Genomic DNA, 121,896 nt, shown 5'->3' with positions numbered 1-121,896 from the left:
TTGTTTGTATGTCTGTCTGTCTGTCTGTCTGTCTCTCCTTCATACGGCAGCTCTCAAGAACTGAGAACATCCAATCGTCTTCACACTTGTTGGGTGTAGGCCTATTGCTGAGGAAGCAAGGAAGTTCAGTGCTGAGTGTGAAGTTGATTAGATGTGCTGTTCTTGACAGTGCTGCAAGCAGCACTTCAGAAGGCCAAGAAATCTCCCCGCTCCAAACAGGCACACATTCTGAACGGCTACACGTTCGAAACAAGCATGTCCCTTGATAAGGCTGAAAGCAGCAATATCGGGATCCAAGCTCTCGCCATTTCCGAACGGGCACGCGTTCTGAATGAGCACACGTTCTGAATGGGCACCCCATTATAATATAAGATAAAGTTCAGCCTCATGAAACATTGAAACAGAAACAGGAAATCCAACCAAGATACACTAGAAAAGAAACCAACAACAATGTGCATATAATTTAATAGAATTACTGTACATTCCTTCATTTGGAAGACTTGTTTTTAATTCTCAAGAAGGTACAGTATGTAACGTCTTCTCAAAACCCTTCCCCCTGGCCCTAGCATTTCTTACAGGCCTCTTAAAAAGAAGCTCAGAGCATAGATAATGCTAATCAAACAAAGAGCACTGGAGGAGAGATTAGAGCTTGAATCAAAGATGCTGTTGTCATCTGTAGTGGACTCTGTGGTCCAGGAGCTGGTAGTGGGGCCCATGGTGGTCGTTGTCTGAGTGGAGTTGTTGTCGATGGTGTTGTTGGGAGTGGTGGTAGGAGCCAGAGTGGTCGGGAGAGCTTTGACGCTGAAGGCTCGTGACTGAGCACCCCACTCTTTCAGAGTAAAAGCCATGGTCAGATTCTCACCTACAGGGAAGGGAAACAGTTATCTTAGGAAAGAAGTGCTATCCTAGGAATAACACTATGGTATATAGTGTAGCTACGTAAGACTCTGGAATTTTCACTTGTCTTGTGGGAAACTAACAAACTCTATCATATTAACCACTTGAACCCCAGCGTCCATATTCTTGGGGGAACATTGGCCAAAAATAGCTCACAATGCGTCCTAAAGCGGCACATTGTGAGCTCGTAGATCAGCAATTTCTGGCAAAAGACATTATATGGAAGTAGTACAGTTGTAACTCAAGTCCAGTTCTCTAAGACTACAGGGATTTAAGTGGTTAATCTGATAAGTGATAATAATGTAAAGCACTGAATATGTTTCTAAGACAGGACTGTGGTTTAGGTGCCAATACACTAAGATTACTGCCTGGTGCCAAATAAGAGGTTTTGCGTCTGCAAAGATTGTTTTAATGCCTTTTTATTGATCAGATATTTCTAGACCTCAACACTGAGCATTTGCGTTAATCAACCAGGTGGAACAGGTGGAACACCTACCACTGTTGAGGATGGCCAGATCGGTGAAGTTAGCCCAGCAGTCACTGAAGAGGATGGTGGTGTTTCCAGTTAGTCCGTCGACAGGGTTTCCACTGGAGTCTTTCAGGGATGCTGTGGCCATGAGGGAGGTGACTCCCACAGAAACACATTTACCCTGCAGACAGAGACCATAGCCATATATTTTATATTTGTTTATATCTTGCAGAGGCTTTCATTCAGATTGCCTTGCAGTGAGAATTAAACCACTATTCATGTAGTGAATATAGACCTAATCTTTAAGATACAATATGTACCCTAACCCATGTACAGTAAATGTACAGTATAAGTATCACACTAAACCGTAACTGTCAGTGAAGTCAGTCATCTACTAGTAATATACTAATATTTATTAGAAGCAACTTACAATGGCTTCATTACAGAAGTTTAGCCTATTAACCTGCCTTGACAACAAAACAGATTTAAAGCCAAAACTTATATTTATTATATCTTACCACTTCATCCACAGCCATGAGGCTGGGCTGCTGGTACAGAGGACCAACGTATTGCCCTGCAATGGGTGCCACTATCAGCAGTAGGTCAGACACACTGGACACAAAGCTCACTGTAGGCTCTTCCCTTGTCACCTCTTCAGTGGCCACCTAAGCAGAGTAGAAGCAAGAAAATAAATGTCATGAGAAAGCTGAGCATTTGTCATTGAACAAGCAACAGTACTCCTTCAAAGGTGATGTACAGTAGGGTAGGACAGACTAGCTAGTAATAGCCTACAGTTGCTGTAGGCCAATGCCCAAAATGTCCTTTAAATTGGTAATGGAATGAAACTTGAACGTTGAATAAGCTGCTCGGTTAATTAACTACTTAAACTCTTATATACTTTACTGACCGGGGTCCCCCAAAGGTCTATACTCTTGGTCCCTTACCCTTTTCCCCTACACCTAATATCACCGAAAATTGCTGATCTAGTAGAACTGTTTTATTTTTTGCTGAATGTTCACCCATTACAACATGTTCAGAATAGGGACACAAGGGTCCATGTGGTTAATTCATAATATTTTCATTGAAACGGTTCAAAAATAGCAGCTTGAAAAGCTCATAGTGTGTCAAAAGTTGTCCATGGCACAAAATATTTTCAGATGGGGGTCTGTGGTCAAATCCATACCAAACAGTGAAGGGGTTTACCCTACAACTGAGTCTTGAGATAGAGCTCACCTCATTCCAGGTAGGGTCAGATGCCGGGGGAGGAGGTGCAACGACTCCCATGGAGGACACGTTCAAGCCGGTGGCCATACTCAGGTTGCCAGAAACTGCTGCCTGTCCAAGGTCATTGGCAATGTTCTTCAAAAGAGCAAAGTCCTCTTCATCTGGAAATAAAATAGAATCAGTGATACTGTAGTAGTAGATGGAGCTACTGTAGCAGGTCCATATTTCCTGTATGGCCAAACACATTAGTTGAGGCAGACCGACATATCGGTTTGGTTGATGTATAATCATGTGTCATTATGGTACGACATCGGTATCAGCAGCAATTAAACAGCCTATGGGTCTCGATTTTAACCACTTTCAATCTAGCATCTATTTTGAAAAGTGTCAAAAGAAATTTCAGAAATTATCAAGTTAAAAAATAACATCTACACAGTATAAGCTTACCAATCAGTAACACAATATATATTTTTAATAGGGCTTACCAGTATATAGTTAAATAAAAACAAGTCCAGTTTATGCATGAGTGATACGCGGAAGCGGGGATTGAACCCAGGACTCCCACTCACCAGTCCAATGCACAACCAGTCGAGCTAATAGGGTTGAGCCCGATTAGCAGGGCTGTTGTCGCTGGTTCATCGCTGGTACTAACTGTGGGGTCTACAATCACCCCCCTGATCTTTGGAGCGCGCCCTCGCGCTTCACACTTCACGCCGCGGACCGCCGCACACGACGTGGACCTGTCCCTCACACAAGGATACCACGCTCCTCATCCTGCCGACAACGCCAGATTGTAGTGATACGCGGAAGTGGGGACTGAACCCAGGACTCCCACTCGCCAGTCCAACGCACAACCAGTCGTGCTAATAGGGCTGAGCCCGATTAGCAGGGCTGTTGTCGGCTGTCGCTGGTTCATGGCTGGTACTAACTGTGGGGTCTACACATGCAACTATAGGGGCTGGCTACTCATGCATTTTATATTGACTTGTTTTTGTTTTAATTAAATATCAGTCAAAACATTGGTAATCCGTGTCTAGGCCTCTACAAATTTGCGATCGACATCGGACCCAGAAATCTGGCATCGGTCGGACTCTACACATTAGCAGTGTCCCTACTACTAACCATTAGTGGTGTTGGTGGTCTGCTGTACAGGGGGCTTCTTAATCTCAATCTCCACTGTCATTCCACTGGCCCTCTTCCTGCGGCGCTTTGCGCTGTCCTCGCGGACAATGTTGGTGATGCGGATCATGTTGGCCGGGACCTTGAGGAACAATGCCAGGTTCTGGACCAGGTTGTCCCCGAAGAACTCCTCCTCTGTCATGGCCGGCAGCTGGAAGGAGATGAAGAGAACCGGGGAGAGTCTGATCTCCACGGGTGTGGAGCCTCTCAACAGGACCTTCATCATCTTGTTGACCGGGTCGAAGAAATTTGTCCCCACAGTGGCGTTAAGGCGGGGGACGTATTGTCCTGGGGGGGTGCCAAGACAGATGGGTGTTAAGTATTTGTATCAGTATGATACAGTAGTTTAGCAACGTACAGTGCTGTATATCAGCAAAGCTGGGATTAGGTTGTATATGTACCAAAGATAATGTACAGCAGTTCTACTACAAATTAAGTAATGGGATACAACAGTTAATAATTTGTTGATTATTTATTTCATTTGGCTCTGTATAGAGCCTTCAGGACTGAAACAAAATGTGGGGCTAATGAAAGGCTAATGTTACAGTAGCAGAGTGGCAAAATGCCTGTGCTGTTATACCGTATAATCAGAACACTTGTTCAATCAAATTACTCAACCAGAAGAACTAACCATGAACCAATATATCTATAAGTTTAGAATGCATTCTACCTGGAGACGTTGGCTCTTTCAGTGTATAGTCAGTGTTGTCAGAGTTCCATTCAGCATTAGTTGGAGCGACCAAAGAGTTGTCAACGTACACATCCAGCCGCTGGGGCTTGGAGTAGAAAACCGAAACCAAGATACTCTGTATGAATGAAAGCCAAAGTTTAAGTTAGATCTATAGTAGGTAGGTGAACAGGGAAAATGCTTAAAACACAGAAAAATACAAAGTAAAAGATGTGAACTACATTTTGCTTCTCTACTATAAAGAGCTCAAAAGACGAATTTAGGAGAGTTTCATTATATTTGGCCTTTAAAGACAAAATGTGTCAATTTCATTATGATCTGACCACATTCAATATATGAAAAGAAGATTCCCATTGAAGGTCCAGGCTTTTCCTTTGACTCTGGTACTCATTCAGGGCAGAGCAGTGCTATGCACACATAGTACTGTACCTCAGAAGGTTTGGCATTGATCATCATCAGGCGTAGTTTCTGAGGTGTGACACTGCTGAAGTAGACATCGTAGGAGTGTCCGGTAGCCACAATGCTGTGGAACAGAGACAGCCTCTTCTGACAGGTATAGCCTGAACACCAGCCATGGTCCTGAGGGCCTGTGAAGCAACAGTGATGAGTTTTATTACTTTCTTTGGAGGTTTGTCAGGAACACTGTCTATAAACAGCATTAGCCTTGCATAGCCAGACGAATATGCCATTGTAAAGAAACATTGTATGTGTGTGTGTGCGTGCATACGTGTGATTAATTGAATACTTTATTGACATCTTTAAAAGTACACAGTGCAACAATTAAATACACCAAACTGCATCCATCCAATGTGATGCAAAAGTGATTATGTGCATGTGTGCATATGATTGTGTGTGGAAGCAACTATTCTCACCATTAATCAGATCCACATAGCCATCTCCCAGTACAGCCACAGGAGACAGGCGTCTGGTCTCTGTGTCTGCGTCCAGACTCTCAATCGACAGCATCCTGTAGTTCAGTCCAAAGCACTTGTAGCTCTGCCAGGTGTGCATATATGTGCAATCCTTCCTGATCACACCTGAAAATGAAGATTAAAAACATGCCACAATATTATTAATTATAATAATGATAATAATAATACGGTACATCAGACATATATGGAAAATTGTATATATACTATATACTATACTTTAGACACACAGAAAATTTCAAATAGGGGTTACTGTACATGCATCTATTGATGCCTATGCCCTTGTACATTTTCAGTACAACTCCACATAAATAAAAAAGACTCTTATCAGCAACCCTGGAGTGCTACTATGAGTGAGATACTAGGAGTGAGTTGCACTGGACTTTTTGTACATGAGACTTTTTGAAAGACAGAATAAGGGAAAGATCACACGTCAGACGCATCAATGTCCCATGTTGAGGGTAGTGGGCAGCGCAGGTTTTCTGGTGTGTGTACGGAAGCTGACTCTTCTTATCTAATGCATACTGTATGTGAGACCATGCCCTAACATTACCGTAACAATTCAGTGTCTGTCCTTTATTTATAATATAATTAATATATATAATACATTTAACCAATGTACTTCATTCACTTGATCCAAGTACTGATACACATCCAGAGGAACTAAAAAGTACAGCCATGGATGGTTATGTTCCAATTCCTTAAATGACTTCCTCTCATCAAAATCACATGCGAGGAAGTCTTTACTCTCTTTACAGACAGCCGTAAAGAGAGTAAAGAGAGTGGAAAATCCTGAGCGTTTAATTCAGACATGTAAGGTTGGCTACCTTTGTTTGGAGCGATCTGATCCACAGGGATGCGGCTGCCATTGGGGAAGGTGAGCATGACTTTAGGGATGCGGTAGTCACCCAACCCTCTCCTGGCATCCCCATCCCACTCATACTCTGACTGGGGAATCACAGAACCCACTGCACCCAGGAAGGACCCGTCCAAATCCTTCAGCATCGTCTTCTTCTTAGCATCACAGTCCATGTCCACACAGTCAGCGGGGTTGGCTTTCCTGATGGAAATAAAGCAAATATTTATTTCTATTCTATTGTGTAAGTACAGAAGAAAAAAAGGTCTAGTCTAGTATAGGCATATATTAGCCAAGTATAGTATGTATAGGCAGTTATTAGCCAATTTTAAGTCTCACTTAACTTTATCAACTGCAAAGTAAAAAAGTAAAAGTAGAACACTAATCTAACGCCTGGGTGTTCTGTAGCTCAGTGGAGGTTCTTCATGTGTCCAAGATTATGGGATCAAATCCTAAGAGGAAGTCTAATTCTGAGAGCCAAGTAAAACATGGTAAAGTACCGGTAAATGTATCTGAAGCACTTAATACAATGTGCATTACATTGAAAACCTTCCTAACAGTGATGTTGAACCCAAAACCTTGTGCTAAACAATAATACAATAAATTAAGCATTACAATCTTCTCCATCCATGCCTCTGCATTTAGATACATATTTAATACGTCTTAGTTACAGTATATATAATTTGCAGACACCAGACCACAGACATACCTGACGTCAGGCCTGTGGATGAAGACCTTGGCTCCCTCTGTGCTGTCAACCATCTTTATTCCCTGGACGTACACTGGGTGCTGCAGATCTTCATTGCCAGGGTTGGTCATGAACATGAAGCTGGTTTCGCTTGAGCAGATGTTCCGGAAACCAACAAACGTGGTGTCTGGACAGGGACAACAAGGAAACTGGGGTTATTTATTCAAGTTTGTCTCACAGCAGGCAGCAACGGAAATGTAATAGTTTTGATGTTTTTTTTGGATCCCACTGGTTCAACGTAAACTGATCTAATCAAAAACAGGCAGCACTCACCGATGACTCTCATCAGCCCTTTGATGGTATTGTACGAGGTGATTCCGACAAGGCTCATTTCGGGACCGGCGTTATGTCCAGATTCAAATGTAGGCCAACAGATCCCAGACGTGCCACCTTGTACAAAGACGAGAGTTGAAGTTGTTTGGTGCAACTTTGAAAATTTATGTTTTCAGGCATAATAGGCATAATATAGTGTGCGCGCACGCACGCACGCACACTGTATATACACACACACACATGCGCACGCACGCACACACGCACACACACACACACACACACACACACACACACACACACACACACACACACACACACACACACAGGGTGTGTGTAATGTATGTGTAAGTATGCATACATACATACATACAGAATGTATAGATAATTTACACACATACATAAAGGTTTCCATAATTATGTGTCAATGTGTGTACCTTTGGGAGGCCTAGGACCACGGTGTCCTCCACTGTCTTGCATATTCCAATCGGACATCGGCATACCGGCTGAACAGTTGAAGTTGGGGCTGCTGCCTACTATCAGTGCATTCTGGGGAAAGAGGGGTTACCATTACAGTTACATGAAACTGTTTTTTATTTTATTTTATTTTATCATACGTATATTAAAAGCACTATATTAAAACAGCATGTTATTTAGACAGTGACATGTTCATTTGTTGACCTGGCATCCTATAGTTTGTATAGTTTTAATGTCCTTGTGTTTACCTGTAAATCGCTCTGGATTAAGAGTGTCTGCTAAATGCCTACATTTTAAATTGTAAGATTAATGTAGGGCTCACACTACAGGATAATCGGGGTGATCTAGGGTTCGGCAATGCCCCTCTCGATTATCGGCAGGTTTAACAGGCTCATTTTTTACATCTGCTTCTGCTTGTAATCACAGCACGTTTTTTTTCTGGCAAACCCAATAATTGTAATAAATAATTCTAGTCTGTGATGCCCCATGATTTTTTTAATCTTGTAGTTAGTCTTGCATGTTTAAGATAATCTACGTAATAAGAGAATCCTATAGGATTTGGTGATTTCCAAATCATTTCAGATTTTAAAATGCCTGTAGTCTTAGCCCAGATTAAGGTTTAAATAAATGAATTCGCTGTCTCACCTGGACTTCAATGGTCTTCTCGGAGTATAAATGGGCAAGTGAAGGAGGGCTATAGACGTATGACATGATGCCCATGCCGTTGTCCACCAGGGTAACATCGGCAACAATTATTTCCATACTTGTCTGAAATCAAAGTATAATGGAATAAGAATACAAGTAAGACTAGCACAATGATCCTTTCTATTGTCTTCCATATAATCTACAGTATCTAACCACTGTAGCCGCCTCAACACCACGGATGACAATGTTTCATCCGTAGACACCCAAACTCACTATAAGACATCATTTCTGTCTACTTGTTCTGTGTGGGCTGTGGATAGCTTGAAAATATACCTGCCAATTACGTCAGTGGCAGAGATTTCAGGCTAATGGAAAATTACATTCTTTCTCTCAGGAATGTTGTATGCTTAAAATAGTAAACACAGTTGTTCCATCAATTTAAAAAAAGAATCTGTCTCCCCACAGATGATATCTATCAGAACGTTTTAGCTCTCAACAGCCCTTTTCTGAGACATAGAGCGAATAGACAATGGTCCAATAGGGGGCGTTAGCAAGGATCTATTCTACATGTATGGAGATGAAGATAAACAGGTGAACCTTTCCTTTAATGTAATTCCTTGACTCCACTTCTTGGAAGCCTAATAATCCCTGTCATTTCAGTATGCCCCATGGGTGTCTTAGAGCTTAGGGTGGGAAACAGGCCTCTTGACAACTTTATTTATGTCCAAAATGTATGCTTTTAGCCGAACAGTCTGACCACAAAGCACTTTGGAGAGCAAAAAAAGGACATTAACAGTAACACAGAGAGGGACACAAGAGTGTTACAGTTAAGAAGAAACTTGACCGTTTTCATACTTGGAAGTAGATGCCAAAGTCAAAGCTCCTCCAGATATTGAAGCCTTGGATCAGACTGCATCCAGGGAGACCATCCTTGTTCATGAACACGCCGTACAGACCGCCATGGGCTTCGTTCTGACGCCACTTCTCAGTGACACTCTGAACACCTGGCAAAGTAAATATCACGCACATGTAAGAGCTCCTTCCTCCAAGACCTCAGTGTTCCTCGTTACTGCTTGAATAGGTACAATGCACTATGAAACTGTTTACGCGATCAGTCTTAGGTGCCCTCCACACTAGGATCGGTTGCCGTTGGGGCTCCCGCTAGGATCAGCGGTGGCCGCACTGTGGTGAGACACACACTCGCTGAGTGAGTAAACGCCGCGCGGTATTTCACAAAGATGAACACAATCCGTCTCTCACCGCCCGCGTACGCATGCACAAACGAGTACGCTCGCGGTGGATTTCACGGGACCGTGCCGCCCCAAAACTTTGCTGCGCGGCCGAAAAAGCCGCCCGCCTCTCATTGAAAATGAATTGCTAGGAGGCGGTGACCGCGCCTAGTGTGGAGGGCACCTTAATGTTTGCAAGGGAATTCAAGAAAAAAACAATGTCATACACAACACAGCAGACAACTATACTCAGCATATTGATTTGACACATTATTTATAGGCTGGATTTGAACAAATTACCTGGGCATGGTTCACCATCAATACGATATCCAACTCTCTCATAACCTGCCACAATGTTCCCCTGCAACACCACGTTTGTCCCCTCATTGACCTGAAAATAAAGTGTTTGATGGATGTTTTGATATAAATCATCTTACAGTAATTCAGTGTTTACATTTCCAGAAGGGAATCGTAGGCCTGTCCCTGTATTAGAATTAAACAGGGACAAGAATTACAAGCAGGCAAAATAACAATGAATTAGGATCTACTGGCAGTGTACACATTTACTACTTTTTCATATTGCAATGTGCTCTTTATCCATCATGCTGTTACTGTGAGTTAGACATTGCTCAGAGTGGGTGTTTAACGTCATCAATGTACAAAATGTATGCTGATGATGTGGGGGAAATAAGACATACAGTAAGGTATTTACTATTTTTGCATCAGAAAAATTGGATTTAGGTTAAAAAATTGCAACGTTTTCCTTCAATATAACGTGCCTCGTTAAATAAAGTTAAACAGAACAAAAAAGTAGACAGACCTCAATGGCAGCATTCCATTCAAAATTGAATTTCTCTTCTCTGTCCTGATAGGATCCTGTCCATAAACTTAGGGTCACCAGGTTCCTCCGCACTCTTATGTTGTTGCCCCACACTCTGATACCTGTAATTGGTGACACAATGTGACACGTTTCTTGTAGAGTGCTACTTATGCAACATTATTACAGCACAACCTGATCCCACCTCAAAGTATGACATGATATAACATGATTTAATATAATAATAGCATACAACATTTATCAGAACAATGCTTTAAGTAGCACAAATGCATATACCGGTATATTTTGCATGATCCCGTTTAGGCAATCAAAAGTGCTGCTGTGTGGTGCCATGTTCTACCCATTGAACTGTATACAAATACCTTTATGATTTGCTTTACAGGACAATACAGAAAGGAAAAAGTACATTACACAAATAAGCACTACCGTATCTTACCTTCTCCGACGACGTGGAAGATGACATTGTCATCAACATCCATTCTGCTTGTCCCAAAGACTCCAATTGCAGGAGAGAAGCCATTGTGGAAAGCACAGCCCTGAACGTAGGAGTCATTCTGTGTAACCTTTCAAAGAGAGAAAAGTGAATTAGTATTCTCTTGCTGAAAATCGAACTGGTGACAATTTAAATCGATTTAATAAAAAATATATTTCCATGGTTTTCCTTGGCTTTAGAATTGGTATATTAATGTGAATGTGTTGTCCTACAGTACCTCTTCCAAGTTGATGAAGGCCACAGAGTAGCGAGGGTCATAGTAGTCATTCCATCCCAGCTGACCAGTGTGGTAGAACTCCACGTTCCTTATCTGGGCTTTGCCTTCATGGACAACAAAGGTGGAACAATACATAAAACATCATATCATATCATATCATATCATATCATATCATATCATATCATATCATATCATATCATATCAATATCTTTTCAAGTCATGTCATGTCATGTCATGTCATGTCATGTCATGTCATGTCATGTCATGTCATGTCATGTCATCATATTAATGTCATATTACATTACGTCATACCATATTGTTGTCATGTCATAAAATGCTGCATTTAAAAATGGTGTACCTTTGTAGTCTATTCCACCCCATGAGTAGGTACCAACCACCACCCTGGCGCCGAATGATTCCTCAAACATGGCTGGGTAGTCTTGACCAATGATCTTGATGTTCCTGGTCAGGAGACCAACATCAGCTGCGATGGTGTAGCTCAATGGAGTACCTGAGACACTGTGGGTCTCTCCTGCAGAGAGAAAATAGAGAGCAAGAGAGAGATAAAGTCAATAACATGCATTAATCCAGGAAAGTGTGTGTGTGTGTGTGTGTGTGTGTGTGTGTGTGTGTGTGTGCGTGCGTGCGTGCGTGCGTGCGTGCGTGCGTGCGTGCGTGCGTGCGTGTTACGTCATATAGTAGATACCATCATGAGCTACATAAGCTACATGTGTTGTGAGCTTGTAGATCGGCTATTTTCGACAAAGAGCTTTGGTGTAGAGCGATAAAAGGAGAGACAGAGTATAGACCTCTGGAGGACAACACAGTATAATAGGTTCCAGGTGAAGTGGTTGAACTGACCAATGTGGGTGTGAGACAGAGACTGGTTGAGGGTGAGGGTGCGGGCGTCTGATGACACAGCAGCGATCTGACGTGTCTCCGTCTCCATGGGATTATAACCAGTGGTGGAAATGACAATGTCACTTCCAACCTGCATGCAAAAACAAAGGAATTAATGGATAAAAATGTAGTGTAGTACAATTATTATTGTATGTCTATGATCTGTCTTCTATGGTCCCTTTGCACTGAATGTGAGATCTTGTCCCTATGACATCACATGCATCACAAGAAATCAGAGTACAATGAACCTAGATGTTGTAAAAAATAAATACATGTAAGCATCTACAATATGCTGAGATAAGTGTATGAAACCAGGCAGACCTGCCAGTCCACAGGCTGAGCCAGGGTGAGTGTGTTGGTGCCGGCAGAGGCAGTGCTGGCCAGCTTGGTGTGGTACACGTTATGAGGGATTCCATACAGCTCCAGTGTGCCAAACACACCTGTGGTAGAACAGATATTGGTCAGTTATACAAGTGAGCCAGCATGAATGGAAGACTTTTACTTGAAAAGGTTCAAACCCATGATGATGTTGTGCTTGTGTTGCATGCATTAGCTGATTGATCAACCAGCGTCCAGCATCACATGATGTTCTTCTTACCCAGAACCTTGGATCCCTGGTTGGGGCCGTTGGGCAGAGGCCAGTCAGGGGTGTGGTGGTTCCCTCTGAGCTTGATATGAAGCTGTCCTCTGAATGGCTCGTCGTCCCACCCTGCGATCATCCTGCCTCCCTGAAGCAACAGGAGACGGACAGATTTCAGTGTGACATTACGTAATGTCAAAGGAAACATGACCATCATCAGAGAAAATAAATGCCCAAAGCAGTTTTATTGTAGTCGTATTATTTTGTAAAGTATTACATGTATATGCAGTATTATATGCATTTATTTCATTTCATCTTGTGATGTACTGTACATCATTACATAATATCATAAAATGGTGAATTCCGCAATTAATTTATCACCTTTCTCCAAAGCATTTTACAAAGTGCATTACATTCAGAGACACATCTGATCAGAAGCAGAAGAGTTACGGTAAGTGCTCAATGACACATCAACACGCAGACAAGAGGAGCCAGGGATCGAACCGGGAACATTCCTTTTCTTTTTTTATAAAAGATTTGTTTTTGGGCTTTTATGCCTTTATTGGACAGGACAGTATACTGACAGGGAATGGGGGAAAGATAGGGAGTGACATGCAGCAAAGGTCGTCCGGATCAGGAATCGAACCGGCGACGCCACCAGGCATCCATGCCCATGCGGCAATGCCTAAGTGGTATGCACCTGGACCAGTAGGCCAGCGGGCACCCTGAACATCCCTTTTCTAAGACAGCCGCTCTACCTCCTGAACCACTATTATCATATCATATAATATAATATATGTTTAATATAATACATGTCAGGGTTGTTCTTGAAAACTGACCTGGATAGAGATGTAAGTAGCATCCAGGACCACTGTCCGGTACTGGGAGGTGGAGCGTCTCCTCCTGCTGGAGCTGGAGGTGTCATTCATAGTGTCCGGAATCTCCAGAACGCCAATGACCGTCAGCTTGTTGAGGGGAGGAGTGTTGCTGTCCAGGACAACCCACTTCCCTGTGGTTGGAAAAGTGTTGAATTATCACAGGATTAAACCCCAGGAGCAAATGACGGCGTAATTTAAAATCATTATGCTTATTGTATTATCAAGCAACTGGCTAATATGAACCATACAAAGCCTGCGAGGTCGTTATGAGTTAAATAAAAAACAAACTCTGCAAATGAATTAACAGTGAGCTCTCATTTTGAGTCCAACCCAGGTACAGTATAACTTGTTTGCACTGTTGAGATCTTTACCTGGTGGAATGACCACATCAGCTCCCTCTGCTGGTGCAGTGAAGTTATTCTCAGCAGAGGCTTTCCAGAAAGAAGCATTGGACCAACGACTGGAAACACAAGGGAATCACATATTAAGACTTACAATAAATCTAACTAATGTCATACAACGCGGTGGTCATTTAACAACGTATAAATGAGCCTTAACCCATTAAGACCTGGAACCACTTTAACCATTATTTTATGCTTTATCTGTTAATATACAAGCTCACAGAGCTTGTAGATCTGTTATTTTTTAAATATCTAGTTTGTCTTTTGCAAATCTTTGAATACATCTTTTTAAAAGCGAACATTTGTAACTCAAATATTTGCTTCTGGGGGGTCCCTGGAACAAAATGAGATGAGGGTCTGTGGCCAAATCCATGTAATTTTGGGGGTCCTTGACATGAACAAGTTTGAGAACCACTGATTTAGAAGAAGGATTTAGAAGACATTTATAAAATCGTGTCAAAAATATTCAAAAACAAAACAAATTTTCACAATAAAAAGAAAAAAGAAAAAGCAAATCTACAAGCTTGCAGCGCGGCACCCAGTACCTTTTAATAGTTAAAGCATGAAATAATGGTTAAAGTAATTATGCGTAATAGGACATAGCAGTCATGTCCAGATCAGTGAGTGAGAAGGCGTGCAGAACAGACATACATGAAGTCGTCTGGTCGTCGGGTGGGAACTGGGGGCAGGGTAGCCGGAGGAGGAGGAGGAGGTCTGATACAGTTGGGGAAGAAACAGCGGTAAACCTGGAAGTTCACCGCCACGTCCCTCATGGAGCGGTCCACGCTGTTACGGCGTCTGCGCGCCGACCTCTTAGCAGACACTAAAAGAAGGAGGACAGGGCGAGGTCAGTGAAGGTTCAGGTTCAGGTTCAGGTTTATTAGTCACATGCATATCCATACAGGTACAGACATACAATGAAATGCTTGTGCCAGGAGCACTCTCAGCCTTATTACACACAAAAACATCAACCCACAACAAGACAACAACAAGTCACCCAAGACAACCCAAAAACAACAAAAACCATACAGTGTAACAGTGTACAGTTTAAAAACTGCGTACAGTGCACATGACTACCTACGTCTCGCATTCATCTCTTCGTTAAGCAACCTGATTGCTTGAGCATAAAAACTATTACTGAGACGGGTGGTGTGCGATGAGATGCTCTGGTAACGTTTTTTGAGATAGAACAGGGAATGGGCGGGATGACTGCTGTCCTTTAAGATGTTCTCTGTCTTTTTCTTACAGCGTGTGTTATAGATTGTGTGTAGCTGTGGTAATTCTGTGCCAATGATTTTGGCAGCTCTCTTCACAATTCTCTGTAACTGTTTACTGTCTTGAACAGTCACGTTACCAAACCACACTGTGATGCATCCTGTCAAAATACTTTCTATGGTACAGCGATAGAAATTTACAAGAGCCTTGGTGCTCAGGCCAAATCTCCTGAGGCGCCTCAGAAAGTACAGTCGCTGCTGCGCTTTCTTAAGGATACCTTTGCTGTTTAGAGACCATGTGAGTGAGTTTGTTATGTGAACACCCAGGAATTTGAAACTGTCCACTATGTCTACAGGTGAACCATTTATGGTTAAGGGACTGTGATTGACTTTAGACTTCCTAAAGTCAACGATGATCTCTTTTGTTTTACTAACATTTAGAGAGAGATTGTTATTCTGGCACCATAGGGTTAGCTCTTCAATTTCCCTCCTATAGGCCCTCTCATCATCGTTGGATATTAGTCCTATAACCGTGGTGTCATCTGCAAACTTGAGAATAGAATTATTGCCACACCTGGCAACACAATCATAGGTGAACAGACTATACAACAAGGGACTGAGGCAGCAGCCCTGGGGCGCTCCAGTCCTGGTCAATATCTTAGATGAATGCTTGTTCCCTATTCGTACAGATTGTGGCCTGCCTGTCAAAAAGTCAAACAGCCAGTTGCAGATACTACTGCCAAGACCAAGACCCCTGAGTTTCAACACAAGCTTAGATGGTACAATCGTGTTAAAGGCAGAGCTATAATCTATGAAGAGTAGTCTGACATAAGAGTTCTTTTTCTCCAGATGTTTCAAGGCAATGTGTAGTGCGAGAGAAATAGCATCATCGACTGATCTATTAGCACAGTATGCAAACTGTAGTGGATCAGTATTGGCAGGGATAATGTGCGAAGATTCTGATATACCGGTAGAACATGGATACTTTAGCCTGATTTGTGCTTGATTGCGGGCCTGTGTTGCCTGCTGAAAATGGCACATTTTACAAGCTCACAACTCTTTTACCATTTTCGAGTTGCAGCCACCTGTAAGTGATTTTTCAGAGCGGTTTTAAAGGGGAGTAGGTAATTATACTCCTTAAATACTCCTCTTCATACAACAGAGCGTAGGTTACCTTTGGGGGATGTGATGTGCAGTTTGTGCACTATAATATTGAATGCTACCTGTTACCTGCTACCTATGTTATCTTTGCATAACAGTACAGTAAGTTGATTAAAGAGTTTATTTATTTGCCAAAAGTGACTAACCGAGGTAGAAGAGGTCATTCGTGTCGTCATTGAAGTACCAGTCTCCGTTGATGTTTTTGCTGTATGTTAGTGGCTCTGTGGAGCCGTTCCTCACGTCCACTATACGGAACTTGTCTGGACTCTGAGTGAAGTTGTGGTTTATGATCACATACTGGTCTTGCTGTAAGGGACAAGGAATATGCAGTAATAAATTAAACCTTTTGTTTGTAAATATACAGTAGTTTATTATACGGATAATATACTGTAGGCCTGTGACGAATGTCAAGGAGATCATAGCCTTATTTAGTCACAATAATAAACAAATAGTATTTACACAACTGGTAGCCATGTTTGAAATGCAGAGTTATTGGTGCCAGTTTAGTGCAGTGGCACATTGGCGTGCCTTGATTGATCAGCTACAGACCTTGTTCCTGATAGTTAGGATGGGTAAATGAGAAGGACAAATCTATTGTACTCTGACAAAAGAAATATGCCAAAGGATTGGGGAACATATTATTAATTATTATTATTTACTGACAGTCTGTCACATAGCAATTATCAGCCCCATCAGTTACCAACCTCTTTTATCACTCCCCTCAGCCCGGGGAAAATTTACATTATTTGTCCCACAGATTTCTAGATAGGAACACGAGACAAATACATGTATGGAAAGAATCGTACCTTAAAGCCATAGAACTTTGCTTTGTATGTGATGTTTGTCACTTGGTCCACCTCATCAAAGTACCAGTTATATGTCTGGCGAGAGGGTAGCATCATCATCCACCCTTTTGGGTGAGTCATCTTTTTCTTCGTATATGGAACCACACTGGTGCCTGCAATAGATAGATTTACATTCAAACAAGGCTTTAAACATGTCTGCCTGGATGCATTTTTGATATATAATGTATGGACATTGTACCATGGGAGTTTGTCATAATGATCTCCTTGGCATCCAGTGAGGACGGTGATGGTTTGTTGAGTGATACGCGGTGGAAGTCAACTGTCTCATCACACACAACGCCAGGGAAACCCAAAGTCCACTCAGCACTCTCAGTACAGTGAGCTGGGTCTAGTAGCGGGCTCTTTGGCACCACCTTGTGGTTGATGTTTCCTATTGGAGAGGGGAGGGAGATGATGTGACATAAGAAAGAGTATAACAGTAAGCTACATTGTGTGATACACAGGCCCCTACAAAAAAAACTGCAGCTGTCATCATCAGTTAAATGCATCTCGCAATCTAATTTGTTATTACTTTTTTACATGAGTACAGATGTTGTGATGGACTTTCAGCCAAAGTTCCATCATGACATCATTATAAAGATACAAATACTAAACTAACACATTTTGAGATGTGTTGGTTTTAATAATACAAATACAAATGCATGCTTTATCTAATTTGTAATGACCGACAATTAAACTAATACATATCATATGACTAATAAATACAACTGACTTGAGCAGTTTTAAAGGAGGTAGGAATTTACACTCCTTTAATACTCCTCCTCACACAACACAGTGTAGTTTGGAGACTAAGTTGATTAAGAGTGTTCTTAAAATGACGCCTGAAAGCATGATGATCACCTGTGAGAGTGCCGTCAGTGTCAATCAGCTGCACCTCATGTTCCCATCTGAAGCCAGCCTTGTTAGGAGCGTTGAAGTACTGCACACCGCTGAATCGCACCGCCCAGCCGCCGCAGTCATGCTTGCAGGTCCCATCGATCGTAGTCACTCCGATAGCGGCGCAGGAGGAGCGGTCGAAGTTGATGAACTTGGTGTTGTGGACATTCATGCCGTCGTCGAAAGGGGTGATGATGCCCCGAGCTGTGCAGTATCCGCTTCCCAAGCCCAGCTCGTCCACGTGTCCCACCATGGTGCTGTTATACACGCCGGCCCCTCCTTCCTGCCCAAACCCGCTCACGTACCTCTGTATGATGCGCTTCCCCTCGATGCCGGCCTTCTCGTTGTTGGCCGCCACGAAGCCGCTGAACTGCACGGCACCCACGTTCACCCACTCGGCGCCCTTCTCGCAGTTCCACACGGTGAGCGTCCGGAAGACGGCCGGCTCGGGCGTGCTAGAGCGGCAGCCTCCGTCCTTCAGCGGGAAGAAGTCCTGGAAGATCCAGATGCCGAACCAGCCCTGGGAGTGGACAGTGTTGTTGGTGAACTCCCCCAGGGGGACCTTCTTCTGGCAGATGTTGGGGTCATAGGAGGGGCCGTCGGGGTGTTCGTGCATGCGGTACCAGAACCCAAAGTGGGTCCCGCCTACGGCGACGTTGTGGCGGAGGGTGTTGTTGGCGTTGGTGACCCAGTAGGCGGCCGGGGTGACGTCGTCATTCAGCAGGCTGGTGCTCTGCTTGACAAATACGGCCAGGTTGTACTGCAGAACGTTGCCCGTTTCGATGCCGTCTTCGATAAAGAAAGCACCGCCCATGATGTTATAGATGACGTTGTGCTCCACCAGCAGCCGGTGGGTGTTGTGGATGGTCACGGCCCTGTTGAAGGTCTGGTGGATGGCACAGCCCCGGACGTAGGACTTGAAGTTAATGTCGCCCATCAGATGCCAGTGGATGGGGTAGCGACCCAGCTTAAAGGCTTGCCCTGCGTGGAATAGCTGTAGGGTAAAAACAACCGTAAGAGTTCAAAATGTATCAATGGAACAGGGGGGAGTTCACCTTCAACCACTGCAGATGTAGTCATTATATTACATTAACATACTGTAATGCATACAGCTTGGTTATACTATATAAATAAGTTACTGTAATTTCTTAAATTCTAGCTTTAATAACATTTTGCTCTACACCTTCTTGCATTATTATGACAAGTGTAAAACCATTGTTTTACCTCAACATATTCCAGTCTTCCGATTGCCAGGTTCTCGTTGGGCCTGGGTGCATGGAACATGATGCAGCCTCCGAACTGGTCACTGCCCGTCTCCTCACCAAACCTTCCCTGGAAACAGGTCTGGGTGGCAAACTCACCTACAACACACAGGAAACAGAGATGTAAATGTGACACACCACAAGAACGAAGGAACAAAACTAAGCAATGATGATAATGATGACGATGATGATGATGATGATGATGAGAGACAATAGCCTACAACACTGGTTCTCAAAGGGGACCCCAGGGCTCCTTGAGTGGGTTCCAAGGCTTCCCCAGCTACTGTAGATAGTTAGGAACCAAATGGATCCTCCAGTTGGTTCCTTACTATTAATCATTGAGCTGGAGACCGGCTTAGGGTGACCATATTTTCAGCCGCTCAAACGCCAACCACTGTTGCCTAAAACCAGGACCCTCAAAGCAATGCGTACGTTACCGCGCACGTACATGCCCCTTCTCTAACGTTCGTGCATGCGCATACAGGCAGTGAGTGTCTGACAAACAGTCTCAGCGTTGAATTCAGACACGCAATGAATTTGTTCATGTTTTCTGATTGTTTAGGTGAGCATGTTTACATGAAAAGAACATGTTAAATATCTATGCAAACATTGAAAACAGCTACTATTATTTTAATTCTGGCGAAAACCGGGGCAATTAGTGAATGTTGAAAACCGGGACATATTAGTGTTTTAGAGATATTTGTTGGGACACCTGGAGTCCGGGACACGCAGCTTGAAAACGGCCAAACCGGGACGTCTGGTCACCCTAGACCGTCTGCAACTCAGAGAGTTTACAAATGGAACCAAATGGACCCTTACGAGTTTATAACTCTGAGACTGGTTCCATTTGCACACTCTCATAGTTAAAGTAACATTGTGGATTTTGCTGCGAACTGTCACTTAACTTTCCCCAAAACATGCTTAGATGCTGGTTGTTGTACCATACCTGTGTTGAACCCCTCAGGACAGGCCTCAATCTTGTCCTGCCATTCTTCATGCTGAGACCCTCGTACCACAATGTTCCTGGTGAGAAGTCCCACCTCTGCTCGAGCCTCAAACACCGTACCATCAGCCAGCGTGACAGACACACCCAGGTGAGTGTACTCCAGCGCTTCAGTGAGGGTGAGTGTCTTTCCATCAGACGACACAGAGGCAATCCTTCTCACTTCGCTCTCTCTCTGACTGTGCCTGGAAAATGTGCATTCAAGAATTAATAGGATACATTTTATCTTCTTCTTTTTTTCTTTCTTTTTTGAGCGGTGGCTGCTATACCTTTTCTGACCACACATGTTAAGGGAGGGGCGCTGTTGTTCAGGCCAGCTAGGCACACTCACACTCACATTCACACACAAATACACACACACACACGCACGCACGCACACACACGCAGCCTCCACCGCTCAGTTCACACAAGTGTGATTTTTATAATCCCCCCCCCCCCCTCTTCTGTATGTTTTGAGGTTAGATTTTTTTCATAAGATGCCATATGCCAGATCTCTATTACAAAAATTAGTAACTTGTTTCTTTAATTCTGAGGTAACCTTGCAAATGAAAATACATCAGAAAAAGTCATTATCCATTGCCCAATACACAATTACTGTATTATGAAATTTATGAACAAAAGCATAATTCTTGTATCCGCATCTTGTGACGTAAAATCAATATAAAAAATAAATCTTTTTTGATAAATATTGCAATCATATACATAGCATTGTGGGGGCCTTTTGTCTAGAACTTATGGTCAAATGTGGTCAGTGATGATGTTACAGCTGAAACAGATGATCCTCCCCTGAAGGTGTTTGCTTAACCAGGTACAATTGTTTGTGTTATTTTACCTATGGCCTGTGGTTGCGATGACGATCTCATCACCGGCTTTCCATGTGACTTCCTTCATCAGGATCAGCGTTGTGGACCCATTGGTGGCTGTCTGGGCCAGGTGGGTCCAGGGAACAGGAACTGGAATACCTGGAGAAACATGGACAGAGCAATGACTTGCACCTTGAGGACAGGTGAGAAATTATGGATTGCTAATGGCTGCATGTACTGTACCTGCAGGATATATTAGTAGCTTAATGACTAGTATTAAAATGTTTATTTTTTAATTAAATTAAATAAAATTCTCAGGATTTCAATTCAAAAATAGCAAAAAATAATTCAGGATTCCAAATAGCAAAAACAGCAGAACTAGATCGTCTATTTTTAGAAATAAGAAGTTTCCGACAGTATATGCAATGTGTCCCTACGGACTGTACGGAGTGAGTGTGGAAATACAATGGCCCCCTCTATCATCAAAGTTTCCCATGCCTGCCTTAAGAGATACACGTTTGCAATCGTAACTATGACATACACCTTGTGAGTGGGTAAGGAATGAACAATTACTAAAACCATTTATACTTGGTTGACCTCCAGTGTCGCACACACAAAATTGCAGCTCTACAAGCTTCCACCCATAACACCGCGCATATCTACAGATCTACTATCTTGTAGCTCTCTAGACACAGCCAGCATGCCACCAATAAATACAGGCATACAGGCATTAATTACAACCTGTAGGACACAGAAACAGGTTCACAACGGTGACAGGCACCTCGAGGACGGGCGAGGACTGAATGACAGATAATAGTTACATCCTTGCAGGAGACAGACCTTAAGTTACACTATGATCTAAGTATTATGTCACATAAGGACAGGCCTGTCATGGACTATTTGGGTCATGTCCATTTTCACGATCTGTTGCGCAACGTTCCTTTTTGTGGCAAACGTTCATGCCATTATATGAAGTTCAAATAAACAGACAGGCGGGCCGTCACAATGCTGTCACAATACTCTGACATGCATGCCGTGGGCACGGTAATGCATATGAACCATGTGTGTGAGTGTGTATATCCACACCGTGCAGATCCAGCACTCCCTCTCTGACGCCCAGAGTCTTGGTTCCATAGACAGGGAGCTCTGTGGAGCGCAGGTTTCCATGGAGGGTGATAATAGCTTTGTGCTGGAACGGCGCCCCCTCTTCGCCAATCTGGAGACGCCCACCACCTGTGATCAGGATGTTCTCTGCCTGTAGCTCGATGTCCGCTTCATCAAACACCAACGTCCCTCCTGAACGCAAAGAAAGGATAAGTGATACACATCGCGAACTGGTGTACAGTATTAGTCATAAAAAGTCCATTGTCAAGAGAACATTCCTGTGTGTATAGTATGTGTGCATGTGTGTGTGTGTAATGTATGCACATGTGTATACCGGTGTATATACATATGCATGTTTACGGGGAGATGAGGTTATGTGTCCCACAGTGCAATCACTGTTGGACAATGGCCATTGCCGGACAAGACAAATCCTGGTGCTTTTACTGCACTTGGTGACTGCAGGGATTTAGAAAATATCTTAAAGACACAAGTGGGTTCGGTACTGTACCTTGAATGAGGAGCATTTTGAGCACTGGGGTGCTGGTGTCCAACAGGATGTACTGTCCTTTAGTGATGACAGCAAACGAGCCCCTCTCTGGAGGAGACAGCCCTCCCCAGGTGTACCTCGATGACCACACATCAATATAGAAGAAATCAGCATCGTCCTGAGAGGAGAGAACCAAATAATTAGACTAATTGTTTAAGTATTTTTTTCAAAGTATGTCTTCATAAAAAGTAGGAATTTAAAAAATCCCCAAAAGATAGCACATCCAAAATTTCAAATCAATGGAGCACAAAGTACTCACATTTCCACTTTTTTATGAAAGAATAATAATGTAAATTGAATTTAGAAAAAGGTAAAGACTACTGTATGTTTCTCACCATCTTGGCGATCCCTCTGTCTCCGATGCTGACTCGGACCTTGGTTTTCTGGGACCTGGGCTGAGCGTTGGTCACACAGATGATGTGTGTGCTGTTGGTGGACTGGATGTCACAGACTGATCCCCCAATGGTCACGTTGACGTCATTACTGTTGGTACTGCAAAGTGAGAGAGGGAATTAGGACAATCAAACTAAGTGCTGCCATGACTAACAATGTTATAGAGAAGTAATAGAGGGAGTATGGGGCTGTAAATTGTTTCTTCTAAGTAATGTATATAGTATAAGTAATGCCTTATTTATATTTACTTTGTTGCATGTCACACACTGAAAATAGCTTATTTCTAAGTAAACACAATACGTTGCCTCCTGACACATTGAGCTTGTAGATCTGCTTTTTTCAGTGCACGACACCGGCACGCAACTTTATGTGTCAATCAGGCTTAAGGGATAGTGTATACTACAGAAAGGTTTCACATCGATCCTGCATCAACCTGTATGCACACATTTTTGGCAATTATTATTATTTAAATATATATTTTATTAGCTTACAAGCTTCAGTTAAAAAGTCATGTCAGTAAGCATAACTTAAACGGAGGCTATACAGATTGACTAAACCGACTTGTACAAAATAGAATGACACTGAGAATGTATTTCAGCATTTGTAATGAAATCACGTTTCATCTAATCACCTTTCATCTCAGGCACCGACCAGTCTGAGCGCTGTGACCTACTGTGCCTCTATGAAATAAACTGTATTTGCATACATAACCATCACGATTGAATCACCACACGCCAAATGTGATAGGAGAAATGCCTTTGTATTGGTTGTCAACGAAAGAGACTCGAACATAAAGAAAGGAAATGTAAGCCAGAGAAAATAATCCATTGTGCTGGGGTAAAGTGAGCATTTAATTCACAGTCTTTAGCCCATAATCTGGGCGTGCCGCTTGCATTCATTGTGCCATAAGCACACTATGTGCTCATCACCAGCATGGTCACCAAATGTACCTGAAACCTGAGCCAGTGATTGTGAGTGTGGTGCCTCCAGCGGTGCCTCCTCGGCGCGGGGACACATCGGAGATCACTGGGGTTAGCGTGGTTTTGTACGTGAAGCCATTCGACAGGTTTGCAGCGCTGAACTGGTTATGGATCGTTACCACACAGCTCACCTCTGACTCAGTGCCTGGAGACAGTGAGGAAACAGACGCAACACAGACAGACACAAACACAAAATAAAATGCAAGCTCGCAACACACAAAACCACAACCACACCCACACCTACACACGCACAACGAAGGAAACACCATGACTCTGTGATCATCTGACATGCTGAGAACATTCCACACGGAATGTACAAGAATTCACACAGGATCATTAGCAGTTCACACCGTGACAGGACTGGTTGGATTCAAAATGTCAGGACTGTTACAGTCCTAAAAATAAACCGGTGAAAAGAATACATTCTTTCCAGACAAAAGGAAAAGACAAAACGCCTCTAATTAGAAAACCAGGTATTTACCTGCAGGGTGAGAAAATAACACTATAATTATTAATTAACATTGCTCAGAAAGGTTCGGTTGCTGCTAGTAAGTTTGTCCATTTAGTGAAAAGGAATACACATTCTAAAAGAATGTAAATGATCACTTAATGACAATCTACTGCAACCCATAACTGCTGAGAGATGCATTTTTCTCAATTATTCAATTGAAAATGTGTCAATTATACAAGAAAACCTGACAGGTAAACTAAAAAGTTTGGCTCATAAAATAATGAAAGCGGCTGTTGAATTTTGCGATTTGCTGGTGACTGTGTCCTGCAAAACAGTACATTCATCAATCTGTGACCACCTTAACGCTGACATGATACTCACCATTGTTGAATGAAGATTGTCAGCAGAGTTATGCCTAATATACTGTATAATATGCTCCATCTTATGATGTTGTTGCAGACTTAACATATAAGATCTACTGTAGAAGATCACAACGTGTCGTGAGCTTATAGATCAGTTATTTTCCATTGTTGAATGGAGATTAGAGTTACAGTACATTCATCAATATGTGACAACTTTGAACACTGAACATACTCACCATTGTTGAATGGAGACTGACAGTAGAGACGTGCTGATGTGGACATATTTCTATCAACCTCACATTCCTCGCCGCAGATGCTCACAGTGGAGGAGTGAGGATCGAACCCAGAGCCCAGGACAGTCAACCGAGCACCGCCACCGAAGCCCCCTATATCACACAGGAGACACTTCATTTACCGTATCTCTGGATGTTAGCATCAACATTACAGAATTTGAGGTTTGTGCGAGTCACCCTTACACATTAAAATCTGGAGTGTGAGTTTAACTCTGATGGTCCATTTTTACACTCACCTTTAAACTAACACTCCGGATTGTATGCTAAATAAATCCTGTTGTTGGAATTGACATATTGTTTTTAGGTATCCCACTTGATTACACAATTTTTTGCCTATAATAACATTGCTATATTGACTGTTAACTATATGAACTATATCAATAACTACCGACTGCTTACCCTGGTTGGGCTGGACCTCAGTGAGAAGCAACTGGTAGGTGAAGATGGCCTCAGACTGTGCGAGGCCCTTGACCTGGTGACGGAGGACTACTGGGTATGTTCCACCTGGGTTTTCACCCACGGTGCACTGGACCTCTGTGTCCGTGACTGAGGACACATTGCAGGGCACATGGTTGATGGTCACCCAAACGTTTTGGGCGTCTGTGCCAAACCCTGCTCCAGTTATTGTGATCACTGAACCACTTGGGCCTATAAATACAGATGGGAAGAGAAGGCACGGTAAGGGACTACATCAGTAAGTGTGATAGACAATATTATCATTAAACTTGGCATGACTTTATGGTGCTTTTAAGCCGTGACATCATTTTGTAGGCAGAGGAGAATCTGCCCCCAGAGCATTTTCTGTCCCTCGCTATTTCAAAAAACAACGACTAAAAAATAACGACTAAAGTATAATTCTAACACTTTCCTTTCAACAACAAAGAGAAGAAAAATGTGTAAATAGTAAAAATAGTAAAAAGATTCACGGAAACTGGGGGCAGAAATTCTCCTCTGCCTACAAAATGATGTCATACTTAACAGCCCCATAGTGATCTACAGTATTTTGCTTACCACTGTCAGGAGTGACGGAGCTGACATTAGGAGTCAGGGCCTGAGAGTAGGTGAAGTTCAAAGGTTCATACTCCACCGAGTAGACCTGGACCGTAACCATCACAAGGCCTTCATCCCTGGGCGGGGTCAAGCAGCGCAGCATACCTGGGGTTATCTCCAGAATCTTGCAGTGTGAGCTGCCCACCATCACACTGGTGTTCCCCGGGGCAAAGCCGTTCCCTGTGAGGACCAGAGGTGTGCCACCGGCCGTGCTGCCCGCGGCCGGGCTGCGGCTTGCCTGGGCTAGGCTGGTCAGGGTAGCGGAGCCGGATGCCAGGCCTTTTGTCCTCACCACCACTTGAACCTGGTGGTCCCCGGCAGGCAGAGCGCCGACCCACAAAGTAACGTTTCCGTCAGTGACAGCGGTGACCGCCAGCTCCCAGGGGCCAGCGAAAGCCACCACATGGCCGATCTGTGTGCCGAAACCTGCTCCGGAGAGGGTCACAGCAGTGCTGTTGCCTTCGATGCTGTTGGGGGAAATGCCTGTGACTGTCGGGGTGACAGAGGAAGAGTACACGAAGGAGCAGTTTGAGTGGCAGGAGCCTTGGATGCCGGTGGCCGCCTGGAAAGTGACATCGCCTGTGCGTGACTGGGAGGGAGCAGTGTCACAGACAATGTGGGTATAATTGACCGACAGGACGGAGCACGGCACGCCGGCCACTGACACCAGGCCCTCCGAGAAGCCGGAGCCGCGGATGAGAAGCCTGGTGTGGCCTGTGGTGCTGCCAATAGGGGGCACCACTGAGTCGACCACAGGGAGAACCACAAAGCGACGGCCGAAGTTGGCAGCCACAGCTACGATGGCGCTGCCCAGGTTGTTGACGCGGAGCTCCACGGGATGGGCGATGCCAATGGGTGCCCCGCTGTCTGGGCTCAGCATGCAGTTGATCTCTGTTGTGGTGCTGTTGATGACGTGGCAGGGCAGACCTCCAACTGTAACCTGTACACAACAGTTTAATTTAATTTACACTACTTGAGTTTATTTGCATAGGGAGAACATCATAGTGAAATCTAGAGTGTTAATTTAAAGGTAAGTAAGAGTAAGAGTAAGTCATACTGTATGTTTTTGTAATAAACCTTTAATTTTACTTTATTTTTTAAGTTAAAGCTCTACATTCAGATAGTAATCATTGCTATACAGTCAGTGTTTGTCAACTAACTGGGATCTACCCATCTCTTCAGTTCCTTAGTAAACAGAAAATACATTTTCAGGTCAGGATACCAATTTTATCCATCCAGGAGAGAGAACCCACAAAGAGGATTTATCTCTTCTTGATTTGGGACCCCGACCTGAAAAGGCATTTTCTGTTTACTACAGAGATGAAAGGATGAACAAACGCGAGTGATTTACCACTTAATTTTAATGAAACAACATCACTCACAGTACACCTTAAGAGTCTTACAATTGAGTGATCAAAATATATCCATAAACGTACTGTAGGAAGATGATAAATTATCTTGATAAATTATCAGTTGTGGTGCCTCCAGCAGTGTAAATCATTTAGAGCAATGGAAATGCCTCAAACCTCATTGGCACAGCCTGTGCTGCTGAAGCCCATTCCCTGCAGCGTGATGACCTGATGTGTGGTTCCCTGGTTGGGGGAGATGGAGTGGACCATGGGTGTGGCACAGGAGGAGAGGCTGAAGGAGAGGTTGTCCGAGGTCTCATTGGAGGTCTCATTGGAGGGCTGGATGCAATGAGACACGGAGGCAACACACTCCGAGGCTGCTCTTCGACTCCTATGTGAACCTACGTTGGAAGTGACAGTTATCAGATTTATAGGAATCACCTAATCAGTAGGGCTGTCACAATTATTACATAATCGTCTAATCGTGATTATTTGACATAATCGTGATTATTTTTCATAATCGTCATAATCGTTTCCATGTCAAAAATAGTGGAAATACAACGCGTGAGCTTGTAGATCGGCTATTTCAATGTTCTTTTTTAAGTATAAAGTTGTCAAATATGTCAAGTAATTTCTTTGTATATTTAGCTTATGTGTCATATCTACCATGTGTAAGTGTAACTTCAAAGCCTAAAAGCCAAACAGAAATGTAATTGTCAACGACAAAAACACAATTAAATCGTTAATCGCAATTATTTGAGAGAGACCATGAGACTCAGGAGAGGGATTCACTTTGGCACGCAATTAAGTTACAATCAGACAATCACCATCTCCATCCCTGCATGTCAACAGACGCAGCCCATCCACCCTCACATTTCAAAGCAAACTGCCCGATGCAAATTTGTCTTAAGACCTAATTATAATATACTGTATTAGTGTTCACTGGACCATGGTGGACAGCGATAACAATGTTATGTGTAATGTTTCAAATTGAGCATTGAAAGTTTGAAAGGTGACCTTACGGGACACACCAGTACTCACATTGCCAGTTGTTAAATACCATGTGCTCTTTTAAAGGAGATAATTGTGTAATGGAAGGCTGTGTGAAAGGGATGAAGTCACAATCCATAACGTCACTGTCGGGCAGAAACCTCGTATCTCCAAGTTTCAAATTTGAAAGTTTTTCGTAAAGCAAAGCCCTGCTTCATCATACAAGACTGTCGCACAGGACTAGTGAAAATAGCAGATCTACAAGCACACAAGCCTTGCGGTGCGAGGCGTTGTGTGCTTGTAGATAGGCTATTTTCACTAGTTTAGATCATTTTTAAAATGATAAATAAAAAACGAACGGTTTTGGACATACAAGGTTTTCACCCGACAACGACTATAAGAGTTGTGGATCAGGCATTGAAGGGTAATCTAGCTCTATCGAAAGAACGGAGCTGCGCAATGGCGCAATCCCACCGAAACACCCCCACCCCCAATATTCCAGCACCACCTGCATATAATGGCAGATCTCCCTATATCTGTTGGCTATGATGGCAATTTATTCAATAATAAGAACCACAGTTTATTTGAATAATACAGCACATATTTACCGCCTGACATGTGTATGGCTTCCATGCCTCCCACACTGACAGAGACTTTGTTGGTGCTCTCTTCCAAGGGCATGACCCTCACCACTCCCTGCAGCAGCCTCTTTTTGGCTGAATCTATATATCCACTGCTGTAATAGTACACCCCAGGAGCAGTGAAACGGTAGCCGAAAAAGCCTAAGGAAAGACAATGCACAAAGAAAACAGCATGAAGTTTGCTTCATGGACTGTTGCATTCAATTCTATTCTCATTCATTTGGGATGTACAAACACGCACTCATCAAAATTCAATTAATTGTCAACAACAGTATTCTGAAACAGATTTGTTTACAATTTTGCTAACTACAAATTGTGTAGGCCGAGTACCTTTAGGGGTTTTGGAATCTCCGCTGTTGAAAGGTCCTCCTTCATATGTGGTGCCACTGGGGCTTGACACACTGAATACCCTGTAGCCCACCTTCTGGAAGGCTGGGGCCTCCCAGCGCCAAACCACGGTGTCTCCAACAGACACTGTCAGTGATACAGGACTCCACGCGTAGCCATCTCCAAAATCTGTTCACACACACACACAAACACACACACACACACACACACACACACACACACACACACACACACACACACACACACACACACACACACACACACACACACACACACACACACACACACACACACACACACACACACACACACACACACACACACACACACACACGCAATCAGAAAGACAAGTTGACACGTGAATACTACACGTGAAAACTTTCACAAATTAAGTTGGATACTACATGTATTTTAAGCACACTTCAAAGCCGCAACACAAATAACTTCCTGTCACTCGTGGATTAACGCAGACTGATGACACGTGAATACTAGATGAAAACGTTCACAACTTAAGTTGGATACTACATGTATTTTAAGCACATTTCAAAGCCGCAACACAAATAACTACCTGTCACTCATGGATTAACGCAGACTGTTGCAAAGTAACAAAGGTGCTCTCAACTACATGTCACAGGTTACTCGCTTACGGCAAGTCTCTGTAAAATAAATCCTGCTCTCTACCCTGCAGCAATGTTAGAGTGACAGGTGAACAATGACACCTACCACGATCGGAGCCTTGGTTGGTGACGGTGTGGGTCTTCTCCTCTGACTGTATGACGCATTGTATCTCACTCTCCGAGGCAGTCGTCACCTCACACTCAGCGCCTCCTGTAGAAACCCCATCCAAGATTTATGAGATCATATAGAAAACCTATAGCGGTTGGTGACAGACTTAGATAATATTGCTTTGACATAACCTGCCTCGTGTTCCATCCCTGTGGACTCAGGGCGGGAAATAAGCAACCACCACCAGGCAAACTGTAACTTCAACCGTGTCTGGTAAGTGTATCTACTCTACCAGCCACGTTTGGCAGGCGCCCACCACTTGTTCAATTCTAAAACTTGGCTAGCAGGTGAAATAAGTGACTGGTGCATATTTGCAGTATATTAGAGTAATTTGGGGCCTACTTTATAAGAAACAAACAAAACAAAACATTGTGAAATAGAGCGTAAAAATGCTGGTTTAATATTAACTACTTAAACCCTACACAGTATATACTTTGCTGACCAGGGTCCGCCGGGGTACTTGGCCTTTTCTCCCTCCACACGAAAATCTCTTCACCGAAAATAGCTGATATACAAGTTCACAATTTATATACAAGCTTCCAATGTGTCGCCATGTGACACATTGTGAGCTTGTAGATGTCTCTATTTTTACATAGTGATGCTGGTTTATGTGGCATGGGGACAATTATTTTTAAAATAAATCTGGATCATGTTGCTAATGCTTACCAATGGCGACTTGGTTGTCTGAGGTGTTTGTGCTGAAGCCAGAGCCAGCGACAGTCAGTTTAGTTCCTCCCAGCAGGGAGCCCAACATGGGAGAAATACTGTAGATCTCTAGGATGTATTTGATGTTGGCATTCACGCCAATGCTATGGAAGGAATAGCAGGAAAGATCCCAGTTGTATTTTTGGTTCTCATGACATTTTGAATAATTGAAGTAACATTCATCTCCATTTTGTAGCTCATATAGAAATGATACTGTAATTCACTATGGAAGTGCACATGCTACTTTGTGAAGTGAAAACTCATTTGTCACTTTTCAGACAACCTGACAGGTAACCTTTTTAAGTTTGGCTCATAAAATAATGAAAGTGGCTATTGAATTTTGTGATCTGCAGGTGACTTTGTCCGTCAAAAGATTACATTCATCAATCTGTGAAAAGTGGTAAATATTGTTTTTTGTTAATTCCATTATCTGTTATCTGTTACAACACGGTCGATTTGGAACTCCCTATTGTAATGCACTGTAGTTGTATGTTGTATAATAATCATGATGACAATCAATGCAGGTACTACAGAGTGTGTTTATTGGCTAGACCAGAGCAATATATGATTGGAGTGCTTGGCTACATGACAGTCTCTCCAGTCTAGACCTTCCCTAGGTTTCTTTTTTGTTATAGTACCTTGTTCTTGGGTAACCATTGTTGCCAACCTGCACATCCACTTCGTACGTGCCAGGTGGAAGCGCAGGAAGACGACAGGTGACATTAGAACTTGTCCACACCACTGTGGGACATTTCTTCCTGCCGACAAACACAACACTGTCGTTGGCTTGGCTGCCGAAGTTAGAACCCAAGATGGTGAAGATTCTGTGTCCTAGAGAACAGACAAACAAACAAAAAAAAACAACGTCATCAAATCTATCATTAGTACAGCCTGTTTCTACAATGAGGTTCCAGTCATTGAGGTGTCAAAGATAATCAGTGCTTTTCAAATACTTTGACAATGGCCACCGGTAATACCCATATCTAATCATGGGCAAGCGGCGCTGATTATGCAACAGCTAGAGAATGCTCATTTTGTCATATGGCGCTCCATTTGTATTTGGAGAGCTGTACTGTAATTAGGCAACATGACACGCATGATGTTGTCTTCAGTCTCCAGCTCAGTTTCGAGACGAAACAGAGGAAAAACCAGCAGGTCAACATTACTGTCGCATGGAGAGATATTACAAAAGGGTTCTCATGTACTGTGCACTTAGGGCTCCTAGGGATGGGATCCGGGGCTGCGTGCCAGAGCACTGAACGCAAAAAAACAGACACAAACAAAAGACGAATGGACACTTGCCAAATCCAGCACATATGTTACATGTACCTGTAAATGCTACTATTGTGGTTGGACATGGGTAATTACAGTGACGCACTAAGGCGATGATATGTATGTTCAAAAGGTCAATTTAAATGCAGAGGGAGAATTCTTTCTTTTCTTTTTAACTCCAGAAGTGTTTATGAAAGATACTGACGATGTCACAGACACCATTTTAATAGCTCTTGACTAATTGGTTTCGTGAGAGAAATAGGCTGGGAAACATCAGTGAGCTTGCATTAACTTTTCAGAAAATGATAAATGAACAAATATTGAATTCTCTTGTTTTCATCTACTGTACAATACAATGGAGCGATATGCCAGGTGGACAATGGATTTTGTCATCCTTGGTGAATTGGATATCTATTGACCTTTGGAGAAAATAGCCCTGCTGCATTAGGTTGGGCGCTTTACAATACATTTACAGTAGCTACTATCAAAGAGCTTAAGCTACATTTTCTTGCTCAAAAGGACATCCTCTCAGTTTACCCATCTCAGGCACATTATAATGTCTGAATGGCTTTTCGGTGTAACACATGCACGTCATAAACCCTCAGATTAGAATGCCATTCAAGAAACAGACGCCTTTAGTGTTGAAACGTTTCACTTAGCTATCGGTCTAATGCTGTGTTTAAAATAATAATTCACACATAGCGTACAGTTTTGGATGTCAGTTGGAACATACCGGTAGATATTTGTGTTTTCCTGTGTGAATGTGAATTTCAGGATGTCATTGTAAAAGTTATCTCATCTTCACTCACCAATCACAGTGGTGTTGAGTGGACTCATGCTTGTGATCAGTGGCGTAAGAGCTTCATCATAGGTGAAGGAGCTGGATGCTGTCTCAGTCATTGTTCCAACTATAACCGTGACTGTTTCTGTTCCTGCAGTTCCCTGAAAAGAAAAATATGAATAATTTACATTGAAAAAAAAAAAAAAAAAGTAGGTTGACATGAAATGGGGAGAGAGAGATGGTGAATGACACGCAGTTAAGGCTGTCGGATCGAGACTCGAACAATTGTTTTGCTTTAACTACTTATTGAACTACTTATTGTATATTGTATTACTTACAGCGGGGGTCCTGCATTTCAGTTCACTGTCACTTGCATGAACTACTGTACATTCCTGACTGCCAATCATAACAGTAGTATTCTGGCTGAAGCCAAACCCTGTCACTGTCAGCAGGGTTCCTCCTGTACGGGCAGAACCACAGAAAAAATAATGTTCGCAATGTTCAGAACACAATGTAGACTCGAAAATGTCATTTTAACACATTTTATTCCTGTCAAATTGGTTTGCTTAATTCTTTGTTAACCAATTTAACTATACTGTGCAGTGTGTGCACATGGTGCAGTACCTGCCACGCTCCCAGAGCTGGGCGAGAAGGCAGACACAATCAGCTGGTAGGTGAAGTTGAGGACGTCTCCGCCCGAGTAGCGAGCGTGACCCAGCGATGGGAAGGTGACAGACACTGGATAAGTGCCCGTGCTGGCATTGCTCAATCTGCACACCTGAGTGGTCGCTGAACAGAAGAGCAAACACAAACTTTTAAAATGTCTTTTTTAAAGATATTTTGGGGGCTTTTTGCCTTTATTGATCGTCCAGTAGGTAGACAGGAAACTGGGAGAGAGATGGGGAGTGACATGCAGCAGAGGCCGTCGGGATTGGGCCATCAAAGCCTATTTGTAAAGTGTTTAATTAATGTCTTTGGTAAAACTTTACAATAACTTATTTTGGTGAGCTGTGGTACTGCAGTTTGATACCTTGTGCCTCATCCTCATATTATCAGTGAATGGTAAATGACAGTTGACACATGGATATGAAACAGCACACTATTCCATCTTGGCAACCAATTTCACTTACAGTTGAACTGTTGAACTTGACATCTTGCACGTCCCACCATGACAGAGGCATTTTCACTGCCGAATCCAGTTCCCGTTATGGTCAGAAGAGTCTGCAGACCATGTGACCCTGAAATGTCAGTCACGTTAATCCACAGAGACAATATTCCACATCTTTAATTGTATTCACATTTATACTGCAAATGTTTTATCACAATTTTATTTTCAGTACTCTATGTCTCACAAATTTATTTTGTATAATAATTTTTTGAAAATGATAACTTGAATTTGTTGAAAGAACCAAAATGTATAAATAAGGTACCTTGAGATGGAGTGATTCCAGTTACAATGGGAGTCTTCTCTTCCAACCATTCAAAGCCACAGTTTCCAGAACACTTAGATGGAATGCCATTAATATGAACCTCCACCTGCAGACAGCATCTCAGCGTTTAGACAAGCCAAATGTGCAGTGCATTGTAAGGCCGCCCTCTCAAGGAAAAGTAGATTGTTTGCTGAAAACTACACTTTTAGTTGATAATCAGTTACTTTGGCTGAGCAACATGGCTGTATGATTAAGCTGAATCTGTAGTGACACATCGTTTAAGAAAAGCTTTTGCAATACGAAGGTGTGAAGGTTTTACTACTCGCGTGTGAAATTAATTACTACTGTCAGAGTTATGTCATTGGGAGAACAGAGGACTCTTGGCCGCCCGCTCCTATCGCTTACACGCACAAAGCACTATAGTCAAATGCAAACATGAAACCTTTTGCAAGACCACAGATCAGACATGAAAGGAAATGTACTGGGTGGTGTGTGATTTAGAGTTAGCTCAGCTGACACAAAGAATCATCAGCAGTGGTCACAATAGACAATGGATGGATGGATAATCCAATAACTACCCAGGACAGGAAACAAAAGCTTAAAAATGTTCAGTACCTGAGGTTTGGGTTCCCACACACGTAAGAAATCTCCTGTCACACTTCGCATGAACATCCCTCCGTGTCTTCTGGCTATGGCTTTCACATCAGGGTTGTTGCCCACAACAGATGAGGAATTGATCTGTAACAAGAGTGAAAAGCAACTTGTTTCTAACATTTGATGTCTAATTACCTGCAGAAAAAACAATTGTGCTTTTGGAGTACATGTAAGAACATATAAGTCTCTGGCAGCACATATATTTAAGTTTCTTAGCACTGTATGTTTCTTCTATAGTTTTATTACAGATTCATTTCAGGGGTATGTGGTTGAAAATAGAAATGTCCATAACATATGATAGTATGTAACATATGTATCACATTAGAGTCTGACCAATCTTGGGAACCCATTCAGTAAAAAGGGAGGGGGGAAGGAAATAAAACAGCAGAATCTGTCTTGAGAGATTAGAGTCTGACCTGCATGAGAGGCTGGTCTCCAGGCACAGTGAGCCACTTGACCAGCCATTTAGGGCGTCTGCAGGTCGAATGGTCCCAATGGTCCCATGTCTGCACCTGTCCCATGCCTGGGATGCCCTCCAGGGCATACTTCAGGTCATCCGCACTGATGTCCACCGACAGACCTGAGGAAGGACACTGGTCACTCGCTACACTTGCTTCTACAGCCGTAACCACTTTGTCGTTTAATAACAACATGTGTAGAAGTTAAAATAATCTGCTACTTAATGTATACTTTTACTGTACAAGCGGTGTGACAATACTCTGTTAGCATCATGTTAACAAACATGATGTTATTCCAGAGATGCAAAACGATAGCCCTTTCAAGGGTCGAGCATGGGTCAGAGGGAGCTTAGTCTGCAATAGTAGGTGTTGATTTTTATCTCTGGAACAGGACAAATTCAGCTGGCAGCAGTTACAGCTGTTATGCAAATCACCAAGTGTAGCACGGCAGCCTCTCGCATCTACAATACCTTCAGCGCGTCCTCCATAAATCTCCACATCAAAGGTTCCATTCAGGGGCGGGGTCGCCCTGTCCAGGCGAGTGACAGTGACCGTTGCTGCTCCCTCCTTATACTCGACCATGTCCTCCGTGTGATTTGACACCTTATTCACAGAGCAAAAGAGTGGGACAAGTTACAAAGATGCTGACTGTTCCCTGTGTTACCATCAGGTAGTTTAAGTCAACACATGGACTGTCAACATAGCACAGAAACAAAGATGTGATTGCTTCTCAACCATTTAAAGCCGTTGGAATGGCTATAACATGATGGGCCAACAAGGGTGACTCAGCAATCATTTGGGCATTACATTTGATTAAAACAATAACTCCACCTGTGTTCGGCAGAATCATAGACAGTAAGGACATGCTGTAGACGCTAACAAGCAGACAAGATCCCCTGAGGGGATGCTACCACTGCAATCTGTTAGGCAAATCACCTCATTGCTGTACATGCCATGCAGGCACAGGGGTGGATCAGATCATATTGGTCCCTGCCTGTGCTGGAAGTTACTACACGGGTTGCCTTCTGAATACGGCCCCAGGTTACCGCAAACATACCGGTACTTGTCACAAGGTCAAATGTGACATCAAGCCTATGGAAATAGGCTACCAAACAGCGTGGGACCTTGGCGGTGGCAGAGATCCCTTAAAAAGAATTGTAATTCTCTGCCTAGCACCCACACCGCACTGATTGGTCACCTGCATTAAGTTATAGGCTCCTCGTTACGCAACAACCAAATGAGTTCTCTGTGTGTACAATGCTGCTGCCCCACGTCCCTCCTCCTACTCAACTGTACGGATTGGCTCAAAGCGAAAGTGATGGACAAGCGCCAATTAATGTTTTGAATGAGGATCCAGACTTCTTCTGATACCGTATGTGCCATGAATATCAGAATTGCAGCTGGCATAAGCTACACATTTTCATTACCGTATACTGTATGAGCTCTTCAGTCGCCTGACTATTTTGAGTAGATGCTTCTTCTTCAATTGCAGCAAATATTACTGACGTTTTGCATAATGTTATAGTTGCAGATAAACGCCTATATGTTAATAATTATATATCACTTAACATATAACACATACCGTGGTATTTGTACGCACACTGTTATTGAATATGCACTTTATATAATTAATAAACATCCTAAATTCACGTCAACGTTTGATTTGGACAATTCTGCGTATTACCCCATAGATATGTGTACGTGTGCACATTTACTAGTTAAGTGTCTCTGAATACAATAAAATATGATGTATTCTAATCTACATAATCATGATGACAAGAAGTTGTGTATTTAAACAATTATTTACACATTCTTAATTAAGGCCATGGATCAGTTACCTGTAGAAAGCCAATGTCTAGCAGAGGAAACCCAAAGGCACAGTCTTGGGGTCTGGCTGTGATCTCATAGATGACCTGTGATGTGTCTGACTTCTGTACAGTGATGCTCTCAAAGAAACGACCAGAGCTTCCAAAGGGTTGAGGCTTCCTCTTCTGTATGACACCTATGAGAAAGAACACAAGGCAAGAAATCAATTAAACCCTGTGTATATTGTGGTCGCTATTGAATTTGTCTGATTCTATTCAACCAATCATTGTATGCATGAATGCAATGCAGAAAACGTGTCATTCGGTTGGATAATGAAATAGGCAACACTAACATTAATCAAATAAAGGTATCAAAACAAGCATTATTTTAGTTTTAATGATTTTCATATATTTACCCAGTACTTATCCAACAATATTTACATTTGAATTTGAAAAGCGAACTAAAACTAAAGTAAAAGGAGTATACTGTACCATGTTCATCCATTGTGGTGGCTCTCTTTCCGAGCTGAATGGCATCCACGAAGAAATCTGCATCGTTGTCATCTTTGTCCAGATAGAGTTCCAATAACTGGTGCCGGTCTCCAAAGAATGCTGTCTCCAGTGGACTCAGCAGGTCAACACACTTGTAGCTCCAGCTGTCAACAAAGATACACATTTACCGTAAGTGCCAAGTACCTAGTTGGTTTATTATCACTAGTTCCACAATGTGATGTGAATTTGGTGTTTGCCATGAACACAGGGCCCCATACAGTAGGTTAATTACTTATTTTCTATTAATTACACACCCCATTTCTTTTTCTTTTTTTAAACATTCACATTCCTAAGCCAATAATCTGATGACTGGTGGAGACTAGTCCGACAGGAGACTCAACCCCTTTTTTGGGTGATCTACTCCTTTAAACAACAAGTTGTTCGACGTCTGCATTCCTGTCAAGAACATCTCCCGACCAGCTGGGTGAAACATACAGTAGGTCTAACAGGTTGATCCTCACCCAGAAGAGTTGGGTGACCAATCAGGGCCCAGTATTGGTCTGGTCTAATCAATTGTGTCCATGTGCTGTAGAAGACTTTGACTCTTATCCACGCAGTGATATAGTCTAGCTACGTAAGTCTAGTTTTGGACCCATATGATGTAGGGTGCGATTATGTACACAGGATCCATTCCTATCAGAATGAGCACAACACATGCACTGATGCCTTATGGCCCCTTAAAGGGCATTGAAGTGCTTACTCTCCCTTTTTGAGCAGTGCTAGCTCCAATACGTGACTTTGAGTGTAATAAGTAATAAGTATTTGATACACTGTCACTGTCCATGTACTGTATGTACTGTACATCCCCTATCCGTATGTCCCTTTTCTGATTGGACAATATGCCCTCTGTGACATCATGTGGGTCTATACATCATCATACAGTATTCATACTGTACTTAGCGTGCTACTTGAACCCAAACAGTTTTTTAGTTTTAGTGTTTTACAGTTCACTTTGGGTTAATTTGACATATTGAAATCATCATGAATGGTGGTTGTCACTTACTTGTGCTCTTTGTTGAATTGTTGTGGAATTGTTGTTGTCTCTGTCATGGTTTTGGACTGGGTGTTGCGGTAAGTGAACTTGATCCTAACTCCATCTTTCAATGCTCCTTTGTATGCAAAACAAAGCTGGAAAGAAAATAATTGAAGATGTTTTCTGATTCTTTTATCCTATCCATCACACTATAGCCATCTCAGCAGACTGAAAAGGGCCAAATATGTCAGGTAAATCTAAATATCTTACCTTGGGATACTGCTTTAATGAAATCGCTCCGTATTCGCGACCAGATTCTGTGGGATAATCTTCCTTGAAAAGCACCTCAGGGTTCTTCAGTGACCAAAGGCCACAGAAAGCCTCCGTATCCATCACAGGTTTCCCTCGTTCATCACCGTTGTACTAATGGGCAGAAGGCCACAAGATGTAAGAACAAAAGAAATCAAAGTCTAAACTCATTGACTTCCCATGAGATTACTTGGTGAAATAAAAGCAGCAATACCATTCCATTATAAACTAGCTGCCAAATACATATCTTCCTAAAAGAGTGAGAGTGAGCCATATATTCTTTTAATGGGTTTGCATCCCCAAAGACCACCGTGTCCAACTGCATGGTTTCCCATAGCAGTGGCTTTTCGTTGTCCCCCTTCAGGCCCTTGTCACTGGTTAATACTGTAGTAATGGTATTAGTTCCCACCTGATCCCGAGATTCGTCGTCTTCAAAGTCTCTGGAGTATTTTACATTAGAGCTCTCCTCTGCCGTAATTCCACTGGGACACTCAGCCTTTAACATGTCCTCCAGAGCCGATTGCACCTGTTCCCACAAAAAAATTCACTGGCTAGAATCATCTTTATATTCAAGGACATTTTTGACACATTGGTTAGAACAGTGGTTCTCAACCTTTTCAACACAAAATAATCATATTTTAACTGGGGACCCCCACCCTACGAGCACTAAGAGTTGAGGCATTACATTTTGTATAATACAATTGCGAGGCGTTGTGAGCATGTAGATCTGATATTTTCACAATTTCTGCCTCTATAATTTGACAATTTGGCCAATGTTTAATATGTCATTTTAGAGGTATTAAAAAGTCCTTAAATTGTCACTTTAGAAATGTGTTATACACTTAAAGTTTATGTTGGTTTGTTTACTAAAAACAATGTTGCACATTAAGTTAATCATCTGCACCCCCCCCCCCCCCCCCCCCCCCCCCACAGGTTGAGAACCACTGGGTTAGAATGTAGTCTCTCTCACATTACCACTTTATCACTTGATATTATGCTTCATCTAATTCCTAAAGCAAATGTAAATGAAATGATTCAAGAGAACGGACCTCAGACTCCGATGCATTGAAGGCGATGGGCTTTGTAGGCACTCCACCCCAGAGCAGAGTGAAGGTAGCCATGTTGCTTTTGCCTTTGGTCACCTCCATGACGGTGATGTTGGTGTCAGACCCAAAAACCTCATACTGAAGAGGCTCAAAATCACCTGTAGTCAATACACGGAACATTGTTTTTGTTTAGCATGTCAGCTGCAATGGGGGTAGTTGTATACTCCTGGAAAGCAATATTAACCACTATCCCTATTTTGGGAATGTTATAAGCGAAAATGTATGCATGCTCACAATGCGGTGTGATTGTAGATGGTCTACAATAATAATAATAATGTAATTTTTGAAAATAGGCCTTCAGTGTTTATATTGAAGAACTTGAAGAATGTAGAAGTGTCACCTACCCCTCTGAGAGTTGAACATCACAGTGAAGTGAGTGCCATTGCTGGTGATGTCTTTAGTGACCTGTACTGTGTCCGGCTTAATGGACCAGAGGTCATTCAAAGCTGCCGCCACTGTGTCTGCTTCGGCTGTGACGGTGATGGGTCCTGTATAAGACAAACCAGGTTCCAAGTTATGTTTAATGTGGAAGCCAGTGGGAGCTGAGCTCCCATAAGGAGGGGTCTCAGCTATCATTATTTAATGGTTCACAATCATTAAATGGTTCAATAATCATAAATAATAATAATAATGTTAATAATGAGATGAAAAGGCAAAAGAAACATTTTTCCAAAAGAACTAAAAGCACCATGTGCTGTTTAGTAGAGGAAAAAATAGGCCAGAAGTTGACCATACCCCTACCCGGGGTAGAACAAAACGCGACATAGTTTTTTCATATCTTTAGGATGTCCCTTTCATGAAATGGATTGTCCCGAGTTTTGCTTTTACTGCAGAAGTCATGAAATTGATCCATGAAGGGACTAACCACATAAGCAAAAAAAAAACGCCTATCCTGAAAGTTGGAGTTCCAAGTCAAACCTTTGTAATTTTCTACCTGCTGGTTGTTTTTACCTCATACTTGCACAGATGGTCTACAGGTAGTGTCCCTACATCCCAAAACAATCAGACTGCAAAATTTTGGTTCTGTTTTGAATCTGCAGCCTTTTATATAAAGACTTTCTATAGGCGGAAATGACATTCCTATGGAAAGTTCCCCTGTAATCCTTCTATAAGGGGTAGTACAAACCATGACAATGTTTTTTCATAACTTTTACTTGTCCTCTTCATGAAATGGATGGTCAGTAGTTTTGCTTTTACTGCAAAAGTCATGAAATTGATCCATGAAGAGACTCACCACATAGACAAAAAACACCTACCCTGAAAGATGGAGTTAGGGTCAAGTCAAAGTCAATCCTTTGTAATTTTCTATTGCTGGTTGTTTTTACCTAATACTTGGACAGATGGTCTACAGGTAGTGTCCTTACATCCCAAAATAATCAGAATGCAAAAAAGTGATTTACCAAGAAAGGGCAGAAATATCCCCACAAGTTAATCATACACCATTTCTACTTACTGGTAAGGGAAGGAGCTCGAAACAAGGGCCTACTACAAACTTGATATCCCGGTATCAATAAGCTTTGGCCTTATCAAGCGTGTTATTAAGCATAGCGGCCCATGACATCATGTTTAAATAATCAAGACAAGAGGCGATCAATACATTGTTACAGTACTATTCATAATATATAGCCATTTAACACACACAAATGAATGATTTTTTTTTAAATGATGTTTTTTACTTTTGTCAATTCTCATCTTCATAGACAAACTCACAGTCACAACAACTGGCCAATAAAAAAAAGATACCAGTTCTGTTCAGAATTTGTCATCTCGATCTTCCCACAAAATATTATAGTGGGCTCGATAAAAGCCCGGGTCAATAAGCAGGATCGATAAGGTGCTCATTATCAATACAAATTAACGAGCTCCATTCAGATTGTCAATAGGGAATACACCAACAACCAAAAGAAACCAGAAGAATATGTCATAATATGCTTGTATTGTAAATCAGGAGTTTTTTTTTTCAGAGTTCCTCTATCTATTAATACTGTATGTGCCTCAAATACAACAGAATGAAGTGGGATTACAATTTGATACCATGTCTCTACACACTTCATAGTCATAGAATCTACGGATGGTTCTCAGGTATAGGTATATATTTGTGCCATTCTTACTGCATGCCAAATAATCAAAGGCAGCTTTTTCTCATTTTAATTTATTTAGTTTATTTCTTTTTCAATCTTTTCATATCAACAACTATTTTGAGTGTGAGGGGGACTGACCAATTTGCAAAGCTGGTCAATGGATACAAAGCTGTGATCTCCCAAATTCTGACATAATTTTGTCATAATTTCGTGACATAATCCGGCTGTGTATCTATTGGTCAATGGCTGGTCAATGGATTAATTGAATTCTGTCTTACAATTTATGTTATGGTAATAAATATGGTATATATTATTATACTATAAACGATAAGAAGGAATTCAGTTCCCAGTGGATTACAACCACAAGGCCACTACAATGCTCCACAGTCAAGGCTGGTCCACAAGGCACAAAATGATTGTGTAATTTCTTGTTTATTTTAGTTTACAGGCAATGTACTGTAAATACAGGAGCAATATTATGTACAACACAATCCCACAGAGAGACATTGAGGCACGTACTGGGTGAGGTCTCTTACTGCTTGGTGCAGGCTATTTTTTGAACAGGACAGGCTGTAGTGATGTATCCTTAAGCATCCAACCCTTCCCAACTGAATTCCACAGAAGGGGTTTGGGCACATGATTGTGGCACCATACTGTACCAGTTTGGTACATAGCCTGTTGAACATTCAAAAGTATCCTAAGTGGGAGGCAGATGTGAGACTGGCATGTCTGTCGTTGATGACAGAGCTCATCAAGACTAGAACACACCTGGCCCTTTGCCTTCTTTTTTAGGCTATAGAGAGTGAGGGCATATTGTCTTGAACATGCTGAAGCCTCTGGTAGACTATCTGTCAAGCCAAAGGTTCTCAGACCCTGACCTAATTGTGGGCTCGCCTGAAAGGCGAGAACACTATGTTATCCTCATTATTTATATAGTGAGTTCCCCCACATATTTCTGCTGCATATTTCTGCCGCAGACAGAACAAAGGCAGGGCCTTTAGGGCCAATGAGGCGCAATTGGTGGAAACAAATCTGGGAGTTGTGTTAGCTGGAGTATTGGTTGAGCTTCACATGACAGTTAACACACTGCAGAATATAAGTATTGGTTGAGCTTCACATGACAGTTAACACACTGCAGAATATAGTCACGTTGGCAAACATAAGAAATTAAGAATTTATTTGATTAAGAGTTTTTATTTTATTTATTGTTGTGGGCTCGCCTGAAAGGCGAGAACACTATATTATCATCATTATTGTGGGCTCACCTATATATAGTGAGTTCCGTCGCAGACAGTAAAAAAGCTTCACATGACAGTTAGCACGCTGCAGAATATAGTCACGAGCAAGCCCACACTGTTTCGTAGGAACAGTATTTTTAGTTTATATTGTACAGTACTACTTGTGTTGCTCATCTACTATGTCAGTCAACAACTCCTTGGAATAGATGCCATTTTCATGCATGCTGGTCATGACAACAATACATCCCGATGTCTGATATTACAAACACATTGGGAGTGGCTTTGTATGAGAGTATTCCAGCATGGCACGCATTGACTGGATGCAATGCAACGAGCAGCCTGTTCAGAATAAGCAAAACAACAGCTTTCAACAAGCTGGCGAAGCACATACATGCATGAGCTTCAGGATCTGAGAATCTTTGGCTTACTGCATGCCAAATAATCAAACATTGGTCACTGACTGCTCAAAATAGTTGTTGATTGAAAAAGAAATAAACTAAATAAATGAAAATGAGAAAAGGCTGCTGATTATATACACTAAAGTGTAGTGTATTCTACTGAATATAGGCCTACATAGTACATACATACATACTGCATTTAAGTCTGACTACCATAAACTGCTTATAGAACAACATTTTTGCTGCTTTTGAGGTGAAGAGAATTAGGCCTTGGGATGTAGGGACATTACCTGTAGACCATCTGTGCAAGTATGAGATAAAACAACCTGCAGGTAGATAATGACAAAGGATTGACTTGGAACTCCATCTTTCAGGGTAGGCTTTTTTTATGGTGAGTACCTTTATGGATCAATTTCATGACTTCTGCAGTAAAAGTAAAACTACTGACCATCCATTTCATGAAGAGGACAAGTAAAAACAGTCAGGGTTTGTACTACCCCTTATAGAAGATTATCCCCAGGATCACAGGGGATTTTTCCTAAGGAATGTAATTTCCACCTATAGAAAGTCCTTATATAAAAGGCTGCAGATTCAAAACAGAATCAAATTTTTGCATTCTGATTGTTCTGGGATGTAAGGGTGCTACCTGTACACCATCTGTGCAAGTATGAGGTAAAAACAACCAGCAGGTAGAAAATGACAAAGGATTAAATTGGAACTTCATCTTTCAGGATAGGCGTTTTTGCCTATGTGGTGAGTCCCTTCATAGATCAATTTCATGACATTTGCAGTAAAAGTAAAACTCGGGACAGTGCATTTCATGAAGGGGACATCCTAAATATTTGAAAGAACTATGTCGCGTTTTGTTCTACCCCTATAGAAGATTATCACCAGACTTACAGGGGAACATTCTTTAGAAATGTAATTTCCGCCTATAGAAAGTCCTTATATAAAAGGCTGCCGATTCAAAACAGAACCATATTTTTGCATTCTGATTGTTCTGGGATGTAAGGACACTACCTGTAGACCTTCTGTGCAAGTATGAGGTAAAAACAACCTGCAGGTAGAAAATGACAAAGGATTGACTTGGAACTCCAGCTTTCAGGTTAGGCGTTTTTTTGCCTATGTGGTGAGTCCCTTCATGGATCAATTTCATGACTTTTGCAGTAAAAGTAAAACTTGGGACAATCCATTTCATGAAGTGGACATCCTAAAGATATGAAAAAACTATGTCGCGTTTTGTTCTACCCCGGGTAGGGGTACCTCAAAAACTAAGGCTCTTTTTTAGGGTTTTTTCCTCCTCTATTTGTTGTGTAGTCATTCACCTAACCCTGGCTCTGGGTTGGCGTGTTTCAGCCTATACTACTGAAACTTATATCACAGTATGTTTAAGGTTGTAATTGTGGGTGGCTGCTCTATGAGTGTGTGTTTGTGTTTAGAGAGTAGCATGGGCCTGCCCGGAACCTCGGTTCAGTCCAAATACCCTTATTCCGTTTCGGGACAGTTCTCATTTTTTGGACCCGTGCTACCCTCTAGTGTATGTGTGTGTGTGTGTGTGTGTGTGTGTGTGTGTGTGTGTGTGTGTGTGTGTGTGTGTGCGTGTGTGCGTGTGTGCGTGTGTGCGTGTGTGCGTGTGTGTGTGTGTGCGTGCGTGCGTGCTTCTGTGTGTGCGTGCGTGTGTGTGTGTCTGGCTGCCTGCATGCGTGTGCCTGCGTGCGTGCGCATGTGTGTTGTGTGTGCACCCCTAACGTATCTCTACCCCTAACATTAGTCATTTTAGAGAACCCCTCAAAGCTCAGATTATAACTTGAAACCAGGGACAAACACAAGACTGTAGAAGAGACATAATGGACATGTGTAGCTCAGGTTATCATTGATCATATTTATGTGGTATTGATGAGGTTTCCCCACCCCACAGAGTATGACATAAATTCAGGCTCTTACCAGTCTTGGTGCCCCCGTAGCTCAGTTTGAAGACTGTGCTTCCACAGAGATGGCTGGCACAATTGCTGTTCACAGTGACCTTCTGGACCTCACTGACCGTAGCAGCAGAGGCAGGCCAGGACTCAAAGATGACCACCTGGACAACGGTGGAACAAGAGACAGAAAGAATGGTGACACACGGGCAGTGGTGGAAAAATTACTTGCATTCTTTACTTAAAGCACTGTAAAAGTATCAATACTGCAATGTAGAAATACTTTATGTTAAAAGTACAAATTTGATTTGCATGTTGATAGGGCCTCCAACGCTATCCCCAGTGGCTGCAACCCCCGACTCAAGTCGGGGCCACCACACTTGCAATTTCCTGAAATTGTGCCTTCCTAGTTTTGTTGCACAAAATCAGCAAAAACAGCTGATGTTCATGCATACGATGCACCATATTGAGTCACTTTTTGCCTTTTGAAAAGAAAATTACTTTAGAGAAGGTTTGCCTGTGGTTGAAAGTGGTTAATGTGCATGGGTTCAGGAAGTGGTTTGTGATGAGAAACACTGGGACTTCTACTGAAGATCATAGCTCTGAACACTGACTACGCTAATAGGACATAATAGGATAACATACCTGTTTCTCGTCTGTGACATCATATTCTGCCACAATGTACTGCTGCTCATTGCGAGCATCGTGTGTCTGATCCTCTGTGAAGGCGCTTGTTGCTCGGAAGAAAGCCAGGTTAACGCTGGTTGGTCCACCATACTGTTGCTGCAGGATTTCCATGTAGTAGCTACGAAAAAGTGTCTTTTTACTTAATACACACAGTAATAGTTTGCAGGTATTTTATACAAATCATAATACTCCTCATCAATCTTCAATATAGTCTTACTACATTTTGTATTCATACTTTTTCAAGTGTTTAAAATACTATAGGCTAACTCTGAAACAGGGCCCTTGTCAAGTATTGGCCATACAGTTTTGTGAGGTTACAAGTGGAGTAAAAGACCTCTACTCACGCTTTTCCTTTCTCCAAAAGCATGGATCTAGCCCTCTGCGATGACTGGGAGTAGGTGGACGTATAATGAGTCTGGTAAGCAACCTTGACCTGAAATAGATTTTGTGAAATATATTTTGTGGGCATACTGTAAGTACTGTGGTACCAAAATCATTAATCGTTAATTAATTAATAACTGCATGTGATTACTAAACCTCCTGAGGTATGAAACTAAAATTCGTTGAAAACATTTACATCTATTTCAAAAAGCCCCCCAAACTTTTTTTTGTAGTGAATGATTCAGTACATTCGTGATTTGGTAGGCCGACACATGATCTTTTTGGTCATGTGATGAAGACGGATTCTATCGTGGTTGGCTGAAATTGACATCTAAAGTGTGCAGCTGTGGTCTGTTTTGAACAAAATGCATCAAATCATTAATGCAGCGTTACAAGTGCAGTGAAACTCTCCAAGCACATTTCCTCTATGTTGAGGAAAAAATAAGACCCTTTTTCATTAACATTCCTGACCTGGCGGTCAGTAGTAGATCAGGCCAACACCATACAATTTTCCCAAGAGCATTTCATATGGCTCAAGACATTATTATTAGTGTGGTTGCAATGGTTGTCCCCGCAGGGCAACCAGACAATACTTGTCTGACTTTAATCCATCCATCCATCTTCCTGGGCCTCATAGATAAACTTTTTTTTTTGCTGTGCTACTCCTCCCACAGTTTCGGTGGCACGCACTTGGACCATATGTCAACGCCTGGGTGCATTTTGCTAAGAGATAGGTTATATATAGTTTAATTTATATATATACATTTATTTGTGACTAGTTTTTCTCCATTGACTTTTCCCAAATGGAGATGACAAACATGATAGATGTCTGACATCATAGACCACATGAGAGTGACACAGTATGTCCATATATGGGTTTCCAAGATATGGGCTTAATATTGATGACACAGAGATCTCTGTAAATGGCCATTAATATAGTGAATTAATTTCCCCCCTTGACTTGAAAGGGGAAAATTCAAATGGTAAGACAAAATGAATTTGCGAATTTGTGTTATTATTTATTATTTATTGTTTTAATTTGTATATTGCAGTTCTTCCTTCTGCAATACACCTAACTAGTAGTACTAGGGCCTGGGTTTGATACCTGGGGATCCCCATATATGAGCATAAGGGGGTACCCTAACAGGGTGTAAATCAGAGTAAAGCAGGCTCTTGGGCCAGTTTGGTCATGGGATTGATGACATCAGATATCTCCATATATGGACTTTTTATTTAAATGTTATCCTTTATTAATAACTAGAAGCTGGGCCGCCCTTCGGGCGGCCCAGCGTCTAGTCGGCCACCTGGCCAACTCGGGAACGATGTAAATAGGGAATGAATCCCCCGCCCTTTAATGCAAACCCCATTATACCTGTTGTCATAGAACCCGTTTTGACCATCTGTTTGCCTGTGTCCATTTATGCCCATATATATCTGTATCTGTCTGTCTGTCGGCGTCCATTTTATGTCCATATATGGAGATCACTGCAGATATAGTTCTGGGTCCATTTTATGCCCATATGCCCATATATGGAGATATCTGTCTATTTGTGTCCATTTTATGCCCATATATGGAGATCTCTGTATCTGTCCGTCTGTGTCCCTTTATGCCGTATATGGAGATATCTGTTTATCTGCGTCCATTTTATGCCCATATATGAGATCTCTGTCGCTTTTGTTTGTTTCTTCTTTAAGCAGAATACACAGCCTGCTTAAATCTGCATCATTCAAGTCATCCTCCCAGTCCCACGCTTTGTCGCTTGTCTTATGTTTGTTTTTGTCTCTTTTATTTTCTTTTTTGGAGCGGACCCCATGAATGCCCCATCCTTTAATGCAAACCCCAATATACCTGTTGTCATAGGACCCGTTTTGACCATCTGTTAGCCTTTGTCCCCACCCTTTAATGCAAACCCCAATATACCTGTTGTCATAGGACCCGTTTTGACCATCTGTTTGCCTTTGTCCCCTTATGCCCATATATGGAGATCTCTGCACACACAGTACCGGTTGCGGAAAACTCTGATGTCAGACATCAGCTCCGCATTCGGGGATTCATTTTATGCCTATATCTGGAGAAAGCGTGTGCCGGTGGGAAGAACGGTTCTCGAGATTCACATACATACATACACATTCACAGAGATTTTTTGTTGACTCATGTGGCGTACGTGATGTCACAGCCTTTTATGAAGTGATGTCACAATGAGTCAGCGCTTGCGCCGATTTCCTCCGGAACAGCCTGATGTCAACAATCAGCTCCGCATAAGGAGATTCCGAACGTTTTGCGCCGGTTTCGGAAAACCGTGAGTCGGGTCGGGTCGAGGCCCGGCACTGCACTCCGCGCGGCGGCGGGGAACGCGCGTGCCGAATCTGAAGCCGGTGGGATGAACGGTTCTCGAGATACGTGGATTACAAACAAACAAACAGACAGAGGTTTGTCGCATTTATAGATAGATAATATGTATCCATATACATACAATATATGTTATGCCCAAACATGGAGATCCCTATCTGAACCAGCCACACAGATATGGGCCATGCCATCTGGCCAGTGATATATATCAATGACATCAGGGATCTTCATATATGGGCATAAAAGGGATACCCATATATGGATTATTACATAGGTGATGTCATAGTATGGATATCTTATCCAGGGTTTGATCTTTGATCTTTGATATGTGTTAATTGCGACCTTCGGTCGCAATTAACACATATTTGATTCCACCTGTGACAATGACTTATTACCTTGAACTCTGGATGGCTGGAGTTGCTGAAGTAGAGCTCACAGCGGTCATCGCATTGAAGATACAGGGTGTAGTACTCAGTTGTGGTAGGCACAAAGAAGCCTGACAAGCGTGTGGCAAACCAATTGTGTGGTGTGGCGAAGACGTGAGGCATGGAGTCAATCCATTCCATGTGATGTCCAGTTGTGTTCTCGTTGTAGGTCAGGATCTCCTCCAGAGACCCTGGTCTTGTGTCATTAAAGACCTCCATCTTCAACCCCCTGCCACCTGCAAGCACATTTAGATTAAGTGTTATGGTAAAAGGTAAATGATAGGTGTAAATCACTGTTTCCCAAACACTGGGTTAGGATTAACACTTAAAATAATTACCAAAAAACTAATTTCATGAGTATTTACTCATTATATACAGTACATTTTTTATTTTATTTAAAAGAAAAAAATCTAAGAAATTCCATAAATTAGAAATTTAAGAATTAAGAATTTAAGAAGCGTTGTGAGCTTGTAGATCTGTAGTTTTCACTAGTTTGAGTCCCGGGCAAATGTCTAATTTTTCTTTTGGGTCACGAGCTAAAAAGTTTGGGAGCCACTGGTGGAGGGGATTAGAACACTTTGATGCAGTAGGACTTCTGGAATGCATATCAGAGGTGTCCACAGAGCTTTGTGACGCAGTATTTTGCATGATGCTATACTTTGAAATAAGTACTCTTATCACAGTGACATGGTACATAATCTCATCCTGATAGTAATGACATCAAAGTCACCCACTCTTTCTTTATGAACTGTTATGAACTTTATGAATCTGTTGAGAGACACTTTACAATGGCAAACGCCTGAAATTCTTCTGCCCTTGAAGTCTATGTGGTGACATAATTTTGTTTGTGATCAATCTTTAGGTGAACAAGATAACGTTGAACAAAGCATGGAATTTATCACATCAAAAGACAACAGCAGAGAAAGAGAGAGACAGGGAGTGTTCTTACCGGGATTGGCTGTTGTCATGCTCTTTGGTTGTCTCTGAGTCATGCATGTAATTTTCTCATCAGACACACTCTGGATTTTGCAAGGCCTGCCTTTTAGACAATCAGAGAAAAGCCACTGTAAGCATCTCGTGACTCAGAATAATATTTCAACAACACACAGGTTACACAATAACGGATCAATTATTGCTCATAAGCTCCTTTAAAAGTATAGAATAGTCCCCAATCCTTGGGGTGTTTTTGTCACATTATATGTATAATATATATATACTGTACAGTACACAGGTGAAATTCGTCCTCTGCATTTACACCTCCTACTGTATAACAACTAGGAGCAGTGAGCAGCCATTGGATTCTACAGCGCTCAGAGAGCAATTAGGAACATTTTGTCAATTGCCACTATGACTCCAACGGTGTCTGACTCTCTCAGTTTTTCAAGCTTTCACCAGATACCAGGGACACTGTATCTGCGTTTGCTGGCAGAGGAAAGAAGACTGCCTGGGGAACTTCAGTGAACCCCTATGCAGGGCATGACATTAAGGCTTGTCCTTTTGTCCGGGACAATTAATAAATCAAGTTAATTAAACATGTACTTGTCCGGACAAGTGGCTCTTGCTTTCACTTTTTTCCTACAGTAGCAGCTTTGTGCTGTATGCAGGACTGTGTAGTGGAGGGGGCCAAGGGATGGTCTTATTTATTTGTCAATAAATAAATAAATCAGAAAAAGAAATGTATTTAGAGAAAAGACAAGATGAGTGTTAATATGTTTTAATTTACTGCTTTCTATTGTTTTAGCCATTTTAGTATTTTGATTTCAGTGGGTGGGGGCATGCGTACAATGGATAAATATATCCTTTTAGACACAATAAGCAGTCAATTTCTTACTATTTACACCAGCCCCCATCAAGTCACATCTGCCCATGAAAGATTGCGGTGCATCTTGGGAATGGGCTTATTGTGTCATATTTAGCCAATTGCATTAAAATCACTAAAACAATAGAAAGAAGTAAATGAAAACAATTTAACACTCATCTTGTCTTTTCTCTAATGAATATCTAAAATATGAACCCTTGTTGTAAAAAAAGTTGTCCTTTAAGCCCTGCCGTATGCATGCCAAAGTGAGATCAGTGAAGGATAAATGTTCCTGCTAGAGCGGTTTGTGGTGCTCATGTATGACCGAACCAGTGAGTGCACGGAAGTGAAGGATGCCGGAACAGCTCTTCACACAGAAGTCAAGAACACTAGAGAACTTCCCTCCAACCCAGGCAGAACTCAAGCAACAATTCAAGCACACTTGCTGCCAGGCCAACTGTTGGAACCAGGCGTTGGTCCTGGAACCAGAGATGCCAGAGCCATCTAAATGGGCCTGGACAAAGGAAACAGCTGGGTGGCAACAGTTTTGGACCTCTAGAGGTCAAATCTGACTTCCCTACACATCTGAAAATGTATGGTATGGTATTTACTAACTATGCTGAAATTGTCATGTTTCTTACAAAAAGTGCATGATTTTATTGCTGCACTATTCCCTTGTGGTCTCTTGAAAGATGTTTTTTCAGGCCAGTTTTGAAATAAACCAGTTATTCACATCCTATAATGGATGATGTCAGGGTATTCCACATTGTGGTGGCAGAGAAGTAGAATGAGAATTAGGAAGTTATTAGGCATGCCAGGCAGGCCCTTTTTTAGAAATGTTGAGGCAATCGTGTGGGGTTTAAACTGAGCACACTATTACACATCATTTTAGAGTGAGTCATTGCACAGTGATGTATCTTCAGCATCATGCAACTCTATAGCTCAGCACCAATGTTTCAAGTAATTTAACCCAGAGACGACAAACCTTAATGCACTGTTAAAAAAACTTGTGAAATACTATTGTGTGTAACAGATAGTTTGTCATGGTCTGTTAATAGTATGTTCCTATGGCTTCTGAAAATTCTTTCTTCTTTGTAATCCCAGGCTGGCCCTTGCGTGGCTTCTACGGTTTTAGAACTATGCGTGCATTCTCTATTGTTGAAATGATTATGGGCCCTCATAATAACATTCTGGAATGTTCAGTCCGGCACGACACATGTGACTGATGTGTCTATTCATGATAAACACCTGTGTCATTTGTCAAACAATATCACAGAAACAATCACAACCAGTATATGAATAAAAAGAAACAGAAGCATTCATGTCATTTCATGCGGTGACAAGCAACGCCTCTGTCATCTCAGGTGGCGTAAGAAGTTCAGCATTTGGACAAAGATAATGGGCCTTCTAGAGAGGCACCACTGAGAGCATCCTGACTGGATAAGACATTGGGTACTGCACTGCCTTCAAGTGCCTTTAACAGAAAGTATTTTCCATGTCTCTACATCCTTTTTCATTGCTTCACTGGATTCTGGTTGCTGCTTGCGCACAAAAAACTCAAGGGCATACCACCCCCTTAACTTCAGGATTCAGCTAAGACAGGAAGTCTGTTTGCCCCTTTTTTCTTGTTGCTGCAGTGCAAGAGCCACAGAGTTTACTCTCATACGTGTAAAAATTAAAGAATATTGAATCTTGAATCACTTAGTTTTACAACACAATGTTATCACTATTCTTAAAGAACAGGAAGGGAGGCATTCAAAATTCATACGAACTGGTTTCAAGGATTTACCAGTCAGATAAGATACAGATTAGATTCGAAAAGAACAAAACTAAACTAAACAACACAGGCACAACCTACTAGCTGGTGGTTCCCTCCCTGGCTGTGTCTGTCTGTTAATGATGTAATGGACCTTTGCCTCCAGGCCCACATACAGGTATAACCTGAGCTGGACATACCTACTGCAGGTACTTTCCTTTCCCTTCCTTCACACTGCCTCACCAATTGTAGGTCTAAAATAAAGATCACCTGCTAATAAACCTAAAAAACGAATTACCTCCTACGAGGACTTGTGCTGGACGATCCGTTTCATCAAAGAAACGTCCATGGATGGAAAGCAGAGTCCCACCTAGCACACCGCCGCTTGATGGAGAGACTCCTGTCACCTCTGAGAAAATAAACATACATGACAAATGCTAAGCATGAATGATGCAGAATAAGGGTCTAAGTTATATTTAGGAAACTTGACACAGGAAAACACACGTGGAGACGTATCTGGTCAAGGTGCCAAAGCAGCCAGCAAAAACAAAATACATTTTAAGTAAAAAAAAAAAAAAAGAATAAGGGTCTAAGAACAAGGTGTTCGTTTAATACAGTATAATCAAGTTTGACGACGCATTATTTTACTTTTTTACCTGCATAGGTCTGAAACATGGAGAGCTTGTTTGCAGCTGAGACCCTGTATACGTCCTTGTCTGTTGAGCTCCTGATATAAAAATAATAATAAAAAAATTAAGATTAAGAAGGATAAACATACTTCTCTTTATAAGACAATACACTAATGTAGAGAAATGCGCAACAGTTAATTTAAGTAATCGATTATAAAATAGCTGATCTACAAGTTCACAACGTGTCACATAGTGAGCTTGTAGACTGGCTATCGCTATTTCTAAAAGCACTTCCTGATTATTAGGGGATTAGGGATTATTAGGGCTGCTCAAAATAATCAATAGTTACAGCCCTAGTGATTGTTTTTTACCTTCCATAATCAGCATCCAGAATGTAACTCAAGTTATGGTGCCCTATGATGAAAGATATGTGTTTTATTAACAACTTCAAACATATACCGGTATATATATTTAAAAAAAATACACACACTGTATACAGTATAAACCATCAACCAAATTGTCTTACCAACATATGTCCCAGTCATTCTGCAGCTCATGTATCCCCAGTGAGGGTGACCTTCAGGGTCCAAAGTCAAACCATAGCTTTGGAAACATTTCAATGTGTATTTATTAGTGTAAATAACAATAATTGTTCAAAATGCAGTATCACAATGCAATATCATATTGTATATGCATTCTTATACAGCTTACAATATTACCTCTACACTTAACCAGGCATCGCCTACTGTAAGTCATTAAATATATGTCTCTCCACAGCAGAAAACATGTTGCCTCACCATTTTAAAACAGAGAGCTGTCAGAAGTTTCTGAACTAAAGTCACCAGATTTATTACATTTATTTCACTTGATGATTGAAGTGATTCTGATTGTGATTAACATGTTATGTTATAATATGTTAATCACAATCAGAATCACTTTGATATACTTGATATATAATTGCTATATTATAACAAATACGGACTTACAGTTCATCCGAGTTCGGCTTCAAGAGATCACAAGGCATTCCTCCCATGTATGCTCTGTAATCAACAAGGCAATATGGTACTGAATTGATACAAATTAACTTCTATGTGAGCAAACAAGAAGCCATTATGTTTATATATCGTCGTCATCTTTTATAATGATTCTTACCTCAGAAATCTGACGTTGAGACCATTTGTGCTCTTGGCAGTATTGCTTCCATACACATCAGTGAATATCCTACCACGTAATTTCACCACGGTGCCTGTGTTTTGGCAATGGGATTCAGAATCAAGTTCTAAAGTACAGTACACGCTACACAGTAAAATGCTAAACATTAATGTATTCATTTGTAACTCAAAACGTGTACAAATAGACCCTTAAAGGTCCATTTAGTAACTGTACATTTGTACACTCTCTGAGTTAAATTAACACTTAAGATTTGACTGTGTAGAATATAGTCAGAGACATGTAATATGGTCAGAGACCATAAAGTGTATTGCAACAATAAGAACTGTACTGTACCTGGGGGACCAGAGACTGGACTTAGACTGTCGATAGAGGGAGTGCGCCACCAGCGGACCTATATTAACATCATAGAAGTAGTAGCGCCATTAGGAAGGGTAAAACACACCATCAAACAGACCACATCCTAAAACACTCTAGAACACACCACAGTATGATCCACCTGCCAAATTTACCAAATATAAAAACACAATAAGACAAGATGTGAAAGTATGGGATTTCATGTCAAAAGATAAAAGCCTTTGTCCTATACTGTGATTTCTGTTTACAAACTTGTGGAAAACAACACTGTCACTTGCTTGCATGCACTTAAAACATTTTAATAAGACATAATGTAAAGGCCTAATGTTTCACATTTATGACCCTCTTTGTACACGTAGCCTATGTAAAAAAAAAGTCTTACATAGAAAGTGCACCAGCCGCATAACTGGCTGTCAGAAAAGGGAACACCATCCACACTAACATGGACCCGATATGTATCCTGTGGCATGGCTCTGTAATGGAGAAGAAAAACAAAGTCTTACAAAGAAAGTGCACCAGCTGTATATGTGGGTCGAGCCCCCACATATCTGGCTGTCAGAAAAGGGAACACCATCCACACTAACACGGACCCAATATACATCAATTGGCATGGATCTGTCATGGAGAAGAAAAAAGAGTAAACATTTTGACATGCATTTAGTTGCTCATAGAGCCTATACTTTCCTGGCCATACCACAATGATAAATTAGTTTGTATCCATCATTACAGTTTCTATCTTGCTAAATATCACTGGAGTCCTTGAACTTCGTTGTGCCTGCTGGGCAATGACAAAGTGATGTAAGTGATATTTTTCGGTCAAAACAAAGGGTTTTTTGTTAAAAGGTTAAATTACTAACTATTCTGATAGTATTCAATGCCAGCTAGGTCCTACTGCATGCTATATTGTTTTTTCAGTAACAGGGGTCCCCCTGTCTCTCCAGGTCTTTAATAAACAGAAAATACATTTGCATGTGGGTTGCGGTTGCCAATCATCAGCCAATCAGGAAAGAGTAGGCTACCCATTTATCAGTTTGTCTGCTAATTTCTTTATGTCATAACTTCCAATTTACTTTTTAATCTGTATATATTTTTTTGTATCTGTGCAAGTTCTCTCTCCTGATTAATAGGTATCCTGACCTGAACATGCCTTTTCTCCATAAAGTGCTGGAGACTGAGAGACAGGGAGACTCCTGCTGAACAAACATTCAATATCAATGAGTAGGCTACTATCAGAATATGGAGATATTTAAGGCTTATTTTAAGAAATACATGTCACTAAACAGGTTCGTTTTACATATAGGCTATAATGAACAGGCTATCAGCTTTGGTATACAGGTAAGTGCTACCTACCTGGTATAACACATGATTTGATTGCCATGTGTTGAGTCTCTCTCCACATCACAGGGGACTGAGCGGGTAGCTGACACCAGAGTCACACGGTTGCCGAAATTGTCGTCTTTAGGATTCAACTGGAACTGATTTTCTTGAGCAAAGCCTGCATGCAGAGAGGATGTATGGATGCTTATGAGTGCCTTTCCCCCCTTTTGTCATTGATGATATCCTATGCAAAGTAGGCTACTTTGTTCTATCCATCTGTCTTTCAATGTTAGGCTATAGGCTATGAGATATAGGCTACATAAAGTGGTTCCTGAAAGCTTACTTGGATCTCATTTTAGTTGACCTTGGCTTGTACCAGTGCTTTGTACAGGCTACTGTCATGAAACTGCATGTAGACTTAAATTGTTCCTATATGCAACCTATAGGCCTACATTCTTCAATCAATCAATCAGATGCTACTTTTAAGCATTGTAGTTTATGAAAAGGTGTCGCTTGCCAAATAGAACGGATCTGACTGCCCGTATAGGCCTATATAAGTATCAGTTCGGTTTTGCAAAATCCTCACGCGATAAATTAGATCCTTGAAATTATTTTGCTTGTTTGGGACAAAATGTCACTGCACCCTGAGCTCAAATTGCATCCTGACAGACAAGTGATTAAAATATAGCGTGATTCTTCTTGCAGTGATTTTTGCTACTCGACACATGTGTTTGTTGTGTTTGTTTCTTACCTTCTCCTGAAATTGTAAGTCGTGTCGCTCCGTTTGTGCTCCCATGCCTTGGCGATATGCGGGTGACTCTTTGTGCATCTGAAAAAGGAGATTTTTTTTCTTTAACGGCTGCAACAACTACTAAAAATAGACGGCTTATTCCGAATAAAGAAGCATCAAGGCACATCCACGGTTTTGATTGTTTAGATGTAGCTCTGGTCCATCGCTTTCACCTCCCGCATTGCTCCCGGTGAAGCTCTGACAGACCCGTCGGGAAACGCATGGACTCGAGATTGTCGGCCCCGCCGAGCGCTCAATACTAGTGAAAATAAACAAAACCGTTTCACTACTCACCAAACCAAATGTCGTTTTGCGCTGTTGAACGTCTATTCTCCGCGGTGGTGAACCCCTCAGCACCCCACCTACTCTGTAAAATACATTATTTTTGTCATGAAATAAAGTGCATCCAACTCGACCGCCGCTTATTTCCGGGTTGTGAACCATTGTATCTGTGGTGGCCGCTAGGTGGCTCGAGGTGGGTGCGTTTTTTTTCTTGACAAAAATAATGTATTTTACAGAGTAGGTGGTGCTGAGGGGTTCACCACCGCGGAGAATAGACTTTCAACAACGCAAAACTACCTTTGGTTTGGTGAGTAGTGAAACGGTTTTGTTTATTTTCACTAGTATTGAGCGCTCGGCGGGGCCGACAATCTCGAGTCCATGCGTTTCCCGACGGGTCTGTCAGAGCTTCACCGGGAGCAATGCGGGAGGTGAAAGCGATGGACCAGAGCTAGTTTAGATGTAGCCTACTTACTACTACAGCTGCAGCACCAAAGTACGAAGAAGAGAACGAGTGGCAAGTGCAGATGCCACCGCGCGCCCTCCATCCTCGGAGATGTCCCCTGGATGTCCCCGGCTCACTCCAAGTCAACTCAACGTAACTTCTGATTCTAAAACAAAGTGCGCTTAATTGTGACAGGTGCAGATCTGGAGTTCGCTCTTTCTCTGTTGATTGACTCCCGTCTCTTCAAAGATAAGAAAAATAAAAACTGGAAATTAGCCTATTAAACAGATTGGTATTTTAAGGAATAACGTGAAATATTAATGTTCCGTGCACAATAGAACATTAATAGCCTACATGTCTATGGAATAACACACAATTGTTGAATTAAATTTAAAACTTAAGTAGACCTATAAAGTATTATTTTTAGTATATATTTTTTAGCCATTTCATAGTGTCTGTCTACCTGCAAATCCAGAGAGCTACACACTCAAGAACAGGCTACACTTACATTTTATATGTGAGCCTGTCTGTGAACGTGTGACGTCTGTCACCTGAAACTGGGAGGAGACATGTTCAAATCATGTAATTTATTTTAATGGATTGTGTTGTTGTTGCTTTTATTGGACAGTGCAGTGGAATGGGAGGAGGGTCTAGAGACCAAAATAGCCTATCCTCAGCGGTTTATTTTTGTTCTGTTCTTTTTTTCTTTTTTTTTTTGTAATTGATGTTTTACATTCTAGTCATGCTTTTGTGGGCTATAGACTGTGGAGTATTGGAAAGCACTTTGGGCTGCAGCTATATTGTTTTGACTTGACTGAAAGTATAGGGAATTTAATAGAAGACCCTATTTTGGACTACAATGATGTATTTGACAATTATTTAGATATCTAGGATGTAGCAGGCATATACCTGCTATCCTAATTAGGCTATAGACCTATATGTATCTTTTGTAGCACTTGTCTTGGCACTATATTTATTTAAATGGGAAAAATCAGTTTGCTTGAAATGACATCAAATTACACAATGATCAGGGATGCTGTGAGAACATTATACCCAAAGAAACTGCTACACCTTGTTGTCCTTTTAACTCATACTCAAAACAACCTCCAGAAAATACTTTTTTATTTTGTTTGAAAGAGCAAGTCAGTCATTCTTAACCCCAAGTGTTTTGACCTTCAAATGTTCACCTTCAGCAAGTGATGATGAACATTGGTAGACCATTACATCATGGCCATGCACAAAACACACTAATACCTAAACGCCAAATGCCAAACAGCATGTCAGACACATTAATGCATGATCACATGATGTCATGCTGTCATGAGCCCATTCGTCTCCTTCCTCTATTGGCATTTGTCATCAGTTCTTTCTCTTCCTTTTATGGATTCATACATTATTGCAAATGTCAATATTGACAGTTTTGAGTATCCTAGAATATATATTCTTAATTGTTGCGAGTTTCTAAACGTAGTGTTCATTCACCACTATATACTATTACTATTATAAAATACTATACTATTTTACATGTATTATGTGTGTTTATCATTGCTATTTGGAATTGGAAAATCATTCTTTGCTGTTATGGTTGACCAGCAATAAAACTAAGTGGAGCTGCTAACCAGTGCACATATATGCTATATGCTTATATTTTTTTTACTGTCGATTAACTCAGGCCGGGAACACATTTTGCTGTTTGGGAGGGGCTTACAGTACATGTACAGTATGTAGCAACATATTTGTTTTGTAGGCTAATTTCTGATTTAGCCCTATTCTATAGGTTAGGCCTAAATGGGTTAAAAAAAATAAAAGATCCAGCACCTGGAGTATATCATGGCTAGCTACACATTCTGAATAAGACTTAAACAAAACGTCAATAAAGCTTTTTGGCGTTTAAGTGTATCTGTCCTGCACCTATACCCTCTAGAGTCTAGAGAATGTGCATTATATGCCAGATCTATTTGTCTTATAGGTATAGGCTAGGCAACTCAAGATTCTACTCAGGTTCAACATCCCTAATTAGACAAACCGACAGGAATTGCAATGACCAAAATGGCCACGGCTTAATTTATTTCCAAAACTGTTGCATAACAATAAATGAACTCAATATCAAAACACATGATAAAATATAAACACTCAGCGCTTCCCATAATAAGAACAAAAATCTGTACTTGAACTTTAATTGTTGACCTACAACAAGTAAAACAAAAAAATGCCTTAAATGGAATGTTTCATTCACAAAGTTGCATGTTGAGCTAGAAACGCTCTGATTCTCTGTAGGAGTTCTTTCTTCACGCTGTCAGGAACAAGTGCTGCAAGAAATGTAGGGGGCAGAAAGATTAGAAACAGTACATTAATTAACACAGTTGGCATACCCTGGAGTAGCAGCATGTATAAACTCACAAAAAACATAAAATAAATCTAAGATTGCAATGCGACACACTGTCCGCTTGTAAAACGGTTCTTGATGGCAAGCAAGGCAGTTGTGTGATGTAGATGTTGAGTCCTTCATACACATTTTTTATTCATCATTCATGTAACAATGTTTCAATCCCTCCCTGATCTTTGTCAGGTTAAAAAGTCACTTTTAAACCTGATGAAGATCTGAGAGGTATATATCCACACAAGAACCAGACTAAACCAGGGAGCTTTTGGGATTCACGCCACATGAATCCTAACACTTATTGGTGGCGAAGAGTGAAGACCAGAATGGTATTGCAGCGCCCCCACCCCCACTACGTTGTACCATACATACCTCTGCCTTTTGGTGTCACTTCTGTGACCAGGTCCTCTACTGTGACATGTTCCAGGCCCTTTTCTCTAATGACATCTGGACACAAAAATTAAGAGATCCATTAGCTACACAATATACACACACCACAACAATTATAAATGGTGAGACAACCAGTTTCAAATGAAACCAGTTCCGGGGGAAAACCGGTGACGTCTGGGACTCTATATGAACAATATTTGCAACAAACCTTTGCACTGTGCCTTCAGCTGATCCTTCCAACCACATTCCACCAGCTTTGCCCTGAGCAATTCTTTCAACCTGGGGGTTTGAAAATGTATCGGAAATTCAGACCATGGAATCTCACATCTAGACAGGACAGATCTGGACAAGGCAGTCAGACAGGATTTACTTACCGATCCCGTTCTCCCATTTCTATTAACTTCTGGTTGATTGCAGCCCTCATTTGTGAATCTTTGCTCATGTTCTACTGCTGAAATAAAATGTAAAGACTACCGATAGTAATCTACTCTCATGCAATGATGTACTGAAGCAATGGAGAGAGTTAAGACAAAGGTTTGATGCACAAGCTAAACGTTACCCTCAAAGATGTTTGTGGGTGGGGGGGAGAAGTCCCTTCACATAACTATACCGCCGCCACACACACTATACAAGGTTGAACGTTCCGGGGTTGCACAGTACCATTATGTTAAGAAAGTCTGCTATGTGCGTTGGGCTCGCAAAAATGAGTTCAATACATTTATACAAATGGAAATAGGAAAAGTAGTTTGAAAGACTTACATTCTGAGCTATACATTTCCCCAATTGATTAAATAGTTCGTGTGTCCCCCCTCAAACAGTACCGTGAGCTACAAACAGGAAGCACATGTTTCCCATCCATTCCACATCATTATCTCTGCACATATCTTTTCATTTGTGGTCAAGTCATTAATATTTGCGACGCCATGACCGCAAATTATTCTTTGAAGGTCAACAGGGACCTTTTGGATCCTAACTTTGAAAGTTACAGATTGTCGCTGGACTCCATTCCCACATACACCGTTCAACTGGATGCTGGTAAGAGTCTACATGTAGCTGTAGTGCAGTAGAAGTATGATGCTATCTTATTACTATGGTAACAGGGAGAATTTGACAATTGAGACAGCTGTTTTTTTAGGGAGAATTGGGCACTATTTCTTGGGGAGAAGATTATTATCTAAACATGAACTGTGTTAGCATTCAGTTTTGCCCTATTATGGTTCCTAAGACAAAAATGCTGTGCCAAGAATACATAATGGGCTATATCTATGGACAAGACTTGGAAAATGTTCACAGCTGAAAATACATATGGAAAATAGTAACACTTTAGGCTAATTAAACACATTGGGCTGTCAAATCTTTTTAAACATCTGTTTATTGAAAGCATTTATGGAACAGTATACAACTTTCAGATTCAACACACAGTGGACTGACAACAACAAAACAAAAACATCGATCTGAGCTTCATACTTGTCCATCAGACCACCCAGCTTTATCACACTGAGTTATAGCGTGGTTATGATGTATAGAGGTACATTCCTTCCTAAAAGCTTTGGCAAAGAAGACGAATGGTGACACCAAAAGGTTTGTATGTAACTACAAATTGGTGAAACAAAGTCCCTTGATCTTCTGGGCATTTCCCACACAGAGAAGTGTCCTTAAATAATGTATTTAATTTGGTAGGAGGAAAATACAGAATGCACAATCTATCAAGGACTGTCTTGATCGATGCAGTGCTTACTAAACGATTAATACCAATTAATAAAATAACAAAGCTTAAACACAAAGATACATAAAGATTAAACATGCGGCTCACTGTGGAAAAGTGACTAATTTTCCAGTGCCCACTTTGTACAAAAGTGCCCAGTTCTCCAGTGCAGTGCTCAATGTAAAAGTGCCCATGCCTACAGTTCTCCTTTATTCACTACTATAGTATATCTGCTACTTCTTTTATCAATCTCTGCCATTATTGGCAATATTATTGTGGTTTACATCTAGTTTAGTTTTTACATGCTTCTTGAAAGTGGGTGCAGTTCAGTAACTTAGGGAAAGGAAAGCGTGCATCACTTAAAACATAGTTGGAGTGTGAGTCAGTGGATTATGAGTCAGTGGGGAATGTATGTACACACGCACGCGTGCGCGCGCGCGCACACACACACACACACACACACACACACACACACACACACACACACACACACACACACACACACACAGAGGTGAGTTTAGCCAATAACTACACTCAACTGGATTTACCTCTGCTAAAAGTGCTGTGAAGTATTTTTGCATTATCTTATTTCTCCATAATTTTAATCTTGGACCGAAGAGAGAATGGCCTCTCCCCTTTGCAATTACTGATGGGCAGAATCACAAACAGCTTTATGCACAACATAAACATTTGGAAACATAAATTGCATCTTGTGGTTGATGGAAGGAAAATAACCCATTTCTTTACACCTACAAACATGTGGTATTACATTAAAGTTTAAGTGAAATTGTAAGCAATAGTGTTGATGGCAATGTCTCTATCTGAACTTTGTGTACTTCAACAAACTCAATATCCACTCTTTTCTGCAAAATTGTTGAAGGGTAGCACATATTGCATGGAGTCCTCACTCAGCCTATCCAAAGTCCTATACAGTAGTTAACCAAAGAATAAATACTTATGAGGTATCATCAAGGTTTATTTCTCGTGACATATTGAAAGTGAATGTTTTAGGTTATTCCTTCCGTTTTTCCAGTAGTAGATTCTGGAGGTCTGTTATTGCCTTCACAAAAAGCATAGTTTATTGAAGAGAACATGTTTCGGTCAGACTGACCTTCATCAGGGATCCCTCCCTACTCAAAGAAGGTCAGTTTGCCCGAAACAGTGTGTTCTCTTCAATAAACTCTGCTGTAAGTGAAGACAGGGTTGCAGATTTTTTCCTCTTCCTACTTTTTGTCTGTTCACTCCTATGCACCTGTCCTACAGTAAGTAGGTGTGTAAAAGGACTTCCTTTACAGAGGTTTGTTATTGACATGAATGAATAAGCCCTTTGACTATGCAACAAGAAATGCATAGTTAATAACAGCGACAGCGGCTTAGGAATAGGAACCCCCCAGCTCTTGGGCCCCTGGGCCTGGTAGGCCTGTTAAGTAATCCACCCTTGCATCAGAAGAACAATGATTATCACTCTCTTTGGTGTTTGATTTGAGCAGGAAAAAAGGAAAGTAATGTCTATTGTTTTGCACCACTTCATAATTCATTTTTCATCTTTGTTTTAGCTGTGGAAGAGATTAAACTGAAGGATAGCCAGTACACTTTGGACCATGTGCGTGCTTTTGGCATGTACAATTACCTGCACTTAGATCCCTGGTATGAAGACAGTGTCTTCTTTGTGGACTGCAAAGGACGAGTTCTGAATCTCACTGTAAATCTGGTAAGTTTACTGGATCTAAAAGCTTGCTGATCAGCTTGGTGACTTCTGACTTAATAGGTGTCTGTCTTGTACTGTGTGTCCAATATGTACAGCACTAGTTACAGTATATTATTGTCTTATGTCCCTGCACCAAAGTTACCAAGATAAAATCCTGTTTATGTAGTTGGTGAACTAAGTTATTGTTATTTTGATGCTGTCGTTTTAGTCAGTTCATTGCCATGCCTTATGCAACAGGATGACAAATATATGCTTTTACAGTAGGCTATATAGCAAGTATGGACAATTGCAGTGGCCATTGGCCTCTTCGAAAATCTAAAAGACATGTGGGCGATAATAGCTTGATTGATCCAAAGTCCTGCAATATAACAGGATCAAAAAAGGATGAGAAATGGATAACACATCTACACTTGACTTCTATTTTTTTTTATTCATTTGATCTTTAAGTCAACTTTAAGACTAGCACACTACAGTGTAACACAACTCCTGTACTCAATAGCCCAATTCTTAGTATTATAAGGATAAAATAAATAATATAAATACACATTTAACCATATTTATTTATTTAAGCAAAAAAAAAAAAAAAAGAACAATTGATGATATGTATTGATTTGTCTCTAATGTTTTTAATAATTCCTATTGATGACATCATTCTGTGCAAATAATTTCCAGCACAAATAAGTTTGAGCACAGGGCATTCATTGTGTGTAGAGTTGAATACAAATGAGTAAAAATTATAAAGAAATAACTAAGCTATTAGCAATAGTAGGGATGGTCCGATCAGGTTTTTTGGAACCGATCACCGAGCACCGATCACAAAAGTTTGATCACCCGATACCGATCAATCACCGATCCGATCAAGTTATTATTTATATATTATTTATATTTTCTAAATGTTAATGTTTTAACTTTAATTCATTCATTCACTCATTAATTCATTTATATATTTGCCTTATAGTTATTTACCATTATTACTATGTATTTATTATCATAGCAGTAACTAATTATTCCTTCAGCACTGTGGAAATCAATACCCCAAAATGGCCTCAAGTGGGCATCCAAGAACTGACAAGAGCTGATGGTTGAGTTCAGTCATATTAAAGACATGTTTATTAACAGACTGAAAAATAGAATAGCACTATAATACGGCTTTGATCGGATGCACCGATCCGATCGGATCGGTGAATTTACCTTTTGATCTAAACCACCGATTATCGCCGATCACACTTTGATCGGCCCGATCCGATCCATTGCCGATTGATCGGTAACATTAGCATAGTCTAAAACCTCACTGATTAGTATTTTGGGGCATCATTTCGTTTTTCAAATGACCAAGTTGCTCTGAATATCTGTTAGTATTAGTATAATGTCTCTTTAAAAGTTAAAAACAAAACCTTCCAATATAATATATAATAAACTACAGTATTATCAATCATAAAGGTGAAAATCTCATATATTATGTACTGTATTATGAAAGAAATACACTGGGTGAAATGTCTCTTTTCACACACCTACTATAGCCCACCAGTAGGTGGCAGCAGATACCTCAATAATGGCACACTGGGCATTATTTCTTCCTGCACATGGCACCCTTTTCTGCTCTGGGTGCAAGCAACCTTAGGCACGGGTGCCAACATTGACACAGGGGAGGTTGATCACTGGCACACTGGCAGAAGTGTGAGAGAGGGGTGTTTTATTTTAGAATAAAATAATGTTTTTAAACATGGTCAATTAAATGAAGTCAATTTACAGCATATTACATCCTGCACATAATTCTACTACGTTCATTAAAACTCTGAACTCTGACTGGGGAGGGAGTCGGGGAGATAAGTGGATTATTGCTCGAGTAATGGTTATGACAATGTTCTGCCAATCAAAATATGTCAGAATCAATGTTTGATGGCGGGTCATTAAATGTATGTTCACAATGCACACTGACTATCTAGAAAATAAAAACATGGCACTTAATTTCAAAAAGGTTGCAGACCCCTGGCTGGTGTAGAGGGAGAAATGGAGACAGTATCATTGCTTTAGCTTAGCACTGATTTTACTCTTGGGTTCAATTCTAAATATTTGTTTGTATCTGAAAATCTGAGAAGAAACTTGTACCAGCTTTCTGCAGTGACACACAAGGAGCAAAACCATGGCGATGAACAGCTTATTAGTGGAGAAGGCTTTTTATGTCTACGATACACAGACAGCATTGACCATAATTAAGGATAATGGCTAATGTCTTTTTCATTTTCTGGCAGAGCCAGCCTGAATGATGGTCATTGCAGACAGTATTATTGGCTTTCACTGGCATCATTATGACTCTTTATGGAAACGTGTTGTTAAAAGTCTAATTACAATGATCCCATGATAATTATCCTCACTGGGCAATTCTTTGTGTACGTGTGGAGGGAAGTGGTGGTTGGTTATTGTATACAGGACAATTCGTACTCGGGCTGAGGACATTAGCAGCATTGACACTTGAGAAAATGATCTGAAAGGTGCATAATACATTATATGCACTCATGATGCACAGTATCATGCACCATGGCAACGAAAGAGCAGCTGCTTGCCCCGTCCTTTTGAATCTGTGTTACTTGGTGTGGCGAGTAATTGATGCTCATGTAACACCATGTCTCTATTCCACAAGCAAGGAACTGAGAGTGCAGCTTAGAATCACAATCACGTGTTTCTCATGGTGAGAGAAAGGGGGCAGGGAAGGGCTATACAGTACCTGCCTTATTGATTAACTGATCCTCCAGCCTTTTGCGGTGGTCGAGTGAAATGAATTTTGTGTTTACATGACGTTTCTATGTCAAGTTGTGCACGTCAGAGTCAATGCTGGGAGGCTGTTCTTAAGGGATTACTGTGGTCAGTTCGATACAAAAAGCATTAACCTTTTCACTTTGTTTGTACTTCAAACACTACAGTCATTAAGCGCCACCATTTGATTGTTTGTAATACATGTCTGGAGTATGACACAGAATATGATTGGCCGGGTTGTCCTGAATGCCCACATGACACCTGCGTTGAGTATTATTGTCTGTTATGGGAACATCTTTTACCATGTTTGACAAGAATAAGGCCGCACAGCTCTCAGCCAAAAGGTTTTATTTAGTAGGAGCAACCGTCGTTTCGACTGTAACATTCTTCCTCATCTTTTACCATCACATATTAAAGGGATTTATGACCTATTTTAAATTATTGATTCCTACAATGTCAATCCATATTGTAGAGCAGTTTTGACAGAATGCACCATGCTTCTTCATGCACCATGCAGCTTAGCAGTTAGCCTCTTCCTGACTCATGTTGTTTTGTCAATCCAGGACACAGCTCTGGGGAAGCCCAGGGAGGTCTATCAGGTGACCCCTGATCCCAGCAAGAGTGAGGATCGCCTGGGGGCCTCTCTCAGTCTCACCTCGGCCACCTGGGCAGCCCTCTCCGACGGTACCGGCAGACTCTACCTCCTCCGCACCAGCAAGAGGGGAGAGAGTTCCCACTTAAAGTGGGAGGTAAGATGAAGTGGTTATTGAATAGTGATTAAAAAAGAACCCTCAGGTATCCGGATTGCGCAGGGTCAAAGTTCCTGCTCATCTCGCTTGTTCAGCAGGGAGAGTGAACGGGAGGGATGTAAATGCTTTATTCATAACAGGTATTAAAAAAATCAAACTCTTGGCACATACATACTTTTGCATCATTATTTTCATTTTCTTTCTTTATAATGTGAAAAGCTGTCAAAATGTTTAATATGATGGAAAAGGCATTTGCACCTGCATTTTCTTACTGTTAATGGCTAGTTTTGCAGACATTTAATAGGTCCTACCACTCTTAAGAAAAACAAATGAGGTGTGAAAATGTTAAGGAATAATAGTAATGTATATTAATGTACAAACAATTTTGTACATTACTGTTAGTATCTAAACTGATTTTCCAAACCAGTGAGAAAGGGAATATTTGTTCATGTTATCCTAGTAATATCCAAAATATCTGCTTTTGCTTAAAAAAGAATTTGCTTTCTGTACATGAAACACAACGCACATAGTTCAGTTCAAGTGAAGACCAACGGTTTAATGTCAGTGTAGCAGAGTGACTTACTGCCTCATCCTGATGGCCTCAAAAGTCTAATATCTCCCCCGGTCCATAGGGATGTACCTTTGTTCTAGTTCAAAGATGGATTGGAAAAGTTGAATTTGATTAATAATAATGTGATTAATAGTGGGTAGTGGGTAGTGTCCATCAGCATAATGCAATGTCCTGATGGATGTACGAGTGTGTTTAACCTCAACGAAAGGCTACACTATAAATAAAAACAAAATAAATGCAATTTCCTTCACTGAATACACTTGGCTATATCATCATCGCGTGCACCTCTGTGTTTATTTCAGCCAGTGTTCAATGAAGAAGTGGGGGAGCCCTTCACCATCCTCCACAGTGTGTCTCACGTGCAGGCTGGGGTCCACACCATGGAGGTCCTGGTGCTCCGCATCCAGAAAGACTCAGAGGAGACCAAGGGAAGTGGCTACTCCGTATCCCTGGAATGGATCACAGTCACCAACACAGCAGGACAAGGTGAGCAGTAGTAGCATCCAAAATTTATCAAAATGTATATTTAGAACCATTAAACCAACTTAATCTCGCTCATATAGCTTAATCGATCATTTATTTGTTTATTTATTTATAACGTATTAGCCTACCGGTATTCATTTCTTAAAATGTGAATGAATAGAGTACCAAAATCCTGAAGTCACTTTTCATCAGCGGCGGCTCCAGAGAATTGTGACTGGGGGGGCTATGGGGGAGCTGTCTTTTTTTAGAGCGGGGGCTAAATAATTTTGGCAACAAACAATAATGAATAGTACTAATATGACAAACGAGATTCTCTCGCTTAGAGTATGGATAACAGAACAGACCAGATCATTGGCAGTTTTCAGCTCCAAATCTGAGGACTGTAGGTGATTGAATAGGGTTTTTGTGAGTCTGAAGATGCTTTCCAGCATAAAAAGTACAGTTTTATAGTACTGTATGATTTACATAGAAGTCAGTCAATAGTCCCTCACATATTCATATATATTTAATTTATGTATTCCATAAATATTTTTAATTACAATTGGGTGTGTGGGGTGGGGGGCTTAGGGGGTACTAAGCCTTCACCAGGGGGGGCTAAAGCCCCCTCTAGCCCCCCCCTCCCCCCCTAGAGCTGCCAATGCTTTTCATTCAGTTCATCCCCTGGGTTGTGGAGGTTTTTCTCTATGGAGAATAACGTTGTGTCATCTCAAAATCGTCTCTTAAGAATTGTGGTCCAAAAATAAACAAACGGTCTGTGATATTATCAGGGAGGTGCCTCTACAGAGCAGTCACTCATATTTGATACAGTCTGTTTTGGGCGAAAATGAAACTAATTCAGCAGCAGTAACATAAGTGTTTTCTCGCTTTTTAATAATCGTTTTTAATAAACTCTTTTACTGTCAATGATGTGTATATTCATCCACAGCATCAGTTAAGAGTTAATTGTAATCAAGGCAAAAGTTTGAAATGTTCGTCATATGATTTGAAGTCATATCGCTCAGTCCTAGTCATTGCACGCACATTCCAGAATTTGGGCAATTGAGCGTTGTATGTAATAAGATTAGAAAGATATGCAATATATAATCAAGCTCGAATTGAGATCTTGTAAGTTTAGTCACAGTAAGTGGCTGGCTGATTAGGTTATACTGTGAAGTTAAATAGATAAAACTGGCAATTAATTGAGCTTAATTATTTTGTCCCACGTGAGATTCGCATGGAAGTGAACTAAATCTGGCTCCTAACATTTGCTGACTGACTGAAAGAGCCTGATTATTAGAGACAATGAGAAGAATACCCAATGTTTTGAGAGTCCTCATTGTGAAGGATTCATAGATAGTCTTTTGATATTTGCTAGCTGTAGGACCTTTTTGCTATTAGCTTTGTGTGTGGAGAAAGACTCAGTCCCCATATTATTTGTGCCCCATATTATTTGTGACAATTAGCCATACTGCGTATTATTCACTTTTATCCTGTTTTTCCAGTCAGCATTCTGATTTTTCAGTAAACAGAATTTAAATATTGTTATTATTAAGTTATTATTATATAAAATAAGTACATTTATACAGTATCAAACATGACATACCATATTCTCAATATACGCTCTGTTATTCATAATTAAACATTAACAGACAAATGATACAGGTGCAGTATAGCGTTTCAGAAATGAAACTTCCACTGTGAATTTATTTTCAGGGTAAATGTTTACCATTATCATTCCTATGCCACTTTAAGGTCAGGAGAAGAACTACAAGGTGATGAAGAGGAGGGTGTTAATGGGGAAGTCGGTACCTCATTATGCAGCGGTAGAGCCACAGGGGAAGGGGCTGATGTTGGCCTCAGAGAAACCTTTTGTCTTCACGCACGTGGACGGGCTGCCAATTGAGCTGCCTCCTGCAGAACCAATGGAGATGGACACAACAGGTGGGTCACCAGTTCAAGTCCCACAGTGTATCTATTCTATCCCAGGGTTATTCAAAATGAGCCCTGTGAGTCATTGGCACCAGCCAACTGCTAGTTCATCATTTTGATGAATAACCAATCACTTTTTGAAGGTTGTTCACTATAGATTACAGACATCCTGACATCACTCGCTCATCTCCTGGGTCACGGAAGTAATTTCTTTATGGAAAATAACATTGAGTCATCTTAGAATCGTTTCATAGGCCTATGATAATTGTGGTCCAAAAATAAATCAGTTGTCCTGGCAATATTGTCAGGGATGTGGCTCTATATTGTTTACAATAGTCAATCCCTCTTATTTGATGCAGTCTGTTTCTGACTGGTGAAAATTATTATTCATTTGGTGGCGGTAAGCTTAGTGTTTTCTTGCTGTCAGTTGATACTTCAAATCCATTATGAGTCAAACCGCCACGGTCATGTGTTTATTTATTATTTTTGGAACACAGTTCTTATATGTCACAATATTAAACACGTCTTTGGGAAAAAACATGACCCAGGTAGGATGCATACATGATGTCAGACTTCGGTACACTATTCCAAGAGTCTATTTGGCGGATAAGAAAGTGTCTAGTAAATTAAGTCAGATACTGTCACCCACAAGACAATTTGCCAGACATGGGAATTATTTTCCAACACACAGCCCTATACCTTGCGGTTCATTTCATGCTTGGGATCTGGCCTGTCAAAAAGTTTGATTGTTGCACTTGCCATATTTGTGTCATTGCGGTCTGAGAAAGTGTTGACACATGTTTACATAGCAAAAACACTGTATTTTTTGTCACCACTTATATGCTTCATCGTACGACCAATAGGGGAAATTTGCCATCACTTTTGAGCTTTTATGCTGTTTTCACTATCTTTGAAAAATGTGAAAATATAAACAAAAAAAAAAAACGCATTTCTTGATAAGTATCTGACATTTCACCTATAATGACATGCCCACAATATCGATCCCAGGTTGAAAGTGGTTATGTTAATTGTATTCATTATACAGTGGCTTCCGTTCTCAATCAAAGTTTGTCATCCTACCATCTCCTTTATGCCTGAGACTATGAAAAGAGAGTTCTAGAGACATTCACATTTGAAACTCGACAGAGAACGTGCCGAGTTGAAACAAACAAAATAACAAGCCTGATCTGGTTCCTGAGAACAGCGATGCTGTCAGTCTTTGTGAAAGAATAATCACAACACTATTTATTTTCTTTGCATTCCATTGACCCACGGCATTCCCGTTTTGGAATCACTTAGTGTGAAGTTGCTGTCACTTATTTTTCCCCCCCTATGGAACATGCAGTCCCTGTGCTCATTACCCTGAGAGGCAGGTTCAACCCACCAGCTGATACAGTGTGGACGGAGTGTAGTCATAGAAACCATGAACGAGGCTGTTATTCTGTAAATGAAATATCCGCAAATAGAATGTGTGCTTTCAGACTTTGCAATCTATGTCTGTGTACGTTATAGTATAAACACACACTGTAGGACATCCATTTCAATGTCTTGACTGATGATGTGTGTATGTAGCTGATGAACAGTATAACAACAAGGTTGTTTTCATAGGCGCTGTTCAGACGATGCCATTTTATATAAAAACGGCAAAATAAAATGTCAGATATACCATCCGTTTAGATGACAACAGCGATCTTGGGGGTTGAAAACACAACAAAGTGAAGTCCAGTACGTATGTAATGTACTATATCTACGTATGTTTGTACAACATGTGTATGTACTGTATTTATGTACTGTATTTATGTACCCTCAAAAGTAGACAAAAATGGTGCATTTATATAACACTTTATTCCATTCCATAGCACTTTACATAGATTGTGTTTCAACCATTCACACAAACATTCATACACCAATGGCGGAGGAAACCATGCAAACCTGCTCATCGAGAGCAATTAGAGATTCAGCATCTTGCTCACTAACTTCAACACTAACTCTGGAGGAGCCTGGGATTGAACTGGGAACCTTGCGGTTATAATAAAATTGTAAATAAAATATAATACAAAGACTAATAAATATATACTTTAAAAGAGAAAATGAGTTCTACAGTAGAAGGTTAAGACATTACACCATAATCCTATCAATAAATCGATATCAGTGACCAGTGAAGCCAAGTTTGCAGTGTACCCCCCTCATCCTCATCATTTGATTTGGTTCAGCAAACCAACAAAGTGGTCCCATACCTTCTTTAGTACAGCACGTCTGTAGTTTTGTTTCAGACATTGCATTGGTCCAGTTTCAACCTATTTCATGTTGCCAACACTATTATAACTGCCTGTTTTAAACAATGCTCTCATTACTCTGCGTTTGTTGGCAGAGAGGTCTGAATGTGAGATCACATGGTTTTGTAGATAAGAGTGTTGGCTAGAAGTGTGGCTCAGTGCAGCATGTACCATTTGGCTCTCTGTACATTGTAGGGCATTCACCGAATATTCGAATATCAAAGTCACTATTCGACATTGTTCATGAAGTCGAATATTCACTTTATTTATTTATTTTTATTTCCTCTTTAAAAAAAAAAAAAATATATATATATATATATATATATATATTTCTTCATGGTTTATAAAGCTTGGCTAGATAGGAAGTCATAAGAATGAGTTGTCAATGCCCCTGGTGGATGAATTTGTTAATGCTCTATACCAGGGGTTCTCAAACCTTTTTAGGCCATGACCCCCAAAATAAACATATTTGAACTGGGACCCCCACCCTGACAAGCACTTGGTTCTGCAGATAAATATTGTGAAAATAGCAGATCTACATTCTCACAACGCCTCACAATGTTCGCCTCTTGCTTACTTAATATTTGACAGTTTGGCCAGTCCTGTCGAATATTCGACTATTTCGAATACTTTGAGGTCGAATAATTCGAATACTAAAAATCACTATTCGTGAATGCCCTAGTACATTGTAGTCTTCAATCGCTCAGGTTAGATTAACCACAAGGTGAGACTGAGACTGTCATCTATCTATAAATGCGACAAATCTCTGTCTGTCTGTATGTAATCCGCGTATCTCGAGAACCGTTCGTCCCACCGGCTTCAGATTCGGCACGCGCGTTCCCCGCCGCGGCGCGGAGTGCCGTGCCCGGCCTCGACCCGACCCGACGCGCGTTTTTTCCGAACCTGCGCGAAACGTTCGGAATCACCATATGCGGAGCTGATTGTTGACATCAGGTGTTTCGGAGGAAAGCGCTGACTCATTGTGACATCACTTCATAAAAGGCTCTGACATCACGTATGCCACATGAGTCAATGGGCATAAATGGACACAGGCAAACAGATGGTCAAAACGGGTCCTATGACAACAGGTATAATGGGGTTTGCATTAAAGGGGGAACCAGCACTACCACATGAGTCAATGGGCATAAATGGACACAGGCAAACAGATGGTCAAAACGGGTCCTATGACAACAGGTATAATGGGGTTTGCATTAAAGGGGGAACCGGCACTGTGTCTGCAACACAGTCGGAGGCACAGACAGATACAGAGATCTCCATAATGGGCATAAAGGGACACAGACAAACAGATGGAGGAGGAGACATACATAAGACAAGCAACAAAGAGTGTGACTGGGAGGACATCGATGATGCAGATTTAAATGACTTTACAGCTTTTGCTGAAGAGAACAATCAGTAGTCGAGATCTGGGTTGGATGAGGTGCAGACGGAGGAGACAAACATAAGACAAGCTAAATCAACAGCACAAGACCGACAAAAAACAGGTTCTCCAAAAAAACTCAAGCTGAACTCTCCAGCTCCAAAAAAGAAAATAAAAGAGACAAAGACAAACATAAGACAAGCAAAAAAGCGTGGGACTGGGAGGATGACTTGAATGATGCAGATTTAAGCAGGCTGCATATTCTGCTTAAAGAAGAAACAAACAAAAAGCGATAGAGATCTCATATATGGGCTAAAAATGGATGCAGATAAACAGATATCTCCATATATGGGCATATACGGGCATAAAAGGGACACAGACAGACAGATACAGAGATCTCCATATATGGGCATAAAATGGACGCAGATAGACAGATATCTCCATATATGGGCATATATGGGCATAAAATGGACCCAGAACTGTATCTGTAGTAATCTCCATATATGGACATAAAATGGACGCCGACAGATAGACAGATACAGATATCTCCATATATGGGCATAAATGGACACAGGCAAACAGATGGTCAAAACGGGGCCTATGACAACAGGTATAATGGGGTTTGCATTAAAGGGCGGGGCATTCATTCCCTATTTACATCGTTCCCGAGTTGGCCAGGTCGCCGACTAGACAGCTTCTAGTATATTTAATTAGCTACCCTTTATGATCAAGGTGGGGCACATATGTAATCCATATTTAATACATAACCTTAAATGTATTAAGGATATCACAGACTTTGTAACTGTTACCGCTCATTTGGATTATTGCGACCGTCAGGGAGCAGTTTACTATGAAAACCTCCACCGGCCGTCCGTCCGTCGGTCACACGTCACACGTCACACCTTTGCCCTGCTCATATCTCTGCATCAGTATGACATCACACCACATGTGTACACAAACCTTTGTGTACGTTGCTGTGGCAACAGTCTGTTGTTGCTGGTCTGTTAGTGTACGTTAGCAACCACCTTAGCAACCATGGTTTTACCCTAGCAACCAACTGTTTACCCTAGCAACCAACTGTTTACCATAGCAACCATGTTTTTTTACCCTAGCAACCAACTGTTTACCATAGCAACCAGATACGCAGAGCAGGGATCTCCATATATGGGCATAAACAGGTGACATCACACTGATGTCAGATACTCAGAGCAGGGATTTCTCCATAATATATGGGCATAAAAGGGATTCTGTTAGGGATCTCCATATATGGGCATAAAAGGGATTCTGTTAGGGATCTCCATATATGGGCATACAAGGGATTCTGTTAGGGATCTCCATATATGGGCATAAAAGGGATTCTGTTAGGGATCTCCATATATGGGCATAAAAGGGATTCTGTTAGGGATCTCCATATATGGGCATAAAAGGGATTCTGTTAGGGATCTCCATATATGGGCATAAAAGGGATTCTGTTAGCTGTTAGTGATCTCCATATATGGGCATAAAAGGGATGCTGTTAGGGATCTCCATATATGGGCATAAAAGGGATTCTGTTAGGGATCTCCATATATGGGCATGAAAGGGATTCTGTTAGGGATCTCCATATATGGGCATAAAAGGGATTGTATCCCAGATGATGCCCTGTTAGGAGATCCACACTAACAGAATCCATATATGGTCGCTTATCTCCCGATTAGGGAGTCTTACTGGTATACTGTACACCAGGGGTCTTCAACGTTTTCAGGCCGGGGACCCCCAAACTGATGGGGAGATGGAGCAGGGACCCCCTACCACCTCGTAGGGTGGGGGGGTCGGGGCTACGACATATTTTTTATTTTAAACATGTACAAGTTACAGCGAGCAGGGTGGGCTGTACCACTACCATTTCTAAACATACTACTTATTAACTGAGAACAAATGTCAATAATATCAACAATATGTCAATTGCATAGTAATCATGTATTCAAGCTATTCAAAATGGATAGAATCATGATTTATTTTTTTACATAAATGTGAAAAATGGCAAAAAGAATTAAAAATAAAAAAATAAAACATTTTTTGAATTTTTTCTTTTTTCTTTTTTTTAATCAATAATTTCGCGGACCCCCTGCAGTACCTCCGCGGACCCCCTAGGGGTCACGGACCCCCTGTTGAAGACCCCTGCTGTACACCCATAATTAATATACGTACAGAACATTCTAACCTCAACTCCCAAATGCACTCTCTAGTATAGGCACACCTAGCTGAGTACTTCATTAGCATTTAACAAGAATAAATATTATGTAGGTTCATATTAATCATCCAGTGCCAAAACCGAACATGTTCGGTTTTTTAAAACGTATTACATTTTTTTGGGACCCCATCAAATCTAGTGAACATGATTTCAATCGCGATTTTGCATGTTCCACCCCCATACAACCCCATCTAACATACAGGGCAGCCATGTTTGTTTACATAACATGTAAAACATAATGGCGATTATCTCAAGAATGCCTGAACGGATTTCCAATCGGATTTTTTTGTTTGAAAGCTGTGAACAAACTGCACAAATCCACTCCAATGCAATCCAGGATTGCATTGGATTTTTTAGAGCTCATTCTTCTCTGTTTTTTTCCCATGCATGAGGTGTGCAAGGTTTAATCATGGCTAAGTTCACGAAAATAAGGCTTCTAAAATGCTTGGTAGCCAATAGCTAACTTCAAGCTAACTTCATCCTCTTCCTGTACATGCACAAAGGAAAGTGTTCAGGCAAGTCATGGCTGCATGGGCTTCTGCATATACCAGCATATCTCTATGGGATTTTCTATGGCACCTGGGGCGCCCTCTAGTGGTGAACGGGTGGCACTAAAAGAGTTAAAAAAGTTAAACATTAGAAACAAATTAACATAAATTAATAGATAATGCTTCACAGTAGAAGGAGGACATAAAGATTTTTTTTCTCGAGGAGCAGTCACAGCACATCTATCTAGAACACCGGATGTATTTGCGCCTCTACCCTGAATTTCACAATAATTGGCCTCGGCGGTATTGCGGTATTGCCTCAAATATAGATTGCATCTGTGCGCTCTTCTTGTTATTAATCTAAATGACACACACACTCTCACACGCTAACCTTTCCTACAACATCCATGTTAAAACGTTACAGTTTTTGTATGATATCATCAATAGCTGACTGACTGAGAACACAATGGCACTATTTGGAAATGCTTTTCTGATGACAGAAAAAAACATTTATGGGGAAAGGTAATTCGTAAAAAGTACAATGGTGCAGACATCCCAGCGCATTGTGGGAGGTGAGCTTCCCTCCCTCCAGGATTTACAGTAGCCTATAAGAGAAGCGATGCATTGTCAAAGCTCTGTGTATCATTAAGGACAGTTGCCACTCCAGCTACAATCTGTTCACATCGCTACTGCAACCACATCAGTGCCAATCAACTCCCAGATCGACATTCTAACTAGGGGGCTCCCTGCCGATCGACTTTTATATAAAAAGCAATTTTTTAGCAATTTTTTGGATATTCTTTGCGGAGGAAGGGGTCGTTCCTACCTTCTGCCATTGTAAGGAGCGAATGTGAAAACTAAGGATGAGATCATGACATCACCGAAAGTTCAGGCCTTCTCTATGTTAAACTGGCCTATGCTAGCCGTTAGCCTCAATAAAACTACAATCCATAACGCAGCTTCAGTACGTCGGATTTTGATCCGGTTTGAAGTGTCTGTGGCGTGTATGCATGTCCCAGGCGATAGGCGATAGGTTAATTACACCATCAAGCGCACATGTGGCGCTCAGGGTCCCACGCTGTTCCACGCTAGCATTAGCTCCCGGCCCCATGTAAACCGGATGGAGCAGGCTAATAGGCTATGTTATCATGAGGCCTATAGCAAACCCTGGAGTGCTTATCGTTGGTGCTCTCTAGTGGTATATTAAATCCAGTACAGCCTCCAGCCATTTAAAGCCTCGTTGGATGCTGTACTGTAGAACTGAAACATTTATAATATTCCTGGCAGTATTAGCGCACAGCCATATTTTGGGTTCGCAGGGAATGAGTTTTAAGGAGCTCTACCGCAGTATCAAGTGCCTGAACACTCGATTACTGAAAAGTTTCCTCCTGCTGCTACCTATTAACCCTGCCTCATGGAGGCAAGTTTATGTACACATCTGCATTTGATGGTAATGTTCTAAACATTGTGTATATATAACTATATATACCTGCTACTACATCTGGACTTCTTTACACCTGTAAACCTGTGATCTGACAATAAATTCATAATTCTGATTCTAAAAATATAATTGGGACTCAAACATGCAAGATTTCAATCAAAATGTTCTTTCTCATCAGTGAGAATGCCAAGTCAGCCAGTCAAGTCATTCTATGATCAGATACACTGTAGGCCAAAAGATAGATGCATCATCTGACCAGTGGCGGCCCCAAGGGTGTGCTAGCGGGGCGATTGCCCAGGGCGGCACTTTGCGGGGGCGCCAGAAGAAGAAAAAGAAAAAAAAAAGTAGAGTGAACGCCGTGCAAAACAGCTCAACCGTCCACTCGCTTGTCTGTTTAAATCAGACCGAATACAACAACACCACCTGGTGGTATGATAGAGGCTGGCAGCTCCAAGCAATACACTCCGCCCCCCCCCCCTCCCCTCCTTGTGATGTCATATCCACGCGCCAGTATTGAAATATTGAAAACAACAACAGCATGGAGTTCCTCACATCTGTGGACATGACTAGATATTATAATATAGTTGCTTGCCCTGAAACATCACATGGAGAGGATTATTTTGTTCTTGAAAACATAGACCTCAGGCTCTATATCAGCCAGGATATAGGAACTCTTGTCTCACTGTGCGTGACTGTGAAACAACCATTTTTCCTGACCAGCACAAAGGTAAGGCAGTCAGATCATAAACCCTATTATATTAAGCCCAAAATGGTTCTGCCGCCGTGTAGAACCGAACCGATTTTAACTTAAAAAAATGCATAATTTGCCCGCAAATATCCGATTTTTCCGGCCGCGCTTTGCGCGGCCATAGGGCGGCGCTATACTACCTGGCACAGGGCGCAATATACGTACGAACCGCTACTGCATCTGACTGCCAATGTCAGTTTTGAATGTGAATGTGTGCTCTGTGTGCGCGCACAACTGTGCTGACTTCCTTCCTTCCTTCCTTTCTTCCCTTAGAAGAAGTCAAATGCCAACGCCTCGCTTAATTTGGTCCTTTAAAGTCTGCTCTTAAATTGGTCTTTTAAAACCTGTTCCACAATCACAGCATGTCATCCTGTGTGTTCTTGTAATTCATCACACCCCATACCGCTGCCCTGGCTATTACCTCCTTAATAAATGACACATACATTTGTTATTTTGTCTGGCTCCATTGGCATGTTATTCCCAAAAGACTAGCTGAAGAAGGAATGAAACGGCGTGCACAGTGTGTTATTGCTGGCTCCTAGGGTTGATATGTTGGCCATTTCTTGACATGAGTAAAATGTTCTTTTCATTATTAAAGTTGAAATAAATATACTTAAAGCTATACTGTGTAAGTTGCTCAACTAGTGGTCTGTAGCAGTATAGCAAACCGCGGTCGCGTCTGCTTTTTTCGGCCGTTTTTCGTCGCGGACCAGGCCTTCAGACCACCGCGTCCGCCTCGCCTCACAGAGACGCATCTATAGAGGGGTCTCGTGTCCCTCTACGAGCAGCGGTTGGGGAGTTACATGCTAGACTTCTAGACCAGTGTAAACAAAGCTGTGTTGAAGCAAGCTATTTCCTGAAAAGACGCAAGATGCACTGTAATTGGCCGGTAGTGTATCATGTGTGTATGATCTGCGATGTGATTGGCCAACGTATACACAACGTATACAGATGATGCAGATTACGTCATTTTGCCGCGAAATTCTACCCCCCTCACGGCTCATAGAAAACATAGAAAGAGAAGGCTTCAGAAGCTGAAAATAACGGAGTGGGTGTTCTAAAACTTTAACGATTTAACAGTTAGGACAATTTTAAGATTTGTTTTATAAAAAAAGTTACATGGTATAACTTTAAGTTTTTGTATATATCCAAAAGTTTTGTTTATTTCTATTTATTTGTTTGCTTATAAGTTACATTTCTCAAATAGAAAGATTTTTTTGTAATTGATCAGAAAATTTATGTTAGTTGACAAAACATCAGTCAAAACATCGGTAATCAGTGGTCTAGGAAAATCTGATTAGTATCAGGCAGCAGCCGTTCGCAACTGGTAAAAAAAACTAACCTAGCCCAACCCTACCCTCCCCTGCCCCTTCTTTGTATATACTGTTTGTTTAGACTTACTGTTTTCTTTTTGCTTTTCTTTACATATCTACTGCATAGTACTGTGTTCTATTTGTCTGTCATTCAATGTTATATGAGATACTTCAATGGTTTCCAGTGGAAATAAGCTTAGTCTTTTCATGGATCTCCTTTTAGTAGACCTTGTACCAGTGAACTGTACCGTCATGAAACTGTACCTTTTCCTATGCAAACTTCTAATAAAGTCTTCAATCAATCAATCAATCGGGCCATCACCTGGGCCCTATAGTAGTCATAATCTAGGTCCTCACTCAGGTAATGAACTCTGACTCGCTTTTGTGAAAAAATCAAAATAGACTGAAAGTCTTTGTATGAAGGATTCTGTTATTAAAATTGTCTGTTGGGTGTAAATTGGCAAATGGCTATGACGTTGCATGCAGCGTCTGCACATGTGCATGTGCTAGGGCATTCACGAATAGTGATTTTTAGTATTCGAATTATTTGACCTCAAAGTATTCGAATAGTCGAATATTCGACACGCCTTGCGTTGCGAAGCGTTGTGAGCATGTAGATCTGCTATTTTCACAATATTTATCTGCAGAACCGAGTCACATTAATTATACCAGTAAGACTCCCTAATCAGGAGATAAGCGACCGTAGGTCTCGCTAGAAGAGGGCCATGTGAGAAATGAGGGGTGGGGTCTCCGCGTTGCCTTGGCGGACGAATAGGTACCGGCCCCGGCTCTCCCGGACGCTCCTAGGCCAAGTTAGGGCATTTTATCTGAGCTGCAGTGGAGGGGGTCCTCCACTGGGGGCGCCACCACTTTTGCATCCGTTCTGGAGCACCAGGAGTGGGTGGTCCCTGGGAATTCCCTGTGAGCAGCCCCGTGGGGGTGGTCATTTGGTCATTTTTGCACATTTGGTATTTTTTTTTACACCTGGGGGTCCCCCAGGGACCTGGGGGTCCCTGGAACTCCGGGGGTCCTTGGAGGTTGTAGTTTGGCAGGCAAGGAGTTTGTGTGGAAATTTTGGCATGGATCGGGCCAACGGTGGCCGAGATATGAGTAGGGGGAAAGTGTGACGTGTATGTGGTGATTGTTTTTACACCTGGGGGTCCCCCAGGGACCTGGGGGTCCCCCTGGAACTCCGGGGGTCCTTGGAGGTTGTAGTTTGGCAGGCAAGGAGTTTGTGTGGAAATTTTGGCATGGATCGGGGCAACGGTTGTGGAGATATGAGCAGGGCAAAAGTGTGACTCACTGACAGACAGCCCGTGGAGCTTTTGATAGTAAATGCGACCTATGGTCGCAACTACAATTCCAAGTGCTTCTCAGGGTGGAGGTCCCCAGTGGTCCCCAGGGTCACAGCCTAAAAAGGTTTGAGAACCCCTGGTATAGAGCATTAACAGATTCATCCACCAGGGGCATTGACAACTCATTCTTATGACTTCCTATCTAGCCAAGCTTTATAAACTATATATTTTTTAAAGAGAAAACTAAAAATACAATATAAATACGCGAATATTCAACTTCAGTGAACAACATCGAATAGTGACTTTGATATTTGAATATGCGAATATTCAAATTTTTTATGAATGCCCTAGCATGTGCTTGGGAATATATTTGATGGGTAATGAGAGTTAAATAATCAATGCTACTTCCGGCACTGAAATACGCTGAAGAGGCAAATCGTTCCTCAACAGTTGAATTTGGGTTGATAAGCTTAACTGTGAGCCTTGGAAACTAAATTAAATTATGATAATTCATTCTCCAATATTCTCACATCCACCATGTTTCTTTATTATTCATTCGCGTATCGTATTGCATGTTTTATGTATGACCCTGCAACGGATGGTGAGCTATAAAACAAGACTGTCATTAACGTTATTGCCATGCATGCCCCCCCCCCCCCCCCCCCCTTTCACCGTTCCCATTCAGATCCCATTTATTTCTGGCAGCAGACGGCGGAGGATGTCACAGTGTCTGTACGCATGCCACAGGGCATCACCAAAGACCAGGTGCAGTTCAAGCTGACCGCAGAGAGACTGAAAGTGGGAGTGCAGGGATATCCCCCCTTGCTAGAGGGCCAGCTTCACGCACCTGTGGACATGGAGGCCAGCACTTGGATTATCAAAGACGATAAAAGGTTGGCCACCTCTCCCTCCCTCCCCTATTGGGTGCTGTTGTTCTGCCGCTTCTGTTGTGCTATTCAGCACCCTGAGAAGATGAGGTGGTACTGTCACGCCACTTGATCGCCAAACATACACGTTGCCTCTCCCGGATAGTGGTGGGGTTTAGGAAATGTTTAGAAAGCCTTGTATGGGAAACTGTATGGGAACCCACTATGGAGCAATCCGGAGAAACAAAAAATATGTTTCTTTTCATTCTGTTTGGTAGTAAACCATAGACAGGATGATTTGTTTGTGGATATGTTTTTCTGTATAATCCGTAAATGTGATTCCAAGTGATACAGAATTTTCTAAGCAGCAAGGTGAGACAATATGTGGCCCTTCAATCCATACCTCATTCATATAATAATTAATTTACTGTGTCTTTATATTTATTCATGCCCACGTAGAAAGCACTCTCATCTCCCATGATGTCCAGTCCTCAATGTCGTGCTTCTGCTCCGACAATTCTCCTTTTGTTCCTTAATATAAAAACATGTTGCATAACATGTTTTCACACGTTTCGTTGGTGCGTTTCTAAGAAAACTTGTCCTGGCAAAAAGCTCTTGCCAAACACGTGTTTGTGATTCTGTACGTCAGTATTTGAATAGAGTTGGGCCTAATTTATATTTTGTCGCACAATGGTGTCACTCACTGAAAATAACTTGAAAATCTGTTTTCAGTGAGCGACAGTTTTAAATTAGTCTTACAGTCTAGTAAAAAAAATTCAGTACTTTTACTTCTACTCCACTAGATCTCAGAGACTTGTAGATCAGCTATTTACTAAAAAAAAACTATTCATTTGAAAACTTGAAATGGGACATTCTGTATAATGAGTACTTTTACTTTTGTTATTTTTATGCTAATACTTTTGTACCTTTACTCAAGTGAATATAGAATTTCACACTTTTACTTGGAACAGAGTTCTTCTGCATTGCAGTATTGATAACTTTTACTTAAGTAAGAAATGTGAGTACTACCTTTTTTTCCACCACTGTGTGTGTGTGTGTGTGTGCGTGTGTGCGTGTGTGCGTGTGTGCGTGTGTGCGTGCGTGCGTGTGTGCGTGCGTGCGTGCGGTATGCGTATCTATCCTTCTTTCTGCCTCTTCTCTGCCTGATGCGTAGTTTGCGTACGTGTATGCGACTTACCGTCTCTCATTTCCTCCAGCCTGGAGGTGACTCTCCAGAAGCGTGATGAAGGGCCCATGTGGACAGAGCTGGTGTTGGGTGACAGGAGAGGAGAGTACCTGGTGAGCGAGGAACAGGCGGCCCTCATCCACGAGAGGCTGACTTACCTCACCACGGAAGACCTGGTGAGATTTCATATTTTCTTTTTTGGAAAGGCTGCTGGCCTAGCGGTCCAGGCACATACCACATACTGACAGTGTGTCCTGTGTTCGAGTCCCGATCCTGACTGCCTTTGCTGCTGGTCACTCCCCATTTCTCTCCCCATTTCCTGTCAGTCTACTACTGTCCTATCAATAAAGGCATAAAAGCAAAAAAAATGTAGTTAGTAAGTCCCTTATCCCTCCAGGCTTCAAACCTTCTATCTATCCTATTTGGAGCAAAGTCACTATCAAAAGCACACCATCTAAAGAGTCTATAAGCATTTTGCTGATTCCACATGACCTCACAACCCTTTGGGTTCTCTATCCTTTACAGTCTGAGCACCAAGCCCTTATCGCCTATTACAGCCTGAAGGGGGAAATCCGAAATAAGACCAGATTCCAATTCCTTCCATCTAGCCTTATACTCGCCATTACTCCAATATAATAGAGGAGTTATCTGTGCAGCTTAAGGTTTTTTAAACAGGGAAGAGCCATTAAAATTTAAATAGAGCTGCAAGATTAGCACGTAATTGCTCTTTTAACAGGTGTCCCCCGACCAACCAGCAAGGGGGGGTTTTACAGTGTAGTGCAGAATGATGACGTGTGGCACAGTTCACAAGTCAATGTGAGAGTGACATCACTGTTAGGTCTGTGTCTATAATACAGTACATACTGTACACACCCTGCTAGTTGATCCACCAGGCCTCATATACTAGAGCTAGTATACCTACCTAAGGGAGCATTTATCTTCTGTATACGTGGCTCAAGAAAAGATTGCCCGAAGAAGGATTGACGTTGACGACTTCCTTCTTGCTTTCATAACATTTGGCTCTGCCACTTATACCTACCTCATGTCATCTGTTATGCAATTGTAGTTACAGGCCAAGCAATTTGATTTGTCAAAGATATGTTCCAACTAATCTTTAACCACTTTTAAACCTGGCATACCTATTAATTTTGGCTGTGTCATTATAGTGGAACATTTTCAAACAATCAAAATAGCAGAAATAAAAGCCGAAACATGTTGCAATGTGATGCTTCCACAGTCTCCAGCTTTCACCTCCTCTGTTGCTCAGAGCCTACCTCCTCCATCACATTCCAATCTCCACAGTTCCTCACCAGTCACAAACAAACCTGAGCTCCTGGACCAGCTGGACCAGCCACTGATTCATCTCACCTCTGTTCTTAATCAGTATAATAATCTCTTAGTGCTGAAAGAAGCCAAATCAAGACTCCTCTCCTCTCCTCTCCTCTCCTCTCCTCTCCTCTCCTCTCCTCTCCTCTCCTCTATCCAGAATAGTAACCCTGACAGAGAGAAGCCCCCCTGTAACTCTCAGGAGCTGGAGGACTGTGACGGCTTCCCAGAGGATGGCTCCAGCCTGGCTTACTTTGACGGAGAATCGCTCAAGGCCACTCAGGTGGTGAGTAAAAGATACCTCGTACAGCACCGTGCATCCATCACCATCCATTGACCAAGACCCTCCTTGCAGACAGCCTTGTAAAGTTCTGCCTCTCCCTTCATTGACATGCCACAGTTAACGAGACAAGCGTCCTTGGGTTTTTGAAAGGTGCTATATGAATTCAAGTTATTATTTATGGCCCAGCTTGTGCAAACGCGGACACATGTTTCTCTGATCATGGAGACTGAGAGGTTTTTCTAATTGAGAATGAATTAATAAGAATTTAGTAGTAACAGTATATACACTTATTTGCATATTTACAATATATATACACCAGTAAGACTCCCTAATCTGGAGATAATTAACCGTCAGGTCCAAAAATGTGTTTAGCAAAAGTCAGCCTGATGGTGGCGCTAAATGGGACAGATCCATGTTGATGACCTGACTCTAGATATACTGTGCGCCACTTTGCGTGATTTTAGGGCAAAATGTGTAGGAGCAGTGTCATGGTGGCGCTAGAAGAGGGGCATGTGAGAATTGAGGGGTGGAGGTTGTGGTTTGGCAGTCAAAGAGTGTGTGTGCAAAGTTTGGCATGGATAGGGACAAAGTGTGACGTGACGGACAGGCTGACTGACTGACAGACAGACTGACTGACAGCCGGTGGAGGTTTTGATAGTAACTGCGACCGTCAGTATAAATTAGCTTTCAGAGTACGTTTTTTGTGTTACTCAAGCTCAGTAGAGTCTGAGAGGATGTTTATTAGAAATATATCTATCCGACTTTCAACCTGCCATCCCTATTTTGTCATATTTTGAAAATGGTCAAAAATAGAAATGATAGCAGATCTACAAATTCACAACTTATTACAAGTATAAAGGGCTTAAGTGGTTAATACCACAGACAGATTGTCTCAGAGTGAGTCAGTGAGTGGGGGGGTGAACTGGGTGTGAAATGTACTCCTGTAAGTCCAGATTCTCATTTTTCCTTTCCTTTTGAAATTCTGTGTCTTGTTACTCACGCAGCACAGCTGACTCACGTCACCTCACTCTGCGTTTGACAGGAGAGGGAAACAGATTTGTGGACCGGCTGCCAGAGATAATGCTACCACGCCATCTCATAAAATGCCTGTCGAGAGGGGGTTGATATTTGTCATTGTTTTTGCTGAAATATTAGATATCTCTCCTTACGAAAGAAACAATCCGTTGAGGTGTCAATATGTATTACACAATGCTTTGGCTCTGGGGCTTCCAAGGTGGTTGCCCGGGTCAAGTTCCTGACCAGCGCCGTGGAGACTGGGGTTTGATTCCTCCATGGTGCCTCCAGCCTGTCTGGGTGATGAACACTATCGGTCGTGTTAAGAGGGGTGGGAAGCAGGCAGGGGAGGGTGTTCTCTGTCGATGCACTAGCGACTCCTGCAGGTTGGTCGGGGCACCTTTTCAGAAGGTGGCAGAAAACTGGGAGGGATTAGCATGTTCCCTACACATGTGTTACACCCTCCCGGTGAAACTCCATAGTTAGGTGAAAACAAGTGGCTGGTACGCACCCTCCCGAAGACCAACAATAGGGATTGTGACGGGGAGTACTGTGTGTACACAGGGGGAATTGGCAACGACTAAACTGGGAGAAACTAGAAATAACAAAAGTCAGGTCATATGTTTTCTTTAGCACAACAGAGAATAATAAGGCAAAGACACAGACGCACACAGCCATATCACCAACATTCCAGGGATTTGTATAATGTTGCATATGGCTACATATAAGCATCATATGGTTTATTGTCAATAAAACAATACATTTAAATTTGTTAATTTTAAAACATGGTTAATTAAATTAAGTCACCCAATTTGCAGCATATTACATCCTGCACATAATTCTACATTCCTTAAAATCCGATTTTTTACTGGGGAGGGAGTCAGGGAGATAGGTGGGTTATTGCTCTAATGATCGTTATAATGTCCTGACAATCAAAATATGTCAGACTTCTGATGGGTGTCTTTAAAATGTATGTTGACATGGCACACTGACTATCTAGAAAATAAAAACATGGCACTTCTCAATGGTCTCCTGAGCTGACGATCATCCCTAGATACGGTCTGGATGACCTGATAAAAAAGGAAGGAAGGAAGGAAAGAAAGATTTACTAGGGATAGTTGTATTTATGGGTTTATCAGTTCCATGTAAAACAGTTGAGCGTTTATTTACACGTCACTTTCAATTGATACAAGATAATTTTAATATTGTCTGGGTGCTATCTTTGTATTCCTGGTTTTGTTTGGTTGTGTGATATTGTTGTGACAATAACTGAAAAGCGATTATCATTTTGTATCATGGTGTGATTTATCCACTTAATATTTGCACGCTATCAGAAATGCATCTCTGGCGAATCTGATTGCATTCCCCCCTACTGTTGATGGTCTAACTCTCAACTGATGGTTCATGAATGATTTATTTTATATTGTTGTATCTTCCCAAAACACCGCAAGAGCTAATGAAAAAAATCAAACCTCGGTTCGAAGTGGAGCTGTGTGTGTGTGTGTGTGTGTGTGTGTGTGTGTGTGTGTGTGTGTGTGTGTGTGTGTGTGTGTGTGTGTGTGTGTGTGTGTGTGTGTGTGTGTGTGTGTGTGTGTGTGTGTGTGTGTGTGTGTGTGTGTGTGTGTGTGTGTGTGTGTGCGTGCGCGCGTGCCTGCCTGCCTGCCTGCCTGCCTGCCTGCACAACAGCGCCCCTCCTTTAACTTGTGTGGCCACTCAAGGTATTGCCAGGCTACAGACATACCCAGCCAGCCACATAGCCAGCCAGCCAGCCACGGACATACCTGTCTATTGGGAGCGCTTTCACCGCTCCAAAAACTAAACAAACAAAACATTATCTGTTTGCAATACATACCCATGATGACAAATACAATGCTAGGTCAATTATCTGATAAATATACTCTGTCATGTGACACTTTGAAATATTATACTATACCAGTAAGACTCCCTAATCGGGAGATAAGCGACCGTCAGGTCGCGGCGTGATTTTAGGGCAAAATGTGTAGGAGCAGTGTCCAAAAATGTGTTTGAAAAAATCGGCCTGATGGTGGCGCTATATGGGACAGATCCATGTTGATGACATGAGTGTAGACATACTGTGTACCGATTTAGATGATTTTAGGGCAAAATCTGTAGGAGCAGTGTCCAAAAATGTGTTGGGCCTGATGGTGGCGCTATATGGGACAGATCCATGTTGATGACATGAGTGTAGACATACTATGTACCAATTTGCGTGATTTTAGGGCAAAATCTGTAGGAGCAGTGTCCAAAAATGTGTTGGGCCTGATGGTGGCGCTATATGGGACAGATCCATGTTGATGACATGAGTGTAGACATACTATGTAGCGATTTGTGTGATTTTAGGGCAAAATCTGTAGGAGCAGTGTCCAAAAATGTGTTTGAAAAAATGGGCCTGATGGTGGCGCTATATGGGACAGATCCATGTTGATGACATGAGTGTAGACATACTGTGTACCGATTTAGATGATTTTAGGGCAAAATCTGTAGGAGCAGTGTCCAAAAATGTGTTGGGCCTGATGGTGGCGCTATATGGGACAGATCCATGTTGATGACATGAGTGTAGACATACTATGTACCAATTTGCGTGATTTTAGGGCAAAATCTGTAGGAGCAGTGTCCAAAAATGTGTTGGGCCTGATGGTGGCGCTATATGGGACAGATCCATGTTGATGACATGAGTGTAGACATACTATGTACCAATTTGCGTGATTTTAGGGCAAAATCTGTAGGAGCAGTGTCCAAAAATGTGTTGGGCCTGATGGTGGCGCTATATGGGACAGATCCATGTTGATGACATGAGTGTAGACATACTATGTAGCGATTTGCGTGATTTTAGGGCAAAATCTGTAGGAGCAGTGTCCAAAAATGTGTTGGGCCTGATGGTGGCGCTATATGGGACAGATCCATGTTGATGACATGAGTGTAGACATACTGTGTACCGATTTGCGTGATTTTAGGGCAAAATCTGTAGGAGCAGTGTCCAAAAATGTGATTGAAAAAATGGGCCTGATGGTGGCGCTATATGGGACAGATCCATGTTGATGACATGAGTGTAGACATACTGTGTACCGATTTGCGTGATCTTAGGGCAAAATCTGTAGGAGCAGTGTACAAAAATGTGTTGGGCCTGATGGTGGCGCTATATGGGACAGATTCATGTCGATGGCTCTTTTGGCGCCGCCGCGGCGGACGCGTGGGTACCGGCCCCGGCTCTCCCGGTCGCTCCTAGCCCGAGTTACGGCATTTGATCATTTTTGCAGTTTTTTGGGGGTCCCTGGGGGTCCCTGGAGCTCCGGGTGTCCCTGGAGGGGTGGAGGTTGTGGATTGGCAGGCAAAGAGTGTATGTGCAAAGTTTGGCATGTATTGGGGCAACGGTGGCGGAGATATGAGTTGGGGAAAAGTGTGACATGACGGACAGACTGACAGACTGACTGACAGACAGCCGGTGGAGGTTTTGGCAGTAACTGCGACCTAACGGTCGCAATTACTCTATATGAATTGCATCAAAACAAAAGGACAACCTCCCTCCAGAGCTATAGGATGAATTTACCTGAAATAATGATTAATTAGTTTTCCATTACAATGACCCCCCAGATGAGAGGGGGGTCATTGCAATGGGTCTCTCTCTCTCTCTCTCTCTCTCTCTCTCTCTCTCTCTCTCTCTCTCTCTCTCTCTCTCTCTGTTTCTCTCTCTTCCTCAACCTAACGGGTCAAGGCAGATGGCCACACACCTGCAGTAGAGTCAGGTTCTGCTTGAGGTTACTTCCCGTTAAAGAGTTTTTCCTTGATACAGTACTGTCGTTAATTGCTTGCTTATTGGGGAGTTGCCATGATACAACTTGCTGTGATTTTGCTCTGTAATGTAAATACATTTTATTTAACATTAACACATTAAATGGCTCAGTATTGCAGTATGCTAAAACCAAATCTTTATTAAATGGCCTGCAATGCCTCCTTAATTAGGCCAGAATGTGGACATGGACCCCATTTTTTAACTCTTAATTTAACTCTGTATAGGGTCTATTTGATTCCATTTCTACACTCTCGGAGTTACAGTCCTTTTAGAGAGTCCATTTAGACCCCCATGAGAACCAGTGTATTACTCTACTTGTGGGGTCTTCAATCTTTTTTGGCTGAGAGAGAGATGAAACAATGTGTATTTTAGACATTTAACCACTTTAAAGACCCTCTACACAAAATTTCTTCACCGAAATGCAGCCGACCTACAAGCTTGTTGATCATATATTTTCAGCAAATGTTCCCCCTGGAATAGGGATGCAAGGGTTAAAGTGTTAATGTAAAAAGTTCCTATCAGACAAAGATTTGGCTGCCCCCCCCATAGTAGTCTCTGAGGACCCCCTAGGGGTCCCGGACCCCCTGTTGAAGACCCATTCTCTGCATTACAATTACCCTCATATTCCTCGAGCTCATTCTTGATTCATTAGCATTCCCAGCTGCTCTTTTCTTGTTTTGTTTCAATGACTCAAAACATTCAACCACTTTTCAGAGAATTCCCAGGCTGATAACGAGGCGTCAGGCACGGCTTGAGCCCCTGCCCTTTTATCCGTCTGTAAAAAAATGCCCTTTCCAGACCATGAATGCAAGTAGTGAAAATAGCTGACCTCCAAGCTCACAACGCGGCGGTCTGCTATTTTCAATATTTTCACCTTTTAGATATTTCAGCCCCTGCCCCTCTAACGTTCTTTCCATGTCCCTGCGAGCCGTCGATGTTCTCAGCCCAGGGCCTATGAATGGCTTGGTGCACCTGCAACGTTTTGTACCTCGCTCTTTCCTTTTCCCAGATCATTAAGACTAAGGCCAAGCAGCCACTCACATGTAAATGCAGAACATACACTGTATGTTTGCACACATGTACAGTGTACAGTGTGTTGGTTAACCAATGGACCTTTTATTATCCCACTTTCCATTTGCGTAACTTAGGTCACCGTCATATCAACAAGGAAAACACCTTGACCTTTTATAAAAGCACTCGGGTTAATAATGATGCACTCTTGCCACTCGGGGAGCTGCTCGTCGCAGGTTCCTGTCCAAAGTGGCAAGATGGAAAATGTTCTTTATGATCCTCAGAGAAAGACGCGATGAGTCAGATCCCCACTGGCTGTGTCTGTAATGGCCTTACAATTACTCACGGGTGTTCAGTGTACAGTACCTGTACTGTGAAAATTGCCACATGAAGCGTTTTATATGAAGAAGATATCTATGTGGGGAAAAGTGACTCATACTTTTACAAACTGATGGTATAAATGAATAGTTTAGGGTACATTTTTTTTTCAAGAAATCATAGATTGTTGTAATTATTATTTAGAAGACCTCAGGTCTTAATGGGTTAAGGAAATTGTCCACTTGAACCCTTGCGTCCCTATACTGGGCATGTAATAATACGTGAACAATTATTGCATGTGCAAAAAATCCAGATTTACAAGCTCCCAAATAAATCTGCTGTTTTTGGCAAATACATTTTGTATAGAGGGCAATAATGATGGCGCCAATGATAGAAAATGTGCCCCTCCCGATGGCAAGGTGTGAGAGGCTGAGCAGCTGCCCTTACTGCTGAAGTGCTGAATCTAATGACCAGCTGGGAGACGTACTCTACAGTACACTGTAGGGTTGGTATTTCAAGCTAAGCTTGTTTCAACACTGACATCTGGCCTCTGTGTATCGATGCATCTGTGTTCGCTTCCCTCTAATGCCTGCCACTCTGCCTCTTCTCATCACACGCACGCACTCACGCACGCACGCACGCACACACACACACACACACACACACACACACACACACACACACACACACACACACACACACACACGTGCACACACAGACACCTGCCCCTTCTTTGATAAGAACGTTCAGTTACTTAAGAACTTGTTTTACAACAACTTCTGCTGCTGCGGACATTCTAAGATGGTACTTTTGTTCTCTGTCCCCTTTTTGTATTTCTGATTAGCTCATCTCGCTGTGATTGAAATCTTGCCTTTGCAAAAGTAGGCCCTATATGTGAAGAATGAGAAGGAAGGATTCCGGCTTCTGCAGACAAATCAAATTCTGTTCTGTTCTATTACTTCCTTTCTTTTGTGGTTACCCCTTGCCTTTTTGCTGGTTAGATACAATTCCTCTACTTTTCTGTCAAAACTCTCTGGAGACTGTGTGCTGGGAAATAACCAGTTAAAAGTCAAAATGTCAACATTATTTTGAGATGCCTTTTTATTATCAAGCCACAGAATTTCTGGGATTCATGATCTCATTTTCTGAGACCCACGTCAGAAGCGATTGTACATTTGCATGGATATTGTGTGCCTTTGCTGTGAAGCACATTGAGCATGTATTAAACATGCTACACAATTTAATTAGTTTGACTTGACGTGGTTGACTGACTCTCTACACTGTAGATTCCAGGTTATCTGGGCTCAAATGTGTTGGGTATACATTCAAGACAAAAAACATCAAAACAGTCAAACATTACCATAATAATGATACTAATGATAAAATAAATAAATAAAATAAAAAGCAAAAAAATACACATTGCTAGGCTTTATGGCAGAAGTTGCTTTTCTAACACTTTCTAGGGCCATGTCCTCATATCAGTCCGTCTGAGAATATGTAAGGAGTCATAAATGTCCGGGTTTCCCATAATCTTATAATGCAAATAATCTAGAGGTATATAAATCGATACTTCTGCCTTCCACTGGGCCAGTGTTGGGGAGGGGGGCTTCCAATTTACAGCAATGAATGCAAGGTTACACAATTTTCTTTGGTTCATTTAGCATTACAGCACTCTGCCAATATTGCAGCCATTAGATGTCCTTGGTTTAAGTGGTTAATGATTTAATCATTTTATCATTAATCGTTAATCACTGATGATAATCCTTAATCATTTTGTATTTGTGCTGTAGCATTCATCACTGGGATGCTGTGGTTTTGGTTAAATGATTCGTCAGAATGGTTACCATTCTTGGAAATATTGCCTCAACAAAAATCTAATAATTGAAAAATATTCTGTTTTGTCCTTTTGAAGTTGATCTGGGTAAGCATGAGCTGACAGCCTAAAGAACAGAATGGAGAAAGTAAATTATAACTATTAACTATAATTATTTATAAATAACTATAATTATTATAATTATATAATCTTACACAGAGGCTGTCACTGTCATCTTTTTCATATTGACTTGCTTGCTGTGTTATCTGCTGCATGGTGAGAGGCTTATCTTCCAGTTGGAACAGCGTGTTGGCCAAACTCATTTAAGGCACCTCTTTCATCGCCATGGCAACACGTTTTGGAGGTAAAACTTTGTTAACAGTTTGGATTTATTTGATGCTGTTTCTTCTTGGCACAGTGTACAACACTGGTTTTCAACCACTTGCTTAACTTCTGTTGTAAAAATGTTGAGTATAAAACATATGTGAAAGAAATTGGCACTCTGGCCAGCTGTTTGCAAGATTAGCTCCTGATAAACAGACCTAACCTCTTATAGACCAGTGGTTCTCAACCTGTGGGTCGGGACCCCAAATTATTTTGGGGGGTCCCCAGATCATTAACTTTATGTGAATCATTGTTTTCTTACTCAACAGTAAACAAACCAACATAACGTTTAAGTGTATAGAGGATATCTGCACATTTCTAATGTGACAATTTAAGGACCTTTTAATACCTCTAAAATGACAAATTAAACATTGGCCAAATTGTCAAATATCAGAGGCAGAAATTGTGAAAATCACAACGCCTCGCATGTAGATCTGCTATTTTCACAATAGAACCGTGTTATACAAAATGTAATGCCTCAACTCTTAGTGGTCGTCAGGGTGGGGGGATCGCGGCCTGAAAAGGTTGGGAACCACTGTTATAGACCGCAAGGCTCATCCAGAGCCATGTTGTAAAAATAGCAAAGAAATATAATGTTGTATACAAGCTGGGTCTAATAACAGCATGGCTTCCATGTGGAGCTTGGACTTTGTGAGGTTAGTAATTGGACGTCAGTCATCTCCATTTGGTCAAAGTTTCAGCCCAATCCGACCTCCATTGACTTCCAGTATAAAGTTTTACACTCTAAAAATAAGTTACTTCTAGCAGCGTGCACAAGACAATTGGAGCTGATCGATCCAGCAGTGTGTGAGATTAGCTCCACACTCACAGACCCTCATCTAAATGGCTAGGCTCCTAAAAAGAGGTTGTTACAGGAGTTCAGATTACCATACAACATCCCTGATACTCGCACAACATGCTATTTCTTGGGTTGTTACTCATCACAAAACATTGTCCAGAGAAATCATCTGCAACTTGTAAGCTTGAGCTTGAGGGATGGCTTGTTGTTGTTAAATGCTTGTCAGCATGCAGAACAATGTCTGCATGATTGATGCTGAATACCTGTCAAGGGCTTGTTGATGTGGTACATTACAATAGAGCTGTCTCAAGCGAAAATGTTAGATTCAGCGATTGTTGACTAGCTGGATGTGGGCTGCTTTCAAAGTAGTCTAGGTGGTTGCAGAGAATTGTCTGATGTCGAGGAGTGAAATTTGAGGTTGATGATGAAGAGCTGCTCCACACGAAGAGAGATAAATATGTGTGTCTGTGTGTCCCTCTCGTACTGTGTGGGGGCAATAGGGAGAATTTAGACACAATGGCATTATGGGAAATGTAACATGCTGTACACTCTTCACAGGTCCTGGTTCAATCTCTGTTAGATTTTCTGTTGCTGATGGATTTTTGCTGTTCCGTCTGATAATAAGCCATTGACTTTTTTGTGTTGTGTAGGTGTGTTTTATGCGTGCAATCACAACTCAGTCAACTTAACATAGTTTGAAAGTGATATATTACAGTACTGTACATTCTCCATCTGCTGAAGTATTTCAAGGGTAATGGTATTATAGTAGTAGCTACTTGTCAACCTACCTGACACCTGCCTTAACTCAGTCGGTGCCATTTTTAAAGTGGGATGACCTCTTATATTGCCGGTTCGCCAACAAAGGGTTAAAAAAATAGTGTGCACGCTGGTGCACACATTCGTGCACAGATCATGCACTATGCATGTGCATGCTTTTCACAGCTTTCAAACAAAAAAATCCGCTTGGAAATCCGTTCAGGCATTCAGGAGAAAGGAGCCCTTATGTTTTCTTCAAATGTAAACAAACATGGCTGCCATGTTTGAAAGATGGGGTTGGTATGGGGGTTAAACCATAGAGTATATATAAAATAGAGAGCGGACGAGCCCCGCCCCCACTATCATTTCAATGCAAGTGCTCAGTGGCGTTTTGAAGCAACGGCTACGTGCTAGCATGTAGCTAATCCAGGTGCATTCTGGGGGAAATTGGCCACTATTTCGAGACCACAAATGACGTCACGCTGCTCTCCGCTCACAGGAAGGATTGTCTGGAGTGGAGGGGGCGGGGCCAAAATGCGCGTTTAGGCTGCAGTTCCAACTGTGGCCACCATCGGGGCTGCTTCAAATCTAGCCCTGGGTTCTGGGGGCTTGGGTTAAACATGCAATTTCGCGATCGCGATCATGCCTAGTACACTGTTGGAGGTCCAAATTTTTTTTTTTCAAAAACATTTTTTTCAATTTTTTTTAAAAAAAAAAAAAAAAAAAAAAGACGTTCAGAAGACGTCTGGCAGGGAGGTCCATAGTGAAAAAGACGTTTTAAAGACGTTTTTATCATAGAAACTTCTTTTTTGGCAGGGTATGAGTTAATCGAGAATGTAAAGGAAGATTTCCTAACACTCAGGCACCCTTGATAAGAGAGGCTTGGTGATTAGAGCCTCCCTGGCATGCTAACCCTGTTGGTGAAATTACTTTTGCTTGTACAGTATGTAGGTAAATACAGGAGGAATATCCAAACAATGTTTATGTTTTATTTTTTAAATCAAGGCAATCTGTACTTTCAGCTGCATTAAAACACAATGATATTGCAACTTTGACAAAAAAGAAATATATGTATTTATACGGTACACAAATACATCAAATTAACATTATAATGAAACCATTAAAAGCATTGCCATTTCACAGGCATCTCATAATGGAAGAGGGATAATTCCAGGAGCCACTCCTAAACAGATGACAGAACTCTCATACAGTATATGCCTGGGTTGTGCGCCAATGTGTCGCGCTGTGTCACAGCGTGACACATTGTAAGCTAGACTTTCCATGTGCTACGCAATGTGCAACCAAGTAGAAATCCGGCATTATTGGCTCAACAATTAACCCATGAATTGTGTCACTATAGATTGTAACTGCTTTAATCATTATTTTATGCTTAGCTATGAAAAAAAAATAGCAGATATACAAGCTCACAGTGTCGGTGCCGCACTGCGAGCTTGTAGATCTGCTTTTTGAAAAATCAAGATTTATTTTATTGCAAATCTTGGAATATATATTTTTTAAAGTGAACATTTGCAACTCAAATATTTGCCTCTGGGGCATCCCTGATACATAATATTTAGAGATGGGGTCGGCGGACAATCTATCTATCTAACTATTAATTTACCAAATGTCTGTTCGTCCGCCGCCTGCAGACAGGCGGTCAGCCTGTCTGCATGCTGACATCACTGATACTACACAGTGACAGTGTTGCCACCATGGTAACAGTCACATACTGAAACAATGCCCAAATTTGGGGATGAGCATGGTGACATCCACCATGGTAACAGCAGCTGCTAAAACAATGCCCAAATTTGGAGAAGAGCATGCTGACATCACTGATACTAAACAATGTCGCCACAATGGTAACAGCCGCATGCTGGAACAATGCCCAAATTTGGAGATGATGTCCGCCATTTGTCTGCAAGCTGACATCACTGATAATAAACAGTGTTGCCACCATGGTAACAGCCTCATGCTGAAACAATGCCTACATCACAGACAGGTATTGCACAACTGGACATCAATGGTGACTGTTCTGCCCAACATGCACCGGTCTGGGTTCTCCAACATTACGTAGATTTCAATCCCTCATATACTGTGCATACCCCCGGGCACAGGACTAGTTACATATAATTCTAGGGATCCTTGACATGAAAAAGTTTGAGAACCACTGACAGTTATATAGGCATTTTTCAAAAACCTTAGAAGGATTTAGAAGACATTTATAGAATCGGGTAAAAAATACGAGAGACTTGCAAAACATTTCTGGATAAAAAAAAAATAGCAGATCTACGAGCTCACAGCGCAGCACTCGGTGCAGCGTATATCTACTATTTTTCAATAGCTAAAGCATCAAATAATGGTTAAAGGGGTTCAAGTCTAACGCGACACAGAAGCGTTCCAGGTCTTAATGGGATTGATAAATCAGGCATTAATCACTTCTACTCTGGTTTGTCCGCCTCTCCCTCCAGGTGAACCTGGGGAGCCACCAGTACCTGTTCACGGTCGACATCAATCCGCCAGAAATGCCCTGCCTCTGCCTCAGGCACGACGTGGACGCCTTGGTTTGGCAGCCGCGACCCGACCAACCGAGCAACATGTGGAACCACATTGCCACGTTCAATGCCCTAGGTGAGAACTCCAGAGCCTCTAGTGATGGGGAAAAGTACTCGCATGTTTTACTTAAAGGATAACTTTGGTTCATATTTTAGATTGTAATTAGAGAAAAGAAATGATGAGTGTTAAAATGTTTTCATTTACTGCATTTACTGGGTGGGGGCATGCGTACAAGCGGCTAAATACTATATGTCTTTTTAGACACAATAAGCCGGCAATTTCTTTGTTACTATATTTACACCAGACCCATAAGTCACATCTTCCCATGAAAGATTGCGGTGCATCTTGGGAATGGGCTTATTATTTCTAAAAAGACATATTTAGCCACTAACTTACGTGCATGCCCCCAACCTGGGGGCATGCATGCAAATCTAAATCGTTAAAATCACTAAAACGATAGAAAACATTCTTTTCTCTAATGACTGTCTAAAATATGAACCCTTGTTGTAAAAAACTAAAGTTGTCCTTTAAGTAAAAGTATCAATACTGCAATGTAGAAATACTCTGTAAAGTGGGGTGCCCGCTCACCTACCGGTCCATCGAACCAGCGACACGCTGTCAGGCCTGACAGCGTGTCACTGGTTCGATTCCCGATCCCGACTACCTTTGTTGCGTGTCACTCCCCATTTTATGTCAGTTTACTGTCCTATCACTAAAGGCATAAAAGCCCAAAAACATATCTTAATTTTTTTTGAAATACTCTGTAAAGCAACAACAGACAAGTAGAAGTCTAGATGTACTTGAGTAAAAGTACGAAAGAATTGGCATCCAAATGTACTTAAAGTACCAAAAGTAAAAGTACAAAATGTTTGAAAATAGACGATCTACAAGCTCACAACGCGTCGCTAATACACCCCCTGGAGATGACACTAGTACAGTATGTCACAGGCATTGCCTACAGTCCAACCTTTGATGCTGCCGAGTGGCAAGTATGGAATCAATTATGACACAACTGAAACTCATGTCATATGTGCCACAAATCATGCATAGCTCTCATTAGAATGCCTTATTCTTCATGCAAAATAAATTACAATAGTGCCAAACCTCAAATAAAATGTTTATGTGTCCAACATTTGTCATACCATATAAAAGAAAAATATGTCTGTTTAACAGATTTTCTCTTTTATTTTTATTTTTGTTGTTGACCCATTTAGAACAGCATGTAGTTATGTTCCTCAGAGTGTTTGCCATTTGTGCAAGTGTGACCATGATTTGTCTAATTATTTTTTTTACAATTGCTTATCAAGCCTTAATGTTGCAGGAGACCACAGACGCACCTCTAATGTTGCAATAGTTCATCTCTATAGCAATCATGGAACTCATGAATCACATGAATGCTACACAAATTCAATTGACTACATGTCTTACCATGATGAAGCAGCCTGGGTGAAATCGGTGTCCATGTCCATTATCCAATGTAGACAATGGATAGGTTATTTGAATCCATGTGCAATTTGCACTCAATTTGCACTCATGTGCAAAAAATAAATAAGAATAATCACCTGCTCGCAACTTTGAGAGCAGGTGAGACAGATTTCCCCTCAGAGATCAATAAACTCTTTTCCATAATCTATAAAGGATAGCAGTGTTCCAGTATTTGTTGCAATTGTTTATTAGAAAAGCTTACTGTATATAATATCCTGTCATGCTTTATTAGCGTATTAGGGGGCACGGTGGTGCCTCACAGCTAGAATGTCCTGGGTTCGATTCCCGCTGAGGACGCTGTGGGCACTGGGGTCGTGTTCTCTCCTCTGCGTGATCAGCACCCAGGGGTTGGCAAAGCGCCTTTCTGTGTGGAGTTTGCATGTTCTCCCCGTATTTCTTAGGGTAGGTACTAGAGATGCGCGGGCCGACCCGTTGACCGTGAACCCGGGCGGGTCGTGCAAGATTTCAGACTCAATTGGTGCTCGGCGGGGCGTGCGGGTTATCGCCACTCATTTGCAAAAAATAAATAAGAATAATCACCTGCGCATCTCTAGTTGGCACCCTCACAAAAACATGCAGTAATCCTGGTCTCTATAATGCCTGGTCAGCCGGGGCACCTGATGGAGGGGAAAGGAACTGGTTGGAATAACGTGTTCCCTCCATGCGCTACGTCCAACCGGGGAAGAAAATGCTTTATTAGTGTATAACTTTAACCTGTGATGTTAAACTTTGTACGTTTCTTTTAAAGAGATTCACGTTCATGCTAGGGACTCGCTTGCCATAATACACTGATCTAGATCAAGCTGTCAAGGTTTTGCGAATCTTGCGATACAAAAGGCTGTAAGATCTTTTAGTTTTTTCTGTGACGACGTTGAAATCGTATTAGGAGTTCTAACCACGGTGAGGTTTGCTTCACGTTGGATGTTCTGGTTGCATTGTATAGTGTTGGAACGTGTAACAATGCAACTGAGGCATACATGAATTAAGTGCTTTTGATTTACGCACAGGTGAGATTCATCATTTGATACACGTGTGATCCACACAAATGAAGGCTCTACACTTCCTTCCGTGAATCGCAAGTTGGCCTTTACTTAGAAAATATACACTAAAATATTGTAGGAAAGTTACAAACGACTTTGTGAATGAGGCCCTATAATTGTACACTTTTAAGACCGTTCAGTCAGTTCTCCACAAGAAACTGCACTAGATCACGTTGATAAAAGACCAAGTACTGCTATTTCATATTCCCCCCATCAGACATTGTGGCTCTTTTTTGTGCCTTTTTTTGTTTTGTTTCCAGTTCAAATTCCCTCGTGTGTGAACACTGAAGGTTCTATTCTGGTCTGTTCATTGTAGGCTATGTCCAGGCATCGAAACGTGACAAGAAGTTCGCGACCTGCGCCCCAAACTTCTCCTATGCGACCCTTGGGGAGTGCCTTCGCCGCGTGTTCATCTACAGACAGCCGTCGCCCGTTGACACGGTCCTTTTTAACAGGAAGCAGGGCCGCCAGGTGGGACAGGTCGCCAAGCAGCAGTTGACCAGCCTGGACACCAATGAGCCAATCCTAGGCTTCCGTGCGACTAACGAGAGGCTTTTCGCGCTGACCTGTAACAACCTCTTTGTCCTGAAGATCAATAATGATTAGAACTAGAAAGAAAGAAAGAAGTGTGGTTGCCGTGACTGCAGCAAGTTAACTGTCATGTGAGCTAGCACCACTCCTCCAATGTTTTTCCTTCAATTTCCAAAACCATCTGATTCGCAAAAAAGTTTTATCTAGTGAAAGAAAAATTAAGTTTCCCCAGGACTACAGTGTGTTGCCCTGTCGGGCAACCACACTAATAATGGAGACTCAACAGTATTTTTTAATTTTACCTCCTCTTGCCATCCAAGAGCTCTGAGCATTCCAGTGACATCATTTACTGTGCAACAACAACACATATTGGCGCTCTTCCAATTAATTGGAAAAAACCAGGAAAAACTGAAATTTGATCATGTATGACTTCATGTTCTCATTGCCCATGTCATCTTTAAAGTGCCCTCTATACTGTCGGCAGTCTGTGTATGGTGACAGTGATGTGTAAATAAATGACATACAGTACTCTATACTAAAAGATTGTCATTTTGTGAAGAAATCAATCAGGCAATCTGACCAACGGGTGGATGTGTGTGTGCGTGTGTGCGTGCGTGCGTAAGTGCGCGCGTACGTGCGTGCGTGCGTGCATGCGTGCGTGCGTGCGTGCGTGTGCGCATATGCATCTGTGTGTGTGCGACTGTGCGCGCACACACCAATTTAAAGCTAAATGGGTGGATGATGACATTTCCAGCATCAGATGGTCAGTAGGAAGTGAGAAAGCACATTGAACATTCCCCCCACTTGCCTTCATTATGGTAGCAGCACCAAAAATATCTTATCTTTGGAGACACCTTGTACGGTAGCTTTTTACCATTCCATTGATCCATCTAAATGACAGATATCCTCTGCTATACTGTAGTAGAATACCATTGTTATTAAGGTTTATTAGACAAATGAGGAATGAAATAGAAATACTAAAGTGCAAAACTGCCTTTGTAAGTAAGTATCCTATATTGAAATTGCCTAGACTAGAGAGTGGGTGGGTGGACATCACAAACGTAACATGCGGACCTGCGAGGCGCTCCATTGCTTCGATCCGCACCAAACTTGGCACCAACACTGGTCGGGTCTGCCAGCAGAACAGTCACAACCAAAAATCTACTTTGTACTACAGAAGTGTTTAACACCTGAAATGGCCATAATTCGGACTATCACTCTGATCAGGGCAATTTGGGCCGAATTTGAAGGCTGGATAGCAGCCTGAAAGTCTAGTACTTATAAAGGCACAATACGAGTGTGTGATTATTATTTCTATGGATCTATTTTTGTAGATCCATTTCTTCTAGCATCAAACATGTGAACCACAAGGATGTGTTATGCAATACTAACATTCTGTTAGCAGAAAAGAATGGATTAGTGACTGCCTCTCTTGGCAAAATGTTGGGTCTTCTTCAAATGTAATTTTAAAATGTCATTTCTCTTTCAGTATCTACTAATTCAATATTTGCTTTCACTGTTCGGAGACTGTATAAATTAATTAAACAGCCTTTGAATTTCCAGTGTGCTCACTATTGTCTCTATAGACTTATGGCAGTATAACGGTATAGAAGTGACACCCCTGAAGCAGGATAATTGTTTTAGTCTAATTGGCCCTTTTGATTGTTCTGACTGCTCAGTTATATTCAGGCCTGTTTTGTCTACCTCTTGTTCTCACTTCCTCCCCAGTCTTTGTCCTAAAACATTTCAGACATCATTTGCTTTCCCTGTGCCAAGCCAAGCTATTTATTGGTGATGGGTAATCACTCTCTTTTCTTGGTGGTCATTGTTTCGCAGAGGGTAATCTAGTTTTACCCTCTGTTCTTATTTAATTACTGGTGCGCAATTGAATTAGACAGCACCGCTTGTTTTTATTAGCTGTACCAGCATCCCTAGATTACTTGTGCCGGGCCTGTCACATGCACTAATGTCTCTGAGAATTGTTTCTCTTTTTGCTCAGACACAAAAACACAGCATTGTCATTGCCTGGGCTTTACTATTCCTGGTCCGTCACTATTAAAGACCATCGACCTTCTTTCTACCTAAGTACAGCCTTTTAGGCTTTTTAAAATTGGCTGTCCGCATGGACAGTCAATTTTTAATTATGCATGGGTTTTCAATGAGTTTCATCGGCCCTAGGGATGTGAAACAATGTCTACCATTAATTAACCCATTACATAAGACCTGGAATTATTTTATACTTTAGCTGTTGAAAAATAGCAGATATACAGTGCGGCACGCAGTATTAAAATCTTTGAATATTTATTATTATTCAAAGAAAAGTTTTGTTACTCAAATCTCTGCTTCTGGGGGTCTTCTTTTATGCCCATACATCCCTGTCTGTTGAACCAGCCACACAGATATGGATGTCTTGGCCATCTGTCTTGGCCATATATGGATTCTGTTAGTGTGGTATGTGGCTGATATGGCCTCCATATATGGGCATTCCCATATGAAGTCCTGTTAGATATGAGCTTAATATTGATGACATCAGGGAACTCCATATATGGGCATAAAAGGGATTCTGTTAGGGTGACATCACAGTGAAGCCAGAGCGTGATGTCAGAGCGGCAAACCCATTCTGTTATAGTGGTTCCTCTGACATCACAGTGACATCATAGCCCATGTCAGGCGTTATAGACAGAGATACATACATATGGAGAAGCTGTGACCATTTACATACTAATCTGCGACCTACGGTCGCAATAAAATATGGTTAAACTGGTTAAAATCTAAAGCGACAAAGATGCGTTCCCGGCCATAATGGGTTAAAGAAACAAAACCAAAATAAGTGTTTATATGACAGCAGTGTTGGGCTGGCTGGTACTCCACCATGAATCATTTGTGTCCCATGAATTGTGATGAAATTTGAGTGGCAGCCTTGTCATTTTCCCCACACTAAACACACTTCTTGGCGATTATGTTTCAATGTTTTAAAATTACAGGATGAGCCTCCTTTTTTGCTACAAAGAAAAAGCAATTGCCAGGGTGAAGATATGTCCTGTAAAAGAATCACATGGGTACTTAAGGCAGATGGATCATTCTTCACGTGAAACATGACCTCATCCCCTCTGTGGATTGAGTAATAGTAAATCATTTAAGAAGTAAATTAAAAACCGTTAATGAGCAGCACTACTTGCTTTGCAAGGACAGTCGATAATAGTATACAATAATGAAGCATGATCTTTGCCAGCACAAACAGCAAATTCATTTCTGTCACCTGTGTCTTGTCAGCTAATAGCACTACTTTAGAGATATGCGCAAAGGAAATGTCATTAACTTCTTTTGAGAGGTTGTGAGTGTGATGTGTGTGTCTTCCTGTGTATCTCTTGGTCCCATTGAACTGTGACTGATTGCATGTGCAATCAGTCATAGTTCTGATTGCTAAAGATGTGTCTCAGCCTTTATAGCTCTTTGGATGACTGTCGCTCTCCGAATATAGCCGATCTACAAGCTCACAGTGTATCACATTGTCACGCATTGGGAGCTTACATTATGCTGTAGATCTTCTAATTTTGGCGTGCGACGCCATTGTAAGTAAGCTTTGCAGATCCATGAGGCCCATAGGGCAGGAGCCTATATGTTCTGTTTCTGTAGCGTGAGGCAGCTTGATGTACAAGTACACCCCCTGGACATGATAATAGTATGTCGCAGGGACCAATCCAACCCTTGATGCTGAGTGCCAAGCAGGGAGGCACTGGATCCCATTTTTCAGTCTTTGGTGTGACCCGGCCAGAGATCGCACCCCGACCTCCCAGTCTCAGGACGGACAGACAGACACTCTAACCACTCTAACCCTAAAACAAGGATCTAAATAGCCCAAAGCAAACTAATTAGAGTCCTGCTTAACCTTCCTCCTCGGACTATACCTCACCCCTAGTCACCAGTCTAGCGTGCAGTGGCTCAAAGTAGATGACAGAGTACAGCATCTTGCAATGGGTCTGGTGTACAATATACACTACACCACTAAGATAATCGACAAAATTCTTCCAAAACGTCAAGGATGTCCACAATTGCAACACCAGAGGCAGCGCCACAGACCATGTCCAACCCAGATTCGGCTCAAACAAAGGGTCAACTTTCTTTTCCTGCTATACCACTAAAATGTGGAACGCCCTACCGAAGGCCTTAAAGGAGTGTAAACCCCTAACTTCCTTTAAAATCGCTCTGAAAAAACACTTCCAGACGGCTGTCACTCGAAACTGGTAACAATACTGTTTGTCTGATGATATCTACGGCACAGTACTGTGGTCTATCTGTCTGTCATTCAATGTTATAAGAATGGATCTCAATGGAAATAAGCCGCAAGTTTCCTTTTAGTTGACGTACCAGTGAACTGTACTGTCATGAAACTGTACCTTTCCCTATGCAAACTTCTAATAAATACTTCAATCAATCAAAAACAAGGCCACAGAGCTGGACACCATCTTACAACGGAGTATAAATAAAGCATTACTCATACCTTTGTAGTTACGTCGTTACCACAGTAACCAATGCAGATATGTTGATGGTGTCTGAAGACACAAATGCGATCTGATGCAATTAACAGTGTGGGCAGTCAGTCAGAATTGAGAAACAAATCGGATTTGCCTGCAGTCTGAACAAAGCCTTAGAGATTCAAAGGGGACACATCCTTTCATGGGAAAATCTGTCACTCCTCCCTTTCCCAGGGGGGATTCATTATTCCATTGTTTTAATGTTGTTTCTGCACCTACAGTAACAATTCAGGATCGGTGCCTGTAAAAAAAAGAAAACGAGGGAAAAAACCTGCCAATGCTCATTCAAGTCGAAGGGGGCTGTACTGTACTGTATTTGGAGGTTATCAGGCGGCCACTTCCCATCCCAGATGCTCTATTGCAGTGGTTCTCAACCTGTGGGTCGGGACCCCCAGGGGGGTCCCCAAATTATTTTGGGGGGTCCCCAGATGATGAACTTAACGCGCAACATTGTTTTCTCACTCAACAGTAAACAAACCAACCTAAAGTTTAAGTGTAGAGCAGTGATATTCAACTGGAGGCCTGTGGGCCAAATTCGTCCCCAATGGAGTTTTGGAGTGAGGGGCAGTCTGACATGGTTCTGAAGCATTTCTATGTTTGTATGAATGAAAGGTCTTTATATTTGAGTACCTGGCTGATAAAGGCACAGGATCTTATGACGTGTTTCATGAACCAATAGTTGGGAGTTAGTGCATCGTGACATATGAGTCATCGTGTGAAAGACATTACGGTGTAAAAACTAATGGATGAGATGGAGAATTCTTTCTTTCATGTGTTGGACCAAAACCACTCAAAACTCAGAAGTACAGTAAAATGGAAGGAGGTGGCATGTGATGGAACAAAACAAATGGTGTTGCCCCTGTTGATGTGTCACAGAAAATGTAGCAATGCAAATTTTGTCAAACTACCCTACCCTGCCCAGTTGACCATGATTGTTTTTGTCTGGTGGCCCCCGGCTTCAAGTAATTTTACAACTGTGGCCCCCTGCCTAATCTAGTTGAATACCCTTGGTATAGAGCCACCCCATCATGGGCAACTTCACTTAATGCGGCCCGCAGGCTAATACCAGAATACTGATATATTATTGATTTCAGCTGTTACAATTCCAAACATGATCTGCTTTAATTCCGTCAGTCTATATTGTAGCTTAATGACTAATAGTATTAAAATGTATTTTTCTATGTCCAATGTATTTGTATTTGAGATCGGCTATTTTTGCTTCTTTTGTATGAGATACTAGAATGACAAAGTAGGACGTAGCAATATGCAATGTGGCCCTCTGGAGTGAAGGTGGAAATATAGTGGCCCTCTCCATCATCAAAGTTGCCCACCCCTGGTATAGAGGGTATATGCACATTTCTTAAGTGGCAATTTAAGGACTTTTTAACACCTCTAAAATGGCGAATGAAACATTGGCCAAATTGTCAAACATTAGAGGCAGAAATTGTGAAAATAGCCTATCTATATGCTTACAACGCCTTGCAACGCCTTTGCAAGTCTTCAGTCCATCCTGACCCTGATGTCTTTCAGGCAGTGGTTCTCAAACCTTTTCATTTCAAACATCCCACATTGTATATTTGGCCGTGGACACCCTTTTCAACATATTTATGCTATTTGTGTTGTGAAAATGTTTCATAAATATTACGTTTTCCACATTTTCAAATGGCTCATGTATATAGGGTTAAAGTAGTCAAACTGTTTTTGATGTTATATTAACACATTTTGCTGGGAACCCCCTGGCCCCCCCGGGGGTTCCCCGAACCCCACTTTAATAATCGCTGCTTTAAGGCACTCAAGAGTTGACATTTGACTGATCTGTCATGATGAAGACAAACTGTTTGTGACAGAGGAATGCAAGCTTCAAATTCAATGTAGGCTATTTATGGTTTCTTTATGTTTCTGCATATATATATATATAGTGTTAAATTACGTTTTCATTTCGAGGTTTGGTGGGTGAAAAGCTTATTTTACTCCTATTTAAGTGAATTGAGGAGTGAATGTAAAAACAATTATACAGCATGGTCAAATCAATTGAGGGTAAGGCTCCTTCGAGCATAATGGGGACCATGATAACATTATTTTAACATCATGGACTTTAATTTAATAATCCTTCTCAGAGGGTGGAGAAAATGTTTCAAGTGGAGAAAAAGGGGTCTGGCCTCATGCTGTCAATTCATCATCTTAACCTCTTGCAGCAGTACTGTAGCAGATTGCCACAGGTTTTTCCAGATGGAATTCAGTTGCAATGACAATGTGATGGTGCATGTTCCTCTGTGCATAATTACATGCCAAAGCTGTTCCCTTGCTGCAGGAAGGCTGTCATTATAGCGCAATACTCATCTTTGTTGCTCATTTGAACCGTGGTGATCATAATGAGCATCTTTACCATAGAACAAGGATGTCTTTTTTTGCAGGGGTGGGGGGGCAAGAAATATATGCAATCTGAAGGTAATGAACCAGAAAATCTGTTTCTTTTACTCCCATTACCGTATCTGACTGCACCTCTGTTCCCCTCTCTGACACTGTCCTTTCTCATTCTCAAACAAAGAACTGTCAAACACTCCCTCAGTCACTCATTCTCTCTCTCTCTCTCTCTCTCTCTCTCTCTCTCTCTCTCTCTCTCTCTCTCTCTCTCTCTGCCCCTCAACCTCACTATTAGTAAAACATCACTTTACACCTCTTTTTAACCACTTCCATTTTTATATGGCCACCGGTTTGCTACATAAAACATTGTATTTGTGGCCCACTGGTATATTCATGTGAAATTCATGCATTGACATTGTGGGTGTTTTGAAATGATCCCAGGTATGTATGAGTAGGATTCCTAACTGCTTGTTCCTTGTGTTGTTTCATTCTCAAGATTTCAAAGAGAGGGCATTTTTATTTAATTTTGTTAAAGATATTTGTAGAGAGACCTTTTCACACCTGGTTAGATTTGGCTACACTGCCATTTGAACAAAAGATAATTATTGGAGTGTAGATATAATGGTAATGCAGTGCTTGCGCGTGAATTGTTTTTGTTTTGTTCACAGCACAGGCAAGTGGCTGGTGCCTAGTCCCTACAGTACAAGCATTATTCATATTGCACTGTAGTGTAATACCAATTGGTGTAATGGAATACCTATGTGACTTTCTTATGGTCCAATGCTGCACGTTATTTTCAAATATGACCCCCTTTGAAAAAGGTTTGGACACCCCTGACTTAAACCTTCTGTTCTTAGTCAAACAGACAGTAGGGGTGAGTACTTGGACTGCTTGTTTCTGTCTGCACCAAATCTCTTTGACAAAAATTGCCACACTACTAGGTCACAACGCTGGTGAGCTTTTACAGTAGATCTGCTATTTTTGCCTAATGTTCCCCACAGAATATGGATGCTACATGTGGTTAACATTTGCTCAGTTCTGAACTTGATGTAAGAGTGTAAGGATACACTGTTTTGACATCCTGATAATCACTTTCAAGCTGACATGCCTATTTAAAAAAAAGATTAATCTGCTATTTTTGCAGAATGTTCCCCTATTTTCACCGTTGGTAAATTATGCCTATATGTGTCAAACTTTCCCCTATTTTGACATGTCCAAAACGGGGATGACATGGCTCTTGTTTGCAGAAAGACCCCACATTGGTGTTCTTTCTGTATTTATTCATAGCTAAATACATTATGGTACAATTCTAATAAATAAACAAATGACACATTGGAGAAATGAGCTGCCAGAGATTGATCACTCTCACTGTAACTAATAGCTTAGATGCTTTATTGTCATGAACTGGAGCCTCATAAGAGTCAAGGTGATGCATCTCTTGTGCAGGCTTTTGCTCATTTGGGCTGCATAATTGAAATGAAGCGTATAATTCTAGACTGGTTGGCACTTCACCTCCAACCGGCTTGGAATAAGAAAACAGCCATTAGGCTATTGAGCCCTCAGCTTTCCATATCTACAGTACGTAAGCAAGAGTTATTATTTACCTTGAGGACAGCTATGTAGGGAGTGCAATGGTGGCTGGGAAAAGATAATACCACTTGAACTCTATAGGCTAGTATTCCTGTTCTGGGGCGAACGTTCAGCAAAGAGATTTGATGTAGTGGGGAGAAAAGGACAGGGCCTACATTAATATAGATCCCTGGGGGACCCTGGTTGATGAAGTACAGTATGTAAGGTTCCACTATGTGGTTAACCACATTAAGCCTTATACTTTGCCAATCTCCAAGCTTGCATCACATCACATCACTCTCAAAGCTCATCGCAAGCTCACAAGGCCATTGCCACACATGCTGAGAATTAGTGCTGCACAATATATCGTTATCGAGGTATGACCATGCGCAATATCAGTATCAGTATTGCAAAAGGCAAGATATGGGCAATATATCGTCCTGGGCAATATATCGGCCATATTGTTGCCCAAATCGGCCATATTGTTGCCCATATCATTGCCTTTTGCTACACTTAGTACCGTGCGTGCGTGCGTGCGTGTGCACGTGTGTCCTGCGTTTTCTATATGCGGAATAGAACCTCAGTGGCCTTTGCTGTCAACCAAGATCGATAGCACTGTATCACAGAAACACACCAGAACATACACACTGTAAAATTATAGCTCCTCAGAAAACAGTTATTGACTGATATGTACAGTATATGCTGGTAGGGCTGCTAAGGGTTCAAATATTGCTGAATAAAAGCAGTACAGTTTTCTGTAAGTCAACTCTGGTTTTCAAACCAAGCCAAAAATAGATCTATAAGCTCACAACACGTCTTGTAGATCTGCCATTTCTGGCATCTGACACCCTTGTATGACTAAGTATAAATCAGGATTTACAGTACTTGTGGCTGTGCTCTGTATATATTTGTTTTTTGATAAGCGATCTTTATTATACGGGTTAAATAGGCCTGTCTCTGACATGGCATCCTGTCAGATGAACTTTATAGTAGGCAGGGAGAAGGAAATAGATTGTTGATTGTGCCTGTGAGGTTCTGTTTAGTTTATTTGCATGGTGATAAAACATAAAAGGCAAAGGAATAATAACACTGGTTGGACACAAGATCATAGCTTAAATAAGGAAAGTCTTGTGAAGACATCTCACCTCATGAGCTAAGCAGAAAGGTGGCTCAGTGGAGTGCAAATCTCCGCTAGGAGGTGAAGGCACGCCAAAGTAATAATGATAGTAATGTATGCCAGTAACCAAATGAACCCAAGCACCTTTATTCTGCAATGTGGTGTGAGCTTCTAGAAAAGATCATCTATTTTTTGGCGAAGCAAATTATTTTTATCTGTTTATTTTCCTCCTGTATAGAAAGTCAATGGGAGCCCAACTTGATTTGGTCGCTGTGGTGACCCCGATGGTTCATTAGCTCTAAATCATTAGAGCAAGCCCTGGGCTGCATATGTGCAGAATTTGGCGCTTTTAGACTGATTTGCACAAAATGAGCATTTTCTCCCCTTAAAGGTGGGGTGCCATGATCCCCCCCCCCCAAAAAAACATGATTATCAGGTATTATGATTATACTGGGAGGAAAATGTATTCCAAAAAGTGTACAGAAAGAGTTAAAATTAGGTTTTTATGTGGCCACACCCACCAGTTCATTAAAGGGGTATTTCATTTTCAAAAAAACTTTTGGTAATTATATCATCTAATCAGGCTTTTATGAACACCCTGAACAGTTTTTAATTAGCTTGATTGAATATTTAGATATTTGATGTAAATGTTACCAGGCCCTCCAGGCCCATGGCCTCTCCCCACACACACCCATTGTAACTTCAAACTTCATTTTAACCATGATAGACTCATTAAAAACACACATTATTTTGTCTGGTGTCTCATACTACCCTCCTAATATGTGAGCAGGCCGTGTTTTTTCGATAACATTTTTCATTTATTTTTAATAATTATTTTTTTGTATTTCATTTTTCCATTTTTCCAAATAATTATTAAAAATAAATGAAAAAAGTTATCGAAAAAACACGGCCTGCTCACGTATTAGGAAGGTAAAATGAGTCTCCAGAAAAAATAATGGGTGTTTTTAATGAATCTATCATGGTTAAAATGGAGTTTGAAGTTACAATGGGTTTGTATGTGGAGAGAAGCCCTACCACTGATCCCTGTTGAAAGTGGAATACCCCTTTAAGTATGCCTGGTTGTCATGGTGGGTGGTGGTGACCCAGCTGAAGTTAGCCACACCCACAGTGTTGGGTGAATGGTAAAAGGGGAGGGGATCATTATATGATGTCACTCATTCTGTGTTTTTGGATCGTCACTTTTGACCCACAAGGTGGCCTCGAGGAAGAAACCCAAAATACAAAGGGAATACATAATTGCTCATAACAGTTCAAAACTATGGCACCACCTTTCTGGTTTTCATGTCTAGGAGGTTGGCAGTATTTCAACCCCATGGTGTGGTTGTTATGAGCAATTATGTATTCCCTTTGTATTTTGGGTTTCTTCCTCGAGGCTACCACCTTGTGGGTCAAAAGTGCCGATCCAAAAACACAGATAGAGTGACATCACTCGCCCCTTTTACCATTCACCCAACATTGTGGGTGTGGCTAAATTCAGCTGGGTCACCACCCACCATGACAACCAGGCATACTTAATGAACTGGTGGATGTGGCCACATAAAAACCTAATTTTAACTCTTTCTGTACACTTTTTTGGAAAGAATCTTCCTCCTAGTATAATCATAATACCTGATTATCATGTTTTAGATTACAGAAGGTGAAGGACATGCAACAGTTTTCCAACCAGAATCACATTTTATGATTATGAAAATGGTGCATTTATATAGCACTTTTTATCCAATGCGCTTTACATGGATTTTGCATTACATTCACCCATTCACACACACATTCATACACCGGTGCATGGCAGAGGAAACCATGCAAGGCACGAACCTGCTCATCGGGGGGTTCAGTGTCTTGCTCAAGGACACTTCGACACTAACTCTGGGGGGGCCCGGGATCGGTCCTCTACCAGTCCAGCACACCCTGGATGATCTGCCTTTCTAATGGTCTGTCTGTCAGTGAGTCTGTCTGTTGACCTGCCTGCCTGTCTATCTGTCTTCCAATGTGTTTCAGCCTTTTTTTAAGAGAGTTTAGTGCAGAAGAGTATCTGGTGATAGATATACAGCATAGATTCAGGAAGCGAAGGCCATATTGTACATCAAAGCATTATTTACACTCCCTTCTGTAGACATGTTTATAACTGGAATTAAATTAGACACTACCTAGACTCCCTGACAGAGTTTATTAAAGTGATATGTATTCACAAGCTTTACATTTAATTTGAATTTTCAAGCACTTAGTCCAAGTAAATTCTATAGGAGAAATTATTTAATTTGCATGCAGCATGAGCTTTGGAGTTGAACTAATGTGACAAGTGGCAACTGTGGTGAACACATTTACATAATATAAATACCAGCAAATTTACAAATACGGCAGACAGCTGATACAAGCCCATAACACGTCCCTGCCTCGACGCGTGGTGGACTTGTAGATCTTCTAAGCTCGTTTCGCGCCGTCTGTGGTGGGCCGGTCTGGGCCAAGATGACCAGACCAGGCTTTTGATACCTCAGTATCAAAGTAGACTACACTCTGTCGAGGTGACAACTTGTGCCTTGTGTACTCATAGTAACTTTCAGAATAAAATGAGAAGTGCAACCAGCTGAGCGCGCAAGTAGGGTGATGAGTGCTATCTTTATGTATGTGGGTGGACAAGTTGGCACTCTGTTGAGGTGTCAACTTGCACCTTGTTATTTACTAGAAGTTTGCGGCCCGAAAGTCTAGAGTTCTAGAGCAGTGTGGTGTGTAATGGCCAAATATGGGTAATTCTTTTTTTGAGAAAAAAAAATTTTTGAGAAAAAAAAATTTTTTGAGAAAAAATTTCTTTTTGGAAAAAAAAGGTTTTTTGAAAAAAATAAATTTTTTGAAAAAAAAAAAAAAAAATTGGAAAAAAAAATTTTTTGGGGAAAAAAAAATTTTGGGGAAAAAAAACGCTCGCGCACACACACACGCGCACGCACGCACATACACACACCCCTCTGTTGTAATTCGATACTCTACTCTGCTCAGCTCCTCTCCCCCCTCCCTCCCCCTCCCTCCCTCTGTAACTTGATACCCTGATGATCATTTTGACGTTTCAGCACTGGCCAGAATGTTCAGAATACTATGTCAGGGCTGGCTGCTCTGCGTGAGGCGAGATGTTGTTAAATTGAAATAAATGCGGTTCAAAGAGTGGCATGTTTAAAATGTGGACAGTTGTAAATTTTCACGTTTGTTCGAGGTGGTGGCTATGTTTGTGAGAGGTGTTTGTGAGAATATGTAGCTAAACATTCTGGTTTAGGTTTGCCACCAATTGCTCCAGTATAGATGCTTGATATTAGGTTGCAATTGTTGTTGATGACGTCACAGAGAACGCTGCTCCCTCATTGGCTGTCGGCCGGCAAAAGGCAGCCGTAAACAGATGGCTAACCGAACACAGTACTTACGCGCTCTGCTGGCACACGTAATGACTAAGGGACAGTTTTCACAGCTACTGTAGGCCATCAGGCTGCTGAACAGGTACTGACCCTTGTCACACACTCCACAGGAACTGCAAGTTCCTGGGAGTAGCCTACACCTAAATGCGTGATTCCTAAACCCACCAGGCTTGAGTTAAGACCCGCCTCGCGGAAACGCGAGGACTTCCAGGAGTGGCTGAAATCCCTGCCTGACACATGGAGGGTGGATAAAGTCAGAGGCATGAAGACTTGTACTTGAGAAAAGCCTGCATTTGCACAATGTACAACTATTAATTTCTCACTACAGTGCTCAAAATAAACTGCTAAAAAAAACTTGAAACTGACTACTGTGCTTAATAAAGGGAAAACTTTGTAACTTGCTAAAGAGAAAAACGTAGGTCTACTGAGAAAGCTATTAATTTGTCACTACTGTGCTCAAAATAAAAACTCTTACTGATTATCAGTTAAATTGTTATGGTTTGGATATGGCTTTGGGCCTATTATGCTGCGTGTATTATTGTAATGGATCAGTAGGTAGTAGGTACTTTGCACTTGAGCGAGCAGCACTAACGTTCATGGGCACTTTCATACTTAAGATTATCGAGAGGAGGCGGGTCTTAACTCAATCCTGGTGGGTTTAGGAATCACGCCACATAAACAGTAAACTGGACTCATCTGAAGATGGCCCTCTATGGAAGAGACAGGGCAAACATTTGTTCAAGCTAAGGAAGCTAAGGTCCTTCAATGTGCGTACAACAGGCTACTGTAGATGTTCTACCAGAATGTAGAAGCCAGTGTCCTTTTCTTACATGTGGTCTGTCTGGGATAATCCCGCAAGAAAGATTCGGCAGCCTTTTTTTGAGCGGTGGTAAACCGCTCCTATACGTGGCTGTGCGTGTGTCTGTAGCCTTTTTCCTCAGCGTTTTACCATAGCAAAATGTGTGTACGTAGCATCATGTTTGTCTAGTGATGTCATCATCATATGTCTGTAGCCTTTTTCCTCAGCTTTTTCCTCAACGTGTGTGTAGCCTGTACATCCTAGACTCAAATCTGAAGACGTTATGCAAGCACGACCACCGCTCACTTCACATTGGGTGTGATTCTTTCCAATTTTTCTGGCCGATGGGTTACCAGATTCCTTCCGGGGTAAGACCAACACAAGGGACACTAACAAACTGAACAACTGAAGGCCAAAGTTGGAGTTAAACTGGACAGTCTAGACTAGAGGTTGTTGCAGAGGGGAGGATGATGGGGATGCTGGACCCTGATCCTGATGAACCTAGGCCGTCTCCCATCCCCTCTATAGGGTTAGGGAGCTTTCTCAGCCATGGACCCATTCTGTATAATAGGTCAGAGCAATTTGGTCAGTCCTTTGTACCGCCATCAAGCTCCTCAAACAAGCTCCCATACTGTATGCCCTATTCTGTTCTTGGATTAATTGTGTGTGGGTGTGTGCATGTGACTGAGTATAGTCTATCTCAGGGGTAGGCAACCTTAGGCACAGGTGCCAACATTGGCACAGGGGAGTGTGATCCCTGGCACACTGGCAGAAGTGTGAGAGAGAGGATTTATATTTTAAAATCAAATATTGTTTTAAACGTGTTCGATTAAATTTAGTCACCTAATTCGCACCAAATGACATCCTGCACATAATTCTACATTAATTAAAATTCTGAACTTTGACTGGGGAGGGAGTCGGGGAGGTAGGTGGGTTATCGAGTCTAATGATCGTTATAACAATGTCCTGACAATCAAAATATGTCAGAATTTTGATAGGGTGTCATTAAAACGTATGTTGACATGGCACACTGACTATCTAGAAAATAAAAAAGGTTGCTTCATTTTAAAAATCACACCCGTGTGAACTGAGCGGTGGTCGTGGAGGCTGCGCAACAGCAAAACAAATATATAATAATAATAATAATTATAATAAAAAAGATAAAAAATAAAATAAAAGAAAAGATTAAAAATAAATAAATAATAAAAAATAATAATAATATGGGGGGGGGGGGGGGGGGGGGGTGCTTGCTTGCTTGCGTGTGAGAGAGAGAGCCATCCATCCATCCATGTCACTCAGGCCACCACTGGTATTGCAGTTAGGGTTGTTCGATATGGCCAAAAAATAAAATCTCGATTATTTTCTCTGAAATCCCGATTTTCGATTTCGATTTCGATTTTTTGTTAAAAGAATAATACATTGTTTCAACTATTTTGTTTTCATTTAAAAAATGCAAGGAAATGATTTTTTTTTTCATTATTGTTTCATTTTTTGATTTTTTTTATATAGCCAAATAGCAAAATGCAATAAAACAATAAGGGTATTAATAATAATAACTTTAGTTGTGCAACAATCACATACAACTTAGCGTCCTTAGTGTTTCATTATCAATAGTGAGTGACAAAACAGCCAAAACAAGCCAGCTCTTGGAGGCTGGTGAGGCATTTTGGTAGGCATTTCGCCTACCAAAATGTAATTCCTGGCTACGCCCCTGCCCTGCACCACTCATGCACGGAGATGTTGACTGATTGTAAACGGAGGCGAAGCGCTTCGCTTCCCGACGCAAAATTAACACAGTGACAGGGACAGTAGGAGACTACAGTCAGTAGGTGGGTAACACAGAATTAATAAGCTTCTTTCAAACTACAACAAGTAAGTAAGTTTACCAGCTCAGCAGCGTTTTGTTCTGTTTGCTGCTTGAACCATCGCGAGTGACCGCAGTGCTGAGGTGAACTCTGCTCAGTCTGATGTGCGCTAAACGCGCATCAAAGAAATTACACATCAGATAGAAAGTAGTAGGCTATTAATTTGGTGTCGGACCTTGTCGTCCTGCTTTAGGAGGACGGGGCTGTGTACTTTTTGCGCGTGCAAGGCTCCAATGAGTAAGAATTTCCCTAATTAAAGTGAAAATCGATTTTACGATTTCCATTTTTTTAAATCTTCCAAAGGAAAAAAACCGGGTTACGATTAAAAATCGATTAATCGAACAACCCTAATTGCAGTTGATGCTCAGGGCAGACTAGACTCAACAGCACCTCTCTGGTCACCAGGGGTACTTAGGCTACATACGGACCCACCCACCCACCTACATAGACGGATACACACACGGCCACGCTATGGAGACGGTGTGACCACCGCTCAAAAAGGTTGCTGACCTCACTCTATCTACTAATGTATTGAAGTATTGTTCTAACTTCAGTGCCCAGTATATTTATTTTCTATTGTGCACTTTTAATTTTTACTCCTCTTACTATGCGCTGCTGCACCCTGAACCACCACCCCAAACAGGATTAATAAAGGGTTATCCTATCCTATCCTATCCGAATGCTAGGGTGTTGCATTCTGACTGCAACAAGATATGTCTGTATTAATCTGCATATGAATTGTACTTATTGACAGAAAATACATGGTTGCAATGAAAATGGCATAGAATTCTTGGCGTTCTGCATAGATAAAGGTTAAACATGACGCATTGTGATCATCTGGACTGTATAACTTAATAAGAAAACTCAATCACTCTGTCATATCATACAGTATGAGCAACCAGCATTCACTGAAGGGCACTGAGAGAGAATCTGACCTTTTTAAGGTCACTTTGACCTTACTACATTTCCTTTTCTTCCTCCTGTGCTATCTCTAAACCATCATACCGTACTGTAGGTCCTTGTGTGTGTGTGTGTGTGTGTGTGTGTGTGTGTGTGTGTGTGTGTGTGTGTGTGTGTGTGTGTGTGCGTGCGTGCGTGCGCGTGCGCGTGTTTCTATTACATGCATGTTGATGTGTGTTTCTACTTACATTCATGTCGGTGTGTATTGCTATCCCCAGAATGTCAAATGAATTTAATTTAAGGTACATGAGATTTGTCCTTTCTCTTTTTTGCCCTCTGCCATTTGGATTGACATTTGTTACATGCTAGTCCAGCTAGGCATGTGCGGTCAATGGGGAGTAATAAGGAAACAAAAAAGCCATCTAAATGGAATCATCAGGTAATGTAATGTAGGATGTGAAAGGCCTTTTTTTGTACTTCATACAGTATATAATGTCCATATTTTTCAAAAGCATAATATTTGGGGGGCGCCCGCTGGTCTACCGGTCCAGGCCCATGTTTTCTACCTTCATGGGAATTATGTGTTTAAATTCTGGTTTGCAGGGGAGGTTTCTGTTAAATATGTTTTGCTCTGTACATTGCACTTTTTGTACTCTGGATTAAAATGGAATACATCCTTACATTTTTTACTATATTGAAAACATTTAAAAATAGTTAAAATAGCTGATCTACAAGCTCACAACTATAAATGTAGATCGGCTATTTTTTACTATTTTAAAATAGTAGGAAAAAATACTCAAAACATTTAAGCGTAAGGCACGGTTTCTCATCTGTAATTTTTGACAGTGCAATCTTTTCCTAAAGCATAAAAATTTGAAAATTGCAGGCCATTGCAGTTTTGAAAAACCTTTATTTGAGCCATAATAGCAAATTCACAACTCAACGCTGTCAAAAACGTGCACTTAGACTAGAAACATTTGTATGTCTCCAAGAGTACTCACAATGTTTTTTTTATTTTTTATTTTCATGGGCAAAACAGCAGCTGCAGGTAAAAATATACAAACAACCTTTCTATTGCAAATGACAGAAAACATTTACCATTTTTTTTAATGTAGCCAGAGAACTTAAATATGACACAACTCACTCAAGTTGTACAATGGCAAGATCATGCACATAAAATCCTCAGTGTAATGCACAGGATTTTACAGTGTTGAATGAAAAAACTAAAGGTTATGTGAAACCCTGGCCAGAGTACAGTTCGCTGAAGCCTGATTTATAGGCCTAGTTGCCACAGGCCAACAATTGCAGATCTACAAGCTCACTGGTATCTTGAATGTGAAGCATTGTGAGCTTGTAGATCTGATATCTGGTATAAATCAGGCATAAACAGTACCAGAGATTTATTCATCTTATCTTGGTTATGGCCCCCTCACCTATGCCCACATTGTGTGGTAGGCTGCTGGTCAGAGATTCATGTGTAGCCATTGATCTGACAATAAATGCCCAAAAGAAACATCTGCACAATATATAAACATAGCATCTTGTATAGCCAAGTTCTACCGCCTTATACACGTCACAGTACATTGTTGCATGACTATAAGCGGACAAGCAAAAACGGATCAAACACATAGTTCACTGACCTGCTAAAATCACCACTCTACCAAATTACTCAAATGTGTCATCTCACATCACAAGATGGAGGTAGCTACAATACTGAGTGCTTTAGGGGAACATGTGGTTTGTCACATTGCATTATATACTGTAGGTTACAGCAGTGGTTCTCAACCAGTGGTCCGGGGACCACCAGTGGTCCTTGAGGAGGTTCCAGGTGGTCCCCAGCTAAATGATGGAGAGTTGGTAAACAAGTGGACCCTTATAGATCTTTACCTCTTAAGAGTGTAAAATTAAACCAAATGGACCGTTACAGGTCTGTTTGGTTTCATTTTACGCTTTCAAGAGTTACATTATTGTTAAACATCTGCATTACTTGAACGTTTGCCTGTTATCTCTCCTAATGGTACCTTAGACTTGCAAAAAACACATTAGATGCGTCTCTAAGGCGCAAGGAAAGGACAAAAGTGAGTGAAACAAGGATTTAATTGTAGGACCTGAGACGGAGCCATTGTAACAGAGAACTGTTAGTGAGTTAGTGGTGTGTGTGTGTGTGTGTGTGTGTGTGTGTGTGTGTGTGTGTGTGTGTGTGTGTGTGTGTGTGTGTGTGTGTGTGAGAGATGGGGAGAGATGGGGGGTCCAATTAACATTAAGCAGCCAATCAAGCTTTCAGTTAGTTTCCACATAGTACAGTTACATAGTTTCCAGAGCATGCACAACACAACACATTTTGTCAATTTGTACTTTGCATCTATATTGTACTTTGCGTCTCCTTCACAGAGCTTGATTTTCACAGAGGATTCAGCTGTGACTCAACACTTCTTGCCCCGAGAAATATATGCCTGCCTGGCTCAACACTTTGTTACGGCAGATGACAACCCATCATTTTCATTCAGCTTTATTTATGCATCCCTGGCACCGCACATCCACAATTTTCTGTCTACTCATATGCAATGTCTTTATTGGTTTGGTTTTATAGATGGTTTGCAGGCAAAGTTGCTAGATTCGTGATCACACTATAGCCCCTATATCTTATTGTGTGGTGGTGGTTAGAGATAATGTGTTTAAAAATGCATTGTTTGTTTATTGACAAAGAGCAATGCTTGCCATTGTGACTCAGCAACAACATTACCATTTGATTCATCACTGGTGGTAGTCTAAGCAGGGGCTCTTCTGAAGGACAGGGCAGCTGGCTGGGAATTAGCCCCATCTGTGACCTCCCCTTGCGCTGTAGAACAGCAAAGGGGGAGATCATAGATGGGGCTGACTGGGAATAAAAATGAATAAATAAAAATACTATTCCACATGATAGATGGCATTCAGCCACCGTTCAGAACAGGGACATGCAGAGAATGTTTGAGAGGCAGGATCTGACATTTCTAAAAGGGCCTTTTGTGAAAATATAGCAGACCCCCAAGCTCACAATGCATCGCGTGTGACACGTTGTGAGCTTGGAGGTCAGCTATTTTCGATAGCACTTCTTTCAACATAAGATGCATTCAAGTTTGGACAAGGCAATTCTCTTGAATGCTGCCTTCAGTTATGGCATGGAAAGAATTTGCTTTTCTTTCACCATAGTAAAAACTGCATTCATGGTCTGGAGAGGGCACTCTTTACAGAGGGATAAAAGGGCCCTCAAGCCCCCTTTGATGTCTATGTGTGCACGTGCCTGGTTCAGAAGAACTCTTCAGTTTCACAGTATGAAGTTCACCCATAATCACCGTTGTCTCTCTGGCCTTAAACAGACCTGACCTGAATTCCCCCCGCGTTCCCCCTGAGTTTCGCTCATGGCATCACTGAATGTCAGTTGGTCATAGCTACAGCCTACAGGTGTCTTTGTACATAATGGCCTTCTTGGGCAGCAGGTCGTCTGTCACCGTGAGCTCCTCCATCTCCGTAGTGAAATGATCGGTGCTCGTCTCCATCACAGAAGTGTCCTTGACAACGCTGTAGGTCAGTGCCACGCTGTGTGCTGCGGGCCCCTGTGAGCGCTTCTGCGCGCAGCGGCAGATCTTGCGGAACGCTGCGCGGAACTTCTGCGACATGGCATTGTAGATGAGCGGGTTTATGGCGCTGTTGAGGTAGATGCAGCTCCGGCAGAAGAACACGAACCAGGTGTCCACGTAGGCCCTCTCCAAGAAGGAGTTGACCACTACCAAGGTGCGGTAGGGCATCCACAGCATGGCAAACAGAATCACCACCACGGCTAGCATCTTGGTCACCTATTGGGCCCCAGATGGAAGAAGGATAATAGTTATATGAGTT

General features: G+C 41.6%; 4 protein-coding genes across 4 annotated transcripts in view; 1 reads left to right on the top strand and 3 right to left on the bottom strand.

Moving 5' to 3' along the window:
- Positions 1 to 572: 572 nt before the first annotated feature.
- LOC308293007 (fibrocystin-L-like) lies at positions 573 to 58,562 on the bottom strand (the record flags this gene model as incomplete). The annotated part of the gene is made up of 76 exons (XM_080735432.1): positions 573 to 862; positions 1,394 to 1,547; positions 1,885 to 2,031; positions 2,600 to 2,751; positions 3,713 to 4,057; positions 4,440 to 4,575; positions 4,887 to 5,044; positions 5,330 to 5,494; positions 6,214 to 6,446; positions 6,952 to 7,117; positions 7,264 to 7,380; positions 7,698 to 7,809; positions 8,383 to 8,505; positions 9,238 to 9,386; positions 9,912 to 10,002; positions 10,432 to 10,553; positions 10,886 to 11,012; positions 11,160 to 11,263; positions 11,518 to 11,691; positions 12,021 to 12,150; positions 12,381 to 12,499; positions 12,658 to 12,787; positions 13,479 to 13,648; positions 13,889 to 13,977; positions 14,570 to 14,741; positions 16,440 to 16,599; positions 17,100 to 17,251; positions 17,338 to 17,529; positions 18,000 to 19,029; positions 19,260 to 19,396; positions 20,244 to 20,485; positions 21,133 to 21,262; positions 22,190 to 22,399; positions 22,716 to 22,872; positions 23,090 to 23,246; positions 24,098 to 24,272; positions 25,177 to 25,326; positions 25,633 to 25,881; positions 26,245 to 27,223; positions 27,810 to 28,033; positions 29,231 to 29,404; positions 29,594 to 29,779; positions 30,335 to 30,439; positions 31,064 to 31,206; positions 31,741 to 31,933; positions 33,184 to 33,316; positions 33,494 to 33,615; positions 33,780 to 33,944; positions 34,286 to 34,393; positions 34,586 to 34,691; positions 35,201 to 35,323; positions 35,656 to 35,819; positions 36,168 to 36,300; positions 37,536 to 37,699; positions 37,995 to 38,158; positions 39,058 to 39,182; positions 39,298 to 39,450; positions 39,746 to 39,862; positions 40,386 to 40,540; positions 40,787 to 40,930; positions 46,104 to 46,239; positions 46,721 to 46,880; positions 47,107 to 47,195; positions 49,889 to 50,154; positions 50,868 to 50,957; positions 53,771 to 53,881; positions 54,129 to 54,199; positions 54,473 to 54,515; positions 54,628 to 54,704; positions 55,088 to 55,141; positions 55,254 to 55,347; positions 55,608 to 55,665; positions 56,011 to 56,101; positions 56,979 to 57,123; positions 57,697 to 57,774; positions 58,490 to 58,562. 76 exons carry the CDS (start codon positions 58,560 to 58,562, stop codon positions 573 to 575), a joined length of 12,732 nt encoding a protein of 4,243 aa, XP_080591558.1.
- Positions 58,563 to 60,622: 2,060 nt separating this feature from the next.
- Positions 60,623 to 61,793, bottom strand: LOC308292520 (transcription and mRNA export factor ENY2). Its single transcript, XM_080734872.1, has 4 exons — positions 61,604 to 61,793; positions 61,438 to 61,508; positions 61,212 to 61,286; positions 60,623 to 60,768 (listed from the first exon to the last, which is right to left on the bottom strand). Exons 1-4 carry the CDS (start codon positions 61,669 to 61,671, stop codon positions 60,692 to 60,694), a joined length of 291 nt encoding a protein of 96 aa, XP_080590998.1. The 5' UTR covers positions 61,672 to 61,793; the 3' UTR covers positions 60,623 to 60,691.
- Positions 61,794 to 62,083: 290 nt separating this feature from the next.
- nudcd1 (NudC domain containing 1) lies at positions 62,084 to 101,917 on the top strand. The gene is made up of 10 exons (XM_080734869.1): positions 62,084 to 62,264; positions 64,491 to 64,645; positions 67,960 to 68,145; positions 69,019 to 69,202; positions 70,931 to 71,119; positions 82,965 to 83,172; positions 84,363 to 84,507; positions 85,818 to 85,943; positions 98,315 to 98,474; positions 101,241 to 101,917. Exons 1-10 carry the CDS (start codon positions 62,153 to 62,155, stop codon positions 101,528 to 101,530), a joined length of 1,755 nt encoding a protein of 584 aa, XP_080590995.1. The 5' UTR covers positions 62,084 to 62,152; the 3' UTR covers positions 101,531 to 101,917.
- Positions 101,918 to 120,788: 18,871 nt separating this feature from the next.
- trhrb (thyrotropin-releasing hormone receptor b) overlaps positions 120,789 to 121,896 on the bottom strand; it is a gene marked incomplete at both ends in the record, with an annotated part of 2,556 nt that continues 1,448 nt past the window's right edge. The window contains 2 exons of the mRNA XM_080735431.1: positions 120,789 to 120,859; positions 121,460 to 121,853. Coding sequence (XP_080591557.1) covers positions 120,789 to 120,859; positions 121,460 to 121,853 — 465 coding nt within the window. The remainder of the gene's footprint in view (positions 120,860 to 121,459; positions 121,854 to 121,896) is intronic.

Source organism: Nannobrachium achirus (assembly GCF_963921795.1).
Source record: "Nannobrachium achirus genome assembly, chromosome: 10".
Classification (NCBI taxonomy): Eukaryota; Metazoa; Chordata; class Actinopteri; order Myctophiformes; family Myctophidae; genus Nannobrachium; species Nannobrachium achirus.
The sequence above is the reverse complement of the archived record's forward strand: the minus strand, read 5'-3'. Positions and strand labels throughout refer to the sequence as shown.

Excerpts from the sequence above, each read along its gene's own strand:
- LOC308292520 (XM_080734872.1), bottom strand. The coding sequence starts at position 61,671 with ATGAGCAAAGATTCACAAATGAGGGCTGCAATCAACCAGAAGTTAATA. Across the intron at positions 61,509-61,603 it reads GAAATGGGAGAACGGGATCG|GTTGAAAGAATTGCTCAGGG; the intron begins GTAAGTAAATCC and ends TCAAACCCCCAG. Across the intron at positions 61,287-61,437 it reads GCTGAAGGCACAGTGCAAAG|ATGTCATTAGAGAAAAGGGC; the intron begins GTTTGTTGCAAA and ends TTTTGTGTCCAG.
- nudcd1 (XM_080734869.1), top strand. The coding sequence starts at position 62,153 with ATGACCGCAAATTATTCTTTGAAGGTCAACAGGGACCTTTTGGATCCT. Across the intron at positions 69,203-70,930 it reads CACCAACACAGCAGGACAAG|GTCAGGAGAAGAACTACAAG; the intron begins GTGAGCAGTAGT and ends TGCCACTTTAAG. Across the intron at positions 71,120-82,964 it reads AATGGAGATGGACACAACAG|ATCCCATTTATTTCTGGCAG; the intron begins GTGGGTCACCAG and ends GTTCCCATTCAG.